Source organism: Pieris rapae, chromosome 10 (assembly GCF_905147795.1).
Source record: "Pieris rapae chromosome 10, ilPieRapa1.1, whole genome shotgun sequence".
NCBI classification, from domain to species: Eukaryota; Metazoa; Arthropoda; class Insecta; order Lepidoptera; family Pieridae; genus Pieris; species Pieris rapae.
In genome coordinates this window covers 4,370,070-4,479,745 of record NC_059518.1, presented here as the reverse complement: position 1 = coordinate 4,479,745, position 109,676 = coordinate 4,370,070, and the positions used below count along the sequence as shown (strand labels likewise).

Here is a 109,676-nt window from a genome sequence, read left to right as displayed (position 1 = left end):
TGTTGATAAAAATATTTAGAGATTTTAAGATACTCGTAACATCCAAACTTTATTAGAATTAAATTTATAAGTTTAAATTCATTTATATATTATTAATTTTAGTTATCGGATTTTATTTTTACATGAAGTAATCATCAGCGCTGACTGTATTTAATAAAAGTGTAAATTCTCTACCGAAGGTCGTATGTTCGATGCTCCTCTGCACCGCACAGATGAAGAAATGTAAGGCCGAGAGTCTAGGTCCTTTAAGAGTTTTAGCACCACTGTGTGCAGAGATCATTTAACATTAACAAAGTCGAGAATGTTAAAGGTTTCACCGTTACATTGGTGTTGTAATCTAAACGCTTGACCGTAAATTAGATGCCCAAATTTGTGTCAAATACCCTAACCTATAGGGAGCACCCAATCAACAGTATCGTCGTGCGACGAATTCTCTCTATTCGATTCTCGGTGTATAATAATAAACGCCTGCTTTGTTACAACAATAACTAAGTATATTTCCAACACTTCTTATCCTTAAACAACCACACAGCTTACAATTTAACGTCCGTCTTGGTCAAGCGGATCGGTCCGAATGCCCCCCGCTTCTTTTTGATCGTCTCAAGACGACTCGTCATTTTGTTCGTGAATGTTGGTATCGAGTCAATCGACTTACTTACATCGAGTAAAACATATTTAACAAATACAATCATCAAATAATCTATACTCTAAATTATAAATAATAATTTTAAGCATAATAAAATTGTAAAATAATAATAAGTTATCATAAATTCATTACATTCGGCCGTCCGACTACGTGCGATCTCCTGACGCACGGTATATAATCATGGGAAGGTTTTATAAATTCAAATAAGTACACTAACAAAATATTTTAGTTTCATGTGAACTAATTGTAACCTATCTATACATTTGGTTTTTATCATAAATTCATTACATTTACATCATTATTACAATCATTACATTCGGCTATTATTTGGATTCAGATTGATTGTGTGATAGTTTATTTGTCACTTTTGTTACTTTCGCTATCAGACGTATTACTGCTGCTAGCTACTGCATCTAAATTATCATTATGTTCGGACACATTTATATTGATCCACGGGCAAATCCTGTCTACCGCAACCACACTATCGAATTTATTTTTGCGTTTACTAAAGCCAGGTATTTCGACAATTTTATACCTATCATTGCCCAAAACTTTTGCTATTTTGAAGGGGCTTTATAAGTCGGGGCAGGAACTCTGTTTTGATCGTAGTTATGTTTTTGTTTAATTTGACTAGACTCAATTTGTACGAACTTCTTGCCTCACTTCTGTAAGGTTTGAATTAGGCTCGTTATTTATATCTAACATATTACTTAGGCTATCTTTCAATCTGGTTCCAAATAATGCTTCCGTAGCTGTCTTTTGAGTGGTGGAGTTTGTTGCATTATTAATTCCTTTAGAATTTTTCCTACACACATGTCCCAGTTCCGTTCGTCCTCACCGTCAGAATACTTTGCTTATTAATAAATTAAATACGTGAATTTAATATCGTTTGGTTATATCTTTCGGCTTGGCCGTTGGCTCTGGGACACGCAACAGCATTCAAAACATGTTACCATATACCATAATACCATGGGTATCACAAAAATATTTAAAAGCTGCTGAAGTAAAAGAGGTACCTCGATCTGATATAATTCGGGATGGTAAACCGAAGTCATAAAAAATATTTTGTAATACTTTAACAGTTGTTTTAGTCTTTGTATCCTTAACAGCTCTTACAAACAAATACTTGGTAAATCCATCCACTATGGTGAGAATGTAAACATTGCCTTTCTTGCTTTTGACAAATGGACCCAAGTGGTCAATGTGAATGGTGTGGAACGGGATGTTAGGAGACCTTCTCTATCGGATACAACTGACCATTCTTATGTCGAGACGTATTATCCTTATTATAAGCACACTTAATACAAGACTTAACATACTTTTTTACAAATCTACGTAACTTAGGAAACCAGAAAACAGATTGAATTTTCTCGGTAGTCTTTGATATTCCTAGATGACCTGCGTCATCGTGGTTAGATTTACATATTTGCCATCGAGCACTGCGAGGAATTACTAAACAGAGCTTATCATCAACTCTCCTATATACTCTACTGTTCTTAATTAAATAGTTTCTCTTAATATCTTTAGCTTCTTCATCACACTCAGGCTTAAGAATTTTATATATTCGGGATATCTCAGGATCTGACATTTGTAAAGTCAAGAGCCAGTTATCAGTGTCGATACTGTAGACTGTAACTGCAGAGTTATCGATAACCTCGGGTTTTAATTTTGTGTTACGGCTCAGTGCGTCCACATGAGTCATGCGGATGCCTGGCCGGTATTCTATACTAAAATTGAACTTACTTATTAAAAACCACCACCTAGCTATTCGGGGTATTAAATCGCGTTTCGTTAATGTAGTTCGAATAGCGTTACAGTCTGTTACAATTTTGAACTCAATCCCCAACAAATATACCCTAAATTTCTTTAACGAACAAACAATTGCAAGGGTCTCGAGTTGATAAGAGTGCAAGTGACGCTCTTCCGGGGTGGTTTGCCGGCTAAAGTAAGCAATTGGCTTGAGAGCACGCGACTCCAGCTGCCATTGCATCAATATCCCACCCACGCCTAGAGAACTTGCATCCGTATGCAACTCAGTTTCAAAATTAGGATTGTATAGAGCTAAAACTGGTCGGTCAATTAACTTATCTTTTAAGGTATTAAACGACTGAAATTCTTTATCTGTCCATTTAAAAACATTACCCTTCTTGAGTAAGTTGGTAAGAGGCCTGGCTATCTCACCGAAACTTTTGATAAATTTTCTAAAATATCCTGCTAGTCCCAAAAACTGACGGACTTCATGTACGTTCTGAGGAACAGGAAACTCTTTAACAGCTAGAATCTTACTTTCGTTAGGACGTATGCCTTCTGCAGAAATCTCATAGCCTAAATAGTCCAGGGTATTATTGAAGAATCGACATTTAGATAATTTTAAAGTGAGCCCATTTTGCCGTAACAATTTCAAAACATTCTCTAACCTCTCAAATCCCTCCTCCAGGGTAACCGATGGCACAAGAATGTCATCCAAATAAGCCAACGCTAACTCATCACGTTTATTACCCAGCATTGTATTCATTGATCTCTGAAATACAGCTGGAGCATCCGCGAGACCAAACGGCATCTTTTTAAATTCATAATGACCATCTGGCGTCACGAACGCAGTCAATGGACGACTCTCTTCCGCCACCGGCACCTGATAATTAATACCCAGAAATCAGATCTAACGATGTAAAGAATCTATTGCCACTAAGGTTAGTTAATTGATTATCGATTATCGGCAAAGGGAAACAATCCTTCCTCGTTTTACTATTGAGAGCCCTATAATCAACGCATAAGCGCTGTTCTCCTGTTTTCTTCCTTACCAATAAAATAGGACTGGCATAATTTGAATTAGACTCTTGTATAATATCATTTTACAACAAGTCATTTATTATCTCCTTAACCTGACCTCTTTCCGAAAAGGATAATCTATACGGTCGGTAAACTACAGGTTTGTCATCCAATAAGTCTATTTTCATTTTAGTTGAGCTGATACAACCTATTTCTCCTAAATTAAATGCAACGCAATCTCGATAATTGAGTAAAAGCGAATGAAGTCTAACTAATGCCTCTTTGTTAACTTGGGGACCAACATTTATGTCAGATATTAGTAAAGGCTCATATTCCGAATTATTTTTGGTTACTTTATTTACATAGGTACTATCTTTTTCAACCAAACAAGTTCCTTTAGCAATAGGGCATTTCTTGGATAATGTGAGATTTTGACCAGATAAATTTGTCACGGGTAAATAGCACTTTCCATCAACAACCCTATAAATTCCCTGGTGCAAATAATGCTCTTTCCTAGGCTCACCATTACAATAACCTTCAATATAAATATCTCCACAGAAGTCAGCGTCAGATTCGGTAGCTTCAACTAACCGTGATAATGAAATGTCGGTATCGTTATCAAGATTTAACTTCAAACATTTTACCGGCTCTGGTATGGTATCGATATCAGGGCTCTGGTAAAAAGTTAACTGACGACTATTCTTAAATACTGTAACACAAGGAAGTACAGTAACATTTTGACCAATAAGTAAAGCCGACTGAAGGAAATGATTGCTAACCACCAGTACCTCTACATTAACCTCAACTTCATCTAATTTCAAATCGACGTTGGTCCTATATACTGGAAATACTTTAGAGTTCCCGAACCCTTTGATTACTGGCAACTCCGTTGAGTTTTTAGTTAAATTCAGACTTTGAGCATCAGATTCCCTGATTAAACTACATTCACTGCCGAAATCAATAAATGCAGTTAAAGACTTATCGTTTACCTTAACCGTTTTGTAAAATTTGTCGCTGTTGTTATTGAGGGTAGATATAGTTAAAAATTTTCTATCCTGGTTATCCGTTTGTTTAGGCTCATTTCGCAAGATCAACGGCTCTAGTTTACAATTATCGCTGTTGTGGCCTACCCGATGGCATTTTACACATTTCGTAAGAGGTTTAGGGCATCGAAGGTAAGGGTGTCCCTTTGAGCGGCAACCGAAACAAGTTAACAAACTTTCGCCTGAGGATGATGCAGTGTTACCCGTTCGAACTATCGTATTATCGCTACGTTTCCTATTGAATGTTTTATTTTCTAACATAGGACGTTGGGAGCTTAGAAAATTCAACAAGTCTTCCGGTTCGCGACAAATCAGTGCCTGTGCACTGCTTCTAATAGATGTATCTAGTATTCCGTGGATAATACAATCGACGGCCTTTTTGCCTCTTATTTCACATCTGTTCAACAACGTTAACTTATCGTAGAAGTACTCACGTAAACTTTCGTTACTACGAGTACTGCGAGATAACATTTCTTCGAGAAGCCGACCATAATTTTGCTCATTTGGGAAAGCTCTTGTAAGTTTGTCCTGCCACTCTGACCAATTGAAAACAACGCTAGGAAGGGCTTCGAACCACTTCTTTGCCAAGCCAGACAGTTTCTGCAGAGCAAAATGTATGGTCTGCTTCTCGTCCCATTCATAGATTAAAGCACATTCATTTACTTTCCTAACCCAACAGTCGATATTCTGAGTTTTACTTGACAGATCAAATTCTGGTATTACATTGTTGAGAAGATTATTATTTAAATTACTTGTCTTGCACTTATGCCCTTGAAGGGTATTAAATATATCCAGTACCTGTTCAGTAGACCAACTACCTTTTTCCTTGGATCGTCTCTTACTTGCACACCGTGAACTACGGGGTGACTCACTGTTGGAGCAGGAGGAGCTGGAAGACTCTTTGCGTTTCTTCTTTGATCGCTTTTTGCCTCTCTTAGACTTAGCTGCTGCCTTGGAGGAAGACCGTGAACGCTTTTTCTGAAATTCATCATTACGAGAAGGCGAGCCTTCGGGAGTCATCGCTTCATCAGTATCCATACCTCAAAAATAAAATATCATTTTATTATGTTAGTATATCAATTCATTGTCTAGACGTACTAAAACTATAAGGATATATGTTTTTATAAACATTTCAAAATTAAGTATTTAAAGAAATAAACTTCATTTATTTGAAATTAATCCTTGACTGAAAACAAAATACAATAATGATTTCGTTAACGTTGACACGCTCTAAAGGATACATTTTATAGGCATACTTATCTTCTTATTTTTTTTTTAGTTTTGCTTCTTCTAGGTACACATGACCTCTACTCTAACTTACTACACGCTCACAGATCAGGAGGCATACATAGCCTCGAGTATCTAAAGCACACTTGGCTTCCTATTGTAGGCACACATAACCTCTAACGACTAAGCACACATGGCTCGGTAGGCATACATAGCCTCTAGTATCTGAAGCACACTTGGCTTCCTATTGTAGGCACACATAACCTCTAACGACTAAGCACACATGGCTCGGTAGGCATACATAGCCTCTAGTATCTGAAGCACACTTGGCTTCCTATTGTAGGCACACATAACCTCTAACGACTAAGCACACATGGCTCGGTAGGCATACATAGCCTCTAGTAGCTGAAGCACACTTGGCTTCCTATTGTAGGCACACATAACCTCTAACTACTAAGCACACATGGCTCGATAGGCATACATAGCCTCTAGCAGCTGAAGCACACTTGGCTTCCTATTGTAGGCACACATAACCTCTAACGACTAAGCACACATGGCTCGGTAGGCATACATAGCCTCTAGTATCTGAAGCACACTTGGCTTCCTATTGTAGGCACACATAACCTCTAACGACTAAGCACACATGGCTCGGTAGGCATACATAGCCTCTAGTATCTGAAGCACACTTGGCTTCCTATTGTAGGCACACATAACCTCTAACTACTAAGCACACTTGGCTTCCTATTGTAGGTACGCATAACCTATAACTAATTAGCACACATGGCTCGATTGACGTACATAATCTCTAGTAGCCAAAGCGCACGTGGGGCGTTCGATTTCTAATCATTTATAGAAATAACATTAATAGTCGTATAAAACACTTGTACGCGCCTTAGATTGGGTCTTGTCCCGCTTCTGAATTGCGACGAATTCTCTCTATTCGATTCTCGGTGTATAATAATAAACGCCTGCTTTGTTACAACAATAACTAAGTATATTTCCAACACTTCTTATCCTTAAACAACCACACAGCTTACAATTTAACGTCCGTCTTGGTCAAGCGGATCGGTCCGAATGCCCCCCGCTTCTTTTTGATCGTCTCAAGACGACTCGTCATTTTGTTCGTGAATGTTGGTATCGAGTCAATCGACTTACTTACATCGAGTAAAACATATTTAACAAATACAATCATCAAATAATCTATACTCTAAATTATAAATAATAATTTTAAGCATAATAAAATTGTAAAATAATAATAAGTTATCATAAATTCATTACAGTCGCATTCGCAACATAACGACCTGACGTGTTACGTTACCTTTATAACGACTTAAATATTGCGTGGAACTAAATTACAAATTATTGTAGATATTTGGGTGGCTCTTGATGGAATATACAACCAATTATATATTTTTTAAACGTGACTTTTCAATAGTAAAATAAGTACAATTAGTCAAAATGTTTAATTAGTAATTTGTGAAGTCATATTTATTCGCAATTGGAGGCCTAGTATATATAATATTTAATCTTTTTCCTGTTCTTTTCTTTAATTCTTTTTCTGTATATATTTTCATATAGGTTAATTTGTGAATTGCTCATAACCTAGCAGAGATGCTCAGTAAAACTAGAGCCGAGATCAGTTGTATCACACAAACTAACAAAGTGCCGTTTCCAACAAAGGTATCATCTAGACACGGAATAAAGAATCGATGTCAGTCATTGCATACTTGTAGTAGTAATGTCACCAACTATGAGTCTACAACTAAAAGTTACTAAATACAAAAAAAATTAAAGTACAATACTATAGTCTGACTTACTTTAGACTCCGAAAGACTTTTCTATCATTTATTATTTGATTTATTAATGATAAAAATTATCGCAACATCCAAGTAACAAACATAAGACAAGTCTAAAATGACATTAGTGTTTTCTTGTATATACGGCTATAAATACGGCTTCTTTTTAGTCTATTTAATTGGAAAACGTCGCTTTATAAAAGCCGATTATCGTTCACAATCGATGTCACGAAATACGGTTATTATGAGTAGGTACGATGTAAACTTTTTAATAAAACAATCACGTATCGAAAGTGAATGTTATCAAATATGCCGCAAAACATTAAGATTCTAAATTTAAACACAATCAGAACGGTTGATGCATAATAATTTTATTGATCCTTTACTCCTTAGTCCTTACTCGACCTTATGTGAGGACTGTATGTCCGCGTTAATAACTATAACGATGTTTTTTACTGTAAAAACTAGTCACCACGGTAAAACTTGTCTACATTTTATAATTTATATTGTGACATAGCTGAGTATTTGTCGATTTTCATAATAATTATACTACCCAAACGACTAATTTACGTAGTCAACTATAATTTGAAAAAAAAAAAAATATTGCTTCACTAATGATTCAATTCAAACATTACTTTTGAAACAAAATCATTAATAATAGATTATTCATATTTTATTTAGTAAGCGTATAAATAAAATAAACAACACATTCAATAAACGTTTATTTTTTTATATTCCTTAATATACAAATAGTAACTAAAATAACATTAAATTAATTAATACACAAGACGTCGCTTTATATCACAAATTTGTCAAAAATTTAATAGGTATGGTAAAATACACTTTAATGGGCGATCAGAAAACAGATAAAGAAATATTCAGGTAATTTGTAAATTTTCAGCGGAAGTTAACACAAAATATATAATTTATTATGTATGTCTTGTGCATAAACTTATAAATTCACAATATTCTTACTACAACCAAATTAATACTTACATGTTTTACGACGTAAACAATTAGTCATCATAATTTGAGACTTAAATAAATAAAATCGTAAGATGAAACACCATTTATAGTTTCACAAATACATATACTATGTATTTGTTTACCCCATTTTACCCCGAAATTCAACTTTTTATACCAAAACTGGAATTTTAAATAATTAATACACAAGTTAGTGATGTCTTTTATTAACATAACTTTTACACATTTAAAGAAAAAACTTTTTAACGGATTGTAGTTATGTTTTATTACATATTAATTATATTTAAACTTATAATTATAAAAATTTAGTCGATATCAACTCCGGGGAAATAAGTTTATAAGTTTAAGAACAATAATACATAACTTCAATCCATTTAAAAAGTGTTTTTCTTTACAAGTTAGTTTGTTATGAGAATTTTATAGTAGGAGTAAATAAGTCGACTTTTAAATGTAAAAAAAATAGAATTTTACAAATTTTGTGTAAATATTCAAGTATGCCATGATTAGGAGCTATGGAAATTTTCATATTTTGTTCATTTAGAGTTGTCCTGACTTATTGACGCCAAGTAAGGAATTAATGAGTTAAAATATCTACAATATCTTGAAAGTAATATTATTCCCGTTAAAAATATTTTTTTGTGTTTAAAATAAAATACATCAGATTTGATACTTATTTCTTTTATTTCTGTGTTAATACAGTGTTTTAAATTATATTTGCATAAATTAAAGCTTTATAATGTTATTTCTTTTAATTTTTTAAAGCATTTTACATTTTTCTTATAAGAAATAATATTAGTTCATAGTATTATTAACATCTTTTATTAACATAGCTTTTATATATTTAAAGAAAACACCTTATTACCGGATTGAAGCTTTGTATTATTGTAAACTTATAATTATTTAACATAATTTTAAATTTATCCGACATTTCACGTGCTTTACAGCGTGCGTGGTCACGGTGACTGAAGACAAAGGTGTGGAATGTCAAAAAAGTATCACAGCTGTAGAAAAACTTTAATTATCTATATTTATTTATATCAACTAAAAGATTAAGGGTTTCTGCAGAAATTGTTATATATTATAAGTTTACAATAATAAATAGCTTCAATCCGGTAAAAAAGTGTTTTCTTTAAATATTAGTTCATAACACCAGAATGAGTTGGTCACATTTCCCATATACAAGCAAAGCAAAAATATAAAAAAAGGTAATAATCACCAAGACTGCAATACAAGATTACCTTTATCTACATGTTATGTAAACCTTAATGCAACGCCAATACAATTAACGAGAATAAAACGTACTGGAACAATGTTACTCCATTAATGATTGTTGTGTAGTCTTTGAATAAATCATATTTATTCTAAGACATCAGCTGTCAGATTTTCTATATTATCTATGGTACTTTCATGCTTTCATGTTGTTTACTATGCGCACTCGAATTCTCCAAAGGCAAAAAGGTACATTTAAAATTAGAATTAATTTCAGACATCGACAAACCTTTATAAATTACATTTGCGGAAGGAACTCAATTGGTGTTGCGAATTTGAAGTCATCTGGGAATAATTTACTTGCGTAAGGGTACATAAGTTTGTAAGACTGTCTTATAGTTACGTCTGCCACACCAGCGATGTCACCGATTTCTTTTTGGCTTCGCTTGTCCTCAGATGCCTGAAAAAAGAACAATGAGAAAATAAATGTGTGTCCAAGTTAAACCCACAAAAATACATATTAAATGGATACCTATTAGTAATTTTTTTAATAGAATATTGTACATAAACCAATGTTGTTTGTATTTATGTATTCTTTATTGTTATCAATGAACATAAGCAGATTAAAAATAAACTAAAATATTGGTCAACTTGTTTATCCTATTCAAAAAATTGGGATTGATTCATATTTCAGGCATAAGTCCGTAAGTTAATAGTATATTTCATTACAAGTGCGGAAAGCCTGTCATTGCAACGAGTTCCGACGAATGTCTACCCGAGCCGAGGCGCAGCCGAAGGTGAGGGTAGACAGTCGGGACAAGTTGCAATGACGGTACCGCACGTGTACTGAACGACTATTTTTAATACAGTTGCGAAAAAATTAAGCAATTTAATTAAACTATTTGCTTTTTTTCTCTTCTCTCTACGGAATAAATTCGTTGCACGTAGATATGTAGCGACTTATATGTTTCCGGTAAATTGTTCTCCGAAGCATTTTATGCAATTATACTGCGTTCGGGTGGTATTCATTCAAATAAAATATCGTCGAAATTACTCATTTTGTGCAACAAATAACTCAACACGAAAGAACATCTTTGGAAAATGGCGCCAACCGCAAAGAATATGAGCAAAGCTTGTTTTTTCTTTTCTTCACCCATTCTGGGTAGGCAAAGGGAACTTGGCCCATATAGCCAATTCTTCAGTAGACTATTTTTATTGAAAAAAAACCAAATATAACTCATTGAGTCCAATCATTAAATCTGATATTGAAACAAATAGTAGCTTCTTTTTAAAATATTTGCATGAATCATAAAAACTTCTGTGATTTTTTTTAGTAAAAACTTCATGGTCAGTTTTTTCTTTTTAATATTATTTTTTATTGATATGAAATAAAATAAACCTAACCTAACTTATTGAATCCAATTATTACAAAACTTTTTAAAAATACGTATTTGCATTTATTATAAAATTCTTTTTAATATTTTTTTAATTGATATGAAATGAAAAGAAACCTAACCGAACTTATTGAATACAATTATTATAATATTTAGAAATCATATTTCATAAAAACTTCTATGAATCTTTTGAATAAAACCTTCGTGGTTGGTTTTATCTTTTTAATACACATTGTTTTGACAGTTGGCAAAGAAAATGCACGAGTGCGGGAATGGCAAAAAAAAAGCACGAGTGTGTAATAGCCCACTTTCCGAACGCTATACCTCCCTGCAATATGCCACTTTTTGAGCAACTGTATTAAAAAAGTAGTTACACACTGTACAACATATAGATTAACAATTATAGAGTTCCTTACCTGTGACGCCATATAAATTGCAGCAGCAGCCACCGATATAGGACTTCTTCCAGACACAATATCCAGCTCCCCAGCTTTCCTCGCAATATGTGTGGCCGCTCGTTGAACAGAGTTCGGTAGTCCAAGATTGGAACAGAATCGAGACATGAAATCAGCTGTTGTAATAAGATCCACTGATGTCTCTAGCGCCTTCAATATCAATTTGAAGCATCGCCCAATTTCTTTTTTGCTGATTTTGCTCACTGCACATATTTCCTTGAACGTACGAGGCACTCCCTCTTGCCGACATGCTATATAGAGGCAAGCAGATGCTATTGCATCATTTGCTCTGCCTTTCAAGTTTTTACCATCATGCACCTGGAATATTTATAATAATTCATTATACAATGCTAAAAAACCATTATTGTATCATCATTATTAAATGTTATATTAAGTGAAATGTAACTTGGCTGAGAGCTTGGTATTAAGTCTGTATTGATTTATATCATCAATAAATGTAAAACAAAAACTTGGTGATTAATAAGAGTGGCAGAAGTATATATCTGTTTTGACGTTCATAAGTGTTCATTGCGATACATATTATCTATCATCATATATGAATATATGATCTTGATTTGAGTAATATTGTAAATCAAACCTTGCTCAATTTGCTAAATTCTATAATTACCACAGATATACTGTATATTTGCATACTTATCAGCATGCAAATAAATAAAATGCATCTTTAAATAGTTCTGGTCTGTGCCAACATAAGCAGCAAGTCATTTGAGTTACACAAAACAAAAATGTATAAAATATTAGTGTGATTTTATAATTTCAGAGATATTTTCAGCATAAAATTATTGAAATATACATTCTTTCTAATTTGATGAATACTTAGGAAATGTGATTTCAATATCAAACATTACAGAAAATTGTTAGACCCTATTAGTTCAAAAGTAATGTTTATGCATTTAACATGCATATGATTATTAATATTTTAAACCTGCTATTTTTTCATAAAAATATGTAAGATGGCAATATAACTTAACCAAAAAGTAAATAGAAACCGATGTTTATTATTTAGAGATACTTTTGAGTTATTTACCTGTTTAAATAAATTATTTGCTCTGTCAACAATAGTCTTTGGCAAGTTTATCCGATCCGCCATGGTATTTATTTCTCTAAAGGCATTTATTAATGCTCTGTCAGTACTGCTAATGTTCCTTCTGTTTTGATACTTTGACACTCCAAAACTGTCAAATGAAGCATCGCCCCGGCCAGGACCAATTATAGTGGACAAATCACCACCAGAAAGAAGAGGATTTTCAGGTCCACCAACACGAGATGGATCAACACCTGATTTTTCATTGCTGAATGTACGCCATTCTGAACCCACATCTATAACTCTAAAAACGATATGATATGATGAAAGATACAATGTAAATTAATAGTAAAACAACTTAATCACGGTGATTAAAATAGAACCTTGATGGTATAAAATTTGTTAAAGGCGGTTTGATTATAGTTTAAGGAATTGTTCAAGGCAGTTTTCATATTATTTACCTGTCACCAACAACGAGACCGCATTCAGAGCATATCATGTCACCCGCTCGATAATCCTCAATAAGCGGAGCATCTGGGTGAGCATAACACACCACTTTATTCGCCTCGATTCTAAAACCACAAAGGAAAGCAAGTAAGTCTAACTTCATTTCAACATCGAAAGACCACGTCCCGCTTTCGCAACACACAACTTCACAATCCTTAAATATTATATTAAACTAACAAAATATGAAATTGTATATAAGCAATTACCAGTGTTATTATACAATTTAAATTATTTATAACAAAATAAATAAAAAAAACAGAGAAACAGACCTCGACGTGCTCGCCATGATTGTCAAGACTCAAGTTTCAAGCTGATACCAAAGACATTATTTCTTTCGATTCAATCTTGACTTAGGAGAGTTGCCAGTGATAAAAATAAATCAATAGTTACAAAATATAATGTTATTGTTTTCAATACGTAGACTACCCAAGCAAATATCAAGGTATACGATACGAGTATAATAATATATTTAATGCACTTGTCAAGGGAATGACGTTATATAAGATAAATATTATCAGAAAAATATGCTGGTATACATACCAATTAAAACTAAAAGTGTGCCAGAAACTGAAGAAAAATTTGCCAATATAGATTTATGCAAGTCAACTCTTTATTTATAATAATTACTGTAACGTAATATTAATTTGTATGGTTATGGTTTACTTTGCTATAAACACTGTTACACTAACTCATTTTTTAATATGAAGCTGCAACATCATGTAGATTGCGTCTATATTGCGCTTAAAATAATGAGACTGATTTGGTTCATAGAGACATTTTTTTTTTGAAGATATTATGGTAAGGGTTAGATAAATATTAAGGTTGAAGACCTTTAAGCCAAGTCTTTTTTCGAGCACTAACTTTCACTTCGCGCCCCTTAAAATCCCGTAAACAATTGTACCTCCTAAAATTCGCTGGACATCTTGTTTCCCACTAAATTTGAGCGGAAAGAATAAGTTGGCACCACTGCTCACTTTGCAGCTTGCGTACTGATATCAACCAACGACAATATATCAGGCGCAATGTCTTTCTGTTAAATTAAAATAAGTATAATAATTATTTTCTTACCAGGTAGACTATATTACTTAAATAAACACGTTTCGCATATACAGTTTTTCGTAGTTTTATTATAAACAAATATGTATGTTAGAACCGCATCCACCACTTTACAAATTTGCAAAAGCTCCACCTAGTATAAAGTTTGTGAATCGTGAAGTCTTGACACACGCACTTCAATAAGCACACAAATATTATAAAGTTGTGTTTTAGGTCTATCAGAGGTCAGCCTAACAAAAAAACTCCTTTTTTCCTTCTCAAAATAATACGATACTATACATTATACATTTCCTTCCTCCATTATAACATACTGATTGTATAATTTATAATTATATACATTATACAATCTGTTAATAGTTTTATTACTATTCATGCCTTAAATACATCATTTGTGAAGTTTAGTAACTATTATGAAAGGATAAGATTTGAACAAATCTGTTTAATACACTTGTATCACTAGAGTCTAATACGTAAGCGGTTTTACTATACAATTGACATGTCTTTTTATGGAATTTCTTGGCGTATAAATCAATTACACAATTACTTTGAAACTGACTTGAGAGTTTAGACTATAGATTAACACATTAGTCACTACCAATGTTTATGAAGATATCACGTACGCGGAACCTGAAATGCGGAAGACGCAGTCCACACATTATTATGAGAACAAAAGTACGATGTTTCGCAATAGTCAGTAGGTATGTGCGATTACTAATAAAAATACTAATTATTAAATATGTTAATTTAAAAAAAAAATAACTGTGTTTCGCCATAGTAGTGTAATTCGATATTTTTACCAATGAGTATTAAGTTAATTTACGGTTGAGTTAACTGTATGCCTTGACAGGCGGGCAGAAGTAGCATTGCTGGGTTCTATATCAAAATACAAGTTTAAATAACTACGTACAGATAAATTATTCAATACCTAAAAAGTTCATATTAAATTCGTTCACAATTTTAAAGTTTTATGTAATGTGATTATAGAAGTATTTATTTAGTCAATATATTGCCAAAAAGCTAAAGGTAAATGAAAGATCGTCATTGATCATTCCTATTTTCTAAACTTTGATTTTCTGATTTATTTCCTTAGTGTACCGTGGTCCTTAACAATCGTTTTTCCATTTAATAGAATCCATTAAATTAAATCTGAAGTAGGTGAAGTATTGGCTCGGCTTATTTTTAATTAAGCGTTTGATTTTACTTTAATCAAGCAAATTTAAACCTGTTTAAAGTCAGTTAATAGTAAATCATGTTATTTTATAAAACGTTTGATCATTGACCTAGTGACCCCGTTTTAATTTAATGTTTAAGGTATGTGCTCTGATTAAGTCATAATTAAATGTGAGGTAATTTGCAAATATTGCTAAACTCGTGGTTTTTTCGATATTACAATTACTTGAAATATTATGACAGTGTCATCTGCTACAATTATTTCAAAATATTGGCTAAAAGTGATTATTTATTTACCACAAATAATTAAATATTGGTGAATATTGTGAAACATTTGCGTAATAGTAGTCTAAATTATATTACATACAATGACTTGCATTTTACTAATTAACGTTAAAAATGAAGCAAATAATAATAAGTTTAGAAAAAGCAATAAAATCTTATAAAACGCGATTTTTTTAAATATGATTGCGATTCCTATGTTTATTGGTATTTTGATTGTTTGTAGTAAACGTCTACGAATCATTACAACATCGTTTTAAGCATTTTACTGGTACATATATAAAAATAATAACTAACTGTGTTATAATCAGCTTTTAGATACAACAATAAATTGTTGAAATATTGCGCAAAAATAAACTGCTAGAAAACATTGTAGAGTGACTGGTAATTTTAACTTTAAATTTATTCTGTCATTGAGCTTTTAGAACATTTTAGCAAAGTAAATAGTGAACGATTAAATTTACGGCAATTTAAACAAGTTAACATTGGCGCTAACACGGCTTCCAAATAAATTTTACAGACTCCTCTCTCTCTAATTGAAAACGCACCTTGTTCGCCTTGGATCCAGTTGATTTATGGATTGTAGAAAAAAATAAACAAAAAGTGACATTTCTTTAAATTTAACACTTCGTTAGTTTCGATTTGATAAGATAAATAAGATTACAATGGCAACGGGGGTTCTTACCGCCAATAAGTGATCTCTTTCAGGTAAAGAAAGTAAGGAGATATAGTCGACAGGTGGGAGCAAAAAGTGTGATTTACAGTAAAATTGGTGATATCATGAACTATTACATCCATTGTTTTATACTACTTTACTATGCACATAGGTATATATGTGTCAAATCGTAGCATCCAGTAGAATTTATTATGTGATGAAATGGTTTTCATTTCTTGTATAGGCCAGGTCAAATCAATAAATAATCATGAAGCTATTATTATATATATTATAGCTTTCAAATAATAAGAATGATCTTCTATAATTACCGGGATTATATAAATAAATAATAGGCATGTTTACAATAAACATCCACCAATGTTCGAAAATCAAAAGAATAAAAATGATAATTGCGTGATATGGATATTGGATAACTCATCATTTTCAACTGTTTCACAACATAAGAATGCAGGACGAAACAAAGAATTCGATTCATCACCTCAATAATGATGAGTCAGCAGTGTAATGAAGTTTACAGTTATCTATGAAAATGCGGAAGGAACGATTCCATTGATTTAGTCACGAAAATTAATGTTTTTTATACGTATAATATGTATATATCATTTGTACTTTTGTCCTTTATTTTTTCCTTTGTAATGCCAAAAATATGCAGACTATAATAATAGTAATAATACTTTATTTACATTAAAATAGTTACATAAACCAGGAGAAAAATAAGATTAAATAAATGAAGACAAGTATGTTAATGGGCGGTCATACTTCTAAAAGTGGATATAAATGTTATCCATAGTATAAAATTTGAATATGCTATATTTTATAATAAATCTTGGCAAGTGTGTAAATAAAAGAACCTTATATAGTTAACCAATCTTAGAAGAACTACTATATATGCAGAAATAAACTTTTACTATAAATCTATTTTTATTAGAAATAATTTAATAATATTTGAATTCATTTATTTGAATTTATGATTGTTTGATCGATTTATGCCATAAAAGTTAATATTTGTATAATTAAACCAGTTCAATTCCCGAAGAAGGATTATTTTCGCGAATATAAGTTTGGAGGAGTACAGCAGCTCACGCCACGCGCTTGTAAAAATGTTTTTAATACAGTTGCTCAAAAAGTGGCATATTGCAGGGAGGTATAGCGTTCGGAAAGTGGGCTATTACACACTCGTGCTTTTTTTTTGCCATTCCCGCACTCGTGCGTTTTCTTTGCCAACTGTCAAAACAATGTGTATTAAAAAGATAAAACCAACCACGAAGGTTTTATTCAAAAGATTCATAGAAGTTTTTATGAAATATGATTTCTAAATATTATAATAATTGTATTCAATAAGTTCGGTTAGGTTTCTTTTCATTTCATATCAATTAAAAAAATATTAAAAAGAATTTTATAATAAATGCAAATACGTATTTTTAAAAAGTTTACTAATAATTGGATTCAATAAGTTAGGTTAGGTTTATTTTATTACATATCAATAAAAAAATATTAAAAAGAAAAAACTAACCATGAAGTTTTTACTAAAAAAAATCACAGAAGTTTTTATGATTCATGCAAATATTTTAAAAAGAAGCTACTATTTGTTTCAATATCAGATTTAATGATTGAACTCACAGAGTTATATTTGGTTTTCTTTCAATAAAAAAATATAAATCTACTGAAGAATTGGCTGTATGGGCCAAGTTCCCTTTGCCTACCCAGAATGGGTGAAGAAAAGAAAAAACAAGCTTTGCTCATATTCTTTGCGGTTGGCGCCATTTTCCAAAGATGTTCTTTCGAGTTGAGTTATTTGTTGCACAAAATGAGTAATTTCGACGATATTTTATTTGAATGAATACCACCCGAACGCAGTATAATTGCATAAAATGCTACATATCTACGTGCAACGAATTTATTCCGTAGAGAGAATAGAAAAAAAGCAAATAGTTTAATTAAATTGCTTAATTTTTTCGCAACTGTATTAAAAATAGTCGTTCAGTACACGTGCGGAACCGTCATTGCAACTTGTTCCGACTGTCTACCTTCATTCAGACAGACATTCGTCGGAACTCGTTGCAATGACAGGCTTTCGGCACTTGTAATGAAATATACTAATTCGAATTATCTTAAATTAATCGGCCTTAAAATCTAGTCTTCTTAAAGAAAGTAGTCATCAATTCATTATCAAAGCATTGACACTGACTCACATACTGACTTCCTGTTTCCCGTAAAAATCGTGGTTTGACTAAAAGTGGCGCCATGAGTCATAGATACGTTTGATGAAAGTGTTTACACATTTAAAAAAGGCCTACTGTAACGTATTTTGTAGTATTTATGACATTTAAAACTGGAATCAACTAATTTATTCATGAATTTGCACATTTTCGAGGCTGCGGCAACTATAACAGTTGAAAACATCTAGGTATATGTTTTCGAGCCTACGTTTCATCATTATTATTATTTCCTTTGATTTTTTTATATAACAGGGGACAAACGGGCAGTAGGCACAAAGGACATTAAATGATACCGCCGCCTCTGGATACTTCTAATGCTTGAGGGCTCGCGAAGGCTTTGCTGGCCTTTTAAATTGGCACGTTCTTTTCTTGAATTGCTATTGTATAAAGCTTTAAATATAAAAATTTTAAAAATCTGAAACCTCGTCAAGACTAGAATTTTCAACTTACAGGCTTGGAATGAATCACTTAACACTTATAAACGTAATACAAAATTAGCTATTTGTAGTTTTAAACGTTTAAATTCTGACTCGAAGATAAGGTGAGTCACACAATTTGATAATCATAATCTATGGCATAAAATATTTATCTAATACAAAACTGTTTAGGAATTAGGGAAGTACCGTCGAGAATATAAATATAATTATAGGCGAATAACATAAAAATACTGTCGGTAGCAAATCATACTTGCCGTAAAATGCTTCTATCTTGAAACACTGTAGGGTACTGCTATGTTCCAATATAGTAATTTTTAAACACTGCTATTACTATGGGGAATGGGGGGGGGGGTTAATATTGTAGGCTTTATATCATAAATAAATGTAAATATTAGTCTGATGCTCGACTTTATAGTATTAGATAACGATAAAGAAAACAAAATGTTAAATTGACGAAAACAAGGACGTCTTTGTTCCTTATGGCAAGTATGAAGATTCGTTAAGCCTACTAATAAAATTAAAATGCGTAAATAATATATTATGACTTTAATTGCATAATGTTATTAATATGTTTTTTTCTGTTACAAGTTCGTTGAAAAGGAAGCCGCCAAGGTTATTTCTATGAACCCTAGAATTCGAGAAATAAATGACGTGAATACCACGTCACTTGGTGACTGGCTTCAGGATCCCTGCTGCTGGTCTTCTTGCACAATTTTGAAAAAATATTGCGCAATTATCATTATTATGTGATAGCCTGTACAATATGTATTAGTTTCGTTCTTACTGTATTCAGGGGCGGTTTATAAATTTTGCCAAATTCTGATAGTTTGTGGTAAGTTTCTTTATATTTAGACTGGTTAAATATATTAATAAACTTACAATATGCATACAATGAAAAGCATTTTTAAAGATTTGATTGAAATAAAATATTATTGCGTAAGATCTTATGAAACGCCTAAATAATGAATCGCTAAAATCAAACAATGGTTGGTTTTGTGACTTAGTTACAAAGGCAAAGAAAAGATATATTTTTGAATCGTTGGCATCCACAGACGACTGTCAATATCTACAGTGATAAAAATTTATTATTTATTCAACTTGTTCAAAATATATTAACATTTGCGTTATTTTCTACTAAAGAAATAACTAGGTTTTTATTCCCCATTGTTAACTTTTTTGTCCTACCTACGGTGTAATCAGGTCAACAATTAATTAATGTTCCTAAAAGAATTTATATTTCTTCCTACATAGAACATGTAATAGATACCATTAATGACCAAAGAGGTCATGTTTGGCTCTGAACTTTGGTAGATGCTGGCTGTTTTTTTTCATTTCGCACTTTTGAAATAAGAACTCTATGGAAATTATTTTATTGGCGGGAACAATTTTTTGTTTACAGTTTATGATAAGATCTAAAACTTATTACTCAATTCCAACATTCCCCTGTATAAAGTGTTCTGACGAACTGATGGTAAGTTATTTTACATTATATATAATAATATTATATAAATTGAATCTTACTTGGTTATTATTTCATACTTAGTTTTGGTTTTATTAGTTAACTGGGCTAGTCAGGCAATATATAAAATAAATTCAAATGAACGCATACTAAACACTGTGGTCAATAATTATTATAGTTAAGTCTAGTTTTGCTTTTCAGAATTTGAAACATGATCCCCAAATCTCGAAAACTAATAAATCTTGTATAATACTTTAGTACACATTTAGAGATTCGTTGTGGCATATTATTGCACAATATATTTTTCCTTCTACTATATTAAGACCTTTTGTATTTTTAAGGATTCTCTTATTTTAACTTGATATTGTGAAAATTTTATTGAAACAACGTAAGCCCACGACATCATTTGTATTGCCAAACCTAAATGAATGGTGTCATTCTATCTCTCTCTAAATATAAATTGCTTTACCATGTTAAAAAGAGACAAATAGATTTTATTGTTGTTGCTACAAACCGCATGGCGTATGATCGCGTACTACGCAAGTTGACGGTGTGTCGACATTGGACGTTGGATCGGCTGTCGGCCGAGGGACCGACCGAACACTCGTTCGGGTCAGCTTTGCCTTCGTCGAAATCTCGCATTCAGTCTCGCAATGGCGTTAGTGGGAGAAGGTGGTGTGTTCATTTAGTTTGACACAAACCCGAGCGGACACCGGCCCAAAATATTGGCCTGTCTATACGTGCTCGAAATACTTGAAAATATTTCATGTAATTTCGTGAAGCTAAAAGGAAAATTACGACTACGGACAGTCAAATTTTGGTACGATATCCACTCAGGGCTAATCATTTCAAGGTTCGTACATTCATACCATATTCGTAAATCGTAATATAATTTAGCCTCCTGTCTTAATCGCGTGACCGTGATCTAATCGACATTTCTCTCTTTGCAGATCATGTTCATCTCATCATAGTTCCTCTTCGTTTTAAGTGTTTTTGTGTATTAAGTGTTGTGACAGTGACAGTGTTTTAAAGTGTTATTGATGGATCCTGGATCGCCTTCAACGTTGTGGCCACTGCGCCTAAGCAAGCCTGCCATAACTGTGCCTGTTCCTGAAAATGGGGAGAATAGCAAGGCAGAGGATAGGGCGCAGTCCCCGGCTCTTACGGACCGGTTGTCGGCGTCGCCCTCTAGCCCTTCGCCCCCCAGCCCAGCACCGCCCCAGCACCAGTTCCAAGCAGCGCTGGTCGCTGAGAAGTACCTACTTCTAGAACAAGTGGAAGGCTCATCACTATGTAGATGTGTGGACGTGCGCACACAAGAGGAATATGTTTGCAAAGTAAGTTATAAACTTGTTATAAATATATGAAAATCAAAAACCTGTTGGACTGCGTCCGGTGCACAATATAAAATTGGTAGTACAAACAAACTACCTGCTCCCGCGACTATAAACACAATTTTTCTTAAAATTATTTGAATAATTGATATAAGGGGGCGTCTAGGCCAACTACAAATAAAACTACGTTTAAATAATATTTAACTATTATTATATTACAAATAAAGCTAATGAGTTCATTATAGAAGTTACCAAAATTCGTGTTCACTATGATAATTAATAAATGTCAAAACTAAAAACAGTCATGAGTATGACTTTCGACCTACCTACATAACGTTTTATGTCGAAATTATGTCGACTTACAAAAGCTGTTGCGTAGCGATGGATACTCTGTGTAATTTCTTGTCTTACTATTTACAAATTGGTCAATTTTAGGTGGTCAATAATAATAAATTGATAATTATGTGAATCAACACTGAAGTCATATCCGGTAGATCTAAAAGGGTTCAAATTTGTCCCACGGGATCGAAACCCCGTGAAGATAAGGGTTTATGCCCACATGCAGTGTCCCTTTATTGCGATTTTATAATTATTTAACGTAAAGTTGTTAATTTTACTTTCTATTTCCCTCCCCATATGATTCACCCTCATGTAAACCCTCTACCCAATCTTTGTGTTAATTCATGCCAATAGACAAATGTTTCTAAAACTTAAGAAATCAAACTACATGGTTTATCAAATATGTTCAATCAAACCTTTGCAAAAGAGATAAGCTAAGCACAGAGATAAAATTCAAAATCGATCTTTGAATTGCAAATTCTTTCATGCGTTCGCGCAAAACTGTTCAGCGTTGAAACATCGGTGTCATACTTTATATGTCAGGGCCCCGTGCTGCTCGATCGCTCTTGTAGGCCACAATGTTTTTACAATGTCATGTATCTACTTTTGCAATACTCATAACAGTTAATTCCCTGCCTGTTGATGCATCATTAGACTATGACGTCAATAGTTTAACATCTGATGCGACGTCATCATTCATAAATATCATAGAACTTTTCTTTAGGTACAGTACAGTTTTTTATATTAAAATGAGTTTTGAAAAGTAATTTCCCGTTTAGCTAGCTATAAATTTAGCTATAGGATAGATACATAGTAACAAAGGCCCATACAGGTATTGTCAAGGCACAGAATAGGCACTTCCCTCGTGAGAATCTAGCAAGGTTAAGTGAGGCAACGTTATCGTTGCTAAACGCTCTTTACAACACAGCCTGTTACTGACACCGCATTTGCTATACGAAACTTATAAACTGTTTTTCGTAATTGTATCTTGTACGAAATCTGTATTATGTTCATTATGACACGTGGTTACGCCGAAAATGTTTGACCTTCTCATTGACATTGTGAAATAGATGATAACGTTGAATGTCAGCGAGTCTACATTGGCCCCTACCACAAGAACCCCCTCACTCAGAGTATGCGTCATCGAAGTTCATTGCTGCTGCATCTTATGTTGAGACTTACACCGGTATTAGAAAACATAAAATATTTATATAGTACAGAAGTTATTTTTTTATTTTAATGTAAGATACGGTTTGACCTCGAATTTACGCAATTAAAATACATTCTTAATATAACTAAAGAAATATTTAGTAACTGATGAAATTTTCAACTGAAATTACTATAGTTAAGACATCGTGGGTAAATTTTAGTCCCTGTTTACTTCAGTAGGTATGTTTCGAAACACCTTGTGATTAAATAAACATTGATAAGTCTTAAGTAGGCTAGCTGCGGTAACTGTTTTCTGAGCCAAATATTATCAATAGAAAACCTTGCGAATTCTTATCAAAATATTTTTTCGCAACAACTTTGAGAAATAGGTCATTTTATTTTAGTTACATTTAAGTATAGCAGACGTCACGTCTGCCTACGCCCAATATATTTTTCGCACAAAATTAAATGATACGAGGGCTGAAACAAGCGACGTGAATCACCGCCGTCGGGAAATGTAGAATTAGCAATCACAGTGTTGTTGACATTTCGCATTTTTCCATAAATATTGTATGACCAATGGTGTATCTAAGTCGCTAAAAACTAAAACGCAGCCTTATAAATAGCCGTGCAGTAAAAAAGGGAGCCTTATATAAATGATCCTTTGATTTAGCACTTTACTAAGTCCGTAGCACAAAATGTTTAAAGCAAATTCTAAACCCTACAAGGCTATGCATATTACAACCCGCATCTTAAATTCTGTTTGAAACTATCTGCCGTATAGGAAGGGTCAGTGAGACCTATTCATTTAATGTCACGCTTCGTTATTTCTTCAGACTAAGTTCGTTTGATAAAAGCATTCATTGAAATAGAAGCCCTTTTTACTACATAAGGAACCGGTAAAGTCCTATTGTGAGCTTAAGAACAGAAACTAACTCTTTTCTAAAATAGCCTTGAAATGTTATTCTGCTAGGATTTGCAACGGTCAAATCTATGATTAAAGACCAAATGTAGTCTCGTTTTATTTTTAATTAAATATTCAATCTTTTATTGACTGGTCTTGTTTCGTTGCAGGTTGTGTATAGGGATTGTAGTGGCTTATTGCAAGCTCATGATCGTCTTGATGGACATCCGCACGTCAATCCTATCCACGAAGTGCTGGTGGGTGACAAGAGAGTCTACCTAATTTTCCCCCGGTCGCACTCTGACCTACACTCTTACGTAAGGGCAAGGAAAAGATTGAGGGAGCACGAAGCAAGGCGGCTCTTTAGACAAATGGCAGAAACCGTAGCGGCATGTCACGAACAAGGCATCGTTTTAAGAGATCTTAAGCTGAGAAAATTCGTCTTCGCCGACCCTCAGAGGTAAGGTTAATTAAATATTTATAATGTAATAATGCAGGTAATTGCACAAACAATCAACCTATTAAGAAATGTTTCACAATAACAATTAATTTGAGGTTGCGAATTGTAAGCTGAACTTGTCGATTTTTGTGCAAATACATTTATGATAATACAAGTAAAGGAAATTGTAATACAATTTACTTCAATATCCTATTTATCGATAGGCTAGATGATTTCCCAACTGTATGTAAGGTTTTCGCAAGTTTGATTTAATGTACAGAAATCTTGTTTAGGTTTAGTCGCAATCGTTTGAAATGCATTCAACTTTGCACAGTTGATCGTGACGTCTTAGTAAAACTTTGCCAACGAACGACATTAGAAATCTATATTATCTGTGGTATTACTTTTATTTAAACGGATATAAAATATCCCCCTCGATAAAAAATCTATACAAAGGTTAAGATGATACATGACCCTGTCATCAAATCAATCGATAACTTCCTTTCCGCCCACTAGAGATGACTCGTGAGAAACAAAATTTAAAAGAACAAAAAAAAACTATCAACGGAAAACGGAAACGTGTAGTTTTTTAAGTAGCACGTCATTTCCTTTTTTACTCGATAGCACCTTGTACGAATGGCGATAAACTATTATCAAAACGGTAAAACAATTAAACTGATAACAAATTACATTAAGATGTTCGTTTTGTTGCCAATGTATTTTTAAATTCGACGTGAATATCTTGAACAATTTAAAAGAGGGCAAATACAGTATGGACGTTACAAAACATTAGCCAACAATATTAATTACGAGTAGCCGGCAGCAACCGGCGGATTTTCGAACTTTTGAAACGTTATCTGGCCTCCATTGTTGCGAATATCTCCGGCAATGCTAGGCTCAAGGCGAACGGTGTCATTGCTGCGTACAATACGGCGCATTCGGGTCAAGGGTGAGCGGTATGCGCCGGCGCAGCCACTCTTATACCGGCCCCTATGCGCAAGCAAACACTATGCGGGTACCTGCCTTCCCTTATGCGATCACCTGATCGTAACCCCGATATTTTATGCACCCTTTCACGTTGTAATCATGTATCAGAAGACCTCTTTCCTATAGATTTTAAAATTCCACCATTCACCTGTCCCACATACCTTATTTAAACCCTTGCTTTGTTAATATAATAAGATTTCTTTCAAATTGAAGCCATAATGAAATCTACATTGAAAACGGTTTAAAAAGTTGATTAATTATCAAACGTATCTGAAAAAAGTATCAAAAAATAAACTGGCGTCGTCTTGCTGGGAGCAACAAACGCCTTATTACGCATGAGGTTATCTGACTCCTAACTGAGATATTTCATTACGCCTACACAAAATTAGGGGTGACCGAAAACTTCTTTATCTTGACAGTTTTCGTACATTGCCCCTTGCGACCTGAGGGTTGGAATAGATCAGACGATGAATGAATTTGTCTCAGACGACGATGGTTGGTAAAATTATTAATTTAATATGTTTCGGTAGAACAAACTTAGCTATCCAAAGCGTAGCGTAGCAGAAAACATTATTCGAATTCAAAAACTTTGACGTAATAACAGAGCTGCAGTCCGCGGAGTACCGCATCTCGACTTAAGAAGTCTTTATAAAGTTTCAATTCAAAGCCCGAATGTTTGTACTTTTCTCCTATACAAAGTAAATACTACTTTTAAATATATTAATTCTGACCGTTAGGCAGATGCGTCTTAATTTCACCATATGACCATAGGATGCGGATGTAATTTTTTGTTTTAGGAGATTAATGGCAGGTAGCCAGCTGAGACGATACGTTTGACCCGAACTCGCAAATGTCAAACTTTCCCAGAGACTGTCCAGTTATTCAGCCGGTGTGATATTAGCATACCGACAACTGACCTTGTTCGGCCCTAATAAATTCTAATGATTATGCACGCGTAGTGGTCAAGATTATTTAAATGTTCTCTGCCATCGTGAGAATGGACTTAAGGAGGTGCAACACGATCAAGTGCCCGCCCTTTCTCACGTTTTGTATAAAGTCACCCCTGATTACAAATTCTTGTCATCCGGTGGCGCCGCGTTTTCTCGCGATCTTCTCTCAAAGGTAAATAAGAATATTAATATTGATTCCGCGCTCTTCAAGATGCTTTGAAGTTCATTTTCTGTACTCGACTCGTTCTTCATCCTTTGTGACATAACGTTGGTTTTCGTTACTAATGAAGAAAAGATCTCATATTTCCAGTGCTTTTGATGTAGGTATTAGTTTTAGAAGGAACTATTTTACTACTTAGGCAAAGCATACTTAAACAATTATCGTTTATCATCATTTAGAGAAATCTTAGTGTGTATCCTCGCGTGGGCCTTGCAGGTCGAAGTAAACTGCTAAGTCTACTTCCTTTTGAGCCTCTAATAAAGCAGGTACATTCATGACCTGTAATAAATTACCGAACACATCCTTTAGTTCTGTCCAAAAGTAACTACATCCCTATAGTAAACACAATTGCGAATTCTTAACGAAAGCCGGATGTTTCTTTCTTAACTACATTTATTGAATATGTAATCCTTAATTTTGTCAACAATGACCGGAAAACGGAAATACATTCACGTGATACAAACATCCATTGTTGATATTGCGTTTTTAATTATCTATGCTAGTTTTTATAAAATGAATTTTGCTCTACGCCAGACCGTGAGGAGCCCGAATTTGTAGTTTCATAGATACAGTGCCTTTGTAAATAGGCGCAGGTATAAAATCGTCTGCAAAGCATTGTTCACATCCAACCCGCCTACTACGTCAAAATAATAATTCTGAAATGAATATGGCAGGTAAAAAATGTATTTTTTGCGTAACATGTAATACAGAAGCCGCTTCGGCTGATCTAAGCTATTACAAACAATGACAATATTACAACGGCTTTGAATTACCCAGGCCGATAAGGCGCTACGCTAACTACGATATCATTTTTCGCACATTGCTGACGCGTAGTCTAACAATGTGGAAACTAAGAAATTTATTCTAATATACATATAGTTGATATGTTCGACACTAACGGGACGGAGTATTTATGTGTTCACTGCGCTGGCAATCGCTAGCGGATGTGCCAAATTAGTCTTCGATAGACCCGGCAGACGCCGCCGCGTCGCATTCCGGCCCGGCCACCGCCTGACACTACATTTACATCTGAACAAGGGCCTTGTTTGAATCCATTTAATTTTAGATCACGCCAGCCATCCTGTAATTTTGAACATGCAACTCAAAATTCCGATAAGCTGGTAGCCCGCGTCTATAACCAAGATTTTAAATCTGTTCGGAAACAGCTTACAGCGAAGTTTGCTTTGAAACTGTAATTAGATTAGGTATATTGATTGTTACTACATACGCAGTTGCTTTTGGCACTCGTTCGTATGTAGTTGCTATGTTTTTTATATCATTCTACTAGTGTATCTATTTTTTCAATGTTATTAAGGGTTGGTATAAATGACTTGATTCAGTCAGACCGGAATTCGGATGTCTATTAAGTTCTTTTTGGGGCGTTTGTTATGGCCTCGGTCGAGTTGTGGCTGCAGAGGTCGCGCAACTGTGCCAATGTCGCTGACGCCGACGCTGCGCCCGCGCCGCCTCGCTCGTGCGGAACCGACCGAGTGAACTCATTTAAAAATGATGTATTCACTTCATCGAAATCACATTTTCGTTTAAAAATATAGGACACCTACGCCTTTCTGAGTCTGTATGATTCCTCAGGACGACGTGTAACTATTCGTCATGACTATAAATAATGTTCGCACCTTTTTTGGTGGTACGAAATCACCGGACGCGCTACCGGATATGGACATAGTGCATTGCTCTCGTACAAACATTACACTCACTTATTACTCAGGACACAATGTGGACGTCATTCAAAGAAACGATTCGCCGGAAACAGTCATAACATTGACAGAAAATAAATCGGATTAAATATAAAAAAAAACTAGAATATTCTATTGGAGGCGAGTTTTTGTTAGTGTTTCTGGAGAGTTCCGGTCGATCGCTATATAAAACAAGAGTCAGACCCCGTGTTTAATAAAAACGATTTCACAATTCGTATATTTAGGTGTCAGGCTCGCAGCTGAGAAAACGCACGACTAACTATTAAATCGATCTGGTTGCGTAAAACAAAGGTCTGCGAAACCTTGTGCAAGCAGCTCTCGGCGCGCCCGCTCCGACATATCTGCAGATTTGCGTAACCGCGCACTTATCCGCCGATACACAGGCTGTGTGTTGTGACACGCTCCGCTTGCCTACACCGATACCGATGCAATACTTCATACCCACCCAAAACTAAAGCAATTGCCTAACTGTTTGTCAAGAGTTGCTAATAAGTTATGTGTCAAGCTTTGTTAGAGAATTAAAGCGAATTCTAAGCCATGGAAAACCACAGTCGTGTCATGATACTCACAATGTGACTCAGAGTTCGTGACTTACAAAGAGGCAGTGGGTATGAACTGAGTTAACCTTTAGACATAGCACCATAAGGCTCTGCATAGAGAATTAGCAAAAAGTTTCACAGCGAGTGGGCACACGCGACCACATCCCTAAACGATGGGTATATTAATTTAGCCCTAAGCAAAAAAGCTTGCACGTGGCAGCTATTATTCTTAGGGTAAGTTTACGTATAATTGTTCCCCTTGATAATGTCTCGCAAGAGCGCTCGCAAGGAACGAGACAGAGGCGAAGATGGAACCAGTGACCGCTTAGACACGCGTATTCCATTCCGTGAGCCTTATTTCCATTTTACGGCGTTCCGTCTCGTTCCATATGACTAGTATTTATAAGGCACGAAGCTCAGTGATGCTATAATTAAAGCTCCCGAATAACAAACCTTGGATGTTTGTTCAATTGGTGGCGTTCGTAGCTCGAAGATGTACATCACAGGCTTATCCGTCGCTGGGTCAGTGACCGGTTACCCAGCGTATCGAAAACCATTCCCATAACGAGTTGATTCCTTTCCCAGCTCAAAGATCGTGTCACTTAAAAATATTCGAGCGCATTAAAACATATTTCCTACGTCATTATTGTGTTCCTATTAAATGACATTTTATATGTTGATAAGCTGGCTATCCCAATTCTTAAAGAAATAAATAATCAACCACATACCCTTATTATCGCCACGACAGAGGGTGTATAGAACCCTGTTGTTAAGACTTAAATTACCAAACTGCACCAGAGTTACGCAGCGCTTTTTCCTTTGAAACAAATGTTATTTATTTCTGTGGTCCAATCGTAAAAATAACACCCAAGGCTTACAGGAACAATGTAGCCATGAATCAGACTATGACATTGTAATGATGCATGCACGGGGAATGAGTCTGCCTTGATGACGTCAACAAGAGGGAAGTTCGGAGCCGAAGGGACAACAAAAGAGGGTACGGAATGAATCATAGAACATTCTATCGATACAACCCTCATTCTATTTATGTAACACCTAAATGTTTTTACCTTTTTTTATAGCCGATCCCTCACTTCTTAAATAGAACATTATTTATAGAATCTTACGTAAGCTGACAACGATGAAATAAGGAATTGAAATAATATATCATGATTGCTCTAAAAATGAATTGTATCTTATTTTATTTTTATAGTTTGTTTTTCTTTCCACGCTATTAAGAACATTTAAAATCATACGACTTACAAAAGACACAAGACAGGATAAATTAATTATGAACATAGTATTTATGTACACTCAAAAACAACAAAAATATGCAACAGACTACAACGGACGCTCGCAGAGATTTCATGGAAGCGAAAATGATCTTACTGTGCGGTTATAGGATTTATGTCCGTATGCACACGTATTACGGGCGAATGACCTGGCTACCTGTTTAGAGGTTTTTTGTTTTAATTTGAAACTTACAAAAAATTCGAAGACGGGCTCATGAAGAGTAGCTTCTGTTTTATTTTTGTTCCCTACGTCATATTGGGCAGTCTCATCTCAATTTTGTATATTGGATTAAATACTTGCGGAGGCGGATTACGTTTTGTCCTTATTTACTGAATTTATCATTGCGTTTGCCCGCCACCTACAAGATATTATGTTTAGTGCGCCGTATTTTGCGGAGATGGTGATACAATTTCGGGAATCTTTTGTAAATTGTTCTCTCGAATTGAACGTCCCACGCAACTACGATCCCGTACTTTCGAAAGACACAATATATATTTGTTATTGCGTCATTTATAAAAAATACTTATATGATATTACGCAGGTTATAATTGTACATTAAACAGTGTTTTTGTTTATAAACGCAGTCCGCTTAAAGTCGCTTGCATGAATTTCAATCAAGTGCACACTTGGCGTCCGAGCAAAAAGCCAACAAACCGGTCTGCGAAAGGCCAGAATTACGATTAGCCTCCAATCTGCAGTTGAGACGCGTATGTCACTAAAATACCGTCTGCCGCCGTGCATTGTCTCTTTCTTATTTGCATATCTTTTATTGCTAAAGGGCTGGTTATGACGACGTGACTCAAATAGTTAAAACAGTGTCCTTGCCCTATAAATATTAGGTTTGTTACTTTACTTAAATCTATTCATACTCACATCTACCCGTAAATTCTGGTGATTAGATGACGAAAACTCTAGCATTTCACTGAGTTATGTTTATGTTTAGCGAATTGATTGTGATTAAAAGATACGTAGACAGATAGAAGTGCAAGTCGTGAACCCTGTTTCAATGCTCGCATTGTTCTCGATGTAAGCAGAAGTATTGCTTATACAATATAAATTCCTGGTAATTGACCCCCTAACTCCTACAAATGTTTTTTTAAAGCTTGTCATGTTTGAATTTATATTTTGTATTTGCTGTTAAATGAATATGATAGTTTCCTCCAAAAACTTCCGTTGCTTTAAGTGACATGGAATTCTCGATGAGTAATTAATTACAACAAACAATATATTTAAATCAATACATTCGAGTCACGGCTGTGTGTCCTATAAAGAGTTTCCTGTTTGTCTAAGCACAATTGACTTTTAAAATCAGCTCACCTCGATAATGAACTTACTGCCACCATTTCCAACTGCCCACAACTATTTACATATTGTTATTTCCTTTGTTTGAAATACGTTCGAATATATTTGAATTGTGAGTCGTGAACGCTTTTCCATCAACCTACATCAGTTCTATGAATTTCCATCAAAACAGTTCAAGCTAATGTGACAAGATATGATTAACATATTTTAATGAATTACATCATTATTCATACAGACGATGTTTATCTTTCTCGGGCTTAAATCGTATCAATATTATCGTTTCCTTGTATGACGTATTTCCTGTAGAATTTCCATTGAATTCCCAGTAATCAATGCTGGGGATTTGTAAATATCAGGTAGGTACGTACAATGGAAATTACCAGAGATAACTGGACTAATGATCTATAATATTAGCTGTATCAGACAAATTAACTCTTAATTGCTCGCAGAAATGTGTTTACCCTAATAGTCTTAATACGTACACGGATTCTGTATAACAAATAATTATTTTATTCTAAAGCTCTTAAATGTTTTTACATTTTGTATTTTAAAACAAAGCCGTCTTACATTGCAGATATCAGTGTTGGATTAAATCTTTTTAGGTAGTTATTTTAAGACTTTTATGAATTTTATCACGTAACTAAAATTAATTATGTGATAAAATATTGGGAAGTCATTGCATTAATTATGTCCCTCTATGTGTAATTCAGGAGGCGCATCCTACGTCTCTACTATCTCTGACGTAACTTGGTTCATGGTCATCTGCAGGAAGTGACGTATACTCGTTCAGTGTCATCTCGGCATAGAATAAATTCACGTGATGAATACATCAAAAGTAAAATATCCATTATTTTCCTTTACATTCAAAGGGTGATCTTGAATTACTGCACTAAGTTATCCACTTCGTTATTACTAGCTTGATTACTTCAGATTAAAATATAGCCGATATGCATCCATAATTGCAGTTTTGCTAACAAAATTGTACCTCTATATCCTAGCAACCGGTTTGCATCCAGACTAGTTTACGGCCCAGTAATATTTTCATCTGTCCAATAAAAATTTAGTAAACGATTTTGAACCTTAAAATAACATGCACCAAGTTTGAATTTCAGTACTAGTTCAGTTTAGCAATGAACGCAGCACCAATTAGCAAGAGAAGGTTCCTTTGAATTACTAGCTCAAAGAGTTTTAATCAGTAATAAAATTAATTTAAGGCAGTTTGAACAGTCAAAAGATGAAATGGGAGGGCGACAGTCGACTAACAAAACCCGCGAATCAATCAGTCGCAATGACATTGAAATTCGTTCGGTTGCGAAATATTCTTTTCGTGGTTTTGGCCTCGCGTTCGAGATTGAAGAATACGTATAATAAATATGAGAACGCAAGCGACCTTCCTTGGCGGTCACGCATTGTGTAATCGACCGCGACAAACAATACAATGTCTACATGATCTCAACATTTTAATTATATCAAATTAATTTGGTCTAATTCAATATTTTAAATATGCCATTAGAGTTTTAATTGACAACACCGTTTCGAAATAATGCAATACCTATTACGAAATGTGATATTTCGGAAAAACGAAAGTTCATTTCTGTGATAAAGGCAATTTATATATCGTGTTAATACACTTTTAACCTTAAGTTATTATATTAGGATGTAAATTAGCTTGTGTGTCCGTGATGCGGTCGTGTCATTGCCGATGTTGATGATCTCTTGATGAAGTCACCGTCGCTTGCGCACGGAACAATACAAGATCACAACAATTCGAACATTCCTCCCCTGTTTTTCATGTAACAATCGGTTTTGTTTATACATATTTTTACAATTTGCGCAGTTGTTATGATGATGTCATTTAACGTTAAATAAAATCGAATATCGTTTTATATTTTTGGACCAAAAATAAGTGTAGATAATATTATGATTGAAGGGTTTAATATGATATCATATAGCATTGTAATACATAAGAAATTGCCATTTCATTACACCTATTGAATATTCTAATACCATTAAAGATTATATTGTCACAGAACGATAATCACTTATAAAAAGTTACATGTTATTGTAATTTTGACGTAGCCTCTGCCTACGCACAGTCGTCAAATTCCACGTTTTATATTCAGGAAATGACGTCAGTCCCTTTAGGGAAACATTCCCGTAACTGTTGAAATTATAAAAGGATTGCGAGGACGCCTACAGAACACGAATTTACGCAATCACCTACTCGAATAGTTTTGACGTTACGATATCCCGATGACGTCAAGAGCCCGCCTCGTACCTTTATATAAATCCCCCGCTATTTCGATTAAAGGGGCTCTATTTTAAGATTTTCTTTGCCAAGAATAATTATAAAAAATTGCGTAAAGATTGTTTGTATGTAGAAATATAATTGAAGCTGTAGTATTACAACTGTATAAAGGTGACTAAAATGAAACAAATTATTTAAGCGCATTTTATTATAAACGATAGAGTTAAGTAGCGTTAATTAGTGTTAAATGGTTGCATCCAACTATAAAATAAATAAGATTGCAAGTAATAATAGATATTGACGTAAGTGTGTTCGTCAGTACGACCGTGAAAGTCTTTGCCAAGGGCAGACTCCAAGTTGCAACAACTTTATGATTTCACTAACTGATAATACTATCTTTTCATAAATACAATAAAAAATTACATCCCAGTTCACAGCTCGTGTTATGTTTTTATTACAAGCAGACTAAAATCCTAAGTAAACATTCATTCGTGCAAGATACAAATTACGCAAGTATGAACAGTGTTAGCATAATGTTGCTAAGTTAGAAATTAATAATGCGATCTCGTTATGTAGAAGGTAAATTGGATTCTATTTACATAAACATTTATATAATTTACTACGCAATAAATCATTAATGTACGCGGGGTTTATATAATTTCTCATGTATTAATATAAGTTTTTTGTTTATATGTGTGAAAGTATAAATACAAAGTAATAGGATGTGAAAAAGGATTCTCATTATGACCTATGTTGACGCTATATCTATGGATTATGATATACTGATAAATGGTCGACGTCAAGGTTTTTGAGTTTTGTACATGATGTAAGCGATTTTATGTTTCCGTAATAATGAAAATATTTGGAATCTTACATCAGCCTTTGACATTGTTAGAATGGTCCTATAAAAGCAATAATAATTTAAAATCGTGGTGCAGATTTTCTAAATGTAAACCTATTTTAAATCGATTTTCCTGTTTTTATTAAATATTTATAAATATATATATATTATTGGATAAGATGTGGTTATTCATAATAAATTTTTGATAAAAACTTCATTTAAATTAAAACTCTTAGGTAAATATGCCATTTTTTACCAGTGAGCAGAAATTTCTGTTGTTTTCCAACCTTGTTTTTTATTATCGAACGTATAATAAAAATTATCAGTCTGTTTTCTTCTATACTATTTATATACAAGTACATTTACTTAACCTTACAGTAGGAAATCATTTATTATGTTTTAAATTTAAGCAAAGGCTTCTGCGTAGCTGAGCTTATTCATGTCTGAAATATGGAGAAACCTCATCGTTTATTTTCCCTGTATAGATTCGGCAGAGGAAAACTAACCGGTTTAAACGATTACTTTAATACATATTAAATGGTTATGTATTAAGAATCCGGCTGGTGGCCTCCGCTTGAAGACCACTGGTTCAATGTCAGTTGCGCAAGCGCACCTCTTCCGCCTTCGTCGTGTTTCGACCAGGAACCATCTATTGATTTTATATTTTAATTTTTCGTTCTGAACTTACGCTTTATAATTTAAAAAAATAACGCACACGATTCGTGAAACATCGATTTTTATACACGTGACTTACTAGCACTGAGTCACAGTTCGCGCACATAATTTAAGTTGACGTATTGACAAAGATATTCGTGTTGATATTATTAATTATTTATAATACTTTGAAATAGCAATTAACGTTTCTTAATCATGTGTGAAGAATTAAACATTTATCTCGTTTTAGAAATATACCATTGGTGTTGCTTAATTTTTGTAATTATTGAATAATTCGTTTAAATGCTTAAGTAGAGGAATTTAGAACGGAAAGGCTATTACGCTAATGCGTAAGAAAACAATGTTAAGTTGTATTTTGTTCAAACTTCACAGCGACTTCCTTAGATGCCACCTCGTAACTACTTTACTAATTGAGTGATAATTGGACGTCTTGGAAGTTTTAAAACCTTAAATATACTTTACACTGAGAGAAGCGATTTCCACTGCCCTTATTAAAATTTCACTTACGTAGCACTAAAATGCTTTGTCTTATTTAGTATGTACAACATCTGCCATACAATTATTTGAATTCATTAAATCCGGTAGTCGGTCCCGTTACTTCCGGCATTCAAGAGTACTTGATGTTTATTCCCCCAAAGCTAAAATTCGAGAGTCCTGGGAACGGAACAAATGAAACAAAATATTAATAATCCTCGGAGGCTTAAGAAATCACATTAAGACATAAACAATATCGACTTTATTAAAATGTCTGTACACGGTCATTGGTCTTAGTTATCAGTGTATTGTGAAGACACCTAGTCAACATTTAAAGGTCACACAATCTTTCTTATCTACAAGATAACGTTCGTAAGGTCGTCTGTTATGCCGCAACATACAACGTATATGACATCGCTCACATTATGAAACCTTAAATCGAGCCATTCATACAGAGACTGCGACAAAAAAAGTCAAGGTGTTCTAATTGTATTGTTGGAACCCGTATCGGGTTAATCTTTCAACAATTACCTGAGCGAGGTGACAATACGCGAGTTTTTGTAACGAACTTGCCAATTCTGTTGAAAATTCCGAACAGATGGCCGAATAAACAAACAGCTTTGCAATCTCCTACGCATGATTTATCATTCGTTTTCTTTTCTGCGATGATGGGCTGAGATGCGGCCATTGTGCAAGAAGATTCTATTCATAAATACGAATACGTGCTTTTTATAAAACACAATATGCACATGCAATTTCTACCTGCGAAACGCACGTGTTCATATTCACATTCTAAACTTGACATTATTCATAGACTTTTGTAACCTGCGCTAGAAACTATCTTATACTAACAGAGTGCTTTTTGCTTTGACGATGCAACAAGTTCATCAGTCCATAAATTTAATACCTCAAAGCTTTATAAACTTTGCTCAGGTTTATAAAGACCGTTGAAATGCATATCTACGCTGCTTTCAAATGATATACCCTGGAAGAGTCCGGGCTGTATTATTTTACACCAGATTCAGCGATAGTTTTTCGAAAGGTCTTTTCAAAAATTAAGGACTATGCACATTGCACATGGTATTGTTTGCTCACCTGATGACAACTCTATCTCAGTGCATACAGTTTGACATTCGATACAACTTTTGGTCAACAAAGCTTCGTTACTATCATCACACAGCGAATGTTTATTCAAATGCATTTATAACCAGTCTGTAAGTTTGGCTTTCGACATATGTTCCGAGGTCAATATTTGCTCTTTGTGTGATCGTTTTTTCATGACTCCACAATATATAAGTCCCCTTCATTGTTTTTATTAATTCGTAATTACATGTCTTTTAAACGCTAAGTGTATAAAAGGAAGACAGGTATTTCCCTCATTTGTTCAGAAAACAATTGAAAACTCAGCTCAATAAATACGCCAGCAGGATATTACGCGATCAAAGTAAATTGCTTTTGCTGTTATTAATTTTGATAACTGGGATTCGATTCGTTTCTCTCTTTTGTAACAAAGGGAAACCATTGTATTTAATTTACCGTAGTTTCGCAGTCGGACACAAAGAGTTTTAGTTGGCGTGGAAATTAAATTTCCAATTGATACCAATCGGACGTGTGCTTTAATCTCGTCTATTTTTTGTATGGACATGTGCTCGGCCATCTGTTGGGTCAGATTAGAATAGTTTTTTTGAATTCTTACCTAAAACATGTTATCGATATGAAAAAATGACACGGAGCACATGTCGGGTCGAGGACTCGAAGCCTACCTGCCTTTGTTCCTCTTACAATGCTTCGCAAACATCTGCCGCCGCCTGCACTCGCGGTTATGCGCTTCTGAATACCTCATGCTGATTATTTTTACCTCTATCGCGTCATCAATCATCTGTTCCATTTACAATTAAAACGATTCCAATTTTGAATAGAATTCGTCTTGCCCTTTATTATTTGTGTCATTTGGCATTTACTTTTTCGAAAATACTAATGTGGTAATATAACATTACCAATCGTTGTAATGAAGCAACCGAAACCCGAGTTATCCATTTAAAATGCGGTCTATTTATTACATAAGTCGTTCGAGGTCGCGGATTGCGTTGCTAATATACAAACTTGTCCAGCCATTACCTATGTATTGTATTTAAATAGCTCTCATAAATGTTCAATTATCGACTAGGGTAGGTTAATATTAAAGACAATAGAAACAACAAAGAAAAGTTTATTTAAGCACTCTCAATATTAATTCATATCAACTACTATACTTGAGTAGAACAGTTGTATTTAAAGCAAAACAATCGAATTGTTCAATATTGTGCGATAGGAACAATTAATCGTGTGGTCCGGACGCTGCGATGCGAGTTGCGAAACAATCGACCGCGTGGTTGCCAAACAGTTGTGTGCTACCGCTTTTGTAATACATCTGGATCGTTTTGAAACTTATTAACCTGTTTGTTTTACGCTCTATTTTTGGTACTTACGAGTTTCAAAGTCTTTTAAAGGACCACTCGCCTCTCTTTTGTGCTTCGTTACAATTTATAAGTACTTAGACAAAGGGACACACTAACGATCGAGTTACTTTTGTTTGTCAGGCATTAATTAAACAAAGACGCTTGCTTCATTCTTTGTAACAACTTTTCGAAATTGTCATCGGCAGGTGAATGAAATACGGCATTTCTTAACAGTTATAAATGTGCTCTTAAAGAGAAATTAGGGCTCATTCATCAATGACATTGGCAGACATGACGTCGCCTTCGTCTTCGTTACAAATGATACAAAAGGTAATGAACAAATGGTGCGGTCGCGGTGCGAAGTTAGCTCATAGTAACAAGTATTCGGTGTCGGAGCTATGTTTTGCCGCAACAAATCCTTGATGAAACCTTAACCTACTTGGATTATTACACGCCGACACCGGACGGAGCGCTGCAACCACTTCGTTTTTGGTTTTGTCACTTACACTTGCGGAGTTATTTACAAATTTTGAAAATTTAACTTTTAATTGACACGTGTTAATTTCTAATAATGCGTATTAATTATATCTCAAATGATTTAATGACTGCAATTATTTCATTTCAAATGACATCATTCTTTATGATAACCAGAACTTTTTCAATTATTTCTTAAACAAAGCTTGTGTTAAAGTTGTTTTTACTATCGTAGATTTTATTGAACGCTAATTGTAATCAACGCTTATATCTATTATTTCACGAGGGTAATAATCTTCATGATTATCCTGTTCTGAAATGCCTGTCAACGAAATAATAATTGCATATGTTCAACTCTTGCAACGTGACGAATGGCCAAATTCTGGGTCAAGTACAACGGTGCTTCGCCATTCATTGTGAACGCCGATCTGTGCCCGTGCTGCAACGTGGCCTCGCGATGAACTTGACATATCATAAAACATGTCTTTTTGTTTTATCTTGGCTATTTTATTGTATTCAACGCTTACATCAACAACAGTTGCAGCGAATGTGACAACACAAGTTACCTAACCGATATTGCGATGCGGAGGCTTGATGTAATTCTGTGGATAACACACCTCCCTTAGATGACGATTCCATCACGTAATTTTCCGTGCGAATCTATTATATCATGGAGTGCGAAATGTACTCCCGACCGACGCGAGGTCGTCGTCCGGTGGCACAGAGGCTTCGCGGACGCGATGATATACGGCTAATAGCTGAGTACATTCACCGCGTTAGAAAACCTACTTCAGTTCCGTGCTTTCTTTATTGCATCACACCAACATGCCGTTTTGACCGTGCTCTCTTCCGCTTGTGCAAGCCAAGAATCAAAACTATCGCTCTACTATAATACTCTAAAAAGTTAATTCCAAATGAAATTACAAATGCATGTAAGATCTGCATTATTCCTCTACTTTCTTTATTGCATCACCTCCCACTCCCCTATGAAAAGTGGAGTTTTGCAAGTTCACTGACCTTTCCTTCGTCTTGCATCCGCGAGATGCCCGGCATTGTTACGCAATGATTCACGGTGCCATTTTATTTCACTTAGAAATTACTATTTCCGCACTTTCCAAATTACATCATGTCATTTAGAAAGAAGTTATCGCAGGTTCGTTGACCGGGTTCGTTAACCATCTAACCATTATAGTATAGGTATTTGCAAGGATCATTGATCTTGTATGATCTCATCGTGGCCGAATGGGAGCGACAAAAACTGATATGCGTAGTTATGAAGATTGACAATAACATGTTCCATCCTTGTGATGTTGTTTTAATCGAAACTTTCATCGGCCTAGTATAATTTCTCTCGTTCGAACGGTATCGAGAAAGTACCGCTGATGTGCTACATTTGGAATTTTGCAATCGATTGTTGCTTACTTCCTGGTTCCTCACGATCCCAGTGTTGCAACAGGCATATTTGTTTACGAGGCGCGGCCAAATGATATTCGATACACGTTTACGATTCACACAATCGTACGGTGTTTAAAATTCCCCATCGTGAGGCCTATGAACTTTCATGTTTTGATCCATACATTTCTTTTCATTTGCGTCGATTATAATAAACACATCAATAATAGTACTGATACGATATCAGCTAGGGAAAGATTGCGTTAGTTGTTGTGGGTTTGTGGTTATATTTTGGTGAAATCAATGATATAGGAACTTGTTTTACCAGTAGTGCTTACGCATATTTTTCAGTTCATAACGGTAGAAACGAGTTTTACGAGCGTCGTTTTTATTTTGCTGATTATTCGCGATCCTGTGTGGGTTTATTTATTTACAAACTGTGCCTCGCTTGGCGTGTTGACAGAAATCTTTTATATAGTTATTAGTTTCCATCATTGTTTCTAGTACGCGTAAAACCGTTTCTCAGTTGTAAATGTCGTAAAGAATAGGTTGTTTGAACACTACGTAACGATACTTGTAATGTTATTGCTGCTTTCAATTCTGCACTGGTATAGAAATGTACGCGAGTTCGTCGTTTAAGTGCTGCAATTCGTGCATTACAGGCCATATAATTCAACTCATAATTTAATCTGATAAATCACAATATAGGTTTCTGCGTGTCTTATCGCGTTGACCTGACTGTTTTACGTACTACGTCATTAAGTTATGCGTACCCTATGTTAGTAAAACCATTGTACCGATTCGACGCGATTTGAGATAACGATCATGTGTATAGAACCATATTGGAATTTATATTATTGGGGTTACTTGTTGGTAAATATAAAGTGCTATATTGTTTTGAATTTATCGATTTAATCTTAAATTATGTTTACTGAACCATTCATTAGATTTTTAGCTTCAATATGATACAATATATGGTATTAATTATGGATAAATATTGATCCTTTAATGAGCAAAATATGTCGTTTTTATAGAACGTTACTATAAAAACGACATATTTTGCTTAACTTATTGAAAACGCGTTTACGATGCAAACGGTGCATTATTTTATACTATTTAAGTTCGTATGACAGTTGTCATGTAACGCCTTATGTGAATCGACAAATAAACCTTATAATTAAGTAAAAATATTGTGATCTTCTCAAAGATAGGTATGATTATTAAATTTATACATCTTGGCAACCATTTGTAATACGTTCATGTTGCATTTAAACGCGTATCAGTTACATTTTCGCAATAACAACCTATGATAAGTGACCTCAGGCTCAAACATGGGCAGATTACATTTTAGTCAGTCTACATACTCAATATACCTACATTTAATCTACAAGGATAACACTAAAAGATAAATATACAAATTTGGGAAATTTGGAAATGGCTTGATAAGATAAGAAACGTTCAACTAAGATCGAAATGTTTGCGCTTGTATTGAATTATATTTTGAACGAGTTTTTACAGTTGTGTGTAAAGAGACACAATTAAATTTGACATTACGATATACAAATATACAATCCGAAAGATTAAGCCTATTTGTCGTCCCACGCGTTTCTGCAACCACGCGGTAAATGTTATTTCGTAAGGCAAAATCGCAACATCGCTTATTTCGCGTTGTCGAAACTACTTCGTCATCCGTAGCCCGTGCCTACGGCTTTTGTGCTTACATATTAAAAATGTATTGTGACATAAATATGCGTGTGTTAGTGTTAGTAGGCATAATATCTATAATTTATAAATTTCTGGGTAGACGGTTTACTAATTTTGTCCAATTTGTTATTATAATGTGTAACACGAATAGCTAGTTATAGTTTATGGTTGTAATAAGTATTAAGGACTGATAAGCTGTTCTAACGCAAGTGATAAACTCATTGTTTTAACTAGAATTGTGCAAGATTATGAAATAAGCGTAAGGAGCGTAAATAACAACTCGCGTTGCAAATCTGTCGAATTTTACAAAAGCAAGGATTACTCAAAGTTTGCCAGGACAGCACCTTGGCCAACCGTACACGCATATAAATCACCTACCGAACCCTCGTATTGTGTATTATTTTAGCATTTAACATCGTTCTCGCAACTTGATATTAACACACCGTTTGTAATCCCGATTATTGCGATCTGTGGCCGCCACGCTCGAAACATATTGCAAGCTCTTGCATCGACCACTGCAAGACCTTTTTTAATCATTATTTCTGCAAATTCCACATTTGCTAATGTACTCTTTTGCTGAGAGAGGCCAACGCGGCCATGTTTCACATTTCCGATTTACAATAATGAGAAGGAAACGATTGCAGAGCGAGACAATAGTTGATTCCGGCTGCGTATGCGCAGCGGCGGAAACTGGGTAGGCGCTTGCGGATGTGGATTTACTCTTTTATTTATCGGACGATCTAGATCGCATCTGTCGGAGGACAAACATGCAGCTGCCCTTTATGGTATTCTCGCTTAGACCTCCGTATAAGGAGAACAACCCACCTGTCGCCAGATGCTAACTCATTGTAATTACTCTCAATGTATAACTGCATCAATGCGCATTGCAATATTGCGTGCGTGAAAGTTAATGCCATAATATTTCACACGATATTCCTCTAACTGTTTTCACTCGTGTCTATAATTGGCTTTTAAATGAGACCATCGCACTATTTTCTCAGCGTACGGAAAACTCGTCAACAACGTAATACTGTTATGAAAGTGCATACGTAAACTTATTACTGAGCAGGTTAGTCTAAGTGTAACATACCGCAAAGAATACTTACGAGGGTTACGCGAATGATTACGTTTGCAAATTTCATATAATGAGATCTTCTTTGGCGACCTCATTTATATTTTACACGAAGCGTATGCGTTTAATAGACCATAAGAATACACGTTTTGTGCAACCCTTGTAGCATATGTTTTTAGTTTTGTAGAATGGGTTTCGAAATAGTGTAGATAAAGACGTAGAAATAGACAGCTGTATATTGGGAAGGAGTCAATGAACGGAAGTATTTTCACGTGCAGTGACATACCGCTGATCGTTTATCAGACTTGCGTAAGTGAACCAACTTGCCCAATCTATGTACATTCAGTTATGCTAAACGATTTGTGTCACTGTGGACAGGAATCCACAATTGTCTTGTTAGTTCTCTGTCGCAAGCGGCTAGTAGCGGTTACCTTAGCTGCTTTCTACGGCGGCACTCTTTCTCCATTACGATGCTTGATTGCAAAACGCGGAGGTTGCGCTTTCTTCGTTCGCGACGTCGGAGAAATTGTTGCGACACCGCCGCCTCGTACACCGACCCCGCGTTAGAAAGTCGAACGTTCACCGGATTTAACAGGCCCGGGCCACGTAACGGTGTAATTGTTGCGATTCGAGATGTGAGATCGATGGGGATTTGGTTACTTTTTGCGTAAACGCTTTCTTCTTGCGTAAGCTTGGCTGTAAATTTGGTCGGGGTCGATGAACTAACATCACCACGTCCATTAAGGTAACTTGAGCAATTGGCTAATTAGATAGAGATGTGCGTAACGGGTTCTATCGGCGCCCGTTCCGCAGTCCGTCAATTGCAACACGGGATATTTCGGAGGCGCCTTGGACTCTCGCCCAGACTTGCAACATGCCATATCGCAACGGCTCATAATCCATTGTGAGTTGTGACACGCGACCTACACGGACATAGCCGGCCTGCCAAACAAGGCACAGATAGGAGGGTAGTTACACTATCCGATCTCTTCGCAACGACAAATGTCATCAAAGCGTTTCAGCGCATAGTGGCTGCATTCGATTTTAAAACTAAAACAATTTTGCAACCGATGTTCACATTAGCGTTTTCGCAAGCAGGCCCAGCGCTCGGTTTCAAAACGTTCGCCTTGCGTTATCGCTACTCCGATAAAGCAAGCTCCACTAGTGTTTATGCGGTTTTGAGACCTAAATTCAGTTTTGATAGTATATAGGCATAGTTAACGAAATCGGAGGTACCGTTTCACAATATTTAGTCAATAAGCTTAGGCACGCGTGTATATAGTACTTAAGATAGCGCAAAGCGCACAAAATATGACGTTATCAATACATGGAACACCCGCAGTATAGTGATTGCGCCACGAACGACTGTATAATTGGGTACAGTCGGGATGGTTTCCCAATGTATCCCGGCATCTCGCGGGCGTGTGGTAACGCGTTACGACATGACCTGTCCCTACAATGCGGGTTACGACAACCTATGACTAACAGACGCTGGGCTGCGTTGCTTCGGGCTGTTACAAATATTGCTTTTAGCTCTATGAGCAATTGAAAACAGTATAATATCAGAGTGAATTGCGTAAGTTCGGCAGCGATATAACTCGAGCAGGAAGTGCATGCATGTGTGCTGCATCTGTGAGCTGCCATTGTTTGTTACGAAACTGTCAGGGTTGAGTTGAGCAATGGCGGCATTGCGAAACGCCGGCGCATCCCGCTAATTGTGGGCGATCTCCTCCATTTACACACATTAATTCAATTATGTATACGTAATAATCAAGTTGTAAATTGTAATAGAATTATTATTACATAAAACATCTTTTTATCTTCTTTTTGCTAATTTGTGCCAAACTGATTTCACGACGCCGTATAAAATTATTATTTCAAACAACCAATTAAGTAATATAAAATTCGTGGTTGATCCCAAGTATATTTTATAACGCGTTTTTTCTAACATTGATTTAATGACAACATGTGAAGTATGGAAAGCCGCAAGCAGGTCGGTAACACGCGCGTGACTATTGGAGCATGCAAAGAACGGTCTGTCCTTTCGTGGTCTCGCCGGCCGCGACCACCGAGAATCCTTCGAGGCCACAGCACCGCTCGGAACACGCTCGGAAATCCGGCCAACCTTCCGACTGCGTTACGACACACTTATTTACACGTTGCGAAATACGAATCGATTGCAACTGCAGACATCGCACTTTAGCCTTGCCGCTGTAAGGGATTTAATTAGGATCAATTGCGCAGTCGACGCCTAAAACTGATACGAGGACTCCTGCTCCGTTCACTGCTGTATTTAAAAGGGCTACATGGTGACGTCAGACTTAGACTGTTTCCACACCTGATGTCTATTGCTATATTAAAAATCATGATTAATTAACGATTAAAAAAATAGCAAAATTGCTCATCTGATTTTCCTTAGAGCTAGTATATTTTACGATAGCAATATTGCGACAGCTTAACGAGGCTAACCTTTAGGTAGAGCGGCGATTCATATTGTCACGATCACTTTATGAATATGTTAATAAATCACTATCTCTTTATCTACATTGAAGTAATTACGTTGTTTTAACAATTCTCGCTTAGTTTGTAATCAGTTGAACTCATATATGCTATTTGTCAAATTGTGATCGCAACTTCGATTTTGTAATGTTTTAAGCAAACCCGATATTTATTGCCACCAGCTTTCGGAGTACGCAAGCTTGTAAACGTAAGTTAGACTTCGCAATCGCGTCGAGCCGAAATTGAATTTAAGATTTAATTCAGAAATAGAACGGGACCCTTCTTAACATTCTTTTAACGCAGCGTTCCCCTCAAAGTACTATCACAGGCTAAAAATATACTGCACATTAATGCACGTCGATTTAAATGCATCGAAACGCCTGCGAGCACCTGCCTTTATGTATATCTTAGGATATAGTTACTACTATACGTACCTACTTTAATTTAAAACCCGTAATGTAACATCAATGAATAAGGCTGACTGCAATTAGTTCATCTGAGTCAACATTTGGAGTTCAATAGCACTCCCTTGGCAGGAAGTTTACTTTTTGGGCCGTGTCATCGTTCCTTATTGGAAACATTGATTCATATAAAAGCGTATACGGTTTCGGATTGTGCATTAAATGCATTTCGAAATGATGCGGCAACATGAAATACGAGGTCGCAGTGCGCCTAAAGCCCGTGATGTGACGAAACAAAACCCATTGCGTCACTGAACGGCTTTATAGTTCGCCATGTAATTATTTACATGACATTATTGTTACATACAATATGTGAAAACATTTTGCAACGCTCCGACATTCATTAATGTGATGCTTTACTAATTAGTAATAAACGAATGGATAATAGCGGCCAGTCCTTTGAGCACAAAGGGCCCATTACCGCGCGAACGAATGCCGCGATGTGCAGAATATAATATGGGTCATCGGCCACGGTATCAAATAAAATCGATAAGTTCAATGCATGTTTAAATAATTTTGAATAACAATTAACTTATGAAATTCTCTTTTTGTTGCAGAACGACACTAAAATTGGAATCATTAGAAGACGCGGTAGTACTCGACGACCCTCAAGAAGATCTCCTTCAAGACAAAAGAGGTTGTCCCGCTTACGTCTCACCCGAGATCCTGAGAGCTCATAGGACGTACTCGGGGAAGGCTGCTGACATGTGGTCGCTCGGCGTCATTCTTTACACAATGCTCGTAGGAAGGTATGTATCTCCCGCATATACCAACAAGATCACTAGACTTGATTATTTAAATTTCAAATAGCTTAATTATCCTTCGCATTCATTAGGAAATATTTGGGTCAGTGCAATAAAATGTGCATAATTTAGAAGGGCAGTGGGGTGGGCGTCTTCACCTGCTACTGCTCACCTACTAGCGTGGGATTTACCGTTTTTAAAGATCGCAAGGGTCGAGGCGACCGTTGGCGACATAGGGATGATCACCTGTCGGCCGTTACGCGCCAACGGCTAGCAATTATATCACCCACATATAAGTTTATACGTCTCGTGAAATCTTCGCCGCACCTGCCGCGCCGCGGTCATGTGGCGAAGACGTTGCTCCGCCCCAAAACGAGCCTCCCTCGCCGGCACCTGCCGTTTGCGATCCTTTGTTTTCTACCTTTAAGGCACCCGTAATTTAAATTCGAAATTCAGGATTTCGCCGCAATCGCCGGTTTCACCTGTCGCCGGAAGGGTTCCATCGTTTACCTGAGTTTTTGTTTCGCGCATTTGCCCAAATGACAATCACTTCGGCGTCATTATCTCGGGCCCGTACATAAAAAAGTTTAACTGTAGACGATCCATCCTAGCGTCGACGTCAATTAGTGTTATCTTAAAACGATAAGGAACCGCGGGGTCCCTGCAGACAAATCTTTATCTGATTGCGAGATTGACATTTTAATTGTCTCGAAAACGTCGCACAAAACTAATAGAGCTTTTCTTTTGTTGCAGGTATCCGTTTAACGACTCCGAGCATGCGTCTCTATTCGCAAAGATCTCCCGGGGTTACTTCGTAGTTCCGGAATGTTTGTCGTCGCGAGGTAAATGTTTGATACGTTCCCTGCTACGGCGAGAGGCGTGCGAACGCCTTAGCGCCCGGGACGTGCTGAGGCACCCGTGGTTGGCGAGAGACCCTCGCAACGAGCTCCCGCCACGCGCCGCGGCTTCGCAGGACCGTCTCGTGCCCGACGTCGAAATGGACGTAGACTGCGTCTAACCTGTCCTTTACCCCTAGCTCCGGTGCTGGCATCGGTACAAGTTCCACTACCGTCATAACGCAATAGCTCTAAAGAAACCGAGTTCGCGAGCTTGCGGTTGCGCTCACTGAAATGTCGGTACTTATTTCACGCTACGTGTTTTCAGTAAGTTGTATCCGAAGCCAAATAATCTCTGTCGAGATTTAATTTAGTGATTATATCGGACGGCGGAGGCGGCTGGTCCGCGTGGCCGTCCATTATTTATCTATGAAGGCTCGACCTGCAATAATCGCATTCAAAACGTGAATTTATGCGGCTTTTGTTGGCGGTTGGCTTTCACGCTGTGGTATATAGTCTTAATGTTCGTAATGACAGAATAAGTGAGACTGATAGTCCGGCGATCATCTCGGGTCGGGGACCATAGATTCATCTTACAGCTTGTGTATAGCAAGCTCCCGGTTTAAGTTCACACTGCGCGGATCCAACGTTTAGAAGAATCGACCCATCGCTTTCGAAGCCTTTAATACATTTAATCTAAAGCAGGGATTTATTTTGGGGTTTTCCTACCCTTTTAAAAGTTGAATACGCGCCTAATACGCATTGCAATGTCGTTCAGCTTCGAATGTGTGGTTGACGAAGCGTTGTTACGTTAATTTGTGTTACGCCTATAATCATATGAATTTCACATGAATATAGATGAATATATTGCATCGAAGCTGCGTATTAGTAAGTAGTTGTATATTTATATGAAATGTTATATTATCGTGTAATTGTGATCTCCACCGATGTTAATTAGCGATTACTTGATTGCCATTATGTTACGCAGAATTGATTATTTTGCATAACGATCAGTTGCTTCCATCATAGAGATATATATTAAATTTTCGGTTTATGTATTCGGCAGATCAACGTGAATTTGCTTTTTTTATGTCGATCGAAGTATGTTATAAATTTGCGCACCATGTACCGGATATGTTCGTTGGATTTGGTTTGTGCCATTTACTTAATTTAAATCTAATTTATTGTTGTTGTAGTGACGACGGCACTTCTTCCTATTAAATTATTCGTTTGGTACTTGGTGTTGGGTTTATTGATTTTCATCATATTTTTGTTATATGAAGTCAATTTTTGTTTGTTAAAATCAATAGTTTTCATTTTTTGTTAAAATTTTTGACCTTTGGGATTCCTGTGAACTTTCATATTGTTGAAAGTGTAGCTTTGAAGTAGTCAAGTCTTTCATTTGTGAAAGCGTGTTGTACAATAATAGTCTACTGTAAATTAAACTATTTTAACATTAATTTATACAAACTGTAAATAGAGCTAAGATATTATAAGATTATTAAAAAAAGGAAGAATGATAGAGGGAATAAATCATTTAAAATATATGGAAGAATTTTTATTTATATATAACCTTTTTAAAAGCCAGATTGGGCTAAAATATCCAAATTAACTCTTGAAAACTAGGATCAAATAACTGGTTGAAACTAATGACAGACTATATTCAATATTCACTAATTATAATTAACAGGCTTATACAATCTAGAAAAGTAACTACGAAATGTATCATAAGGAAATAAAAGCGTAATTTTTATCATCATTTGCTGATAATTGATATCAGAGGAATGAAAATTAGAACGTCATACTAACGAAGACTAGATAATACCGTCATGTTACAGTAGAAGAATCAAATAATTTATGAAGACTAATAAAAAAACAACCAACACAATGAAGATTTTCATGAAGCCTGTTTATCGCTAAATTACGACACATTTATATTTTTTCTGCCGAGGATTATATTAGCTTCATCAGTTATTAGAATTGGCAACTTCCAAGAGGGCAAAAAAGATCTTAGGTTACATTAGACAGCCTCCAAGGCCTGACCAAGCGGCAACGCTGTTGAACCTGGGCGCACCTTCATGAAGTAAACTTTGACTAAAATATCTGTAAACGTTGAATGATTCAATATGGTGAACCATTTCAAATATTATAAAATCAGGCCACGAGATATGGATGGATGTTTTGAGTTAATGTGAATACCGTGTCTGCTAAACTTACGACGGCAAAGAAATAATTGCGTATATAGAATTTAAACTCCGCTAAACCTCCAATGAGGTAGGTAAATGGTACAGACATAGTTAGGATTTAGGAATTGCCTGTTTGTTTTCTTTATTATCTTTTCCTCTTAATACACTGCTGTTAATTTTTATCGGGAACAGAAAAAAAGACCTGTTAAAATAATATAATTGTGTGATGGATTGAACCGTAGATTGTCAACTTAAATAGTCTTTCAAGTTTGAGTATATAAAACGCATCACATAGATTTTGTGTAAAGGTTAGAACTTAGAAGGGGATTCTATGGTAGCAGAAAGTGAGAAGTGATTCATCATATTCCTAGAAAACTAATATTAGTCTGAGTTATCCAAATTGTGTTTATAAAAAATTGCATTTTGCAGTTTAAATAATTGTATTCTTAGTAATCATTTAGATACGAATGTATCACCGTAGAAGATCCGGTTCATGCACATTAAGTAATTAATTTGTTTTTTTTTGCTTATTGTAATAGGGAAAAAATATGAAGTCAAATGAGTCAATTTTAGATTGAATGGCTTTACTTTAATCATTCGCAGAAAAAAATCGTAAGAAAAAATAAAAATCAGTTGTTCTAAACGACTTTTAATATCACAATACTTGGGAAATAAAGTCAACATTTATATTTACATTTTTCCATAATTTTTTGAAGCAACAGTAAATAAATAAAAAAGTTTCGAGATGTTTGAATTATTTATCTACATCGAGGTGTAAAGCTTGACCTCTTAACGTCTATTTATTTCCGCGCCATCTATTGGTATTCCTATAACTTGAATCGTCGAACCTCGAACGTCTTCACTGATGGCGCCATCTAGTAAAGACGTTCGGCTTTGCTTGGTCCGTGGGTCATGGCGTATGTCTGCATGCGTCTTTCCAGTTCCGGTCTAAAATGCCTAATTAGGCCTTGTACGGGCCACGCTGCACCGTCTCCGAGAGCACAAATTGTGTGACCTGAAGAAAAATAGGTTATTACTAGCTATATGCAGTTTTAATTGCATATTGCAATTCATTCTAGGCTCTAAATAGTATATTTTAAGTAATTATTTTCTCGAGAACTATAAAAAACGTCAAGGAAAAATATATCTTCCATCTTGAGAAAAAATGTTGGGACAATAAAAAAAATAAACATATGTTTAATATTTTAGTATTTACCTTCAATTTGTTTGGAGATCTCCCACAACATATCAATCTCTTTAGGTGAAGCATTGCCTTCGACGAATCTGTAAAATGCATTTGATTTTAAGAATATTTATCTTATTTCAGTGTTTACTATTTTATATTTGTCTTATATGAACTGTACCATTTTGGCTTAAGACCAATGTGATATGTTATGTACATTTATTTATATGGAATGTAATAAATTGTTGTTAAGATCTGAGCTACAGATTTTGCAGTATAAAATCATTATTTAAGTATGAATATTGATTTTATAGTCGTGAATGAATATAGTATCACGGTATTGTAATAAAAAAGACAAAAAATCATTACAAAATTATTAAAAACCTGTAAAACCTTAAATGCTCCAGTAAAATTAGATCTTATGAAAAAACAAGGTCTCACCTGTATATCATTTTGTTCATCCAAGAGACACCTTCACGACAAGGTGTACACTGACCACAAGACTCATGTTTGTAAAACATAATCAGACGAGCGATGGCCTTTACAATGTCTGTAGATTTGTCCATCACAATGATAGCAGCCGTACCAAGCGAAGTTTGAGCAGCCACCAAACCATCAAAGTCCATTAAGACATTTTCACAGACACTGTAATTGTAATAAATTTACTTAATATATACAAAAATCTTTATTTGACACTATGACTTCTATAAATGTTAAATAAGAATAGTTCCGAATAGCATTTCTTAGCTTATACTATGGCCATAATATTTATTTATTTAGTTGGTTTTATTTACATTTTGATAATGAAGGCAGATAAATATAGAGAACATTAGTAACAACGTATTTAGTACAGGCAAAAATACTGTCATATAAATTATTTATTTCATGCATAATTCTTATAGCCAGAACAGTAAACATCAGAAAGAAGTAAGATTATCTTGGTATGAACTACATGCCCATTTACAGTTTATTAGGGCATGGCATATTCTTTGGATGCCTAACAATGAGAGAAGTTTAAGTTAATTACTGTTAATTACTTAAAATTATACACAACTGGACATCTCATCAAATTTCAATAACATACTTTTGTAATGGCGATCATAATTTACTATTTATTTATTATCTAGAATTAAGTACTGCACAACTGCTCAACTTTTTTTCCATTTTAATCACATATTTCTTGTAATCATAATAATAAAAGATAATTATACTATTTTATATCTATATATAAATAAAATATTATATATATAAACTATTCTAAACATAAAAAAACCATTTCTGATCATTATAATGTTGCGTCTGTAAGCATTAATGTAATGCAATATATAAATTAATTTTGAGAAGCAAATACTACGATTAAGCTAATTAAACTTACTGTTTAGGTATAAGCGGAGTGGAAGAACCTCCTGGTATGATAGCCAGAAGATTATCCCATCCACCACAGACACCACCAGCGTGACGCTCAATCAGCTCCTTCAATGGGATACTCATCTCCTCTTCAACAGTGCAGGGAGTGTTGACATGACCAGAGATGTTAAATAGTTTGGTTCCAGAGTTTCGGGTCCGGCCAAAAGAGGCAAACCACTTGCCACCACGACGACAAATTGTCTGTAATGGGGTATCCATAAAGTATAAATTTCTCAAATATTTTATTCTGTAATTTTTCTACCTATATATTTTAATAACTACATTATTCAATTTATGAAATCTATAAATTATCTAGATTAAGGGAGGAAAATCCATCCAAACTTGCTCAATGAAACCATAGGTATATAATATGTACAAATATACTGGATATAATCTGCCTTTTCCTATAATCTAACTGTTAGAATAGGAAAAACACTTTATGGAGTGTAGTTCTTATTATGGTTTTGATTGTATGGTAAGACTTTTTGCCTGGTAAGAAAGTGTTACAATACATAAGCTCACAGTGGCGAAGAGTCCATACAAGCCGATTCCCACCGGGTTACCTTTCAAAAATCAGTTCCATATTCATACAAAAGTATTTACATTCTATTTCATTAACAAAGTATTATTAATTAAATGCCTGCGCGATTTACAATAGCAATAGTAATTCTTAGCAATACCCTAAGTATCACATTTCATTTTATAATTTAATTTTAATCAGCGCGTCAATTTTTCGTACCTAAATTACATTAAAGGTAACTCGACGAATTACAGCTTATCTCGGCCAACGTTTTACTATGAGGCGAAAAGAGACAGAGCGTGTCAAACCATCTCTTTCTAATGCTCGCTAACTGTACGTAAAATTTAAAGAAAGATAAGGCTGATCGCGACCGGCTTGCAGTTCTCTCCTCTCCTCTATTAGAAAGAGACAAAGAAATTATTGTTATTGAACCACGGCACGGGAGAAAGAAAACACGACAAAATTAAAAAGAATTAGCGTTATAATGAAATCCTTCGCAAGTCATATTCTTTTTATTTTGGCATATTTTCGCGTTCCATTTCGTTTGGTTGAAAATAGATTATTTTTAGTATGTGACATGTGTTCCTATACCACTGGTGCGTGATAATTTCGTTTGTTATATTTTAATATTTGTGTTATTTAAACTGTGACTGATTCTGTAAGGTAATTTAATCGCAGATTTGGTTAAATACTGTGGATTTTGTTTGTTATTATGGCTTTAATTCATATAGAGTGCTGTTCAACATTTTTTTGGACCGGCTTCCCTTTGCCAAAATTTCACCCTTCGCCACTGTAAGCTCATCATACACAAACACAGCATATGTCAAGTAAAGACCACTAAAAAATCAGCAGTTGAACAGCTGAAACTTTTGCAACTTAAGCTATTGCATAGATTTTATCGCGGGCTAAGAGCGCCGCGACCGAATCAAGAAATTCCGTAACGAAAATAAACCTAATTATAGTTGTTAGAGCGGGATACTACGTCGCGGTCTCACAGCGGTCTGGTGTGATCGGTGACGTAGCCCAGGTGCGTTAGAGTAGAACAGAAGGGGTACTGCGTATACACATCTCTTGGTAGCGTAGCCTAAGCGCGACCGGTCTAGCCGATACGCGTTAAAGTGAGACAAACTATATAGACGAGTTAGTCTGAATCTAGTAGAGTGGTAGATTAAATTAATATCAAAGAAAAAACTTGAATTAATATCAAACAAAAAAAATACATTACATAAATAAATATAATTGCATAAGTTGATAAAAAATTCTATGCAATAGCTTTATTGGGGCAGTCCCCTAGTGCCACACGTTTTTTATTAAAAAAACAAAATATAAATAGAAATATTTCTATTTATATTTTTTCTATAATAATTATGAAGATTACCTATTATAATTTTATTACTTTGCTTTGTTTGTTAATATCCTTAACTTAATAAGGAATTGTGATAGCATATTAGATTTTTAAGAGAAACACTATAATTTGTCAACAGATAATTAGTTATTTGACATTATTTTTTTAAATACAAATATTCAATTCTTCAATTTAAACTAAAAGAGTTAAACTAAAGGTAAAAAACGATGTGATACAAAGCAAGATGAATAAAAATAAAAGACTTTGTAATCTATAGAAATAGAAGTGGGCCGGTCACATTGGCCCCATTTGTGATGGTAGATTGGTATGTATGGACTTCTGTGCTTCTGGAAGGAACTGGGCTGGCTTAAGTAGCCAGGGCTTTACGCAAAACGGACCAAATTCGAGTCTAGTTGCGGAAATTGAGCCCACCTACCTACCTACCTACAGAACGAGCCTAAATTAAAAGAATTTGGACTCGGTCACTCCGTCAGAGATTGAGAACTAGTGAAAACATAAATGACTTGGACTTAGTGTAACTATAGTGTACTAGAGTACACTATAAATTATATAAAGGCTATTTTTATTTTATTTATTACAAATACAGATACTCACTGGAGAGACAGCAATTGTCTCCACATTGTTAACTGTTGTTGGACAACCAAACAGTCCAACATCAGCAGGGAATGGGGGCTTCAACCTTGGCTTGCCTTGCTTTCCTTCAATAGATTCGATGAGAGCGGTTTCTTCACCACAGATGTAGGCCCCTGCACCTCGGTGAACAAATACATCAAAGTCATAGCCAGAGCCACAAGAATTCTTTCCAATTAAGCCAGCCTGGTAAGCCTGGAATACAAAAAATTAGCAAATACAATTAAAGTAGAAAGTGCACAAAAAGCATATCTGCCCTCAACATCTCAACAAATACTAGCCCCTGCTGGTTCAGAAGTTATCAATAACATAAGTTTTCCTATGTCTAACTAGTTAATTCAAAATACATTTGACCGTAAATAATGGGTATGGGTAACTATAAATTACTTACATATAATTATAAAAAAAATTACTTATATTCTTTATAACCATAATAACTATCCACTAAAAATAAAGCAGAAAGTAATATAAAATAGGCTTTAAAACAGGCACAATATTCTGACACTTGAAAAACAGGCTTAATAAAATACAATATATAAAGAAGACTGATATTAAGACATACCTCAGCAATGGCTACTTGTAAATTACTGGCCTCATTATAAAACTCTCCTCTGATGTAAATATAGGCCGCCTGAGCACCCATTGCTCGACCAGCAATCAAACAGCCTTCTATTAACTTGTGTGGGTCATGACGCATGATCTCTCTATCCTTGCATGTACCAGGTTCTCCTTCATCTGCATTCACAACTAAGTATTTGGGTCGGCCATCAGAGGGCTTATTCATGAATGACCATTTCATTCCAGTTGGAAATCCAGCCCCTCCACGTCCACGAAGGCCAGATGTTTTCAGTTCATCTAAAAGTTTTAGTACAATTTTATATATGGCACATTAAATTAAATCATTATTTCTTATGATTAAAACATAATTGTTGCTATACATACCTTTGTATTTTCATAAGATAGCAAGTGTTTTTTTTCATAATGTTGCACAATTTAATTCAATTGTATAATTACAATGAACCTATACATATTATTATATTTTTTGTACAACCCAGTGTGGTACCAAAATGTGTTAACAAAAACATAAAATTCTAAATACTGTTTGAATATTTATACAGGAAGAGCATAGGAATAATTTAATGCATGTCTAGTGCAATAATAATAACAATCTAACCAATTATAGAACAACTACTTACTAACGATCCAGTCTGTTCCTTTTTCCAAAATATTCTTTGTCATGTACCAATCTCCTCTAGCCATAGCTCCTTTCAATCTCCAGTCATGTCTTCCATAAAGGTTCGTGAAAACTCTGTCTGCATCAGCCAAGGGTCCATATTTCGTTTTCCCCTGGCTCTCAGTCTGCTGGAAACGTACTGAACCACTGGTAATACTCACCAGAGGCCCTGCAATACCTGAACACGTCAAAATTATGTAAGTCACAACTGCGCACAACAAAACAACAAATTTTCTTGATATGCTTTAAACTAAGAAAAGCTCTTGTATTATTGACACTGTTTCAATAATTTGATCTTAATAAAATCACCTAGGTGCGATTTTGTTCCCTGAACAATCCTCGCCAATGCTCCAGCCATTTTTCAATTTTCTTGGTTCATAAAGTATAAACTGCTAATGAGTAATGACAGATTGAGATAGTAATGAGTGAAGGAAAAGACAGTTTATTTTCATCGTTGTATTAGTGTCAATAGTAGCGATAGTAATACAGATTGCCTGCATATTTACAATCTTCCTAATCTGTGAACAAATTCTATCCGATTACGTATGAAGTTGATCAAATTTCGGATTGCCGATTGACATCACTAGGATTTGGTATACCTCCCTAAAACCGTCACTTTTCGAATGAAAACAATATTATCAAAAGGTTTTCATATCATCATTTTTTATTATCTTTGATCTTTTTATGACTGATAAAGTCTAAGTACAGGGTAATAAACATATATGTAAATTATATATGAATTGCTTTAGTATATAAATTGATTTTACCGAATTAATATAATGGCAGCTGTTATACCAGCAGTAACTAAATTATCAAAAAGAATCATAAGAATTCTGGGCTGCAACCCAGGACCAATGACGCTTCAAGGTACAAATACATACTTAATTGGAACTGGAAAAAAGTAAGTATTCAATTATAAAACAAGGAACATATAATATAACTACATATTATCTTGTTGATACAGACTAGTATTTTTGTAGTCGTATACTTTTGGACACTGGTGATAAAGACATAACAGATTATCAGAAGCATTTATCTGAAGTAGTAGGTTCAGAACAAGTAAATATTGAACACATAGTGATTACACATTGGCATCATGACCATATAGGAGGAGTTGAGAATATTTTTGGGACAATTGCAAGCAAGTATAAAATAATATGTGTTTTTAAAGTAGCAGTACCTTTTTCAGTTTTTCTTTGGTAAGCTTGTAAGAGGTTTCAAATTTTTTGCAAGGAAATATAAACAAAACTAACAAAAAATTTAACTTACTTTTGTTTTGCACACAGAGGCCACTTTCAAGAATGCCTTTAAATATTTTAAATTGTTATTATGTTTTAAAACCAGAACAACCAAAAGTTTGGAAACACAAAAGGGATTTGGCTGATGCTCATGACACAAACCTATTACCAAGTCCTTTTAACTGGCTTTATGATGGACAAGAGCTGTCAGTAGAAGGAGCAACCCTTAAGGTTCATCACACACCTGGGCATACAACTGATCATGTGGTCTTGACTTTACAAGAGGAAAATATTTTATTTAGTGGGGACTGTATTCTTGGAGATAGCACTGCTGTTTTTGAAGATCTTTATACCTACATGAAAAGCTTAAATAGAATATTAGAATTGAGTCCCAGTGTTATTTATCCAGGACATGGAAATATTATTCATGTAAGGTTTTGTTTTATCAAACTGAATATTACAGCTTATAAATTGAGTGTTGGCATAGTGGCTTTATCATGCCACTCTCATCTCAGAGGTTGTAGGTTCATACCCAGGTTGTGCACCAAGGGACTTTCTTGTACATGTGCACATTTAAAACTTGCTCTTACTAATGTTAAGAAAAACACTAAGGATACCAGCGTGACTTTAACACAAAAAGTCAATGGCATATGTGGCACAGAAGGCTGATTATCTTGCCTGTTAGGGAAAAACAAATGATCACAAAACAGATACACAAATTCGGGGCCTAGACCTCGAAAACTTCCAGTGGCAATGGTTATATTTATACTTTTTTTATCAATGTAGTGTTGTGCTGAATCCTTGTAATCCAACAGAACTGAACAAATTATATTAATTAGTTATATGGATACATCTTTACTTAATTTACAGTTTCTACTTGTCTTTTTAGGACCCGATTGAAAAAATTAAATACTACATAGCACATCGAACTCAAAGGGAAGAACAAATTTTGGAAGCTCTCAGGAACAACTCCGATAAACAATTGAATGAAATGGATTTAGTTAAGATCATATATAAAGAAACACCAGAGCATTTATGGCCAGCAGCTGCTTATAATGTTAATCATCATTTGTCAAAATTAGCCAAAGAGAAAATAATAAAATGTCTAGATATAGATGGGGAAAACAAATGGCAGATAGCTATGACACAAAGTAGTTTATAGAGACTCTTGCTGCAAAGGATTGTCATATATTTGGCCAAATTTAGAGGATTTATATTTAGTAGTAGCTTGTTTTCTTATATTTTCTAGTAATCACTAAGGGGGATTTATTAGGTACCAAATTAACATATTTTCACCATTTAATTACGCTAAAAATATGTAAATTTGTGTTATAAATTATATCAAATATGAATCCAACACTATTAATTCCAACATTCAACAAAAAACTATATTAATTTTATTTAATATTTATTTATACTTGTTTGCAGAGTATAAAATTCCACCATTATACAGTTTCCATAACCTCTTATGGATAATTCCCAGAGGATTCATTTTCATTTCACCTATGGGATTCTGGGTTTTGCCTGTAAATTTTATTAAATTTTCTATCAAAAATATATTATAAAATAAAAGAATAAAAGCCTCATCTTTGTGAACATTTATTTCAGTTTGATCCATTATAATTACTAATACCATAACAACAAATCGGTAACATATTGCTATATGTTACAGAAACCCTGAAAAATATTATGTCTTATACAAAAAAGAAGCTGACAAGCCTTGGACAATTGTTTTGGGCAAACATACCAGTTTAGTTATTATTTACTTTTTGTATGTGACCTTACACATAAAGGATAACAGTTCACAGACTTCTGTAACATATTAACAAAAACATTTGAAAAAACCTGTTATTCTAGATATGAGTCAACCTCAGATCTACATGCCATATAGCTGTATATTTAATGTACTTATGTACAGTGGGGTATAGCCATTTTTATGCTATAAAATAATAACATTTTAAATTTACCTATGAAATCTATACTAATATTATAAAGCTGAAACTTTTGTTTGGTTGAACACGCTCATCTCAGGAACTACTTTATGTTATATTGTATGTGCAGTGATGATATTGGGAACACGCGTGACTGTTCTTTGTTACACAGTTTAGCTCATAACTTTATAGTATTAAAAAATAAAGTTTAACACATGTTTTAATGAAATAGGCATGTCTGAATTTTCATAGTCGTATATTTTCATCGACTTGGTGGAGGCATAAGTGATTTCTTTTTATATCTGTTATTTATGATATACAGTAAATAATCCTTTGTAACTGGATTTACGATACTCTCGAAGACAGCTGAAAAAAAGGGATAACAATATGATCAGTTTACATATTATGTTATTGTACAAATATACATTTTCCTCTAATTAATAAAAATTTATAATAATGTAAAGCTAAAGAAAATAAATTTGAGTTTTCTTATGAAACAAAGAATATTGGAAAGTTCATATTACAAAAACTTCAATTAACATGTGCTTTGATGTTTTAAACTTTTAAAGTCATAGACAAGAATTATTTATAGATATCAGCTTCATAGACAATTTTTATTGTATGATAATAAAGATTTAAAAAATCAAAACATTGTTCGAATCATTTAGCAATAAATATATGATATAAAACTTACCTTTCGCAGTTTTGAAACTATTAGGATAGCTTTTATCTGTTCGCTCGCGCATAAACACCCACTTGTCGTCCTCATAACGACATTCAATTATTTTATTGTTAAGGTTTTTTATTGCCTTTGTCACTTTTATAGTAGATATTGGTCTATCATTCTGACCAACATATAATTGTCCCACTTTTTCTTTTAGCATTCTGCAATACATTATATTAATCTATAGCATCTTATGAAAGTGTACACAAATTAAATTCAATATTATTTAGAATAATAAACTTTCTGAAAGTTTATTTCAAATTCAACACAATTTTTTCTAATTAAAAAAAATACAGACTACCAGTACCCACAGATTATGTAACTTTTTGTGTAGTCCTTTACATCTTTTATACACATTAAAGGCCGTGATACACTGTTTACATGTTCTAGTCGTGTCATGTCACGTTTTTATTCCGGTTATGGTATGATACGGTATGGTGGGTAGATTCAGTTTTTATAAATATGAGGGTATGTCGCAAAAATATGAAATAAAAAATAATTATACCCTGGTTTTTCTTGGGTCACAATATTGAGCCTAAAGTCGATACTGTTCATGTTGCTTGGTTTCCATTTTAAGACGTTTTCGCACGCACCAGGAATGTATGGCTGCAATTAAACTTAAATTCATACTAGAATGACATAAAAATTGTAATAATGAAAGATGTAATGAACGAACATCGAGAGACGGTTGGAAGATAAGACCATCAGGCTCATGGTGCAATGTACTGGCGAATTTGTCTGTTAGAAGTCTCTCAGCCAATGAGACATCCCAAAAATCCTTTTTAACGACCCGAAATGGTTCAGCGTTTTTATCAAGGAGACCCTCGCTGATGGCACGGTTTCTGAAATGTAATGTTATAATTGAGAATCGTTGATGAACATCAACCTCGATGGTCCAGCTGCTTGTTAAACAATTTATCTGTTGAGCCAAAACCATGCACCTTGTTGTTTGGCTTAATGGACTTCTACAAGGGGACTGTCCCAAAACCCCTTTGCCCCGTTTAGTACTTACTATAAATGGCGCGGTTATATTATTTATTTATTAACACTTCGTAACATTACAATATAAAAATAGAACATAATAAGATGAAAAGGAGTGCAACTGGCGGCCTTATCGCTTTCGAGCGATCTCTTCCAGGCAACCACTGGGGGTAAAGGAAAGAAATGTATTAAATTACATAAGGCAGACAAGAAGTGCAAAAATACATATTACATATATTTATTAAGAAAAATCTAAATAAGAACAAAAAAAAAAAATTAACTGATACTGGATACGTGAAAAACAAAAAGTAAAAAGTGCACATGATTACGAATCACGAAAATCTAATTCAAGATCAGTCTCACGTCAGTAAGTAATTAGTACGATCATCTCATTCATCATCATTTCTGAGATAGGAAGGAGTTTTAGGGTTGAACAGGATGGAATGTAGGAGATGGAGTTTGTTGCAGAGCTAAATTACCTTTTTTTATTAAGTTGACATTATGACGTCATTATAGTTCGACAATAAACCTCGACAAAATTGTTGGTGAATGAATGAATACAATGCTACGCGTCATCACGATAACAAATAAGAGGAACGGTGACGCCTTCTTAATGTAAAATGGGGCAAACGGGCAGGCGGTTCGCAAGTGCGTTGCCGGTCTTTTAAAAATGGGTACCTTCGCTCTTTTCGTGAAATTATTATATTTTATTTAATTTAATAAGGACATACCAATTGTTATCGTCCATATTGTATTTTATTCAACTTACCTGGGATTTATAATTTCGTTTGTTATGCAGTCCAATCTCACCGGGAAAAATGATTCTTTACCAACATTTTGATTTTCGAACCTGATAATATCATAGCAAAGGTATCTAAAAATAGTTTTGTCATCAACTTTGTCTATTACCATTTCCTGAAAAAACAAATTATCAGTGAGTCACAATGCCATATTAGAGGCGGCGGCTAAACTGCTTTATGTTCAGCAATAGGCCGAATCCTAACATTTAGTATTACGTTGAAGCGATCGTCAAGTTCTGTGTATATTTTGAAGTGAAACTTCTTTAGAATCGTTGTGATTTCAAACCGGATGCAACGAAAAAGCGACAGTAAAAAGAGACAGAAACATTAATTCATATGATTTAACGTGGGAGAAAATGAGATAGATAAACTTCTTTCGAATCGTCGTGATTTTAAACCGGATGCAGCGGTAAAGAGAGACAGAAACATCAATTCATCATATGATTTAACGTGGGAGAAAATGAGATAGCAGGCATTATACAGCCTCTCTTTACTGCCGCTTTTTCATTTGATCGAATTTCAAACTTTCGATGTTTTAGTTTTTCCCAAATTAAAAATTTATATTAATTTTATAAATTAAAATTCATCATTAAAATATACTGTTTTAAAAGAACACACACATTTAGATAATGGAAAATGATTAATTTATATATGATTAATAATAAAAAAAATGTTTTTGAAGGTTTCACTTCTACCATGTGTGAATTGCACATATGTTTTTTTTTGTCATGTCAAGAAACTGAAAAACCTTGATAAATATAAAATCATTTGTCTGAGACGCCATCGAGTGCTGGGTCTATGTCATGCCGCTTTCCTCACGGCGTTACCTACACCGGTAGTAGTAGCGATTGTTAAATAAAAGTAGAAAAAAGGGCGCGGACCCTGAGAGTTGAAAATCGCATTGTCAGGCCACTAATCCACACAGTTCTTTTAAAACTTTCACCAAAAATAAAACAATTATGTCCGTTTTTGAGTTGCGGTTGTCGATATTTTTAATAAATGTACTTAGTACCTTTTGAAATCATTGCATAACGTGTTAATGTATTTAGTTAACGTTAAAGTATTTAAAAAAACTGGACGATGTAACCAATTCTATCTCTCGTTTGTTATTTAGTTTAATGTAAAAGTAATTAAATATTATAACACTATCCGGTCAATATATCCTTGAAGCCTTGTTGTAAGTACAAAAAAATATAAAATTTTTTAATATATTTTACGAACTCTAGATAAACGTAAATAATTTTGCTAAAGACCCAAAACTTGGCGATTAAAAAGAGTGGCGGAATTTCTTGCCCGCTCTACGCCCTTGACTTGCGAACTGGTAGTAAATGTAAATTTAGAATCAATTTAACATCTTTTCTGTTGACGTTCACAATTGTACTAGGTCTATATGAATAAAGTTAGTTTGAGATTGACTTAAGAAGCTTCTCAATATATATATATCAGTGTAACCTAGACCTTTAAGTCATAACTTATTTATCTAATAGCCAATAATGAATAAACCATAGATAAACAAAGGTTGTAAAATGTCATGTAATATGTCACAAATTTGCGTCTCCAAGAAAAAAATACGGATAAATGATACAAATTTCATAACGACATTTTATATATTATATTACATAATCGTTTGACGTAATTTACTATATGAAATTAAAATATTACGTGACTTACCCCGTCGAGTAAAGTGTCGCGTAGATGCCTGTTCGCTTTGTTGTGAGGAAACCTTAAACCATGAACTTGAAACACACAGTTATCTCTATCAATCATATACACTTGATTTTCATCTTCTATTAACATCATAAACCTGGAAATGTATATATGTGACGATATATTGTTTCCTTTATAATTTTTCATACAGATTCAGAAACCAGGGCTTGCAAGAAAAGAATTTACTACACAATCGCCTATTAATTTTATGTATTTTTGTATGCTGTATCTTAAAAAAAATAAAAACAATAAACTTTGTCAATAAAATAAAAACAAAATGTTTGGGGTGGACACTCCATATCGCTTAGGGGTTTGAAAGATAGATAGTATCTGATTCTCAGACTTATTAAAAAATTCATAAAAATCGATGGAGCCGTTTCGAAGGAGTATGGAAACGAACATTGTGACTCGAGAATTTTATATATTAGATAATAACTTTTGATGCTACTTTTAATTTTATATGATTTAAAAAAAAAAACTCACCGAACACCATCAGCCTTCCACGACACGCGGTAAGGTTTCTCCCTCAATTTAGTAATATTCTCCAAATCCATAGACACAGGCTGTGAGCCTGGGAACCCTGAACCACTCCATTTGCAGAACTGTTGTGCCTTTTGCTGGATTTCACTCAGACGTGGTTGGGAATCAAACGGATCCACTCCATGTACTCCAGGCATGAATTCAGTCTTTTTTATTTTAGCCTCTTTTCGACGTTTTTTTGACCTACAGATATGTAAATATAACATTAATTATAAGTGCCGATCTTAGCCTAGATGCTAGACTATCAATCCTACGGTCTCTCTTTTCTACTGGCTGCACCTTGAAACCGACACCTCCATAGATTGACAATGTTACAAGCACAGAATCTAAACACCTACAGCAGTGTTTCCCGACATGAGGCATATGCCCCACTGAGGGGCATATGATTGTTAACGGCGATTATTTGAAAATTTATTAATCATAATATATAACATAATCATAAGTTTGAATTTAAGTACTTCATTATTTTGACTGAATTTATTAACTTAATTATTTTGAATTTTCTAACTGTGTTTAGTAAACAATTTATGTATTTAAGTAATTTCTTTCTAAAACCTATCATTAGGATTCTTTAGTGAACAATTTAATTTTTTAAATAATAAAAATTATATATGTTACATTTAACATAAGAATTTAAGAAAGGCTAAGGTAGCACATGGTACGAAAAAAGTTGTGACTTACAGCATATGAACAATAATAGTCAAGGAAACAAATACAAACGTTAGATTTCTCATAAAGCCTGATTGTTTAAGTATTTTATTTTGCAAAATATTATTGTACTAAAGTATTCAAATTTTAATATGTAGTATTAAAATAGTGTCGCAGTAACTTAATACCAATGGTCTTGGTATTAAGTTGGTGTCTTACACATATAGAAGTTATGAACTCACTTTGGTGGACCATACAACTTTGATTCAGCTGCTTGTGAGGAGCTGGGAGCATTATCATCATCATCATCATCATAATCTATTTCTTCTTCTACAAACAAAAAGTTTAGTACAGTCTAAAAGTTAATTCAAAGTAAATTACTATATTATATATGTAAATATTTAATCTTTTAATTGGTTGATTGCAATAGAAAATAAATATTATCAATTACTTTTGTAGAAAATTTTGCTACTTAACTAACTTCAAAAAAAAAAGGTTGAGAAATTATTCAGGTGATGATCTATTGTCTAAATATATGAGGTTCCATAAGTGTATTCTTTGATTGATTAAATCAGTTATATGCCAATATACGAAATATTTCCAGTTTTATCAAAATAAGTTCTTTAGCTTTTCAGATCCGGGCATCCCAGCAATTCTCTCATATCTACAATATGGTATTTATATAAATGATTTTTTTCTAAATTACTTTTTGTAGATTACCTATTCATACCAGGGACTCTCTAACAAATGTTACAGCTAATAAACAAACTAACCAATGCACCAATCTGGTCGTTCTGGAGCTGCCATAGGTTCAGCATCACTATCATATCGTCTAAATAGCTCATTTATATAATCTTGTTTATATATTCCTGGTTGTCTGTAAAGCATGATTTAATTATATTAAAGAACCACTGATAGACCTACATTAATAAGTAATTTGTAAGCCTAAGGAATGTTGAAACAGAGACTAGGAAACCTGATCCTGCAGGGGTCACAGTCTGATTGCTAATACTCTGGAATAGCTTGGGTGAATAATAAATGAGATGATAAAACATGGTGATTAAACATTATATATAATAATAAAATTTAAAAAAATATTGACTGACCTTTTTCTACTGAATTCTATAATTGATGCATCAACACTTGAATCAAATTTCTCTACCATATAGGAAGTTATCAAAAACCCAGTTCTGTTAAACCCATGTGTACAATGTACACCAATGACTGCAAGTGGATTTTGGGAAATAAATTCAGAAACAATGTCTATAAACTTTCTGTAATGAAATATTAATATTAAACAATGTCTATATTCACTAGCAAATCATATTTATATAGAAAAAATACACATGCAACTACAAAATACAAATTTCCGAAGGCAAATACAAAAGACACTAAAGTATTCCTAGCTATGCCGTTTTTATTAGAAAATTAAATTTTTGATTTAAGTAGTATATTTCTATACATACATTATATAATAATTTGTGTTTTCATCTTGCCTAAACTTCCCAAAACTAAAATATTTTAATATCATAATTAGTCAAAACGGTCCAGCCATTGTCATGTTTTAGCAAGATAAAGAAACAACAATATCATATTTTTATATATATATCAATGAGTCTCTGAGATATTACTTTACATATTAAACAATGTTATGTTTATATAAAATGTTTAAACATAAACCCTCCAAAGACCAAACTAGAACTGAATACAAATAAAAAAGCTTACTTTGTTTGCTTTTCAGATGGTGTTTCACCATGACCTCGACAAGCCATTTTAACATATTTACAATCCATCTTTTCAATTTCTCTTTTATCATAAAATCTAGATGTATTAGTGAGGTCAATCCAAAGACCTAGTTTCATCTGTAATTTAATAGAAGTATTGAAGTAAGGTTTTGATTAACTAATCTGTATAAATTTGACTTGAATGGAGCACAGCAACAATACCAGTCAAAATATGAAAAGATTGTAGAGTTTGAAGAGTTTAGATGAATATTCCTGACCACAATAATAAACCGCTATTAAATAACACCAGACAAATAAACAATAAGATATCTGTTGAAAACAACAATAACAGAAATCTTGGTGAGATAATAGTGACAATAAAAAGTAGATAAGCAATAACTAGGGTTTTATAATGCAATTTTAGTATACATACCCTTAAACCTTTCATGTAATCAAAGAGCATTGATGGAGTGAAACGATTGTTTTCAGGAACTTTATCATTAAACTCAGAACCTAAGGGCGTTTTGAAAGCAAGAAACTTCTCAGCTATTATTTCAGAAGACTTGCGTGGACAACGCAACCATCTATTTGGCAAAGGACCCGGATCCCTGTTACTCATTTTTACTTGGTCGAGCCTGCTTGGTCCAGTTTTTTGACTTTGAAGCAATTTGCTAATTCGTGGCGAACTTAAAAAATCTACACTATGTAATAATTAGACACGTTTTACTTATTAATGCTTTCTTACTCTTAAACTCGATCACATTGGCGATAACTTTTATTTATTTTTAAAACTATTAAAGAGTTCATTTATTCTTTCTTCTATGTACGATTTCAATTATTGCTTTATAATTTTTAACTTTATGAATCGCAGTTCATCGAGATCACAGATCAAGTAGAAGTAAAAGAAAACAGACTCAAAATCTAGTTCTGAATTAGTATGACTATTCACTACAAAGCAGTGATGCCTACTTCTACACCAAGCTTCCCTATGACCAATTTAAATCCCCTAAATATCGATTCAAATCCATCAAAAACCCCTTAAGAAATATATAATAAATAGCAGTTGTATACAGTGCCGGATTAGCCACGTAGTAAGAGTAGCAAATGTCAAGGGCCCCGCGGATTTAGGGGCCCCGCGCTCCAACATACCCGTAAAAAAATATTAATTCACATAGCAGCAAACTATATTGGTCACGTTAAATTGTCAGAATATGAAGGTATTTTACAAACTTTTTACCGTAATAATCAAAAGTTTAATTATAATCGATATATTTAGACTAGCATATTTTATACCACACCTACCTTTCAAGCGGCCAGATTATTAATTTTTTATAAGAATTTCGCATCTCACTTTGTGGAATATCGAAAATAACTTGCTTCAATAAGTCTTATTGAAAGTGTAGTATTTCTATATTTACCGATATTAAACCAAAAAATATTTCTTTGTTTTATTAGATACCTACCTTAAACTTGAGAAAACCTTGAAAGAATTTGGTACAGGCCCCGTGCTGTCTTAATCTGGCACTGGTTGTATAATAATATTAATATGGACAGATAATATTAATTATTAGGTGATAACATTGATTATTGAAATTAAACAATTTTCATTTTATATTTCTTTTCTAATTCGTTAAGTTTAGTTTTTCTTAACTTTTCGGAGCAAATATTTTTTTCGTACATTTTTTTGTATTCTTCTTACGGTTGAGCTATTATTTCGATATTGGAGTATTAAAGCTTTTTATATTTATGTTTGATCCACGAGTTAAGTTCGGTGGCGGTTGTTGGAGCGAAGTTCAAATAAATGCTTAAATATAACCTTTCATCGTTTAAAATTTAAAACATAAGATTATAACTAAAATACTGTGAAGTATTTTAAAAAGATGAGAAAGTAACAAGTACAATAAACAAAGATTTTTCAACAAAAGCTAAGTTTCAAGAAATATTTGATGAAATTGGTTATATTATATAATGAGGTGTGGCTTGGTATAATCTTCACAATTCTTACTTCGTTATTAGACAAAGAATTATGAGATGCGATGTGATGCAATGCGATTTGACATAAAGTTTCACTATTACATTACACATTATTAGAACCAAATTAAATGAATATTTTGACCTATTATCGTCTGTAAACGTATGTCATTTTATGGCAACATTTAAACGTTTTATTTGAACTGGTAACATCAAAACTATTTTTAGTTTGACAATGATAAAAACGAATCTGGAAATATTGCTTCCTCGTTCTAGCACTCAATAATTTTGCTGTTCAGAATGAGATACCAAATATTTTGTCATTACGTTGGCTATACTAGAAGTTCGTATTAGCCCAGACTCTGCCTGCCATTTTGTAAGATAGAAGGGTGATAATAAAAAGTTTTATGGTTTTAAAATTTTTAAAAAGCTTATTTGCCAATTTTATAAGGGCTCATAACAAATGTTTAAATGGACGCTGCGTCCATAATAACTCAGGTGTCACGGGATGACGAGCAGTTAAACAACTATGGATCTGATAGAGGTAAATCTGAAGCTACACCTGTTACCTACTGCCATCAGTTTGGAGAGTATAATGTTACCTCAGCGCGATTGTTTGTGCGTGGATTAATGTATCATGATTGTTCTGTAGGAATGGTGCATTATTAAAGACTTTGACGGATAAAATTTGTGATTGGAATCCGATGTAAACAACAGAGCTGTTTCGACAACAGTTACTGCAACCTTGAGGACTTGTCTCATACTAATCCCACACGGATTAGAGGATATTACTTCCGCGTGTGTAGTGTATGTAGTGCTAACGAATAATGTTTTTTTAGGAGCTACTACTGGCGGGCAGCATGAGGGAGATGGAACACCAGTATCAGGTTCTACTCCCATTGGGACTAAGAAATCAAGTGGTACAGGTGGATTCCTCAGATCGTTATTGTGTTGTTGGCGTGGTGGTAGAGGAAAAGGCCCACCTAGTGGAAATGGCACAAATAGTATTGATGGCAGGGCTTCCCCTCCACTCCTTGTTATGTCAGACCATGCACCAAGACCGTTACTTCCACCTGTGAGACATCAGGACATGCACAAAAAATGTATGGTCATAGATCTTGATGAAACATTAGTCCACAGTTCTTTTAAGGTAAGTTACAAGATAACAAAAATGTTATAATGAATTTATCTTACTATGAATACCTGCTCATTATCAAACAAATGCAGTATATGTATATGATTGTGCCTTATCTTAATTTTGTTTATCAATTTATCATAAATCAGTCAATGTCACAAGAGATTTTCATACTTTGTTATTAATATAATAATATGCATTTGTAAGATACAGAAGATGGTTACAATTATATTAACTGACTGTGACCTGACTCGGTCATAACTCTTTTTTTTTAAATATTACATGTAAAAACAAATTGTTATTACAAATATAAACATGACATAAATTCTACCCATTTAATAGTTACCTGACTGTATTGTTGTTTCCTGTAAGATCTACTTTTTGGCTTTTGGCTTTTTAGGTATTTATTAATCTTGCTTTACTGATATTTCATTTTTGGTCACAAGATGTATTCTAGTTTAAGATTACACACTATTTGCAAATATTGGATATTCAATTACTTAGGCTATAATAAATTGAATAACAAGTAATTATCATATTTTTCAACTTGTTTTCCCTACTGCATATTGTAAACTGTAAAGAAGAACTATTAAAGCCATTATGATAAGTGCCATATCTCAGATATCCTCACCCTTTCTTCTTTAAACTTGTTGGTTTCAAGTTTAGATATTTAAAAACATTGTAATCTTGGTTTACGGTTAAAACTTTAATGTCTGAACAACCCGGCCTGACTGTGGCTGAGGAATTTTTTATATGTAGTTATTAATCTGAGTTTAATCTGTCAAGGTAAGTCATATGGTATAGTCATTACTGAAATAATGATTTTGTGTGAAAATATCAAGTTTTAAAGCTTTTTTATTGAGCTATCATAATATCACATATAAATTTTACTGAAGTATTTTATTATTATATAATAAATTATAGTATTTTCATGTTATAATTGTGACAAAAATTATATAATTTGAAGTATTAGTATCAATTGCATGTGTATATTTGAAAATAAACACCTGTTTTAATGATGGCATTGATATAAAATGTATTAAATAAGATAATATTTAACTTGCAGGAAATGACTGATAAACATTCAATTTCAATAACAAGTTTTTATTAGGGAATAAATCAGTTTATATTATAAAGTTACTGCTGCTGTGTGGTGTTAATTGTTGAAAATCTTAATACAAATTTATAATTTCATTTTGTTTTGATAGAATTTGATTCCAGGAGCTTAAGGTAAAAGTAGTGAATTTATCTGGTCGGAAGCAATTGTAATAGACAAAGTTTATACTCATTAACTTCAGTTTATAAAGGTGAACTAATTGCTATTTGTAACATGAGTAGCGGGTGTGCGATGAACTCTGACACTCACGGAAATAGACTCGAGCCTTGTAGGTTTAATAATAGTTGACGATCGTTTTAGTCTAATAATTGTGTTAATTAGGCTATATAAGCAGTATGTTGAATTGTTATACAGGCCCACTCTGAAAAACCGATATAATTCCCAGAAAATTACTTGAACTCTTACTTGGCCATTCCAATAATGACCCCAACTGCGTAACCCAATTTCAGTGAAGATGTATCGATAATGACGCAACTTGAAAGTACGTGGCACGAAAACTCAATATTGAAATCGAAACCAATACCTTCTGTAATCTTATTCATATAAATCGCTACTCTATCAATCTAATACCATATTTTGTTTGAATAATTTAATTTTAAGCATAAAGTAGTGTACTAGTAGTGCCTTATTTACACCGCGTTCTATTTTCAAAATATGGAGGTTTGCAGTGAATTTTTGTATACAAGGCATTTCGACGCCCCGTAGCTATCACTACTATTTTTAATGTAGAAACTAAAATAACTGGTATTTAGGTTTGATTTGTTTTTGCCTTTTGCCTCTTTGTAGATGGCCTCTTTTACTACATACATGGTGAATTCTTGCGTGGGCGGTTACAAGACGGATTAAATTTTCCTTAATTGGTTGTTGTACTAATTTCCATAATATATATTACACAATAGCTTATTTACATAATATTTTATTTCCAAATAAAGAGACGTATAATATTGGGTTCATTTGTTCGACTATCTATAATAGGGGATGTAACCGTTTTAATTTATAGATATTATATTTTGATTATGTTACGTCGCTGTTTGACTATAAAATACGGAAATTTAAAAAGTACGTAAAACGATTTCGTCTATTCCGAGTACGTTTTAATCATTTGTTTTATATGTACACACTCACAATACGTCGTGCGTTTTAAATATTAGTATAAAAATTGATCGTGGGTCAGAGGACCTTATAGACGTGAGGCATTTTGAAGTTAATAAATAAATAGTTCTTGTATTGTTAAATAAATAAAATAATAATATTTACCAGTTCCCACTAAACCACTCCAAACGAGTCGAAGCACAATGTACAAGGAATTAGTACCTCGCGTGTCAAGGTTGCCTGCGGCGGAACACAAATATGTAGCTTATAAAGACATAAAACACGTGATTATGAAATAAACTAATTGCTGAAAACTTACTAGCTAAGGGATATAAGCTAATGATCAGTGAAATAGGGATAAATGCATTCACGTCCACCAATATCAGTCCTTCAATAACATAGTGCTTATATATTTTAATAGCGTTGGATCTCTAGCTCTAATTTATATAATATATATATATTAAATTATACATAATTATTTGGGAATCTAATATGTATAAGTATTTAGCTGTTCCAACCAACTACATAATATTGTAAACTTCCCCGTTATTCATAAATATTATTAGTAAAGCGATTGCATATATTTACCAGGTCACTGTTATTTTGAACATGTATACAAATATTTAATGCCATATGTGATTCAAAATTGTTCTGATGTTAGTCGCGATACTAAGGATTACTGGTGTTGATAATGCAATGCAAATTATGAAATGTCGTGGCGTTGTTTATTATTTAAATTTAGAGGTACCATCCTAAAAAGACGCTTAGCTAGAACATTAGATTGTATCACCAAAACATTATTGTATCATATTCTTGCAAATAAATATATTATTATTATTATTAGGTTTTATAAATTAAATTATAAAAACTCCACGTGAACAAAGAATCAATTATTAGAGCATTAGGCTACGTATCGCGGAACTAGCCGTTGCTTCATTAACCGAGTATTTCGAGATGTGGGACGCTATTTTTGTTGAACTATTTAAATAGCAATGTTTAAATACGGTAGAATAAACAGCTAGGGAATCGTGTTCCGCTTTATCGGCTAATCATCATAGCATTAAGGTGCATTCCTAAAGGAGACAAATTCATAAAGGAAATAATGACGATGTAGTCGAAGATTTGGACCTGCGATATCCAATGCTACTATAATGTTGAATATATATAAATGATATGTGATTTGCGGACTATACACCAATAAATGTCTTCTACCCATGGGCGATTCGTGGATTTGTGTGGCTCTGGACTATCTATTACAGGGGCGTAATGACGCATAGGCAAAAATACACCGACCGAAAACAAGAAACGGGGAATTCCCTATTCTGTTCGATGGTTAGATGATATTTTTTTTTAATGGTAGATATTTCTTTTTAAAATAAAAATATCGCCTATTGTTTTTGGTGAGTATTGGAGGCTCATTGTATCCACGGGGCCTATGGGCCTGGCCCAAAAAGCCCTTAAGTAGATTCGTCTCTGCTTCTACTAATGTCTGGGTTAACAGTACTCGGGTGTACAATGCAAACATTTGCAAAGCTGATTTTTTGTCGGTGTTTTATCTTAAGATTACAAAGTTGTTACTTATCAATGAATAAGCCGATATATAAGCGTTACGGTCAAAGAGGATAAATGAAAGAGTTGTCGTGAAGATCAGATTAGATAGTATTCTCAAGTTTCCTTTTGTTTGTATAAAAGTTAAAGGTCAGGAACTGGCACTAGCTATTGATAGCTAACATCACAGGAATTTAATAATTATGAAAAATGATATAGATTTTTTCGCTCATAAGCAATCATTCTATAGCAACACTGTTTGCTGTTCAATTCATGTTTTATATACTTTATATTTCGGACGTATAACATAATAGTCTGGTCAATTTAGACCAAAAAATTAGAGTAAAGGTACATAAAGCCCCAACAAGGTGAAAATCAGTAAAATTGTTCAAAACACATAATTATAAATAATATTTAAAACAAGTTCTATCTTAAGTAGTAAGTACTACGAAAAAAAGTACCTATTGATACATTTTTTTATAGATAATTTTATGATCTACATTTTTGTTTAAGGTAATTTGCTGAAATTCGCGAAAAACATTTTTTTACATTTGACGTTGAATAAAAAAAATTTCTTACACAGGAATAATGGGGAACTCTTAAATATTGTTAAAATGTTCAAATAATTATATTATTTATAATTATTTGAACAATTTTACTGATATTCAGCTTGTTGGGACTTTATGTACCTTCGAATGTATAAATTGACCGGGCTAATATAGTTTTGATTAACTGAAGACTGCTAAATACTGAACTTACGTTATTTATCTTTGATTTATCACCTCGTCTTTAATTGTTAATTTGGGAACGGTAAAGCGTATTATTTAAGACAATATTTAAGGTTTTAGTGCAATACACGTCATGAAATCATACTAGTTTACATAGTAATTAACCTTGAGTGTTTGTAAATGATCAGATCAAGTATATATTTTAAAATTGTTTTACTAATTAAAATCAAAATTTTTATTTTTGCGATTTGGTCCGCGAACGAAAGCTTCATAGCTTTTTCTACGCGCATTTCCTTTGTGGCACAAGTGGCACGCGTTTTGTGTGACCTTGTGGGGTATGCATGGGTGCTGGTTTGGCTAAACATCTGTTAATGCTATTCTAAGCTACACCGAAGAGGCTTCGTGCTATTTTAACGCTACAAAATATACTAAGGATATTTTGTATTTAAAAATATCTTGAAAAAAATAATTAAAACGTATCAGTAATGTCTAATAACATGTTGATTTAAAAAAAACATTCAATACTTAGCTGTGCGACTTCTCCGTGTTTCGATTAAATAATGTTAATTATCTTTGAGTCAGTGTATACGAACGAACGATGAAGGATAAGGAAAACTGATATTATTAATTGCTTTACCGTGACAATTGTGTTATTAAAATAACAGAGATGCTTAGTATAGATAACGTAAGTAGTTGGCATTCCATGTTGAATTATTTCTCCCTTTATTCATAAGAAAACGGTTTCTAAACTTTTATAACTACAAAACTGTTTCATTCTAGGCGCAGGAACAATTGAATTAAAATCTGGATCTCTGTAATTATATATTTGAATTTTGAAATGATTAGGGCTTTAGATGCAGGTGCACTTTTTTATGTAATAGGAGGCAAACGGGCAGGCTCGTCTGATGTGAAATGATACAGCCCATGTACACTCACATTGCCAGAAGGCTTGCAAGTGCGTTGCCGGTCTTTGAGACAGGTATGGGCAACCTTTGACATGTTGAGGGCCAAGCTTTTGGGTGCAAACACGTTCGCGGGCCGCGTTTAAAAGTACTGACACAAATCAATCTTTTGAATTTTCTAAGCTGCGTATTCGTCTTTTTCTATGTATTTTTTCTAGGCATTTTATCTTAGTATTATAGTCTAATGTAATATTTTTTCAAAAGGTGTATGTATGATTTAAAGCATTGGTACGCAAATACTCAAAAAAGACCCTTGAATTTTTTCGGAATTACTTGAAAAAGCCAGTAATTTATAGTACTATCATTTGTAATATAACATGGCAGTCTTAGCCTAGTGGCTTCAACGTGAGATACTCATCCGTATATCGTAAGTTTGAATTCCGGCTACTAATAGACTTTGTCTATGTTTGCATTTAACACTGGCTCGTAAAAACGTTATGAGAAAACCTTAGACCTTAGAAAGACGGTGTGTGTCAGTTTATTTAGCAATTAGCGTGTCTAATTAACTACTTGCCTTTTAGAAATAAATGACCAGAAAACAGAAGAAAAGAAGGGGCGCAGGTAGGTAGGCAGTAGGTTGTAGTGCCGCTGTTTCTTTATCATCTGGATAAATAATAATTGTTGCATGTACATATTATATTGATGAGATTATTATTGTTACCACATTCCATCCCGATATCCGATCCCGACCACACAAACCTTCGTAATATATTATGTGAGATGATTTATATATTAAAATTTTATTGAGTACCAAAGCTATCTAGTGCATTTGCTAAGTATCTCTTTGCTATATCGGGTTTTTCAAAACTCGATATTGCAAATTCTAATTTATTTGTACAAGAACTTTATGCAATATTTTCTCTATTTATTACCAATTTTGAAAGGCCAACGCGGCTAGTGTGGTCCATGTGCCGCGGTATAAAGTGAGCCTTATGTCCTTTTGCTAAAATATGGCGAGGGGGCCAATGGCTGGCCATGCGTCATACTCGTGAACGGGTGCTACTTGTGGTGACTGGTCGTACTTGAATTCGTGTTTGCGGTGATATTAGTAGTTTATACTACGTCTTTGCGTGTTGTTCTCACGAGTACGTAAGTGCGTGCTCCTATTTCACCATGCCTCCTGCTGATAGAGGACAAATCTTTGTTTTTAATTTTTTTTAATTTTTTTTTATTCTTTATTACTCAATATGTCATATGGAACATGGTGTAGTGGTTGCAGCTCCTTACAAGCATTGTGTAAAAAAAAAACTTGGCGATTAAAAAGAGTGGCGGAGAGTTTATTGCCAGTTCTTCTCTTCCGTTCTACGCCCTTGATTTGAGAACTGGCAGTAAATGTAAAATTAAATTCATTTAATATTTCTTTTTTTGACGTTCATAAGTGTACATTGTTACCTACATGAATAAATAAATTTTGAATTTGAATTTGAATTTTGCCCCTTTTTCTATAAAAAAAATATATTTGCAATCATAAATTCTACTTTAATGAGTCCATACACCGTTAAAAAGGCATAATTTTGACACGGCAATGCGGCGAATGCAGCATTAAACCTGCCCCAGAGCTCTAGTTACCCATCTAAAAAAAAGCAGATACTTTTAACTCTGCAACAGTAGGAGGATATTTGTATGTCCCATTGTTTCCCTTTTTGTATGGAAACGCGAAACGTGCCTAGAAATTGTAAAGGTTCTATGAATCGACGTTTCATTGTATCACAGACATGTTTATGAAATATTTTGAAACAAATGTATATTATATAAAAATATCGCCACACATTCACGTACAGAATACACAAACCTCTTAAATATATGACCTCTGTTTTGTTCAATCAAAAATTAAACGATATGATCCAACATTTCGTCTTACATTTTCGAATGTCGCCTGTCTGTAGTAATTTAGCTTTTAAAAGTTTTTAAAGGTTCAAACCATATAATACTATATCATCAAGTTTATGTATAACTCGTGTTATGTAATAATTAAATCTATAAATAGCCAGTTACAATGTTTTGACAGACATAATTTTACGTCTGTAGCCCCAGACAGTGATTAAAACAATAAACTCCGACCTGCGCTTGCAATGCTGCGTTCATTATGTTATAAATAAACATGACTTAAATACATATTTAATGTTGTTTATTAATAAGATTATTTAACGTTCGATGTTTTCAAAACGTCAGGTACTAAAACTGTCTTTACGTAATATTGTAAAATTTTATAGCCATACAATGTAAATAAATCTGATTATTGAAATAAGATTCAAGGACGGAAATTGCTCTAAATTTGGTTTTTGAATTTAAACAGTTAGTCCAAACCCTTGTAAAATTAAGTTTATTATTCAAAACTATACGATATTTTTAGCAACTCGATATAATTTTTATAGTTTACACTATTTGAACAATACATGTTCGTGCTTCCGTTTCCGCCCACACCTCGCTTCTGAAGTATTTCATACAAAATGTTTATATTCTATTACAATTGTATTGGATGTTAAGATACGTGATATAGTTCTCGCTGAGTATTATTTCTGAATTCAGCACGTCCTGTTGCGGGTGCAACATGTTGATTCACAGGCCTACGAGCCAAGCTTCACAGAATATGATGGCACAGAGTCTACCATCTTCTCTCGCTATCACAATTCAGTGCACGTGTGGAATGGATTTTTGGTTCAGACGGCTGCTCCTCATTCTGATTGATCTAATCTCGACAGATGGCTAGATGCCAAGATAGCAAGCGCGATAACTATTGTATTGAGGATGCCTTTAGTGGTATAATATTAAACTGATTTAATATAAAACTACTATTTTTACGTTAGATACGATAAGTTAGTATTTTTTATTCATTGACATTATGAAATAACGCTGCTTTTTTTTAATTATCAGCCTTTGAGAGTATTAATTATTATATAATCAAATAAGAACCATATTACGCGTATTTTTAAATTAAATTGTATTGATGTTTTAAATCAACACACAGTGATTTAAAAAAAAAGATGAGTACATTGTCTTTGTTAGTATCTAATGTTCTTCGCATGTTTATCGTGTAAACTGTTTCGGCTATATTAAAAGTTGTGAAGCTGAAATAACAATAGAACAAAAATTACAAACCACACAAAATTTATGAATAATGTTCGTAGCATGATCTGAAAAGATATTATTAGGGCGGGAAAATGCTTGACCACAGGCCTACCTTTTTGCTGATGTGTTTTCGCATTATCCTATGACAATAGTCATTATTCCATACGATTTTAATATAAAATGTGTACTGAAGAAGGCCCTGCTTGAAACCATCTCCAATCCTCATTTTAATAATGATTTTTCTCGTAAAAATGTGGTCTGGTGTGATTTTGGTCGGAAGGGACTTGACAGTTCATCTTGGTTTGTTTGGCGGGAAAAAAAATTGTGTCTTTAGTCTATGTTTTTAATAAGGCCAGTACATAGTTTGTATACTCTGACGAGGTTTAAGGTTAACTTATGTCTGTTACCTGTAAATGAAAATAACAAATATCACGTGCCAGTACATAAACTATTACAGCGACATAACCATTAAAATAAACAACCACGAATTATGATAAAATCGCCTTGTGGTCGAAATATAGCGATAAATGAATTCCTAAACAATATAAATAACCTTTGTAAGCTATTTTGGAATTTGTTTTGCCTTATTAAGCATTTATATGACAGAAACTGGAGTAAGTATTACTCATGTTACTTTGATGTATACTTTATTACCTTGGTGTAGAATTTATATTGCTTAGATTTGGTAGGCACGACTTTGATTTTCTTAGACAAATGATTATATAGTAATTTTTGTAGAATATTTCCCAAGACGATTACAGCCAGCCGTTTAACCGTAGCAACAGGGGCTATAGCATTATTTTGGATTAACAACAAATTTAGGAAAGAAAACAAAATGGGCGGTTAAGCTAGCTTATACAAATCTTTTTTGCTACGCGTTCATATTATCAATTAGTGTTGAACTATTAGTCCGGTCAGGGCATTAAAATGTCTGTTTAGACCTAGAAATAGTGGTCAAATAACAAAAATTCCTGGAGACCCAAATATTTGTGGAGAGTTGGGATTTACCATTACAAATAAAGTTTAAAAAACTGTCGTAGCCATGGCAACATGATAAAAATTTAATTCAGGTACAACGAACTCAAATCCCACCTTAATTATTAAGAAACCTAAAACAAGTCTGTTAGGTTAGAAGTCACCTAATCGCTATAGATATTACAGTTATTTAGAAAGTCAAATTATAATCTTCATATGTTTTTCAGCCAATAAATAACGCAGACTTTGTGGTGCCGGTGGAAATAGACGGCGCGGTCCATCAAGTGTATGTGCTTAAGAGGCCACACGTTGACGAGTTCCTGCGACGCTGTGGGGAGTTATATGAATGTGTGCTTTTTACCGCATCGCTGGCTAAATACGCGGATCCCGTCGCTGATCTTCTAGATAGGTAAGAAATATAGAAGAAATCTTCTTAAAATTTTCTATAGACGAATCTATTTTGTACTACAGATAAGAGGACAAATTTATTTATATTAAAATAATATTGTTATTCTATTGAGCAGTGTTGGCTTCAGCGTGCTACTTTCAACCCTGAAGTCGTAGGTTTGATTCCCGGCTTGGATCCTTTCTATAGATTTTCTTTATATGTACGTACTTGGCATCCGCTCGAGCGGTGATGAAAACCATCGTGAGGAAACCGACTTGCCTTAGGCCCAAAACGACGACAGCGTGTGTCAAGCACAAGAGGCTGACCTACGTGACAAATAATCATGAAACTGATTCGGAAATCCTTCGTCAAGGAAAATTATTATGAATTATATTTAACGCCTCTGTTTGTAGTCACTTCTATGAGACAATCACAGACAGTATAGCGTAAAGTAATCTGATAGCCAAAGTTGTGGCAGATTAATTCTTCCCACGAGGCATAAAAATTTATTGAGTTTAATAAAATAATAGGCTATGTTATTTGCGGGTACTCCGATTTTATTTCACTAAAGTTGTATTATTTTTCAATACATTTACATTTCGAATATAGAATCTTGGTCATACTTACAAAAAAAAAGAGTGAAACCCGCTTTCCGTTTTACTTAGCGAAGTCTAAGGCTCAACCACCTGCGCCAGACAATAGCGAAACTTGAGAGTCAGACAGCCCACTCCTTTCATCGCATTTAAAGCAAAACAAACAGCATAGGAATAATTTTTGAAAGAGGTGCTAAAAGGGTCGCACAATGCGGGTTCAATGGGGCCTTAATGGTCGGGCTTTGACGTGTAATAGTCATTCCCCAATTTATTGCACACGGCAAATTGGTAAATTGTAGGTGGGGTGTCATAATTGGAACGTTTTGCGATTTTTATTGCAATATGACGTTATATGTCTAATGTTTAAACAAAAGAATGGTCATCGTGAGATTTTTTCTCATTACACGCGAAGTATATTTTCTATTAATTAGTACATATAGAAAGACTACAAAATTAATTACTTTAAATAATGATTAGTAAATATTTCTGACTTATGGGTTATGGGATCCAGAACTACTTCTCGTTATAGCTACGAGACGTTATAGATAATTTTCCATTTAAAAAAAAAAAGTTGTCAAATGCCTTACTAAAGAATATCTAGACTGAAATAAAACCTAAATCGAATACAAAATATGTATGTACAAAAAGGTTCATACATTTATGATGGAAAAAAATCAATGAAATTAGTAAACACATTTAACTAAATAATACCTTATTCAGCGAAGTTGAGCTTGTTGATGATGTGAAAGTGTGTGTATGTAGGCGAGGTGTGCATGTGCTGGTGATTAAGAAATAAGAACTATGGATATTCTTAATACTCCTTTTACGCATATTCCGCGATAGCTTAAACAAGTCAAGGCTTAAATACCTAGTCTTGCCATAAATACTGAAACAAAGAAAAATATTTTTTTTTCTGTTGCAAATAACATTTATTACTTTTACAGTGTATTAGTTTAATACATAAATAAAAAATATTTATTTTCGAAGTGGTCTCCATTGGCTGCGATACAGTCCTTAAAACGTTGAGGCCAGTTATCAATAGAAGCACGCACTCTTTCCATGGGAAAATTCTTCACTGCCAATCGTACGGATTGTCTTAGGGCCTCCAAATTATTATGCCGTTTAGAGCAAACCATACTCTCTAAAACTGACCATAAATTATAATCTAGCGGATTAATATCGGGACTAGACGACGGCAAGTCTTCAGCGCTGATGAAGTCCGAAACGTTCATTTCCAACCAAGACTGCGTAGGCCGAGCTTTATGACCCGGTGCCGAGTCTTGATGGAAGGAACATTCTTTGTTATTGAAAATGGTGTGATTAAGGGGCTTCACTACCTTCTCAAGGATGGTATCTTGATATACTTGTGCCGAAGTTTTGCTACCTTTTTCACAAAAGTATGGCTCAGTCTCTCCTTCATAGCTAATACCCCAACAAACCATCACTGAAGTCGGATAGTGCCCACGTTACACTCTGTCTACTAATTGGGAAGATTCCTTAGAGCTTTGAGAATAAATACGGTGATTTTGTTTGTTAAAATGTTGCTTGATTGTAAAAAAATTCTCATCCGTAAACAAAATTTTTCTGTGACCTATCTTTGCGTACCGCTTCAGAAGCTTTTTCGATTTTATCACCCTAATCTTTTTTAAATTGTAAGTTAAGAAATTACCAGTACGTCTCTTATAGGCTGAAAGTCTAATTCATCTTTTAAAATACGCGACATGGTTCTAGGTGCTATCTTCATCTCCCGATATAAAATCTTTTGCTTTCGGACAGGATTTCTTCGAATTTTTTCCCTTACTGCTTTGACCATCTTTTTCGTCCGAACACTACGTGGACGGCCAGATATTTTTCTGTCAAAAACAGAGGAGGTCAAATATTTTTCTTATACCAAGCGTATGGAGAGTTTTAAAAATTGCATTTGGCTCCATACCTACTTTGTGTAATGCAATCACAGCGATTTGGTTCTCTTCATCACCCCACTGCATTTGAATATCGCAATATATTATACAAAGTATTGGCGCCAAAATGAGAAAACTTAATGGACAATCATATAAAAATGACACATTCCAAATTCAAATGTAATATTTTGTTTATTTTTATTTGTATCAGTATTTATGGCCAGACTAAGTATATATATGTACGTTGCATACATTTTATGTACTTATGTTCCAAAATATTATTTTAGATGGGGCGTATTCCGGGCGCGATTGTTCCGCGACAGTTGTGTGTTCCATCGAGGGAACTATGTGAAAGACCTGAACAGTTTAGGCAGAGATCTGCGACGCGTCGTTATTGTTGACAACTCGCCAGCTTCATACATATTCCATCCTGATAACGCTGTAAGTATTAATAAATAGAGTTTGGTGTGATTACGTATTTCGTCAAAAAAAATCTTAATAAATAAAATATGCCGTATATATATTATGCAACGAGTCGGTTGTGGTTTTTATGCTTTGATTTAAGATTAAATTCAAGTCAAGTTGTTATTAATCTATAATACACTTTACTGGTTCAAAATGAGTTCAATTGTACAATTACTGTGAATTAAAAGTAGTAATGCAGTGCATGACGTGAATGAATTTCGCGTGATTTGCATCAAATGTGAGTCAACTTATGACTAATGAATAAAACCAAACTACTATTACCAGTAAACTATATTTTTGAAGTCTCATTCCCTAGACATATTTGAGGAAGAATTATTAAAAATGTGACCATTAATTTCAGGTACCTGTCGCGTCATGGTTCGACGACATGACGGATTCAGAACTGTTGGACTTAATACCGTTTTTCGAGAAATTAAGCAAGGTTGACAGTGTTTATACAGTGCTCCGCAATTCAAACCATCCGTACAATCCCACGCAGAACGCATCCCCTTCCATGTAGCGGAGAGTGCGTGCGAGCCCGCAGTGCGTGCGCACGTATACGCTAGATTGTATGAACTGCGACAATACGAAGTGCGAAGAAACGTGTTTTCACAGTTACGAAAGCTCGAAGTGCGTATACGCGTACGAATCGCATGTACGCGAATACGATACGCGTATAACCCAAGGCTTGAAGGAAACACGTATACACCAGTCGCGTGTCTACCACCCGTGTCCCACCGATCGCGATTTAGCCAACATACAGACGCACAGGCCGTTTATAGCGTTCATACAAACGATAATTAACAAGGGAGCGAACTTCGTCTTAAGTGCCAATTTTGCCTTCTGGATAGTAAGGACTTTGTTTGTACCTATTTTACAGTTTAGGTATTTCTTAGTACGTAAGTGGTCGGTGTGATTTCACGGCTTGCGACGAATCCCCGCTGTAGGAATATCGATTTTATCTTTTTATATCGTGCTTGGGATCAAATATGAGTAAGTTTCACCCTCATTGTATATAGGGTGTCCATAAATCGGGATTAATTGGCAATAATTTTTTTAATACATTTTAATAATATCGTAAAACAAGACTTTCATGTACGTACACCTGTACTACACATTTATTTGATTTATTTTATTAACTCGAATTTTATTTTTTTACCTTGACTAGTTCTGTTATCATAGAGTTATGTAACACATTTTAAAAATTTGCGTTTGTAACCTAGATGTATACGTACATCAAAAATGGTGTATCAATAAAAATCGTGTTTGGGACACCCTGTATATAATAATGTTACGAATTTTCGCGATTCGACTGTTATTGTAAGTCATACGTGTAAATAACATTTAAAATCTTAATAGCTTACGGTACATTATTATTGTGTAAATAAGCAATAGATTAAAATTCAAGTATCAAGATTTTTGCACAGATAAGACAAAAATTACATTATCATAAGGAATGTTCTCGTAAGAATTGTTACATATTTTACAGCGTACTGAAATTAACGGATTTTGAGCGTTTCCCGCGCTACATATTAAAATTTCATTAAAAATATGTGTATTATGATAATGTAATTTGGTCAAGATTTGCACAAAAGCATTAATGTGATCGCAATAATTTTTTTTCATATTTTTCTTGACAATAATGTGAATATCGGTGTCATGTTTTAATCGTAGAATAAATCATGAAGTCATAGAACGGGTGAATTTACGTCTTAGATTCTTTAAATGTGATGCCGTCTCTCTCTACACGGTTACTTAGAGTGGGACGGCAGACCATAAATTTTTATCTAAATAGATTTTATACTTTTCAAAGCTTAACATTTTATGTGTACAACGTAAAATATTAACACAGTATTAACTAGATAAGAATTCGATGCCATGAAATATAGAACCGTAAGGTTTAAATATATTTTTACACAATATAAGAGAGATTAAACGTCGAATCTTCGCTTTTTACAATATATAAAATCATTCTATAAAGCATTCTAATGGTTGTCGTGAAACGCACGAATCGAATTCCCAAGAGATTGGCGAAATTTCTGATAATCCCTAAGTAAGATTTGATAAGTGTGAATTTGATGGTGCTTGCAGTATTATTAAGCAACGTGTGTTTCCATTAACGCACATTTGGCACTAAATTAAAAAAAAAACAGCAGTTTTCTTATGGCGCGTGAATTATTTATTATATTTTTATTTTGCTTAGCAAATCATGATTTTATCGTTTGAGCAATATATTTCTGTAGATGTAAATAAGATTTTTTTATTTGATCGTTTTTAGAACGGTTTTGACGATTCATTTACTAATTTATGTAAATGTTTGTTATTTAGTGACTACGGTGTATGTATATACCCTTTTATACTAGGTTCTATGTGTAGTTTGTAACCTCTGATCATATACAGTGACCTGTAATCCACATTTTTATTTGCCTCCTAGCGTTAAACTTAGGTGTTTTTCAGATGCACTATTCTAATACGTGAAAATTTATCGTAGATTAAAACGAATGTAATAAAGTAAGAACAAAGGCCGTACCTACGCGTCTACGTTATTATACGCGTATACTTGTACGTGCACGCATTTTAAACTTGTCTCTAAGTGTTCCAGTCTTCACCATATATATTTACTTTTGGTATTTACATCATAAAGTGTGACTAAATGATGTAAATAGCATTTATAAATATACTCACACTCTATTACGACTTAAATTTAGTCTACCCACCCGAAATTCGAATTAATAAGTCACTTAAAGTGTAATTAATTGCCTTAAATGCACAATTATTCGGTTTTGCAAAATTTCAATATGAGACGGTTTCTTTAGGCAACGTCACTGGCAGATAGAAATACCGTTTTTGATTGAGCCACCTAAAGAGATTTTTAAAAGCAACAATATGGACACAGCCTTATGCGTTAAGCAGGCCGGATGCCAGTGCGTATATAGCCTTACGAGCGTTATACAACTTAGCATGCAACACGCTATCGATAACACGATCACACGGCTTCGCGTTATATATGTAGCATCTCAGTGCTTTTTGAATTTTTTTATCGGTATCACTGCATATAGCGAATCGGCCGTCCTAATATACGATGTGTGTACAAGTGTGTTCTGATATGGCGACGCATTTAATTGCCGCTCAAACAATGGGGATTTTCGTTTTTCATATTGCGGTTATACCATTACATGAATCATGCATTCGTTTTATGCATTAACATACAAGTTTCCATTTTTCTATACGTTTTAAATATAGTACTCATTTAAGACGTTTACTGCAAATTGTTAATGAATTAAATTAAAATGGCGTGGTGTGGATAAAGTTCGCGCATCGCTCTGAACATCTGGACGTATAATTCAGCTCTTGTAGATTTCTTTAGATGATTAATTGCGTCGTCAAAATCGGAGTACCTTATATATTAATGTCCGCCTTCGAGCAACGTAAAGATTTCCTTATGTGGATTACGTATCGTCATCCATAAGCCACGGTAGAGCATTTAAGATTAAGCATAACACTAGTTTTAGGATGTTATAGTAATATATACGTTGGTTTATACACAGATCTTCACAACACTAAGGGCCTGTTTCACAATGTATGGATAAAGTACCAAATAGCTATGCAACACATAAATTATTCGAAAGATAAAAGTTCCGAATAAGATACTTCGCGTTTCATGACGAATAGCGCTATCTGACAGTCGTAAAACGCAAAAATACAGTTTATCCTAACAATAAGTAATAAATAGCTTATTTGGAACTTACTACATTGTGAAACAGACCCTAAAACTTATATATTTCTTTTGAAGCCGAAATCGTCCAAGTATGTTATTTAGTCGTAATTTCTATTGTTAATTTTATATACTGCATGCAATAAAATTTGATTGATATTTCGCTAATGTGAACGAGATTGGGAATTCGTTGTTATAATTTTTATAATGTATTTAATAAGTGAGTGCGAGAGATTAACGTATCAGAATAGTGTTCTTTGTTTATTCGATTGCACGATTGTGCCTTTTTAATCAAATGATGCGCCATATATAGATTTTTTTGTATGGTACCGTTTCAATTGCTATTCCGAAGATAAAGGTTCAAAGATATATGAAATGTTTCTAGAATTTTCTATATGGGACAAAAGTTAAATTGATTTCTTTTGGATTTGCAAGGTAAAGTACAAATCAGTTAGTAAATGCGACATCAACAGCAATTTAGTTATATTATAAGGTTGTGCTTATACTGTACCACATATCATTTTCATTCACACTCAAACTGTTCATTCATTATTTTATAAAAAATGAAATAACTGATTTCTAAAGCAATATCTTTTTTAATTGTAGCTTTTAAAAAATACATGAAATGGTGTTGGATCAAAGTTCTTGGGCTTTTGATAAGAATACTTTGCGATATGCGTGGATTTTGTTTTCATAGTTCTTCAAGTTATTTTTTTGGAAGCCATGTGAATGTAAATTAATAATTTTGATGTCATATTTTATGCATTTAGTTGCGGTGAATCGAATCTGTTTATAATTGATTTATATAAATGAAATTATTTTTTATAAATTATGATAATCATTATCTAAATGATGTAATGAATTTTCAGTGCAATTTAAGCTCGGGACTTTGTGAATGTATCAATATTATAAAATAGGTGTTGGCTTGTAGATATATTGTACAGCAAAGTACGAATGTACAGTCGCCTTCAAATGTATGTTTCCCATTTTTATCATATAGCTTAGACTTTGTTAGCTTCGTAACGGATATGTAGGTCTGCAATTTTTAAAAATTCAAATCGTACCGATTAATGATGAAACGGCAAAAAATTGTCAAATAGCATTTTTTAAACTGGTGTGGTGCTCAGCTCGGCTATTATTAGCAAACAATATCTAATTTATATACCCATAATTCCCCATCGTTAAAATATTTTTGAAAGCGACTGTACCTGAAAATGAGAGGATATATGTAATAGCCACGATGTATAGGGTATCTGGATAAGCTAGGTGACATTTACTTGACACGAAATTTATATTATGGTGTACATTTTTGATATGATGTTGTACAAAAGAGACATTTGGTATGTTATTTTATAGGATTGAAATAAATAGCCTTAATAAAAATGTTGTTTTTTTATTACCCCTAAATTTTATCACTCACAAGTTACTTGTTTAAAACAGGTAGTATCTATTCACACCGAAAATATTTTTAAAAGGTCTGTATACGCTAATCTCTAATTTATAAAAGCTAGCAGATGCGAGAAGTGTATGAGTATTACTGGGATCATATTTAAAATTAAACTGGTTTCAATTAATTTTATTTATTTTATAATTATTAGGCCAGTTCATTTGAGATCATCTTACGTACATTTGGAACTAGATTATCGATGGCAATACGCTATTGCTTCGATATTTTGACATTTAGCGTTTCTAAAAATACTGACAAGCTAATTCTTCGTCGACACGTTTTGCTATAGTTCTATTTTATATTTTCATTGCTGTAATTGCCAACGTCCATACCACGTTGAATACACCGGTTCTCGTCCGATCACCGAAGTTAAGCAACGTCGGGCGAGGTCAGTACTTGGATGGGTGACCGCCTGGGAACACCTCGTGATGTTGGCTTTTTTTCTTTTCGTAGGGATATAAAATGAACATTATTTTTGGAATCACTAACTAAATTAATCTTGTTTTTGTTTCGAGAGGTCAAATGTACACCAGAGTGCCTGTACAATAATTGCGGAGTTCATAGTTTCCTTCCAAAATACAGTTACATCATCTACCTTTAAAAAAAATAAAAAATGTTTTCAGAAAAATTAAAGTAATACTGCGAATTCAAAACTAAGTGAATTCAACGATAATAGCTCATAAGAGATGAACCATATGAGACTGAAGTAGATCATCTTTCAAGCTTTATTTTATTATTTAAATTTCAAACTACATTTCTATTATATACTATTGACAGAGCGATTCAAATTTTCTTTTCGGTTTACAAGATTTTCCTAATTCCTAACTATACAGTAGGCATGAATCAGGATAAATAAAACAAACATACTTTGCAAGAACTTTAATTTCCAAATCTTTATGATTGCTAACGAATTTCAATGGACAATGACGATTCAATGGAATAAATATTTAATGATATGTTATTCTATACACAAAGATTTTAGCCTCGTTGTGTCCCGGGGGCTAAGAGATTTATTTAAACTTATTACACCGGGAATCGAACCACATCAATATCATGCAAGATTGCGATGTCTAGACATGTAATTTGGCATACATATATCCGGGGGACACAATACATTAATTTTGTACTACACTAGACAATATGACTTTAATACATTTTTTTTTAACAATTACAATAACTTGTACTTTTAACTTTGGAATAGTTAAAGCTAATAGTCATATAAAAGAAATAAAACTTAACAAAACAAAGTATACAAGTAATTTTTACAATGGCAAGAAAAAATATTAAAATCAAATATTTTAAAATCAGCATAAATAATTTAACATCATATAAAATTATTTGGTTAATTTTTGCATACGTAACGAAAAATCTTAACCGTAATTATGTTCATAGTTCGTATTTTTTTAATTAAACTGAAAAATGTATCAATATAAATAAATACATACGCTAATTAAAAACATTATTTTTTCTTGTTAAAACTCTGTAAACGCTTCGAATACTACATAGTTTAGGTGGACTCAATGTCCGTACTACATACTTTAAAGTTGAATATATAATATGTAGTCGAACAAGAAGAATCCCATAAGGGTTTTTTAATAATACTACGGTCAGAGGTCATTTGCGCTGCGTTGGGACTCTAAAATTTCCAATATCGCGGCTTCAATATTGGCTTTTTATACTCAATTATATATCGTACTTAATAGTAAAATCAGGATCGCTATCACAATTGAAAGATACATTATACAAGACTATAGAGAAACAAAGGCTTTAAAAATGATGGATTAAAACCCGTTTTAAAACATAAATTCGTATAGTACTGTTGTTCGTTTACATAAGAGCATGTAAAATCTTAAATAGATTTAAAGATTCTCCAATTGTTTCATACCAGTAACAATTGTATAATTTGTTCAAATCTTTGGTTCACACAGATTCTAAAGTGTTGTATTTCATTATCGTAGTAGATTCAACTTATAGTTAACTAAACTATTCGTTGAACCAACTTAAGATATTACGTAGGCTGGATAATTAAAAGGTTTCAGTCAGAAGCCAAAATAAGAAATGATGCTCTGTCCACGATATCAAAGTATCAACGAAGTGAACATGGCATTAGAGCATGCAAGAGTGTGATTAATTGAGGATTTCATTCAATGTGTGAACATGCAAGAGTTCTGAAAGTGAAAGGAGGTCGCAAAAGAATCGGTGGAATTAGAAAAACGGTGGTCACATGTAATATAATAATAATGAAACGTTTTTGTTTACAATGGTTTTAGTATTATCTCACGTGTTTTATAAAAAAAAACATTCACAACATGAAACACGTATGTATGTATTTCTTCATTTCATCTTTACCTTTCAAAATTTCTACAACCGATTTATATTGATTATGAAATCATCACATTAAAACATTATCCTAAAAGTCGATAAAGTTTTAAAACGTTTCTTAACATCAATAATTACTAATTAAATTGTAACTCCATATATAGTGAATGATATAACATGTCTATGAATTTTTTTTAATGGCAACATTAATTTCCACCAATATTTATTTATTTTTCATTGAATTTTAATTCTAAAAATATCAATTCTATAAAGCACATCCAACTAGCGTACAGACTAAGCAAATATAGATTTTTTAAGAATTCATAGACATTTTTTCTTGAAGAATTTGGAAGTAGCATGCCTGAAAAAAATATTGAACACATTAATTATTGGATGGATCCAGACAATTCCTTCAAATAAAGTGATCCACTAACAATTAACAAATAATAAGCGGAGTTAATTTAAAATATTATAATTTATAAAATTATTGTAAGCGGAATATAGATCTTTCTCTCTTCATACACAATTTAAATAACATTAATTTGTTATTTAAACGAAATATGAGAATTTCGACTTGTATCATTTTAGCTTAGTACTAGCGAACTACAAGCGAACAGTATTTTTGTAATAAAAAACAGGTATAATTGTAAGTAGTTTAATCAATTAGTGAAGATTCAGTTACTAAAGCATACTAAAAAATTATAGTTTTATTTTTTATTACCTTTAAAGTGGTAAACATGAGTCCCAATTCCCCATGTTGCATAGCTGGTTCAAGAAAATCTTCAACAAAGTGAATTTCTGAACCCAATTGAAGTATGCGCGCGCGCACCACAACAAAATGGAATACTGGAAATAGATCGTCCATACTCCAAAGATATTGGGCTCCTAAAATTAAATGTCAAAATTTAGCCTGTAACATGATATGTATGTAATTATTTATGAAAGTAGTCAGTGTTTGTGTGTTTTGTTATTCAAAACAATGTGTGTGTGCGTATCAGGCAAGTATTATACATGTAGTATATAGTAGTAATACATGTACAATAACATTACTGTCACTTGTAACTGTGTTTATATGTAACAGAGCTTACAATTTTTAATTTTTAATTTATTTATTACAAAAATACATACATTATCCTTACAGACTAAGCCAATACGAATCATTTAATAAAATATAATATTAAACACACGATAGTATCCGATACTACGCATTCAGTTGGCGTTGGATAACGGGGATCTGTGCAACAGACTGGTTCTTGCCTTTGGTATCGCAAATAACCTGGGCCTTCGCCATCGCACATATCCCATAGGTACTAAGAAACCCAATTAATCAAAATCAATTAGACCGTCAATATAAAATCAATAATTTGTCACTCGTTCCTAATTTGCCTTTGTCCTTCTACCTTCCTTTTGCCACGTGTAACTACCCACCATCAAATATTTAACTTTTTAGTGTGCTGTTAATTAAACTGGGAAAACTCGTTAGACCCCCAAATAAATATTAGCCTGGAAGTATGCTAAAATTCTATAAGCCCATTATTTGTTTGCAAGCAAAGTTTTTATTATAGTAAAAAAAATATGGCACTGGATGCCGATCACCTACTTGCCTTAAATTTAAAATGATCATGAAACAGATTCAAAAATCTGAGGCCAGGACCTAAAAAGAGGTTTTAGTGCCACTGATTTTTTTAAAAATAAATATATATTATCAAAAACATTCAAAATTGTACCATAATATGTTTTGCGTTTAAACTTAATTTGAATCATACCTAACTCCTGTTGAACAGCAACGGTCATCTTCTGGAAGGTGGATCTGATGACGAGCAGCTTTTCAATAGGCGAGAACGTTGTCTTGAGCTGCTGAAGAGTCTCTACAGCATCTTGGAAGAGCTGTTCCTTCATCGGTGAGTAGGTGGGAGAATGGTGGGTGCTTTTTGCCCAGAATTTTCTGGAAATTATAATTCTTTTAGTTAAATGAAATCTGGTTTTAGTAATTGTGGTATAAATCATCATCATCATCATCAATCAGAAATAACATAGATGACAGAACAGACATCACAATTAATCCATAAAAACTTAGACAAAAACTATTTTTGTGACGGCACATATTAGCATACATAATTTAAAAAAAACTAAGAAAAATATTTTGACATATGGAACTACACATAAACATAGATTAGAAAACTTACTGATCAATCCCCAAAAAGGCCATAAGAGTGGTATCGGGTTGCTTATTCCACTTCATCAGCCTTCGCCAGTACAAATCGTCTTCCCGTTTATTGTGAAGCGCATACAAGACAAACAGTGCCGGGTGCACTCGCGGCAAGAGAGTGGGTTGAAGTAAGGAAGCCGCTGATACCACTTCACTATGAAAAAAAACAGAATAAAAGGATCTATGTAAACTAATAAAAAAAAACAAGTGACTGACAAGTGGGTGACAAAAGACAAGTGGGTGATCCACCATCAGTGGCGTCACAAAGTGTACTAATATGTTTTCTTTCGCCTTATAAACGAACGTTAAATATGCACATATAAATAAAAATGGTGCACAGCCGTGCTTCGAACGCAAAACGGCAGTATCGAAAGGCGCATGGTGAAGCCACTAAGCAAACACTACTGTAGGAGAAACAATAGATAAGTTATAAAAGTTTATAAATATGTTTCAGAATGAGACCAAGAATATCATTGATTAGATTCTAAGTTACCATCGTGTTGATCCGTCCATCCATCTCAACACCAGATAAAAAACAATTTTATACCCAAAAATCAAAATGACTAGCAATGTACAATTTATTTCTTTTTTCTTCATTATAATGTTAAAAATAAACGTTTTGTCAGATTTTACACAAAAAACATTTTATCACATTATAACAATAAACTTCCTTTGCATCTCAGAGACTCCATTTCAGCCCAGAAATATCAAATTTAAAGTGAAAATGGTTTAAAAGCTCTTGAAACTATTTATTATTGTTAAACTGAACGCATCCACTTAATATTATGTAGTCTGTATCAGTCAATGTAATCTGTATCTGTCAATGTAGTCTGTTATAATAAATATATCGCCCCTGTCTGTTCCAAGATATTGAGCGGTTCGCACCATTGTCTAACTCAGCTGTTTTATTTATTTCTCTTTACTAAATTCCTACTCTAAAATAGTTTGTAACAGGTTATGGGCCCAGACGCCCGGATAGAAATAGGGAAGTAGGATTTATAAAGTGATAGGCATCACGTTGATGCAAATTGATTTCGTGATACGTCGCGACGTCATTAACTTTTCAGCTTACAATGGCGATTTTGTGCCTCAAACAGCTCAAATCAAAAGAATAAGTCTGAAACTATTAATACTTCTTCTAGCTATGTTGCAGCGTTTCCAGCCTCACCAGGCCTAGAGAGTGGATGTTGGTACATTGATTCAGGAGCTGCAATGCACATGACAAACAAGAGAGATTGGCTTTATGACTACGGACCTGCTTTAGTAACAAACATTAAAGTTGCAGACAACAAAATATTAACAGTAAAAGGCTGTGGTAAAGTAAATATAGAAACATATGATGGTGAAAGTGAATTAAAAATTGGTACAATACAAGTAAAAAATGTTTTATATGTGCCAGATTTGGCTGTTAATCTTCTGTCAGTCCGCCAAATGACACAGAATAACTGTCAAGTAAAATTTAGTAAGAATACTTGTAATGTTTATAAAGAGTCTAAATTAATTCTCACTGGATATATAAAGAACAATTTATATGTGGTTCATAATGAAACTTATGCTTTGATGTCATCTGTACATCTATGGCATCAAAGGATGGGTCATCTAAATTATAATGATCTTCAGAAACTTAATGAGTCTACAGATGGAGCAGATATAGAATCAAGTAGAGAGGAGCATGTGGTATGTAATACTTGCTTAAAAGGTAAGCAAACAAGGCAACCATTCAAACATGCTGGCACAAGGGCTTCCGCCCTCCTGGAGTTGGTGCATTCAGATGTATGTGGGCCAATGGAGGAAAAGTCTCTCGGTGGTGCCAGATATTATGTCACTTTTGTCGACGATTGGTCTAGAAAGGTATTTGTTTACTTTATCAGCTCTAAATCACAAGTACTCGAAAAGTTTAATGATTTTAAGCTACTAGTAGAGAATCAATTAAATGCTAAAATTAAAACACTAAGATCTGACAATGGAAAGGAGTATGTCAATGAAGCATTTGATAAGGTTTGTAGGGATTCTGGTATCAAACGTCAACTCACTATACCCTATACCCCCGAACAGAACGGCATGAGTGAGAGGATGAACCGAACTTTAACAGAACGTGCTAAATGTATGCTTATTAATTCTGGCCTACCTAAGAAGTTTTGGGCTGAGGCAGTAGCCACCGCCTCATATGTTATCAATCGCTCACCAACAAAGTCTTTACAATATAAAACTCCTGAGGAATTATGGTCCGGCATTAAACCTAATATCAGTAACATTAAAGTGTTTGGTTGCAGAGCTATGATGCATGTGCCAAAGGAGAAGAGGTTAAAATGGGACTGTAAGTCAAAAGAGCTTATATTTGTAGGTTATTGTTTAGAGTCCAAGGGTTATAGATTGTTTGACAAAACTGAAGGAAAAGTAATGAGAAGCAGAGATGTAATCTTCCTAGAAGAAAGTGTAAATAAAGATTTTGCTTTTCTACCACTTACTGAATCGCAAGTAGTTATAAATGAAGATAATTTAGATGATACTACTGACATGACTTTAAAGGAAATTGATAGTGCAGTCTGTGCAAGTGATGATGATTATGTCCCGGAGCATTCTATATCCAGGAGTGAATCACCTATAAACAGAATTAATTTAAGGCCTAGAAAACACAGAGCTATGCCTACCTTCCTCTGTCAGAATGAAATTGAGAAATCTATTGAGCCAGATCCTGAAACATTGGAGCAAGCCTTGCAATGTGAAAACTCACAAAAATGGATAAGTGCCATGGATGATGAATACAATTCATTATTGGAAAATAATACATGGACTCTGTCAAAACTCCCTTATGGAAGGGTTGCTATTCCCTGCAGATGGGTATTTAAAACTAAAATAGATGGCGATGGAAACGTCACAAGATATAAGGCGAGGTTGGTTATAAAAGGTTATCAGCAGAAACAATATATAGATTACAATGAAGTCTACGCACCTGTTGTGAGATTAAGTTCCATTAGATACCTGCTTGCAATAGCAGCTAAATATCAGCTCAAGATAGAACAGCTGGATGCTGTCACAGCATTTTTACAGGGTGACATAGATGTGGAGCTATACATGTCACAACCATCCAGATATGATAATGGGACAAAAGAAGTTTGCAAATTGAATAAATCAATATATGGTTTGAAGCAAGCCAGTAGAACTTGGAACAAAAAGCTTGATAATTTTTTGAGTAGTATTGGATTTTCAAAATCGAATGTAGATCCTTGTGTCTACTATAAATATGAAAATGAACATGTTATGTTTATAACTATATATGTTGATGACATTTTGTTGTTTCACAACTGTCAGGAGTTAGCAAACAATATAAAAGTAAAAATGAAGAATAATTTCAAAATGAATGAGCTTGGAATTGCTTATTGTTATATTGGACTTTGTATTTCATACAGTTCAGAAGGAATAGCCATTGATCAAACTAGGTACATAGAAAATACATTAAGACGTTTTGGTATGGAACAATGTAACTCAGTAGGAACTCCAATGGAACCGAATATAAAGTTTTCAAGTTCTGAAAAATTTGAAAGTATACCTTACCAGGAAGCCACTGGCTGCTTATTATACATCTCACAAGGAACAAGGCCAGATATATGCTATGCAGTGCATACATTATGTCGATATAATAGTTCTCATACAGAAGAGCATTGGAATGCTGTTAAGAGGTTATTTCGATACTTACAAGGTACAAAGTATCTACAGCTTGTATACAACAGTAATGTTGATGAAGAAATCACTGGATACTCAGACTCTGATTGGGCTTCCTGTACTGAAGACAGAAAATCATGTACTGGATACATTTTTAATTTCCAGGGTGCAGCGATATCTTGGAATTCAAAAAGGCAGCAAACTGTTGCCTTGTCTACTACTGAGGCGTATATGGCGCTCTCAGCTGCTACTCAAGAAGCTATGTGGCTGAGACAGTTGCACTGTGAACTGTGGCCTTCTTTAAAGGTTACACCTATTATTTTGTACTGTGATAATCAAAGTGCTGTTAAACTTACAGGCACTTACAGTTATCATGCTAGGAGTAAACACATTGATGTTCGTCACCACTATCTGAGGAACAAAGTTGAATGTGGTGATGTCAAGATTGAATATGTGGGCACTGATTCGATGGTTGCTGACTGCCTCACCAAAGCCCTACCGAAGCCCAAACACCAGCACTTCCTCATCGCTATGGGTTTGCGTTCAAGGGAGGATGTTAAACTGAACGCATCCACTTAATATTATGTAGTCTGTATCAGTCAATGTAATCTGTATCTGTCAATGTAGTCTGTTATAATAAATATATCGCCCCTGTCTGTTCCAAGATATTGAGCGGTTCGCACCATTGTCTAACTCAGCTGTTTTATTTATTTCTCTTTACTAAATTCCTACTCTAAAATAGTTTGTAACAATTATATCTTCAAGAAAACGTGCTAAAGACCGAAAATCATACCCTTCGATAGGATTTCCATCCTCCTCCCGCTCTTCGTATGGTAAAACCACATCAGTGCCCTCTCCAGGCAACGCCGGGAACAAAAGCTTAACAACTTGGTATAATCTCGTGGTAATACACTTTAGTTCTTTGATAGCATGGCTCAGAAGTAGGGGATGTACCCTGACACCACCATACGTCGTGTTAAAAGCATTTGTGACGTTTAATACTAGCTGACCTAGAGGATGGTGGGTTGTTTCGCAGGCCTGAAATTATAAAGAGATATTATTATCTGTATTAAACGTCACAAATGCGGCTTTGCTGTTTGGTAATATGATCATTTTATTTAATTATAAGATTACATGCATACTCTTCCGACTTTCTATTGGATATCTATTTCGTATTTTATACTAGGTAATTATATAGGAAAGTAAGAGAGTTATATTTTTAATCTTTATTGTGTTTACTTGATGAGATAAACCAACTAGAACAAATATGGGCAACCACTTTGATTTCCGATTCGGCCCGCCAGACATTTTGAAAAAACCCAATAAAAAAATATTACATTAGGTACTTATACTTACGGGTGACTCAGCAAAAGATTTATACAAAAAATACCTATAAAAGACAAATTTTCCGCAGCTTAGAAAATTCGCATTGATTTGTGCGTTTGGCAGTACTTATAAATGCGAACAGTTCTTTTCATTGATGAAAGTCAATAAATCAAGACATCATACAAGACTGACTGACGATAATTTGGAAGATTCTTTACGTCTTATTATCGGTGAAATTAATCCATCAGAACTCAATATCAATGGATTAGTTTCCCAAATTTCGTAGTTTTTAACACTTGCAAATTTAACGATTCAATTATAATGTACCATATTTTAAAATATAAAATTGTACTATATATATATATGTATATTGTCGTATTATTTCATGTCTGATATCTATCGCAAAAAATATTATCACTATTTTAAATGCACTCAGTACATTTAAACGCAACCCACGAACGTGCACGCTAAATGTTGGCTTTCAATATGCCAAAGGTTGCCCATACCTGAACTAGAATAAGGAGAATGTATTTTTACAACTTGCATGCATGATAGATTTGGTCAAGTTGGTGGTTATTTTCTGTAATTTGGAAATTATACCATTTATAATTATGGTCTCATGTCTAGTATTTCATTATTACTAAAAAAAAATAAAAGTAAAGATACTTACATTTTGTAAATACAGCTTCAATTCCGTATAGTCGTGAAGGGTGAGGGTTTTTTGGCCAAAATGCGGTATAAGTTCTAAACAATCGACAGATTTTTCTAAATCCGACCCGTTTTTCTTCGGAGTCTGACTATGTTTCTGTGAACACGATATAGTCACGGCGACATTTTGCCATATCTTCACATTATCGAAAGTAGGGCATGGGCCATTGGTAAAATGATTGCCGGTTGGTGTTAGGATCGTTTCGGAAACGCCTAAACAGTTGAAACACTGTCGGAAAATCGCGTTCCATTTTTGATTTGGCGCAACACTCAGTTTTCCGAAAGAACTGGAATTGGAAACTTACTTGTAATGATTTAATGATATTCAGATAATACGAGCTAAGAATATTATACTATATTTTGCTCTATAAAACACTATGATTAATGCATTGATAAGACAGGAAATTACGCACGTTATGAGAAAGCGTTTCTACTTAATTCTTTATCTAATACATAGTCTATACTAATATTATAAAGAGGAAACATTTGTGTTTTTGTATGTGTGTTTGTAATGTTTTCACACAAAAACTACTGGACTAATTTCAAAATCCTGTGTCATAGATGAAATTAGTAAATAAACTAATAAATAATGAGGGCTATAAAACTAAATAATTATAGCCGTACATATAAGATTTTTCGTTTTTTACGCCTGTTACCTACATTAAGGACATTCTGTTTTGTGTAAGAGTAAAACTATTTTAATGCATCGAATACATACTTCGGCTTTGAGTTTGGAGGCATGGCCGGGTTAGAAACATTGAGATGCATAACTCCATTAGATATTTTGACACCTTCAGTCCAGGCACCATTAAGGGATCCTTCTATTCTATCACCGCTAGAGAACGTTAAGGTTCCTTTTCCAGAAAAAACACCGGCTGCCCTGAATTCCCCCTCATAATTAGTTCCATCTTCGAAAACCATGACCCCATGGCCCTGAAACGCCACATTTAAAAATATAATAGACAATTAAAAAAACACGCAAATTCTTAACGATTCATTTAGCATTGCACTTGCTGTTGTTTTAAAAGTTTTAATAAAACTTTTTAAACGCTAATTAAGCGAGTGCGAATTAATGAGTTCGATGATCATGTTTCATATAATTGTATAACTGTAAGAGTGAAGGAGGAGTCGATAAAACAAGGTCCAAATATACAAAATTTGTTAATCTATGTATGTAATCTGTTTTGGCTTTCTGTATTGTATTTGTATATATATTGTGTATTTTGTATAATTATATGCATTAAGTAAGCTGTTAGATTACTTATAATAAAATAAATAAATAAGATACATTTACGAGGTCATATTTATATAAGACGGTGTTAAATAATTATATAAATCGATCTAACCGTGAGAATGTCTTGTGTAAATAGTCCTTCGTAGTAAATACCATCGAGGGTTACAATAAGGCCGCAGCCGTGCTTCTTATTATCACTCCAATTGCCTAAATATTTTTCGCCTTTTCCAATGTCGTCCATGACTCCATACCCATGTTTTGCTCCTCCAACCCATTCGCCTGTATATATTGTTGCGGAAGACGACGTGAAATCTCCCTGTTTTTTGATTCCGTGGCCATGAGGATGGCCATCTTTAAAGTAGCCTTCATAAATATCACCACATGCGTACTTCATAATACCATAGCCATTTTGAAGGTTGTCCTTCCATCTTCCTTCATAGATACCTGTAAAATTTAAATGTATCACTCATTGAACCTATTTGTTTCCTAAAGCACAAAATTAGGATAAACGATATATTTATTCCACATCCTTATTTTAACAGTTACTACTAATTCGATAGAATGACACAATAATACCCATACCGATTATCGTACATAAAAACATTAAAAATATATTTATACACCTAAATCTTATAACTAACAATAAAGCAACTCTTGTAAACTCAGCCAGTGTACAAACAAATAGGTCAACCTCAATAGAAATTTTGTTTATTATATTTGTGACGGTTTTTACTTGGGACCCGTAGACCCGGTCTATCCATTATATCCAGATTATAGATAAAATATATTACTTCCACATAGGACTTCACAATCCTATAGGCAAATGAGGGTCCAGGGGGATCGGGTGGTTCGAGGGGCTCTAAACCTAGATTTTGAAGGGTGTCCTTTGTAGCTATTATTCTGAACTATAGAAAAATATTCTTGTTGTTAATATTAAATAGAATTTAGGAACATAAATTACCTACTCCTGGTATATCCATTTTTCCATGACCACATAATGTATTAATTTGAAATTGCCCACAATAGATTTTTCCATCTGGCCACTCGACTTTTCCATGGCCATGCAATTTACCATCCAGCCATCGGCCGACGTACTTAGCGTCTTTATAAAATAAACTCTTACTAGAAAAAACGTAGCTGCCACTTCTAATTGTCGGTGGCGTGAATGAGGTGTCTTTCTTTAATACTGATTTTATGGCTGCATTCAAAACATGTATCCACTCTGTTTTCTCATGTTCAGAATTAGTCGAAACTGAAATTATTTCTTCAGGGGTAGTGATTTGTATCCCATTTTGAATATCTACATTTGGTGACGCGTCAATCCATAGTGTTTCTAAGGGATGAAGTATTGGTGTGCTTCCATTCACATGAACAAATAAATCATTAAATAGAATGAACCAATGGGAGGAAAATCGACCAGGGTTGACAAGATTAAGGGGTTTCGATTTTGATTCTCTTATTAATCTTCGTTCCGGTGTTCTATACTGTTCCAAACTTTTCCCTATGGTTTCCCAAAATAATTTAGTTATATCAGCTTCTTTTCTCCTTTTTTCCTGTTCTTCTATTAAGGAATCTAATGTGGTAACCACCTTTGTTAGTTTCTCTTCAATGTTTGTTTTAGTTTCACCTTTCTTTTTCTTAGTTATACAGCGCAATAAAGATTGAGCAATGCACTTATATGAGCTTAACCGAACCAAGGGCTGGATAAATGCCAAGCTTACTACAGCCTCGGACGTTTTCTTATTATTTTTCTGTTTATTTGTAGGTAACTGATCACTAAACATATTGTAAACATTCGTAGGTACATCAACAATGTTATTTATTTGAGCGAAACCACCTATAACAATTAAATTGCTTACTGCTATGTAATACTTTTTGTACAAATAAATATACTCTTCTAAATTTTTTATTAAAGAGATATCACATTCATTAATATGTTTTTCAGCATACTGCCAAGTTGATAGAACATTTAATGCTGTTAGATTTAAAATGTCACTAAAAATATCACAAACAGTTTCATATATATTGGAATGTGCAATTATTGCTTTGCTTTTTCTAAGGAATGGCTTTATAAGTAAGTGATATATTAGGAGCATTTCTTCCAAATAACGTTGAGCAATTGATAGGTTTTGGAATTCAGGGCATATTGTTGACTCTTCTATAGAACAGTAACTTATTGTTCCACTAGATAACACCCTCCAATGATAGCACAAGTTTTGAGATTGCCCAAAAACTTGGGGTTCCTTTATCTTAACAGTTTTTTCTGTTGACTGTTTATCTGAATTTTCTATCAAACTTTCATTTAAGTTCACAATAACATCTGTATAGCCATCAGTATGTTTTCCCATATAATAAAGGTTTTCATTGTGAGTGTAAGCTAAAGTATGATTATCAGTTGCTATCATGTCTCTGATGCGATCACTGTCTGAATTTTCAGTAAATTGTTTGGGACTACTCTTATAATCTCTTGACTCTAAACAGACTTGCTTAAAATGATTATAGCCCCACATAAATATTCTTCCATCTAATGTTAAAGCTGCACAGTGCCAATTACCACAAGAAACTTTCTGTAGACCAAATCCAGATAGACTCATTACAGCCATTGGCTTCACTCTTTTAACTGTGTCTCCTATACCTAACTGTCCATGGGTTATATCACCCCATGTCCAAAGTTCTGTTGCTAAAATATTTTTGCCAAGTTTTGACATATTTTTAAGCGCTTCATCTTTTTTTGTCACTTCAAATTCCTTTTCACTATTAATTGTGCTAGTTGAAAATTGCAAATCGTCAGATTTTGTTGCAGAATTACAACTGTATAACAGTGAACTTATCATGTCATCATTGCAATTGGGATGTTGAATATCCACTGTTTCATTATTGTCACTGCTGCCACTGACGTGTCTTGATAATGTTGCAACTTTATCACCAACAGTTTTAACTCCTTCGTAAACAAAATTAGTAATATTTGTGACATTCTCTTTTATTATTCTTGTTGGCTTCTCTGTATATTCTACTAAGTAATCTTCTCCAGCAGAAACCCACGATAGCTGCCTACTAAGAAATTGTCTTGCTGCATCTGTGTTGATAAAAATATTGTTTAGTTTCTCTGTGCTTGCATCTAAAGATTTATTATCATCTGTATTATTAGCCTCATTTTCATCATGCTTTGATATACCATCTAATTCTAGGTTGTTACTAACATGGAGAGGGAAATCTTTTTTGATAATTTTTGATTCCTCAGAGGAAGGACTAGAATCTTCAGTGAAACTTTGAGCATCTACATGTACATCAGTTTGTGGAGCGGTGGTACTACTTGAATCTTCACTAGATTTACTTATATGAACTCCCAATGGACATGTTTCAGAGAGTGATGGCACAGAGGCAGGAGATGCTAGACCAATAATAGTTTGACATTGAGAGCAATTTGAGGCAAATACTTCTTCATCATCATTATCACTGTCTGTATCACAATTACCTGATTGCCTTACATCTTTGCGTGCTATAACAGCTGCAAAGTTGTCTCCTATTGATGCACTATAAACTGTCCTCCCTTCAAAAAATGGAACTTTCTTAATACTAGATGATTCTAAGCCAATTTGTGGCATGTCTCCTGAACCCCAGAGATGGCCATCACTACTTATAAAGAGTTGGCCAAAGCCACTGGACACAACATTTCTAAACTTTACTTTTGAACTACTACTTTTAAAACCATGTGGACAACACTTTGATTCTTCTTTGACCACTACTTCTTCTTTAGTCTTAAAATTTGTGTTTGTTTTATAAAGTCTTCCATGTTCATTAATAATATACAGGATATCATTGTGATAGGATATGTCAATTGCAGTTATACCATTCTCTCTTTTAAAATTTAAAATATCTCCTTCAATATTACAATAATAGAGGCCATGGTCATTTCCTAGAGCAATAAAGTCTGCGCCAAGAGAACAAAGTTTCACAATTTTTTCTGGGATATCCAGAGACGACGAGACCTTCAATTGTTCGATACCTCTCCAAAATTTGTGGTGGCTCATGTTACATGTTATTACAAAATATGCAGATTTTCGTTATGTTTTCATGTTAAAAAATGTTTATATACAGACAGAAATATCACTCAAGTTTCGCTTTAGCCAATAAATTCATGGCACTGGCACGACATAAACGACTGTATTTATTCTATAGTGGTCATAATATTAGAATAATACACATTTTAAAGAATTTAAACTTTGACGTTAATAATATTTAGTGCCTTTTGTTCAATTAATCACAAAAATCCTTAGGATAGTAAGACTAACAATACCAAATACTATAGCAGATGTTCTTTTGTAAATTTTGAATAATTTCTTTGACATATCAAAAGTATGGTTCTGACGTTTGGTTTGTGTCTATGGTCAATGGCAATTAAAATTGTCTTTTGACATTGACATATCAAAAAAGTCATAACCATAAACCAACTAATAATTTGGTCCCTTTCAGATCAAATCTTTCAAAAAATGGCGAATCGTGGTAGTACCTCTAGACGTGTTCCTGAAACTGAAGCAGCAATAAGTTATGTACAATGTGATGGCTTGGTAAGTGATAATATACCTTTATTATAAAATAATAAAAATTATAAAATTCATTTGCGGCCTATGTAGGAATCGTCTTTTCTGTCTGACGCGTCATGTTTTATGTATTTATCTTCAAATGAAATAGGTTTCGGCTCAGACAGCAAAGTTATATCACTTCTTAATTAACTATTATCGACTGTTTTCACTTTAATTTGATTATTAATAGAATTCATTAAATTTAATTATGTAGGTTATGTTGCGTCCAAAAGTTTATTTACCTGGGTCAGCATAACGTTTCTTATGACTCATTTGTTGTTTTGGGACTAACACTTCATTACTTTCATCTGTAGATGACGTTATATCAATAACTAAGTATCAGAATCAAGAGACTTTTTTTAAGATCAATTGCATTAGTATTATCACTCTTTAAAATAACTGTTCTTGTTATAAAACTGTACAGAATTAGGTGTAATATTATAAAAATGCCTATGGGTCAGATACTGAGCAGACAGACAGTTCTTCATATGTGTTTTACTGATCCTTTCTTTAGGCCTGACCTGACAAATTTTCGTTTCTTTTCCTTCTATAAACTTATATATAAGAGATACTTAATCAAAATATTTTATATTTGCAGGCAGTAATGAAAATAGTGAAGCACTGCCATGAAGAATCATGTAGTAATATGGATGTGGCCCAAGGAGCCCTCTTGGGACTGGTGGTTGAGAACCGTCTGGAAATCACCAACTGTTTCCCATTTCCTAAACATGATGATACCATGGATGAAGAGGAATATCAGCTTGATATGATGAGGAGATTGAGACGAGTGAATGTTGATCATTTTCATGTAGGATGGTAAGTTATACTTATAGCTAAAAACCCTCTATTTTATTTGTATAGTTATTGAAGTAGTTTTTCATATATGCTTTCTATCATTATTTCTATAACATTTTAGAAGTGTAACTAAGTGAAGTGTTCATTTGTAAATACCTGTTTATATAGTAATAGTAGTTAGAATAAGAATTTAATTTAAAGTCCTACATATAAACTACAATATATTTTGAGTTCTCTTTTAAATCTTATCTACATAATTCTAATTAAATTTTATGACCAAGCTAGTTACAAAGTATAACTCTCTCCTTATATTTACAGGTACCAAAGTGCTGATGTTGGCAACTTTTTGAGTCAGTCTTTGCTAGAGTCTCAGTATCACTACCAGACTTCTATTGAGGAAAGTGTGGTTGTCATATATGACACCAAAAAGTCTGCCCGAGGTTTCATAACACTAAAGGCTTACCGCCTTACTCCTCAGGTAATGTTTTTTATCTGTCCGTGAATAATAATCTATTACATAATTATAGAAGTATTGTCCCAATTAAAAACAGGATAAACATACATTTCTGCAAACTATTTAATGCATACATCAACTTTTTTAGAACAACCAGCTAAAAAAACCTTTTTATTTTAGGCCATTGCTATGTACAAAGAGGGTGACTACACACCTGAGGCCCTTCGCAACTTAAAAATTGGTTATGAGAACTTGTTCATTGAAGTGCCTATTGTGATTCGTAACTCACCATTAACTAACATTATGATGTCGGAGTTATCGGAGATGATTCCAGAAGAAGAAGGCTCAAGATTCTTGGATTTAGGAACAGCTTCTGTACTCGAAGGTATGTTATATAAATTTAGTTATATTTGTAAGTATACAGCAGGTATATGTTCAGAGGAATAATCTTAAGTGTGCTAAAGATTAGCAATTAATACAGGCAGAAGTGATAATGAGGAGAGATATTTTGAATTGTTAACAGCTTACCTTTTTCAGACTAGTTACTTACAAATTATTAATTGTTAATTTATTGTTCAAAAATCTATTATGTTAAGTAAAGGCAGTTTATTTAATAGTTTGTAGGAAATAGGGAGTTATCTTTTTCAATGTGGGGCGCAGGATCCACAGGGAGCAATTTGATAGTACCCTTAACTATTAAGCTAGGCTATTCAAAGAATTATTTTTCACTATAATCTTAATCTACAGTAGTGTATAGAGCCTTTGAAGACTATGTGAACCTTCAGCAACTGCATTTTGAGGCAACTAAAATCAAGTTCACTTGATTGTAGTCTGAGATTAGTATGAACTATGAACCAATGTTTTGATGCTTCAGGCTTTATTTACTATTTATTTATTGAGAAAAGTACAGCTTATAACTGCTTTTTAATCAAATAAACAAATCTTAACATATAATTAAGTATTCAATAATTGGTAGAAATTAAAGTTCAATTTTTTACATTCCTATTATACACACATTTACTTTGTAACATTTGCTTAGATGGTCAAATTTACCTATAGCTTATGTATGATTAACACAAATTATAGCTATTCCCGACTTAACACTACTAAAACTAAGTTTGTGCTATTAAAATAAATACTTTAGCCTGTATAGGCTACTGTTTGCTGTTTACGCGTATGCGTTGACGCCTCAGTTCAAAAGTAAATGCGAATGTCATTTTGACATATTATAGGCTGGTGGTAGCTTCTTGTATATAGGATATAGGATTTTTTTTTTAAATTGGTAAATAAGTAAGTCATCTTAAAGAAATATCACATTCCAGGACAATTACGCAGCTTGATGGAACGTGTTGATGAGCTTAATCAGGAGGCCATTAAGTTCAACCGTTACCAACATTTAGTTGTCCGTCAACAACAAGACAAACACCGTTGGCTTCTCAAAAGGGCTCAAGAAAACGCCGCAAGGGCTGCCAAAGACGAAGCACCGCTACCAGAAGAAGATGTTAATAAACTCTTCAAACCGCTTCCTGTCCCACCAAGGCTCAACCCTATGATTGTTGCTGGTCAAATCAACACATACAGCCAGCATATAAGCCAATTCTGTTCACAAAGCCTGGCTAAGGTCTACTTGACCCAGGCGCTACAGAACGCAAAGGAGTCTAAACAAAACAGCACATAATTTTGTACTGATTAAATATTTGAATTAAAAGTTCTTTTATTACAAAAGTATATATGAAGTATATGTGAAAGACCCGTAAATGCATTTGTTAATTAAGAACAGAATAGTTTGTTACAATTATTCTATTGTATAATTTTTTTGTGTACTTTTCACACAATTCTTCCAAGACTTCTTTACTTACGTTGTTAATTCTTACTGGTATTATTAAATTCAAGTTACTGTTGTGGTCTCTGGTGAAGGGCGGTGGACAACGTCTGTTCTACAGCATAATGTTGAGCCAGGACCTTTTACAACCACGACGCACACATTGCATACTTAAAATGTACATTATTTTTTTTCTGTCCACTTTTTGTTATTTTTCTTTTTTAATAATATAATGTTGTGTGTAAATAATATAATCTTCTCCTACACATGCAATGCCGGTTAGTATTTAAATTAAATAACAAAGCATATCGAGTATTTTTCAATTTATTTCACACAGATTTAAAGAATTTTAATAGCTAATTACTGCAACCGTTATTAGATAACGATTTTAATTTGATATAATCCTTGACATTATTAACTAATTGTACCCACATTTGGCAAATTAAGTTTTTATCATCGCATGATCACAGAGTTAGCGGCGGCTGCGGTTGATAATGCGTAGGTATACATATATATAAAGATAGATACAGAGCGAGGTTCACCGTTCATATTTATTAACATAACTTTGTCTAAGTTAGATACATACATCTAGCCGTTATATCTAATGCTGAATAATTCGAGCTGATATTTTACCATGATATATGATGCCCTTCAAAATGATAAGGCGCATTGTCACAGGTGATCAGCGGAAATTGAATTCAAAATCTCCGGCCTGTGACGCGAGTACAAATGTAATGTAGGTAACCTTTACATCTAGTTTTTTTTCCCCTTTCTCGGCCTGCACGGTTTGTGGGTAGGTACATCTAGTGAAGTAGTTTTTGTCTATGCCGATAACACTTGACAGTTCTCACTATTCGTTCGCGTCTATCAAACAAACAAAATATTCTTATTTATATAAAGTACACTTATGAATGTCAAAAAAAATTAAATTAATTGTAAATTTACATTTACTACCAGTTTGCAAGTCAAGGGCGTAGTCTAAGAGCATGAATCAAAGCCGAATAAAATTCAGTTTACTAACGCCATAAATTTGCTAGCAATTCACATGTTCATAACGTTACCACAACACATAAACGACACCATTAACATTCCATACAATGAACATAGGAAGTTACTTTGTTTGTTTACAGCTGTCTAGTATTATAATAACTTAATAAGACTTATTACAACTAATAACTGCATAATGGACCGACGGGGCGGTTTTTTCCCCGCACCCGCAGTTAAAATATACCGACAAAGGATAATAGAGATAACCGGTAGGATTGTCTCTTGATTGCCACAAATTGCTCAATACTGGACAAAAGACGCCCCCGGATAATTGAACGAAAATATTAATTTGGTATAGGTTTTATAACTGCTTGTTTGGTAATTTGATTACTGGCATCTTACAAACTCCTTATTATACGAAATTTGTTTTAGTTATTATATAAATTCGGAAATTTGAAAAAGATTTACATAAAACAATTAATGAAACGCGGAACACTTTTCGGATGAAATGGCTTAAGAATTATTATTATTTATTAATAACTAAATCTAACGTTAACAAAATAACCGTTAAATTCTCATAAGAGATATAATGCCTTATGCTTATTTCATTTATTTCCCGCTTATAATTCGAACATTGTCGGATTCGTATTTCGTAGTACAACTTTTCCCAGCCAATCATAAAATTAAGTATGATAATATCTCTCTTATAGTAAGTAAATATTTTTCGACGCGTATTAAATAAATTATTAATTTAAACATAAAAGTCGATAACTTCATTATTCAAACTTCACTATAGTAACGAAATTTTCACGCAAAATCTTTATTTTGCATGAAATAAGGATTCATAGTTTAAAAAGGAATTTATTAATAATTTTTGGTCTATTGGGTCTTGGTGATATTTATAAAGGCATACCATAATCTCATGTAAATTAGCTTTTATAAGTACTGCAATGGAAAATATGTTTCGTTATCTTAAGTTAGGCGTAGTGTCAATCACGTTAACCACTTTTAAAGTTTCGAAACGGTTCTAAATTACCGCTCTATATTTATTAACGACTAGTAATGCGTAAATTGAGACTAAGTGGTTGTGGTAATAAGCAGTAGTTACGCTCACACCAGCTACTTAGAACTTGGATTATTATTACTCGTAAAATAGTCGCCTATCTTCTCTAATTAGTTCATACTTATGTTAATGTTGCCATTTGTAATACGTTGTTTGCCATTGCCATAAGGTATTATTTAACAACTCAAACTTTTCGCTCAAAATTCAGTGTCCTGAGAGTGGTTTTATAATATTAAAGTACGCTACAACCGTAACTTTGTTAAAATATATTAAAGCATTAATCAATTTGAAGCCGGTTCTAACTAGTAGCAGTTTGTGATTAAGCATCAAAACAGGATATTCGATTAACAACCTCAAATAGCCCCTTTTATACTTACCGTAAACGGTGCATCGTTTGAGATCGGTTTTTTGCAATCTTCGATGATACCTCCGCGGCTCTTGGTAATTTTATTATGCAAATGCAACATAAAGTGTTGCCAGCTATAATCGCTCAAATTACAACCGCTACCCAAGTACCCTGAGACAAGTGGGGAAAATGGCGCCGCTAAAAAATGGCGGGTACCTGTAATGCGTCGTAAATACAGCAATTTGATATTGACGGTCTTATTGAGAGAATGTTTTTATGGTAATGGAAATTAGAGTGTGGTTACACGAAATTATTAATGAAAACCTTCACTTTTAATGTTGAAATTGTTGGGAATTAATAGTTTCTTGTCTGACTCATTCTTAACGTCATTTATAACTTGTATTTTTTTTAATTTTAAAGTGAAATTTATTAATAAGTAAAACATATACGCCGAGTCTTATACACTTTCAAGCGTCGCGCTTAATTTGAAAACGAGCATAAAATATGTACTATGGTACTAAACATCATGTCGAATTATGTAAAATGGTTAATTTCACACCGAACGTCAGCATCAATAACCTAAAAAATATTGGTTTTGGATGATTAAATCAAAATTTCGCTCATGCATTCATCGGTTAATTTTAAAAATATACGATAAGGCTTAAATTATATTTGAGAATGAGTCGGTGCAGCAGAGCAATTTGGGAAATTGCAAGCGGCGATTGGTTCTGTGAATTTTTTAATTAAATTACGAGCCAGATGTTAAGAATACAGGACGTTTATAAGACCATCTTAATTAATTCCATTACATTGAGTTCCTAATAGTAGTTATTATAATTT

The 109,676-nt window shown here is 33.9% G+C and overlaps 8 protein-coding genes and 1 non-coding gene across 13 annotated transcripts; 5 read left to right on the top strand and 4 right to left on the bottom strand.

The window, feature by feature from the left end:
- Positions 1-9,516: 9,516 nt before the first annotated feature.
- On the bottom strand, positions 9,517-13,448 carry LOC110994229 (transcription initiation factor IIB). Its single transcript, XM_022260766.2, has 5 exons — positions 13,345-13,448; positions 13,030-13,140; positions 12,572-12,872; positions 11,485-11,841; positions 9,517-10,134 (listed from the first exon to the last, which is right to left on the bottom strand). The coding sequence occupies exons 1-5, from the start codon at positions 13,359-13,361 to the stop codon at positions 9,973-9,975; spliced, it is 948 nt and encodes a 315-aa protein (XP_022116458.1). The 5' UTR covers positions 13,362-13,448; the 3' UTR covers positions 9,517-9,972.
- A 7,534-nt stretch (positions 13,449-20,982) lies between these two features.
- On the top strand, positions 20,983-48,949 carry LOC110994177 (tribbles homolog 2). Its single transcript, XM_022260696.2, has 5 exons — positions 20,983-21,227; positions 21,325-21,711; positions 24,271-24,560; positions 46,381-46,572; positions 47,320-48,949. The coding sequence occupies exons 2-5, from the start codon at positions 21,415-21,417 to the stop codon at positions 47,582-47,584; spliced, it is 1,044 nt and encodes a 347-aa protein (XP_022116388.1). The 5' UTR covers positions 20,983-21,227; positions 21,325-21,414; the 3' UTR covers positions 47,585-48,949.
- A 1,272-nt stretch (positions 48,950-50,221) lies between these two features.
- Positions 50,222-56,377, bottom strand: LOC110994203 (NADH dehydrogenase [ubiquinone] flavoprotein 1, mitochondrial). Of its 2 annotated transcripts, none has more exons than XM_022260726.2 (8): positions 56,238-56,377; positions 55,891-56,106; positions 55,257-55,549; positions 54,659-54,889; positions 52,147-52,379; positions 51,213-51,416; positions 50,805-50,872; positions 50,222-50,603 (listed from the first exon to the last, which is right to left on the bottom strand). In XM_022260726.2, exons 1-8 carry the CDS (start codon positions 56,284-56,286, stop codon positions 50,464-50,466), a joined length of 1,434 nt encoding a protein of 477 aa, XP_022116418.1. In that variant the 5' UTR covers positions 56,287-56,377; the 3' UTR covers positions 50,222-50,463. The 2 variants fall into 2 exon arrangements, with proteins under 2 accessions (XP_022116418.1, XP_022116419.1); XM_022260727.2 differs by having other exon boundaries at positions 55,891-56,097; positions 56,238-56,341.
- A 169-nt stretch (positions 56,378-56,546) lies between these two features.
- Positions 56,547-58,389, top strand: LOC110994204 (beta-lactamase-like protein 2 homolog). The gene is made up of 4 exons (XM_022260728.2): positions 56,547-56,829; positions 56,909-57,069; positions 57,273-57,595; positions 58,056-58,389. The coding sequence occupies exons 1-4, from the start codon at positions 56,708-56,710 to the stop codon at positions 58,326-58,328; spliced, it is 879 nt and encodes a 292-aa protein (XP_022116420.2). The 5' UTR covers positions 56,547-56,707; the 3' UTR covers positions 58,329-58,389.
- Positions 58,390-58,749: 360 nt separating this feature from the next.
- Positions 58,750-67,122, bottom strand: LOC110994202 (mRNA-capping enzyme). 2 transcript variants are annotated; one of them, XM_022260724.2, is made up of 12 exons: positions 66,655-67,122; positions 66,223-66,359; positions 65,604-65,771; positions 65,271-65,374; positions 64,740-64,827; positions 63,793-64,032; positions 63,274-63,406; positions 61,572-61,717; positions 60,498-60,663; positions 60,327-60,427; positions 59,792-59,982; positions 58,750-59,463 (listed from the first exon to the last, which is right to left on the bottom strand). In XM_022260724.2, exons 1-12 carry the CDS (start codon positions 66,838-66,840, stop codon positions 59,360-59,362), a joined length of 1,764 nt encoding a protein of 587 aa, XP_022116416.2. In that variant the 5' UTR covers positions 66,841-67,122; the 3' UTR covers positions 58,750-59,359. The 2 variants fall into 2 exon arrangements, with proteins under 2 accessions (XP_022116416.2, XP_022116417.2); XM_022260725.2 differs by having other exon boundaries at positions 66,967-67,121.
- A 1,398-nt stretch (positions 67,123-68,520) lies between these two features.
- Positions 68,521-87,263, top strand: LOC110994227 (carboxy-terminal domain RNA polymerase II polypeptide A small phosphatase 1). The gene is made up of 5 exons (XM_022260764.2): positions 68,521-68,736; positions 69,032-69,342; positions 79,046-79,227; positions 81,988-82,141; positions 82,527-87,263. The coding sequence occupies exons 1-5, from the start codon at positions 68,664-68,666 to the stop codon at positions 82,683-82,685; spliced, it is 879 nt and encodes a 292-aa protein (XP_022116456.1). The 5' UTR covers positions 68,521-68,663; the 3' UTR covers positions 82,686-87,263.
- A 382-nt stretch (positions 87,264-87,645) lies between these two features.
- Positions 87,646-87,764, top strand: LOC123689528. Its single transcript, XR_006750479.1, has one exon. It is a non-coding gene; the product is annotated as a 5S ribosomal RNA (ribosomal RNA).
- A 427-nt stretch (positions 87,765-88,191) lies between these two features.
- LOC110994205 (alsin) lies at positions 88,192-103,106 on the bottom strand. Of its 3 annotated transcripts, none has more exons than XM_022260730.2 (9): positions 99,748-103,106; positions 98,899-99,230; positions 98,271-98,485; positions 97,515-97,839; positions 96,312-96,556; positions 91,833-92,009; positions 91,413-91,591; positions 90,368-90,531; positions 88,192-90,007 (listed from the first exon to the last, which is right to left on the bottom strand). In XM_022260730.2, exons 1-9 carry the CDS (start codon positions 102,815-102,817, stop codon positions 89,960-89,962), a joined length of 4,755 nt encoding a protein of 1,584 aa, XP_022116422.2. In that variant the 5' UTR covers positions 102,818-103,106; the 3' UTR covers positions 88,192-89,959. The 3 variants fall into 3 exon arrangements, with proteins under 3 accessions (XP_022116422.2, XP_045485633.1, XP_045485632.1); XM_045629677.1 differs by having other exon boundaries at positions 99,752-99,917; XM_045629676.1 differs by lacking the exons at positions 88,192-90,007; positions 90,368-90,531; positions 91,413-91,591; ... (2 more) ...; positions 97,515-97,839; positions 98,271-98,485 and having other exon boundaries at positions 99,039-99,230; positions 99,752-103,106.
- A 90-nt stretch (positions 103,107-103,196) lies between these two features.
- Positions 103,197-106,326, top strand: LOC110994214 (eukaryotic translation initiation factor 3 subunit H). The gene is made up of 5 exons (XM_022260749.2): positions 103,197-103,354; positions 103,968-104,185; positions 104,483-104,642; positions 104,799-105,003; positions 105,941-106,326. The coding sequence occupies exons 1-5, from the start codon at positions 103,277-103,279 to the stop codon at positions 106,294-106,296; spliced, it is 1,017 nt and encodes a 338-aa protein (XP_022116441.1). The 5' UTR covers positions 103,197-103,276; the 3' UTR covers positions 106,297-106,326.
- The last annotated feature ends 3,350 nt before the right edge of the window (positions 106,327-109,676 follow it).

What these genes read in the sequence shown, in the direction of transcription:
- LOC110994229 (XM_022260766.2), bottom strand. An exon ending in GGTCTCGTTGTTGGTGACAG is followed by an intron (nt 12,873 to 13,029) that starts GTAAATAATATG and finishes TATCGTTTTTAG; the next exon opens with AGTTATAGATGTGGGTTCAG. An exon ending in CAAATAATTTATTTAAACAG is followed by an intron (nt 11,842 to 12,571) that starts GTAAATAACTCA and finishes TAAATATTCCAG; the next exon opens with GTGCATGATGGTAAAAACTT.
- LOC110994177 (XM_022260696.2), top strand. Translation starts at nt 21,415, where the DNA reads ATGGATCCTGGATCGCCTTCAACGTTGTGGCCACTGCGCCTAAGCAAG. An exon ending in AAGAGGAATATGTTTGCAAA is followed by an intron (nt 21,712 to 24,270) that starts GTAAGTTATAAA and finishes GTTTCGTTGCAG; the next exon opens with GTTGTGTATAGGGATTGTAG. An exon ending in GTCTTCGCCGACCCTCAGAG is followed by an intron (nt 24,561 to 46,380) that starts GTAAGGTTAATT and finishes TTTTTGTTGCAG; the next exon opens with AACGACACTAAAATTGGAAT.
- LOC110994203 (XM_022260726.2), bottom strand. Translation starts at nt 56,286, where the DNA reads ATGGCTGGAGCATTGGCGAGGATTGTTCAGGGAACAAAATCGCACCTA. An exon ending in GGGAACAAAATCGCACCTAG is followed by an intron (nt 56,107 to 56,237) that starts GTGATTTTATTA and finishes TGACGTGTTCAG; the next exon opens with GTATTGCAGGGCCTCTGGTG. An exon ending in GATCTCCAAACAAATTGAAG is followed by an intron (nt 50,604 to 50,804) that starts GTAAATACTAAA and finishes ATTTTTCTTCAG; the next exon opens with GTCACACAATTTGTGCTCTC.
- LOC110994204 (XM_022260728.2), top strand. Translation starts at nt 56,708, where the DNA reads ATGGCAGCTGTTATACCAGCAGTAACTAAATTATCAAAAAGAATCATA. An exon ending in TATTTTTGGGACAATTGCAA is followed by an intron (nt 57,070 to 57,272) that starts GCAAGTATAAAA and finishes TTTTAAAACCAG; the next exon opens with AACAACCAAAAGTTTGGAAA. An exon ending in GACATGGAAATATTATTCAT is followed by an intron (nt 57,596 to 58,055) that starts GTAAGGTTTTGT and finishes TTGTCTTTTTAG; the next exon opens with GACCCGATTGAAAAAATTAA.
- LOC110994202 (XM_022260724.2), bottom strand. Translation starts at nt 66,840, where the DNA reads ATGAGTAACAGGGATCCGGGTCCTTTGCCAAATAGATGGTTGCGTTGT. An exon ending in ATTACATGAAAGGTTTAAGG is followed by an intron (nt 66,360 to 66,654) that starts GTATGTATACTA and finishes ATTAAATTACAG; the next exon opens with ATGAAACTAGGTCTTTGGAT. An exon ending in GTGACCCAAGAAAAACCAGG is followed by an intron (nt 59,983 to 60,326) that starts GTATAATTATTT and finishes AATGTATTGCAG; the next exon opens with AATGCTAAAAGAAAAAGTGG.
- LOC110994227 (XM_022260764.2), top strand. Translation starts at nt 68,664, where the DNA reads ATGGACGCTGCGTCCATAATAACTCAGGTGTCACGGGATGACGAGCAG. An exon ending in TAGTCCACAGTTCTTTTAAG is followed by an intron (nt 69,343 to 79,045) that starts GTAAGTTACAAG and finishes TATGTTTTTCAG; the next exon opens with CCAATAAATAACGCAGACTT. An exon ending in TATTCCATCCTGATAACGCT is followed by an intron (nt 82,142 to 82,526) that starts GTAAGTATTAAT and finishes CATTAATTTCAG; the next exon opens with GTACCTGTCGCGTCATGGTT.
- LOC110994205 (XM_022260730.2), bottom strand. Translation starts at nt 102,817, where the DNA reads ATGAGCCACCACAAATTTTGGAGAGGTATCGAACAATTGAAGGTCTCG. An exon ending in TTACACAAGACATTCTCACG is followed by an intron (nt 98,486 to 98,898) that starts GTTAGATCGATT and finishes GTGGCGTTTCAG; the next exon opens with GGCCATGGGGTCATGGTTTT. An exon ending in GCCTTTTTGGGGATTGATCA is followed by an intron (nt 91,592 to 91,832) that starts GTAAGTTTTCTA and finishes TATAATTTCCAG; the next exon opens with AAAATTCTGGGCAAAAAGCA.
- LOC110994214 (XM_022260749.2), top strand. Translation starts at nt 103,277, where the DNA reads ATGGCGAATCGTGGTAGTACCTCTAGACGTGTTCCTGAAACTGAAGCA. An exon ending in CTTACCGCCTTACTCCTCAG is followed by an intron (nt 104,643 to 104,798) that starts GTAATGTTTTTT and finishes TTTTTATTTTAG; the next exon opens with GCCATTGCTATGTACAAAGA. An exon ending in AACAGCTTCTGTACTCGAAG is followed by an intron (nt 105,004 to 105,940) that starts GTATGTTATATA and finishes ATCACATTCCAG; the next exon opens with GACAATTACGCAGCTTGATG.